Raw genomic sequence first — 144,179 nt, 5'->3', positions numbered from 1 at the left:
TTCATTTTACTCATTTAGCAGATGCTTTTATGCAGAGTGACTTACAGTATAGAGTAGGGATGCACAATATATCGGTGAACATATCGGGAATAGGCCGATATTAGCTAAAAATGCCAACATCGGTATCAGCCCGATGTCTAGTTTAGCTGACGTCTATACATTATATAAAGTTGTTATATATATATATATATATATGACGTATTGACACCTTGTAAAATTTTGCGCTACACGTGCAACACAGCATTCCTCACCTAGCCCACAATGTCTGCTGTGTGGATCGAGCAGTCAGCAAGTCGAGCAGTCATTTGAAAGAGTAAGAACCTTTCAGAGAGACAACTCAAAGGCGAAATCCATTAACGGCAAGATAATGGAATTCATTGCCCTTGACAATCAACCGTTCTCTGTCGTGGGTGATGTTGGCTTTCGCGTGCTATTGTTCAGATGTTGCCCTACCAGAGTTTACACAGGAATAGCGTCACTGCTATAAGCTTCACGACATACTATGGGAACGCTGTTTGGGTCATTGCATGTCAAAAAAATACATGTCAAATAAACACTATTTGACAATAACACTATTTGACGTGTTAAACAAGCTTTTCATTTGACACGTCAAATAACACACAGTTCTATTATAGTACTTTGTGTGTTCTGAATTTGCACGTGCAAGCCAAGCGCCACCACTACCATCAGTAGCACTCTCAACACTGTACAAAAAAGTCTGCAAACGAGCAGACACCGGCCACAAACAATGTGTTTATAATACCGCGTTGGTAATAAAGCATTATTTGTTCGACTGCAACTTCTGGTGTAGTTAGCTAGCTCAATACAACCAGCCAGAAAACAATTACCAGTAGAAACTGCAGTCATTTTCATGATTCTTAGAAATGATTTAGGAATCCTTGTAAGTATTAGCTAGGTAGCTACTTGTTGTTCGCCTATTGAAATTGAACTTCAGTACAAGAAAATAAATAGCTAGCCAGCTACTTAACCCTGTTGTCCAAAGCTTAGGTTATAAGCAGCCAGCTAGCTTCTTCTGGCTAGACAGACCGGTCCGGTCGAGCCTGTGTTAAGCTAGCCACAATAAGGATTAGGCACAATAGTGGAATTTGCGGTTTGCCTTCAAAATAAAAGTACCTCTTTGAAAGTGATGCAGAAGGTTACAATTGGTGGAATCATGCCATATTTAGACTAGATCATGTTAAACAAGGTTGGAATGTGAAGCAATGACTGTGAAGAGTTTACGCAAATATTTGCATTGTAGCACTTATCGCAGGACTGTGACTGTGTGAAATCACCTTCCCAGTCAACATATTGTGTGTATTGACATTCATATTGCACTGTACAGCTTTACCTAAGGATTGGGGATCAATGAAATGGAGTAACAGTCTACCCAATATATTTTTTCCCAACGTCCTCCTCAGAGTTATCAGACTCCAAAACATCCACTCAGTATTGATTTACCTCGGGAAGTGTTCAATACACACAGGTTGACAATAAATGTGGCTCAATTCACAGTTGTTTTAGAGTCCTGCAAAAAGAGCTATGATGTTAATATTGTCTGTGTGTCACTGAGTAGACTGATACCCCATGTCGTTGATTCACAATCCATAGGTAAGGCTGTACAGTGAAATAAGTATGTCCCCAATGCAATTCTAAAGTATAATACATCCAGTGTGGTTTCAACAGATATTTGTCAAATTAACAAAATTCCAACCTCGTTTAGCATGATGTATTCAACTAAGGCATAATTCTACTATTTGTATTCATTTGCATCACTGTCAATGACATACTTTTATTTTGAAGGCTAACGGCAAAGTCCACTATTGTGGCTAATCTTTATTAAATAAGCTTTTCATTTGACATGTCAAATAACAAACAGTTATATTAAATCAAATCAAATTGTATTGGTCACATACACATGGTTAGCAGATGTTAATACGAGTGTAGCGAAATGCTTGTGCTTCCAGTTCCAACAATGCAGTAATATCTAACAAGTAATATAACAATTCCCCAACAACGACCTAATACACACAAATCTAAAGGGGTGAATGAGAATATGTACATATAGGTATATGGATGAGTGAGGGCAAGCAGCATAGGCAAGGTGCTGTAGATGGTATAAAATACAGTATATGCACATGATATGAGTAATGTAAGATATGTAAACATTATTAAAGTGGCACTATTTAAAGTGGCATTGTTTAAAGTGACTAGTGATCCATTTATTACAGTATCCAGTGATTGGGTATCAATACAGTATATACAGTGGCTTGCGAAATTATTCTCCCCCTTGGCATTTTTCCTATTTTGTTGCCTTACAACCTGGAATTAAAATGGATTTTGGGGGGTTTGTGTAATTTGATTTACACAACATGCTGAGAGGAATGCTGAGAGGAATTAAGATGTGGGGAACAGAACTCCTCGCAATCAGGCTGGCCCTTGAGGAGTGGTGCCACTGGTTGGAGGGCGCACAAAATCCCTTTCTCATCCTAACAGATCATCTTAATCTGGAATATAGAGGTGACAAGAGGTTAAACTCCAGACATGCCCGCTGGGCTCTCTTCTTCACACGCTTCCATTTCAAATCAAATCAAATTTTATTTGTCACATACACATGGTTAGCAGATGTTAATGCGAGTGTAGCGAAATGCTTGTGCTTCTAGTTCCGACAATGCAGTAATAACGAGCAAGTAATCTAACTAACAATTCCAAAAAAAAAAAACTACTGTCATACACAGTGTAAGGGGATAAAGAATATGTACATAAGGATATATGAATGAGTGATGGTACAGAGCAGCATAGGCAAGATACAGTAGATGATATCGAGTACAGTATATACATATGAGATAAGTATGTAAACCAAGTGGCATAGTTAAAGTGGCTAGTGATACATGTATTACATAAGGATGCAGTCGATTATATAGAGTACAGTATCAACGTATGCATATGAGATGAACAATGTAGGGTAAGTAACATTATATAAGGTAGCATTGTTTAAAGTGGCTAGTGATATATTTACATCATTTCCCATCGATTCCCATGATTAAAGTGGCTGGAGTAGAGTCAGTGTCATTGACAGTGTGTTGGCAGTAGCTACTCAATGTTAGTGGTGGCTGTTTAACAGTCTGATGGCCTTGAGATAGAAGCTGTTTTTCAGTCTCTCGGTCCCAGCTTTGATGCACCTGTACTGACCTCGCCTTCTGGATGGCAGCGGGGTGAACAGGCAGTGGCTCGGGTGGTTGTCCTTGATCTTTATGGCCTTCCTGTAGCATCGGGTGGTGTAGGTGTCCTGGAGGGCAGGTAGTTTGCCCCCGGTGATGCGTTGTGCAGACCTCACTACCCTCTGGAGAGCCTTACGGTTGAGGGCGGTGCAGTTGCCATACCAGGCGGTGATACAGCCCGCCAGGATGCTCTCGATTGTGCATCTGTAGAAGTTTGTGAGTGCTTTTGGTGACAAGCCAAATTTCTTCAGCCTCCTGAGGTTGAAGAGGCGCTGCTGCGCCTTCCTCACGATGCTGTCTGTGTGAGTGGACCAATTCAGTTTGTCTGTGATGTGTATGCCGAGGAACTTAAAACTTGCTACCCTCTCCACTACTGTTCCATCGATGTGGATGGGGGGTGTTCCCTCTGCTGTTTCCTGAAGTCCATAATCATCTCCTTAGTTTTGTTGACGTTGAGTGTGAGGTTATTTTCCTGACACCACACTCCGAGGGCCCTCACCTCCTCCCTGTAGGCCGTCTCGTCGTTGTTGGTAATCAAGCCTACCACTGTTGTGTCGTCAAACTTGATGATTGAGTTGGAGGCGTGCATGGCCACGCAGGCGTGGGTGAACAGGGAGTACAGGAGAGGGCTCAGAACGCACCCTTGTGGGGCCCCAGTGTTGAGGATCAGCGGGGAGGAGATGTTGTTGCCTACCCTCACCACCTGGGGGCGGCCCGTCAGGAAGTCCAGTACCCAGTTGCACAGGGCGGGGTCGAGACCCAGGGTCTCGAGCTTGATGACGAGCTTGGAGGGTACTATGGTGTTGAATGCCGAGCTGTAGTCGATGAACAGCATTCTCACATAGGTATTCCTCTTGTCCAGATGGGTTAGGGCAGTGTGCAGTGTGGTTGAGATTGCATCGTCTGTGGACCTATTTGGGCGGTAAGCAAATTGGAGTGGGTCAAGGGTGTCAGGTAGGGTGGAGGTGATATGGTCCTTGACTAGTCTCTCAAAGCACTTCATGATGACGGATGTGAGTGCTACGGGGGCGGTAGTCGTTTAGCTCAGTTACCTTAGCTTTCTTGGGAACAGGAACAATGGTGGCCCTCTTGAAGCATGTGGGAACAGCAGACTGGTATAGGGATTGATTGAATATGTCCGTAAACACACCGGCCAGCTGGTCTGCGCATGCTCTGAGGGCGCGGCTGGGGATGCCGTCTGGGCCTGCAGCCTTGCGAGGGTTAACACGTTTAAATGTCTTACTCACTTCGGCTGCAGTGAAGGAGAGACCGCATGTTTCCGTTGCAGGCCGTGTCAGTGGCACTGTATTGTCCTCAAAGCGGGCAAAAAAGTTATTTAGTCTGCCTGGGAGCAAGACATCCTGGTCCGTGACTGGGCTGGGTTTCTTCCTGTAGTCCGTGATTGACTGTAGACCCTGCCACATACCTCTTGTGTCTGAGCCGTTGAATTGAGATTCTACTTTGTCTCTGTACTGGCGCTTAGCTTGTTTGATAGCCTTGCGGAGGGAATAGCTGCACTGTTTGTATTCAGCCATGTTACCAGACACCTTGCCCTGATTAAAAGCAGTGGTTCGTGCCTTCAGTTTCACACGAATGCTGCCATCAATCCACGGTTTCTGGTTAGGGAATGTTTTAATCGTTGCTATGGGAACGACATCTTCAACGCACGTTCTAATGAACTCGCACACCGTATCAGCGTATTTCAATGTTGTTGTCTGACGCAATACGAAACATCTCCCAGTCCACGTGATGGAAGCAGTCTTGGAGTGTGGAGTCAGCTTGGTCGGACCAGCGTTGGACAGACCTCAGCGTGGGAGCTTCTTGTTTTAGTTTCTGTCTGTAGGCAGGGATCAACAAAATGGAGTCGTGGTCAGCTTTTCCGAAAGGGGGCGGGGCAGGGCCTTATATGCGTCGCGGAAGTTAGAGTAACAATGATCCAGGGTCTTTCCACCCCTGGTTGCGCAATCGATATGCTGATAAAATTTAGGGAGTCTTGTTTTCAGATTAGCCTTGTTAAAATCCCCAGCTACAATGAATGCAGCCTCCGGATAAATCGTTTCCAGTTTGCAGAGAGTTAAATAAAGTTCGTTCAGAGCCATCGATGTGTCTGCTTGGGGGATATATACGGCTGTGATTATAATCGAAGAGAATTCTCTTGGTAGATAATGCGGTCTACATTTGATTGTGAGGAATTCTAAATCAGGTGAACAGAAGGATTTGAGTTCCTGTATGTTTCTTTCATCACACCATGTCACGTTGGCCATAAGACATACGCCCCCGCCCCTCTTCTTACCAGAAAGATGTTTGTTTGTCGGCGCGATGCCCCGTTTTCATGTTACTTACATCCCCGGAAAGAAAAACGTAAAAGCTGATGCTCTCTAGTGCCAGTTTGACCTTCCTAACATTAACTCAGACCCTACACCCATTCTTCCTTCCTCTTGTATTATGGGACCGGCACAGTGGGAGGTTCACTCTGCCATACAAGAAGCCCTAACCTCAGAACTGGCTCCTCCTGAGACACGAGCTGGTAAGAGGATCTGTATTTATTGTCTTAGTCAACATTGTGTTCTGTTTCTTTATGTTCTTCAATGTAGCCCTGTCTTTCACTTTTGTTCATTGATTTCACCTGTGTTAGTTACTCACCTGGTCTCATCAGCTCCTTATTTAGTTCAGTTCATTCTGTTTCGCCTTGGTGAGGTATTGTTCATTTTGACTCTACTAAGCCTTTTTCTAGCTCGTTTGTGAGAACCAATTATAGCCTTCAGTCCTAGATTTGATTCACTTACCTGTTTGCCTACCTGTGTATGACCATTGCCTGCCTGTGACCACGATTCCTGCCTTCTGCGAAGGCAACATAAACACCTGCCTTGCTCTGCATGTGAATCTACACCTTTTTCGCCCTGAGTATTCATTACTCAGGGAGAAAGGATACGCACCGGCATATCCTAAGCAACCACTGAGGGAAGGCCAGTAGCGCAGTTTCATGCCAAGACATGTGAGGTGAACAATAACATTTGCGACCACTCACTGAAGAATGGCACCGAAGGAGATGAATCAGAAGGGAAGGATTTACTTCAGACGCCCGACAAGGCCCTCATCCCCGTCATTCGCAGAAAGAAGAGACAGAGGTATCAAGGACACAGTTCTGGGTGCCTTGTAAGTAGGGTTGCAAAGTGTAATTCTCCGGACATTTTCCATGGGAAGTTAAGCCCTGGAATTTTGTGAATTTTGCTTGAATTCATCAAAATGTTTGCTTATAACAGTGAACCTTTGTTGTGGGATACACATGAGGCAATTCTAGGTATTGTGGCATATTTTGGTTAAACTATCCCCAATTCAATGGAATTGCAACCCTCTGCATGCACAGTACATTCTAACATCACATTTACAGTGCACTCTTCCATCACATGTACATCTCTTCCATCTTGCACACTAATGAGATATTACTGAGCCCACACTACTACACTATCTAAGCCAAGGACTTCATGCTTTCTGGTACGTCTTGATTACAATACTGGGTGGGGTGAATACATTTTATATGACATACATTATTTTATGTTAACTAGTAAATAGTAGCCTACAGCCTAAATTTTATCATATTACTCCAGTGCTAGCCTCTCTACACTGGCTTCCTGTCAAAGCAAGGGCTGATTTCAAGGCTTTACTGCTAACCTACAAAGCATTACATGGGCTTGCTCCTACCTATCTCTCTGATTTGGTCCTGCCGTACATACCTACACGTACGCTACGGTCACAAGACGCAGGCCTCCTAATTGTCCCTAGAATTTCTAAGCAAACAGCTGGAGGCAGGGCTTTCTCCTATAGAGCTCCATTTTTATGGAACGGTCTGCCTACCCATGTCAGAGACGCAAACTCGGTCTCAACCTCGGTCTCAACCTTTAAGTCCTTACTGAAGACTTATCTCTTCAATGGGTCATATGATTGAGTGTAGTCTGGCCCAGGAGTGGGAAGGTGAACGGAAAGGCTCTGGAGCAACGAACCGCCCTTGCTGTCTCTGCCTGGCCGGTTCCCCTCTTCCCACTGGGATTCTCTGCCTCTAACCCTATTACAGGGGCTGAGTCACTGGCTTACTGGGGCTCTCTCTTGCCATCCCTGGAAGGGGTGCGTCACCTGAGTGGGTTGATTCACTGATGTGGTCATCCTGTCTGGGATGGCGCCCCCCACTTGGGTTGTGCCATGGCGGAGTTCTTTGTGGGCTATACTCAGCCTTGTCTCAGGATGGTAAGTTGGTGGTTGAAGATATCCCTCTAGTGGTGTGGGGGCTGTGCTTTGGCAAAGTGGGTGGGGTTATATCCTTCCTGTTTGGGCCTGTCCGGGGTGTCCTCGGATGGGGCCACAGTGTCTCCTGACCCCTACTGTCTCAGCCTCCAGTATTTATGCTGCAGTAGTTAATGTGTCGGGGGGCTAGGGTCAGTTTGTTATATCTGGAGTACCTCTCCTGTCCTAAGTGTGTTCGCTCTCTCACTCTCTCGCTCTCTCTCTCTGAGCCCTAGGACCATGCCCCAGGACTACCTGACATGATGACTCCTTGCTGTCCCCAGTCCATCTGACCGTGCTGCTGCTCCAGTTTCAACTGTTCTGCCTTATTATTATACGACCATGCTGATCATTTATGAACATTTGAACATCTTGGCCATGTTCTGTTATAATCTCCACCCGGCACAGCCAGAAGAGGACTGGCCACCCCACATAGCCTGGTTCCTCTCTAGGTTTCTTCCTAGGTTTTGGCCTTTCTAGGGAGTTTTTCCTAGCCACCGTGCTTCTACACCTGCATTGCTTGCTGTTTGGGGTTTTAGGCTGGGTTTCTGTACAGCACTTTGAGATATCAGCTGATGTACGAAGGGCTATATAAATAAATTTGATTTGACTAGGCCATTCCAAGACATTTAAAATGTTTTCCCTTAAATGACTTGAGTGTTGCTTTATCAGTATGCTTAGGGTCATTGTCCTGCCGGAAGGTGAACCTCCGTCCCAGTCTCAAATCTCTGGAAGACAAACAGGTTTCCCTCAAGAATTTCCCTGTATTTAAAGCAACCCATCATTCCTTCAATTTTTAATCAGTTTCCCCACAGCATGATGCTGCTGCTGATGTTCTCGGGGTGATGAGAGGTGTTGGGTTGCGCCAGACATAGCATTTTCCTTGATGGCAAAAATATCAAATTTAGTCTCATCTAACCAGAGTACCTTCTTCCATATGTTGGGGAGTCTCCCACATGCCTTTTGGTGAACACCACATGTGTTTGCTTATTTCTTTCTTTAAGCAATGGCTTTTTTCTGGCCACTTCCGTAAAGCCCAGCTCTGGGGATTGTACGGCTTAAAAGTGGTCCAATGGACAGATACTCCAATCTCCGCTGTGGAGCTTTGCAGCTCCTTCAGGGTTATCTTTGGTCTCTGTTGCCTCTGAATAAGGCCCTTCTTGCCTGGTCTGTGAGTTTCGGTGGGCGGCCCTTTTGGCAGGTTTGTGCTGCCATTTTCTTCCAAATTTTTTAAATAATGGATTTATTGGTGCTCTGTGGGATGTTCAAAGTTTCAGATTAATTTTATAACCAAACCCTGATCTGTACTTCTCCACAACTTTGTCCCTGAACTGTTGAGAGCTCCTTGGTCTTCATGGTGTCACTTGCTTGGGGCCTCTGGGGCGTGTGTATACATATACTGAGATCATGTGACACAGATTGCACACAGGTGGACTTTAACTAATTATGTGTGATTTCTGAAAATAATTGGTTGCACCAGATCTTATTTAGGGGCTTCATAGCAAAGGGGGTGAAAACATATGCACGCACCACTTTTCCATTTTAAAATGTTTTTCTTTAACTTCACCAATTTGGACTATTTTGTGTCTGTGCATTACATGAACTTCAAATAAAAATCCATTTAAATTACAGGTTTTAATGCAACAAAATATGAAAAAATATGAAAAATGCCAAGGAGGTGAATACATTTGCAAGGCACTGTACCTAAATTACCTCAACTAACTGGTACCCCCACACTGACTCTGTACAGGTACCCCCTGTATATAGCCTCGCTATTGTTATTCTACTGCTGCTATTTAACTATTTGTTAGTTTTATTTTCAGTTTTTTACTTTTATTTTCAGTTTTTTACTTAACATTTTTCTTAACTTCTTAAAGCATTATTGGTTAAGGGCTTGTAAAGCAAGCATTTCACCTGTTGTATTTGTCACGTGACAAAAACAATTGATTTGAAGTGTGTGTGTCTGTGTGTGTCTGTGTGTCAGTCAGGTTATTTTTAATCATGACAGTGACACTCAGTGACACTCTGGATGTGGTCTTTCTCCTTTGAGTTACCCTGACACATAGAACATGACTGGATGCCATCCCTCAAATCTGTACTGATGTCTTTACGCTACAGGCTAATGGCCAAAAAACTACTGGAGATGCTTCACTCCACAAGGTCTGAGTAGAATCTCCTGGGGTCCAGGAATTTTTTGAAACAAGTTCATTTTTTTCACTTGACCAAGTAGGACTATTTTGTGTAAGTTTATTACATGAAATCCAAATAAAAATGTATTTAAAATGTTGTAATGCAACAAAATAAGAAAAAAACAGCAAGAGGGGTGAATACTTTTGTAAGGCACTGTATCAATACACAACATATTCCGGGCCTTCCTTTCACACCGATAAATTTCCTAATGAAGCCGGTGACGGAGGTGGTTAGCTCATCGATGATATCGAAGTGTGCTATTGATGCTATCGTCAAGGTAGTATGTTGATATGAGTAGAATACTGTCCTGTCAAGCTCACTAACACAGATGATCTCTCTGTAAAAAAAAATAATTCAAATCTAATCGTATTGTTCACAGCAGATGTTATTTCGAGTGTTGCGAAATGCTTATGCTTCTAGATCCGACAGCGCAGCAGTATCTAACAGGTAATATCTAACAATGCCACAACAAAACCAAATACCTAACAAATTCCACATCAAAACCTAATACACACATTCTAGTAAAGGAATTGGATGAGAATATCTAAGTATAAAATATATGGATGAGCAGTGACAGAGCAATTCCCTGTTCTCATGGGTGTCCACAACTGTAACTACACATATCCTACTTGCTCTGTTTTGGACTCAAGGTGCTGGCACACCGCCATACAAACGGCACAAAAAAGTCGGATTGGTGTGATTCACTTTTCAGTTTGATTAATGTTTTGTCCAGTTTGACATGTTCAAACTGCATTCATCGGTTTGAGACAATGTGCAAGTGTCTTTACTGTACAGGCACACAAGCATGTGTTCTAAATCTCTGCTTCAACTGAGAAAATGACACCTGTAAACAAGCAAAAGTACAACTTTGAAGTATATTGCTTTTGACAACTATCTATACTCAACACAAACATGTGGACCTGGACAGTGTTTGTCTCGTCTTTTCGGCACGCACATTTTATCTGTCCATTGTATGAATGGTAATTGAGCGCAGTAAAAAGGTTATGCATTGCATTTACATTTGTTAAACAAGCAAGACAAACAAGAATGAATGGCGCTGGGAATTCAGGAGAGGCCTACAGATGTGTTTGTACTCTCTTCAATAGGGCTCCGAGTAAACTGCAGACAGAAGGCTGCGCCAGATAAGAGGTGAGAGTACACATACAGCTAGCAGACTTCTCCATTCTCACAGCTGGTCTTCTGGAACCTATATAACATGTTCTTCCATCCAGCATCACCAGTTAACAATGATCCAGCTTGGGCACACATTTACCTAATCCAAGTATGTGGTCACAATGTGCCCTCTCCCCCCGCACATGCTAGCGTGGGTGAACCTGCCTGTTTACACGGCCGTAATGTCGGTGTTTGATGTTGCCTTGTGTATGTGTCAGCCTGCCATGTACATCACCATTGCAAACCCAGTCCCAGCTGGTCCCTGGGGATAGGGCATGTGGTTCATTTAACCTAAGCTGTGTCTCAATATATTTCATTTGATTTTCATGAATAGGAATATTTTCTAGGGATATTTATGTCCGTTGCATTATGCTAATTAGTGTCAGGCAATGATTACGCTCCCGGATCCGGGATGGGGAGTCACAAGAAGTTACTTGCCTTGTTAAATAAAGGTTACACAAGTAATAGGTTAAAGCTTATGTATACCTAAAAAATGAATTGCTTTTATCTTAATTCCGTAGGGATCAGGCGGCACATGCAATGTAAGATCAGCAGTTTTTCTGCATTCAAGTACAAATACGTGACAACCACAACCTTGAGTGCCAAAATGGCAAAGATCGTCTCATATCGAAGGCAATATGTCGTTCAGGCCCTTCCTGTGAAGGACTTCAAAGAAAGATGGCCAGCCCTGTTTGAGCCCACTCAAGTACAAAATACAGCTGAATGAAAATAGTCAAGGTAGGTGAAACATTTTTTAAATTCATTTAAATATTTTGTGTTGTCTTGACCTAATATTCTAATCTACAATTATATATGCATTAAAAATTAGTCTGAACATTCTCACTCTGCACATGCTTTTGGGAGGGGTTTCCCCAATAGCATTCTGCTCTCAGATCATCTTTTGTCCTTATCTGATCAGAAGATGTTTCCTTCCCCTTCTCTCGCTCTCTCAGATTAAGGAAGAGTTCAGAAGAATTACAACTGTTGCTAGGTGGTATAGGAGCTACAGTTTACATGATGCTCTTTTTCAGGTGAAGTTATACGAGACATTGTCAATTCCTGTTTTAAAAAACAGCTTTGGTTTTAAAACTTACTTCATATGCACTAGTGGATTTCTGAGATTATTTGTAGTCAAGTGCAAGCGATCTGGATGTAACTTTACCTAAGGAGGCATGGTGGAGGTATACCCAGAATGCTTATACCTGTCAAAATAATATGTCCAGATGGGCTTAATTTGTGGTGTCAGGTTTAAGGGACAATTTGGCATATATTTTGTAACAAAATGTGCAATGTATGTTTTGAAAACCCATGTTTTGATAAATCTAAAACAGTTTGAATGAGGTTGTATTTGAAGAAATGAAAACCTTTATTCAAAATTTTTAAAAAAAGGTGTTGAAGTTGAAAACCGATTCTTTTTGAATATTCCCTTGTATAGAAAATGTTTTTTTTTGTCAATTATCCCAAGTATATTGAGGTAACTTTGTTTTTTAAGTATAGTTGTGAGTATATTTCATTAGTAGGAAACCAACTTAAATACATTTTACTAACCTGAGTACCATATGTAACTGAGCAAAAAACAGAATACGATTACGATTCAATTACGATTCTGAATAAATTCAGCAAATTAAAATTACAATATTAGTTCTGTAACTGATTACATTAAGTATATCAAACTTATAACATTAGCTCTGGGACTTGAAGGACTTCAGCAGGTCAAAAAAAACTGTTCTGAACCTGATAAAATTAAGTTGAATGAAAGCAATTTGAGATCCTGTTAGTTGTATGCACTTAATATAGGAGTTTGAAATGCACTAAAAGCAAAGTATATTATACTTAAAATATCCTCCGTGTTGGATTTACTTAAAAGGTTGATGCAAATAGTTAGTTAGATTTTTTAAGTAAAAAGGGGCACAATATTTTTTACAGTGTGAGTTGGGATAGTTGAGGTGGTATTTTATTAGGATGCCCATTAGCTGCTTCAAAAGCATCAGCTACTCTTCCTGGGGTCCACACAAAACATGAGTGGTGTAGCTAACTACTGGAACTACACACTACTGTTTTACCGTGTAGCCAACTACTAGAACGACAAACTACTTTTTTAGCTAAAATAAAATATGGGTGAAGGAGCGGCAGGTAGGCTAGTTGTTAGAGCGTTGGGCCAGTAACCAAAAGGTTGCTAGATCGAATCCCTGAGCTGACAAGGTGAAAAAAAAATCTGTCCTTCTGCCCCTGAACAAGGCGGTTAACCCACTGATCCTAGGCTGTTATGGTAAAAAGAATTTGTTCTTAACTGACTTGCCTAGTTAAATAAAAAGGTTAAAAATAAAATATTTTATTAAAGAAATGGGTTTGTGTTCCTGAGGATACTGTGCAGTCTACAATACATACTGTAGTAAACATAGGAACGTGCCTAATTCCTTACATAAGCAGGAGGTGGCCATGTCTGTACTACAGAATGAGGGGCACGCAGGAGACCGGTGTTATTTCATAGTTGTGATGTCTTAACTATTATTCTACAATGTAGAAAATAGTCAAAATAAAAAGACAAATCCTGGAATGAATAGGTGTCCAAACGTTGCTTAATTAATTTGAAGGTGTTTCTATTCCATGAAAAATGAAAAACCCTCTGGGTTTCCGTTAAGATGGAACAGAAAATATGGAGCTCTACAACGTGATGCTCATAAAGTCAGAGTTGTCAGTTTGTAAATTCAGACCGTTTCGCGCTCCGCACGCACACTGGACATTCGGGTGAGGAGTCCGGTTTATTTGAGCTTCTGGCCTTACAACGGCAGTCAAGCATCCAAGGCAACGTTGGCTAGCTTGCTTGCTACTACCAGACACAAATGAGACCACTCTGACCATTTTACTCGCCCTAGCAGAGCTGGTAAGGAAGTTTTCATGTTAACCAGAGCATTGGTGACTAACTGTGCTGCTGGAAACAATTTAATTATGCTTTTTTTGCCTACGTTTACTGGCACCAGCTATATTCAATGGGTGTTGAGTGCGTGTAAATTCATTATTCTGCGCTCTGGTACACAGACAAGAGTGCTCGGAGTAGATAGCCAGAGCGAATTAATGAAAGCATCCGAATGTCCATTGAGAACGCACAATGACTATACATACCATTTAGCTAAGCTAAGAATGACGGGAATAATCATTTCAATAAACGTTGGGTAGTTAGTTAGCCTAAAGTTAATATACTGGCAAGTTTGATGCATAACTACTAACTACTAACTAGTTTTTTTTCACACCTAGCTCGGCTATTAGACTATTCTTTAGTAAAGGTTGAATAGTCTATTGTTCAGCTATTAGCCCCCCTCCCCAACTTGCAACACATTGTTGTTCTGATCTCATTCCTTTCCCTTTTCCACGTGTTATCATTCTGCGCCTGAATGGTTCGCTTGTGGTCATGCTGGCAGGATATGGTAGCATTTTCAGTTGTGCATCAAGAATTCTGCATACAGTAGAAGGTTTGTAAGAAGGTGTGGTTATTCACAGGCAAATTGTTATGCTATAGAGGTACGTGTCTTTTTGTCGAGAGCAAAACTTTATTTTCAACCAAAAATAATTGTTCAGAAAGCAACCTTTTTCTGACACAAAGGAAGTCATAGCAGACACCTACGAAGAAGGACTGTGTAATGATGGCATCTCAGGTAAGCAGCACTGGGCATTCTTCTGTCCAACTTTTACATAGCTAGTAGTTAGCTCCTACGATTCAGTGTCGTTCATAACATTCTAAGAAATTGCATACATACCGTAGAATGATAAATCATGCAATTATTATTCTCAAGCTAATTTAGCTAAGCCTGTTCTCGCCATTTTCAGCTGAATTAATCTAACTTTCTTTCATGGCAACTCATAAGCAGGCCATGTCATATTTGTTTCATAGACAATATATAATCATATTTCATGACATGTAATGAACAACCACAATAACAGTCTGGTGTTAAACTTTCTGCACTGTATTGACGTATCCTGAAAAGGACATCTGTTGCTTTAGAGTGAATGGTCATATCTCAGTTATTGTTTTCATATCTACAAAAAAAAAATTTTCTTTACTTTCAGATAGCGAGCTGATCAAGGGGTCAGGTACACTCCGATAGGTGTCTGCGTCACATACAGTTCTACATCTTCTTCACATGCATTTTCTATTGACATCATCTTCTATTGTTTGTCCTCATATCTGTCTTTCAGCATGAAGCACTCTATAGCCAATTAGTATGGACACCTGGTGAGACTACACACACACACACACACACACACACACACACACAATAACACTCTCTCCTTCACTTCATCCCCCTTCTCCCGAAATCCTCTAGGTTACATCAGCTGTGTTGGTGAACCCCTCCCGCATCTGAACTGACTGACACAGATGGCACAACATGATCATAGGTGAGAGGTCACTCGGTCGGGTCAACAGTAAGTATTATTAAAGAGATGCTTTACATTGAAATACAGATAGAGATGTAGTCGTCCCAGAGTTAATGATCCAAGGTCAGTTTTGCATTTCACCTCCTGATGATTCTGATGACTGACCATGTTAGAATAAAAAAAACAGGCTTAATCATGCTCTATCCATCTGTCTCTCGTCTGCAGGTATGTTTTGATGTGCGAGAGGAAGCCAGTCCCGTCATCGCCACCTCACCAGCTCTTAAAATAACCTTTGGGCCAACTGGGGGCCCAAGGCTGGTTAGGAGACACCACGTAATTGTGATGAACTGAGAGAATATTAGGGTAGCACTGTAATTCATGAATCATTTGCTGTCTGCCGCTGTTCTTACCTCTTTCTTCCTCGTTTCATAATGCACACCATATGTGCAAAGAAGTACAGATTGAATTTATATTTATAATATTATAATTATCATAATTATAATGCATGTATTATGTATTTATAACACCTGGATAAATAACTTCTTTCAATAAAGTGTTTCACATTCTCCACTGGTTGAAATTAAGTATCTCATTGAAATAATATCCTGTGTCCTCAGATTAATGCAGTTGAAGTCAGTTAGATATTAATATTTTTTTCTGTATATATGAATTACAAAATCAGCCTTTACTTAAATCATGTTTGTAGTCTATTGCATAGTTACAATGTGTAATCATTGATGTCCCAGGAGCAGGAGTGGTAAACACTGCTTAAGTGTATGATTGTAATACATAGTACATGCAGACACAGTATCATTTAAAGAATAGAGTTTGATATGACTGAAAAAGATCGTCTCAGAGATTCATACCTGAACCACACCTTTATTTGCCAAGGAAGAGTTACATGATCAGTGAATATATTCAATGTACAGGCTACAATGTGGGAATCTCATGCGTGGTAAAAACTACAGTACATGTAGTTATAACAAAGATATTATATTCTACTCTATCCATAGGCTTCATTAATGCCATCCAGACATGAAGTTGATACAACAAATATGATAGCTTGGGTTCATAGATTGGTATGAATATCAGTTCAGAACCTAACGTTTTAGGGTCCATACACAGATCGGCTACATACTATAGCTAGCTACACATCCATAGGCATACAGTTATTTTTATCCTCCACTGCACAATAAGTAAATAGTTAGCTAGTTATGTTACTTCAGCTGCATTTCAAGGCAAGCTTACACAATTGTACATTCAATTTGCAGTAAATGCTTTAGCTAGCTAAATTCATTACATCCACTATAACATTAACTTCTTTGGGATAGGGGGCAGCATTTTCACATTTGGATGAATAGCGTGCCCAAAGTAAACTGCCTCCTACTCAGTCCCAGATGCTAATACATGCATAGTATTATTAGTATTGGAGAGAACACACTCTGAAGTTTCTAAAACTGTTTGAATGATGTCTGTGAGTATAACAACTCATATGACAGGCAAAAACATGAGAAAAAAAATCCAAACAGGAAGTGGGAAATCTGAGTTTTGTAGTTTTTGAACTCAGCCCCTATCGAATTCACAGTGGGATATGGGTTATGTTGCACTTCCTAAGGCTTCCACTAGATGTCAACCGTCTTTGGAACGTTGTTTTAGGCTTCTCCTGTGAAGGGGGGCCAGATGAGAGCTGTTTGACTCAGGGGTCTGCCAGCAGCCTCGTTCTCAGTCACACGCATTTCACATGAGAGGCATCTCTCGTTCCATTGCTTTTCTACAGACAATGGAATTCTCCGGTTAGAACATTATTGAACATTTAGAATCAATCTTTAGGATGTTTTTATCATATACTTAGTTTGACAAGTTTCTTTAACCTGTAATATAACTTTTTGAACTTTTCGTCCGACTGGACCTGAACGTGCTTTTGGATTTTTTTACCAAACGCCCTAACAAAAGAAGCTACTTGGACATAAATTATGGACATTATCGAACAAAACAAACATTTATTGTGGAACTGCGATACCTGTGAGTGCATTCTGATGAAGATCATCAAAAGGTAAGTGAATATTGATGCTGCTATTTCTGACTAATGTTGACTGCGCAACATGCCAAATATTTATTTTGGCTGGTTTGGGCTTTTTCTGTAAAGTTTTTTTAAAAATCTGACACAGCGGTTGCATTAAGGAGAAGTGTATCTAAAGTTCCATGCATAACACTTGAATTTTCATCAACATTTATAATGAGTATTTCTGTGAATTCATGAGGCTCTGCAATATCACTGCATGTTTTGGAACTACTGAACATAACACACCAATGTAAAATAAGATTTTGGGATATAAATATGAACTTTACCGAACAAAACATACATGTATTGTGTAACATGAAGTCCTATAAGTGTCATCTGATGGAGATCATAAAAGATTAGTGATTCCTTTTATCTCCATGTGTTTTTTGTGACTCCTCTCTTTGGCTGGAAAAATGGCAGGGTTTTTCTGTGAGCTGGTGGTGACCTAACAATCGATTGTGGAGCTTTCGCTGTAAAGCATTTTTGAAATGAGACACTGTGGCTGGATTAACGAGAATTGTATCTTTAAAATGGTGCCTAATACTTGTATGTTTGAGAAATTTGATTTATGAGATTTCTGTTGATTTGTGTTTGGCGCCCCGCAATTTCATTGGCTGTTGGCGAGGTCTTAGACAGGTTAAACAACACAAATTACAAATTCATTCTCATGACAAAACACTAGCTAGCTAGCTGGCTAATGTTAGCTAGTCAGCTAACTTGCTAAATAGCGATTTTCGTAATTTAACTTTTTTTTCTTCCCCTTGATCTTAAAAAATATATGACTTGGAAATATGGAAAACTAGATTACAAAAAAATTGTACAGCAACATTTTTATTTTTTATTTTATTTTTTTAACCTTTATTTAACTAGGCAAGCCAGTTAAGAACAAATTCTTATTTTCAATGATGGCCTAGGAACTGTATGTTAACTGCCTGTTCAGGGGCAAAACGACAGAGTTGTACCTTGTCAGCTCAGCTCGGGGGTTTGAACTTGTAACCTTCCGGTTACTACTCCAACGCTCTACCCACTAGGCTACCCTGCCGCCCCAACATGAAGGATGAAGTAATGAAATGGACTTTTTAGCTTACTGTGTTGTTGTTTTGTTGTCATGGGCCCATTAATTCCAAACATGGTGGAAACAATAGTATGATTGCGGCCCACAATTCGGGGGGCCCATTTTTCAATAGTTTCAAGTTTAATTAGTCGTATGTATGGGATACACATGGCATACATTGTCCAACGAAATATTTACTAGCAGGAAATGTTCTCTCGAAGCTGCGCACATGCCCACGGCGTGCAGTAGCCCGAGACTGCAGCCACGCAGAAATAGCAGCGCACAGAGAGGAAGCATGAGATTGAACTTCACTCAACTTTCTAGGGCAGTGGTTACCAAATTGATCTTCGACCTACCTCCAAGGCATTCCTAGTCGATCGCCAAACATTTCTGTAAAAACAACAAAAATAAAGTTCCTATTTTTTTTTCTTTTTTTCGTCTCAGGCAGTTGGCAGTAATTACACCCAATTCAGCTGCCCTGCATGCCGGGTAGGCAAATTGTTGCCATTTTGAACCATTTCATGTGTCTGAAGGTACAAACCAGCCCAGAGAGCAAATCAAGTGCACTATAGGCCTACCACTGGCCAATCGAATGGCTGAGATGACCAAGTCTGCAGTAACATAGCAGGCATAAAAGAAAAGCTACAGCAAAGTTAATACTGTGAAATTTCAAAATGTCTAAAACCATGACTAGAGAGAGACTGTCAACGAATACAGCAAAGATGGCTTGGTATCGTCTGTCACGAAGCGAGCATAGAATGTGTTAAGTTTGTCTGGGAGGGAGGCTTTGGTGGGCACCGCACAGCTGGATTTGTGGTCTGTGATATTCTGTAGACTTTGTAACACGAGTCGAAAGTCTGAGTTGTGGAACATCAATTCAAGTTTGAGTCTGTTTTGTCTTTTCGTAACCCTAATGGATTTGCAGAGCTTGTACTTGCTTGCCTTGTACGTGTTTCGCGCCACTGAGTCATCAGGGTTTGTTCTGCTGGCATTGAATGCTGCAGTACGGGCTCTCAGAATTGTACAGATACCCCAACCAAAAACCATGGATAAATGGAGATACGTCCGGATTGTTATTGCTTGGGTGAATTGATAATCAGGGGAAATCCAGACTACGAGGTTAAAATGTGGGTCAAAAGGGAAATAAAAAAGGTGTTATCTGAGTTTCACTGTCTACCGGTGTCCTAGCTAGCTAACTACCGGTGTCGCGTCCCGCCTGCTGTGTACCAGAATCCTCCTAGCTAGCTAACTACCGGTGTCACGTCCCGCCTGCTATGTACCAGAATCCTCCTAGCTAGCTAACTACCGGTGTCACGTCCCGCCTGCTGTGTACCAGAATCCTCCTAGCTAGCTAACTACCTAGCTAACTACCGGTGTCGCGTCCCGCCTGCTGTGCACCAGAATCCTCCTAGCTAGCTAGCACAGAGTAGTGCTAGCCAGCTAGCACAGAGTGTCCTTTGCTACTGCCTGCCAATGACCCGCCCTTGCCGTTATTAACAGAACTGCGAGAAAGCAGTGCCACCGCCTCTTCTTCTGTGGGGTTCATCGGCGGTTGGCATCCAACGTTATGGTGCATTACCACCACCTACTGTAGTGTAGTGCTCCCGCCTTGTCCCAGCTTGAAAATGGACAAATAGAAGTATAAAGAGGGGTTCCAGCAGATGCAGGAACGTCCCGAATTGCAGGTCGCAATTGCACCCTTCTGTCAAAAAAATAAATGCTGCTCTCATGGAATGAAATGCCTTGAGCACTAACGAAAAGTTACTTTTGCATGTGATTTTTTTAAAAAGTAATCCTCGAAGTAATCTAGTGTTTTAAAAGTATCTGTAATCCGACTACAATATTTTACTTGTAACATTGCTAACTGATTACCGTACATGTAATCCATTACTCCCCAACCCGGAGTGTGTGTCTCTGTCCGCGTGCGTCTCTGTCCGTGTGTGCACGCACGCGTGCTGGAGAGAGAGATAGATCATGTGTGGCCTGCTCAGGCCAGAATATTGCAGCCGAGTGGTTCAGTAGTTACAGTTCTAAACATATTGAAGAATTATCTGAGAATGCAGAGACCCCATATATAAATACACACATACAATCTTTTGCTGAGACAGTGGTAATGAGGGATTCTGCCAGACATACAGTGCATTCAGAAAGTATTCAGACCACTTGACTTTACAGCCTTATTCTAAAATTGATTAAATTGTTTGTTTTCCAGCATCAATCTAAACACAATACCCCAGAATGACAAAGAAAAAACATGTTTTTAGAAATGTTTGCAAACGTATATAAAAAATAAATATCACATTCACCTTGCCCTCCAGCCAGCAAATGCTGTGATGTTTTTATTGTTAACGACCTTTTGGATGGAAACCTAGCTGAGTGGTGGGCGCAAATTAAACTTCAGAGCTTGCCAGAGTGACTTTGAGCGAGCACAACTGCATTTCCGCACACAGTAAATTAATTTGAGAGCAGACATTTTTGTTAGCCTGACTCAGAAATTACTGCACTCTCACAAATACGCCGCATCGACACATGGATGTTTTCTATCCCTCTCACTCCAATTTTTAAAAATCTATTTTCCTCTCACAAATGCTTACTATAATTTCCTAATATGAGGAAATTCTAGCCAATGAACATAACCTGACCAACTGCATTTCAGTTGGTCTGCCACAGGCTTTTGGACCTTTTGGTTAGCTAGTTTCTCTACTGAAAAACTAACCAACTAGCAAGCTAATCAACGATGATTTCAATATTGAAATTCAAGTAAGTAGTTATTTGGTATTCTGTTATTAAAGAAGGCTATTGATGAGGTAAGCTAAGTTAACATCAACTATCTAGGAAGCTAACTAGCTAACGTTTGATAACTTTTAGTTTTTGTTTAGTTCCAATAAATAAGAATGACTTCAAACCATTTCTCTCTCTCCGTCCCTCTTTCCATGCAGGTCCACTGGCACTACTAATATGTGGTAGTGAAGCTGTTTTCTTCTCATCTGACAGAGACAGGAGATACATTCCAAGTAGGTTACCTTGGCTCTTCTCTATGCACAGCACTCTGGGGACTTCCTGCAGGTAACCATGACATCCACCAATCATCCCCCTAAATGAATCATTAGTGGTACCGAGAGTTCCTCTAATTTCTTGGACACTGTATGAAGACATTGTGCCATAGGACATTTGTCACATAGAGAAGATGACCAGCTGCTGTCTATTTGTTAGAAAATATGATTCTATTCAGAGGATGGTTCTATACTGAATGTATGTGATAGTCATTGCTAAACAATATGAGTAGTGTAGGTAAGGGATGAAGTGAACCTATAGGAGGATAGCTCTTCACGAGGTGGGTTGGATATGAAATGACAGCAGGCTGTTCAATACTGAGCCATGCTGACTGATAAGTTGTGTGGATTGGTACAGGGCAATTCCACAATAACAGAGTGAGTTGTGTTGAGACTGTATGTATGTCAAACAAACCAATGATTGCAAATTATTTAAAGTAGTTATTGTGCATAGAGTTGTATGGTTTTTCCACTTGGAAATCATTGGTTTTTGTTTGACATACAGTACATTTTAAAGTGAAAAATCTGAGCATCAGCGTCATTCTGTACCATTGAATTGCACTACAGCTGAGCTCAGTCCCACATTGCATGTTATCGATTATTTGGCAAAATTATTATCCATAGGTTCCTCTTTAGATACAGCCTTAAAATTGACTGTTAAATTGAATGCAACATTAAGATGTTAAAACATTTCAACTCCAATTGAACTCTGACATCTTGTTTTCCTCCCTCTCTCACTCCAGTTGTTTTCAGAAGACAGGTCAGTGTGTGTAGAGAACACGTTTTACCAGGTGGAGTCAGGCTTCTACTTCATCGCCCTGGACCACGACACCAACGAGGCAGAGGACGGAAGGTTTAGTGAGTCCGCAATCTTATGCCTAACACCAGCTATACCCAAACAGGGGTACGCACAATGCCATCAGGGTACACCAAATAAAATTGATTTACATTTTCAAACAGTCCATTTAGATTTCCCAACGGGGCTATACATTTGGATGAAGTTTTTTTCTCGACTGAGTAGCCTCGTTTCACTGCAAAAAATAAAATTAAATCATCTAGTGTTCAGCGAAAAAACAAGCAAAAGCCATGTCAGGGAGACATAATGGAGTGGTAACGCGAGTGCAAGCAGTTGCTCCCGACGCCGATTGGGTACCCTGCAGCATCTACCGAGAGGCTGTTGCTGCCAAGGGAATGCCTGGCAGCATGAAAGACGTTTTGGACACTAAAGTGAAAATGGTTAACTTTGTTGAAGCAAAGGCCCTGAACTCTCGTGTATTTTCTGCATTATGCAATGATATGGGCAGCAACCATGTAAAGCTTTTACAACATACAGAAGTGTGCTGGTTATCAAGGGGAAAAGTGTTGACACTTTTAAAAAAAATTGAGACAAGCTTTCTTTACCGACCATAATTTTCACTTGTCTAACTGCTTGCATGACGACTAGTTTCTCACATGACTGGTCTATCTGGGTGATGTTTTTTCCTCACCTGAATGATCTGACCCTAGGATTACAGGGACTCTCCGCAACTATATCCAATGTGCGGGACAAAATGAGGCTGACTAAGAAGTTGGAGTTCTTCTCTGTCTGCATTAACAAGGACGACACACAGGTCTTTCCATCATTGTATGATTGTTTGTGTGCAAATTAACTCATGTTTATGGACAATGTCAAATGTGATATGTGAGCTGGGTGCACAATTATGCAGGTTTTCCCGAAATGGAAAACACAAACAACTGGATTCATTATCCCTTTCATGCCCTGCCTCCAGTCCACTTACCGATATCTGAACAAGAGAGCCTCATTGAAATTGCAAAAAGAAGTTCTGTGAAAATGTAATTTAATCAGAAGCCACTGACAGATTTCTGGATAGGGCTGCGCTCAGAGTATTCAATCTTGGCATTTCACGCTGTTAAGACACTGATGCCCTTTGCAACCACGCACCTATATGAGAGTGGATTCTCTGCCCTCACGAGCATGAAAACTAAATGCAGGCAAAGACTGTGTGCGGAAAATGATTTAAGACTGAGACTCTCTCCAATACAAGCCAACATTGCAGAGTTATGTGCATCCTTTCAAGCACACTTTTCTCATTAACCTGTGGTGAATTATTCACCATTTCTGATGAACAAATAAGGTTTCATATGTAAGATGGCTAAATAAAGAGCAAAATGATTGATTATTACATTATTATTTGTGCCCTGGTCCTATAAGAGCTCTTTGTCAATTCACACAAGCCGGGTTGTGACAAAAACTCACTCATTCTTATGTTTAATAAATGTATTGTGTCAACAATGTTGGGAAAAAACAACATTTGAAAGTGCGTTGACCCTGGTGCTAGAGGGGGTACACAGCTGACCCTGGTGCTAGAGGGGGTACACAGCTGACCCTGGTGCTAGAGGGGGTACACAGCTGACCCTGGTGCTAGAGGGGGTACACAGCTGACCCTGGTGCTAGAGGGGGTACACAGCTGACCCTGGTGCTAGAGGGGGTACACAGCTGACCCTGGTGCTTAGAGGGGGTACACAGCTGACCCTGGTGCTAGAGGGGATACACGGTGCTAGAGGTATGCAGCTGGAGGTGAAATGTTTGAAGGGGTACGGGACTATAAACAGTTTGGGAGCCACTGCCTTACACAACTCAGCACATACAGTGGGGAGAACAAGTATTTGATAACCTGCAAAATCGGCAGTGTTTCCTACTTACAAAGCATGTAGAGGTCTGTCATTTTTATCATAGGTACACTTCAACTGTGAGAGACGGAATCTAAAAAAAAAAATCCAGAAAATCCTAGTGGCCGGAACTTAAATCAGTTTGACCTAGTTTCTATCAGCATGTTAAATGTGCAACCAGAGGAAAAAAACTTCTAGACCACATATACTCCCACACACAGAGATGTGTACAAAGCTCTCCCTCGATTTGGAAAATCTGACCATAATTCTATCCTCCTGATTCCTGCTTACATGCAAAAATGTAACCAGGAAGCACTAGTCTATAAAAAAAGTGATCAGATGAAGCAGATGCTAAACTACAGGACTGTTTTGCTAGCCCAGACTGGAATATGTTCTGGGTTTCTCCCAATGGTATTGAGAAGTACACCACATCAGTCACGGGCTTTATCAATAAGTGCATCGAGGATGTCGTCCCCACAGTGACTGTACGTACAGTGCCTTGCGAAAGTATTCGGCCCACTTGAACTTTGCGACCTTTTGCCACATTTCAGGCTTCAAACATAAAGATATAAAACTGTATTTTTTTGTGAAGAATCAACAACAACAAGTGGGACACAATCATGAATTGGAACGACATTTATTGGATATTTCAAACTTTTTTAACAAATCAAAAACTGAAAAATTGGGCGTGCAAAATTATTCAGCCCCTTTACTTTCAGTGCAGCAAACTCTCTCCAGAAGTTCAGTGAGGATCTCTGAATGATCCAATGTTGACCTAAATGACTAATGATGATAAATACAATCCACCTGTGTGTAATCAAGTCTCCGTATAAATGCACCTGCACTGTGATAGTCTCAGAGGTCCGTTAAAAGCGCAGAGAGCTTCATGAAGAACAAGGAACACACCAGGCAGGTTCGAGATACTGTTGTGAAGAAGTTTAAAGCCGGATTTGGATACAAAAAGTTTTCCCAAGCTTTAAACATCCCAAGGAGCACTGTGCAAGCGATAATATTGAAATGGAAGGAGTATCAGACCACTGCAAATCTACCAAGACCTGGCCGTCCCTCTAAACCTTCAGCTCATACAAGGAGAAGACTGATCAGAGATGCAGCCAAGAGTCCCATGATCACTCTGGATGAACTGCAGAGATCTACAGCTGAGGTGGGAGACTCTGTCCATAGGACAACAATCAGTCGTATATTGCACAAATCTGGCCTTTATGGAAGAGTGGCAAGAAGAAAGCCATTTCTTAAAGATATCCATAAAAAGTGTCGTTTAAAGTTTGCCACAAGCCACCTGGGAGACACACCAAACATGTGGAAGAAGGTGCTCTGGTCAGATGAAACCAAAATTGAACTTTTTGGCAACAATGTAAAACGTTATGTTTGGCGTAAAAGCAACACAGCTCATCACCCTGAACCTACCATCCCCACTGTCAAACATGGTGGTGGCAGCATCATGGTTTGGGCCTGCTTTTCTTCAGCAGGGACAGGGAAGATGGTTAAAATTGATGGGAAGATGGATGGAGCCAAATACAGGACCATTCTGGAAGAAAACCTGATGGAGTCTGCAAAAGACCTGAGACTGGGACGGAGATTTGTCTTCCAACAAGACAATGATCCAAAACATAAAGCAAAATCTACAATGGAATGGTTCAAAAATAAACATATCCAGGTGTTAGAATGGCCAAGTCAAAGTCCAGACCTGAATCCAATCGAGAATCTGTGGAAAGAACTGAAAACTGCTGTTCACAAATGCTCTCCATCCAACCTCACTGAGCTCGAGCTGTTTTGCAAGGAGGAATGGGAAAAAATGTCAGTCTCTCGATGTGCATAACTGATAGAGACATACCCCAAGCGACTTACAGCTGTAATCGCAGCAAAAGGTGGTGCTACAAAGTATTAACTTAAGGGGCTGAATAATTTTGCACGCCCAATTTTTCAGTTGTTGATTTGTTAAAAAAGTTTGAAATATCCAATAAATGTCGTTCCACTTCATGATTGTGTCCCACTTGTTGTTGATTCTTCACAAAAAAATACTGTTTTATATCTTTATGTTTGAAGCCTGAAATGTGGCAAAAGGTCGCAAAGTTCAAGGGGGCCGAATACTTTCGCAAGGCACTGTACATACCTCAACCAGAAGCCATGGATTACAGGCAACATTCACACTGAGCGAAAGGGTAGAGCTGCCACTTTCAAGGAGCGGGACTCTAACCTGGAAGCTTATATGAAATCCTGCTATGCCCGCCGACGAACCATCAAACAGGCAAAGCATCAATACAGAACTAAGACCGAATTGTACACCGGCTCCGATGCCCGTTGGATGTAGCAGGGCCTGCAAACTATTACAGACTACAAAAGGGAAGCACAGCCGAGAACTGCCTAATTACACGAGCCTACCTGATGAGCTAAATAACTTCAATGCTCGCATCAAGGCAACTAACACTGAAGCATGAATGAGAGCATCAGCTGTTCCAGACGACTGTGTGATCACGCTCTCCTTAGCCAATATGGGAAAGACCTTTAAAACAGGTCAACAGTGACAAGGCAGGAGGGCCAGATGGATTACCAGGATGTGTACTCCGAGCATGCGCTGACCAACTGGCAAGTGTCTTCACTCTCATTTTCAACCTCTCCCAGTCTGAGTCTGTAATACCTACATGTTTCAAGCAGACCACCATAGTCCCTGTGCCCAAGAACACGAAGGTAACCTGCCTAAATGACTACTGACCCGTAGCACTCACATCTGTGGCCATGAAAAACCTTTGAAAGGCAGGTCATGGCTCTAATCAACATCATTATCCCAGAAACCCTAGACCCACTCCAATTTGCATACCTCACCAACAGATCCACAGATGATGCCATCTCTATTGCACTCCAGACTGCCCTTTCACACCTGGACAAAAGGAACACCTATGTGAGAATGCTGTTCAATGACTACAGCTCAGCGTTCAACACCATAGTTCCCTCAAAGCTCCTCACAAAGCTAAGGATCCTGGGACTAAACACCTCCCTCTGCAACTGGATCGTGGACTTCCTGACGGTCTGCCCCCAGGTGGTAAGGGTAGGTAACAACACATCCGCCACGCTGATCCTCAACACGGGGGCCCCGCAGGGGTGCGTGCTCAGTCCCCTCCTGTACCCACTGTTCACTCATGACTGCACAGCCAGGCACGACTCCAACACCATCATTACGTTTGCTGATGACAACAGCGGTAGGCCAAATCACCGACAATGATGAGACAGCCGATTGATCTACTCCCTGAGACCTGACGGTGTGGTGCAAGGACAACAACCTCTCCCTCAACGTGATCAAGACAAAGGAGATGATTGTGGACTACAGGAAAAGGAGGACCGAACACACCCCCATTGTCAACGACAGGGCTGTAGTGGAGCAAGTTGAGAGCTTCAAGTTCCTTGTCATCCACATCACCAACAAACTAGAATGGTCCAAACACACTAAGACAGTCATGAAGAGGGCACAACAAAACCTATTCCCCCTCAGGAGACTGAAAAGACTTGTCATGGGTCCTCAGATCCTCAAAAGGTTTTACAGCTGCACCATCAAGAGCATCCTGACCGGTTGCATCACTGCCTGGTATGCCAACTGCTCGGCATACGACCGCAAGGCACTACAGAGGGTAGTGTGTACGGCCCAGTACATCACCGGGCCAAGCTTCCTGCTATTCAGGATCTCTATACCAGGTGGTGTCCGAGGAAGGCCCCGGTACCGGAGTGCCAAGGAAAGCGGTACCGGAGTGCTAAGGAAAGCGGTACCGGAGTGCCAAGTCTAGGTCCAGGAGGCTCCTAAATAGCTTCTACCCCCAAGACTTCTAAATAGCTTCTACCCCCCATAAGACTTCTGAACAGTTAATCAAAGGGCTACCCAGACTATTTTGCATTGCCCCCCCCTCCCCTCTGGAACGCTGCTGCTACTCTGTTATTTTATATGCATTGTCACTTTAATAACTCTACCTACATGTACATATTACCTCAATTACCTAGACACCGGTACCCCCTGTATATAGCCCCGCTATTGTTATTTACTGCTGCGCTTGAATGATTTGTTATTCTTAACCCTTACCTTACCCCTTACCAAAAAAATGTTAGGTATTTTCTTAAAACTGCATTGTTGGTTAAGGGTTTGTAGGTAAGCATTTCACTGTAAGGTCTACACACCTGTTGTATTCGGCACATGTGACAAATGAAATTTGATTTGACTTACCGCTAGCAGCATTTTAGCCAAATGATATAAGGAACTGGCAACTTGTTATCATTCTGAGTAATAAGGTAGGCCACTTGATTTCAACATCTGAACAAAGTGGACAGGTTAACATGCTTTTCAAACAGTTGGAGACTGACAGAAAGTTGTGTTCATAACAATTAAACTGTTCAACCTTGTTAGCTAGCGAATAGAGCCAAGTTGGCTAAACATGAAATATAAAGATGAATTGGCTAAAATCACTAACATGTGGGCTTGTGATTTTTGGATGAGACCTGTGTTCATTTTCTATAGCCTGCTACAAGAAGTTAGTCATTATTTTTCATTTTTTTTGAGGTTCACGCCCAGGCTCTGTCATAACCGGCCGCGACCGAGAGGTCCGTGGAGCGACGCACAATTGGCCTAGCGTCGTCTGGGTTAGGGAGGGTTTGGCAGGTAGGGATGTCCTCGTCTCATCGCGCACCAGCGACTCCTGTGGCGGGCCGGGCGCAATGTGCGCTAACCAAGGTTGCCAGGTGCACGGTGTTTGCTCCGACACATTGGTGCGGCTGGCTACCGGGTTGGATGCGCGCTGTCTAAAGAAGCAGTGTGGCTTGGTTGGGTGGTGTATCGGAGGACACATGACTTTCAACCTTTGTCTCTCCCGAGCCCGTACAGGAGATGTAGCGATGAGACAAGATAGTAGCTACTAAAACAATTGGATACCGAGAAATTGGGGAGAAAAAGGGGTAAAATAAAAATATATATATATAAAAAAAAGTTTGTCATTATTGAATGACTAATGAATGTGTATCTGAAAGACAGATCAGTAAATATTGCAAAAAACTCTGGTTAAACTATTTTGATAAAATAATTACATGACCTTTAAAATTGTACAACAACGTTATAGAGAGAACATTTTAAAAAATTCTCTCTCTCTCATATATATATATATATATATATACACACACACATACATACACACACATTCTGCTGCAGTCACAAAAGATTCATTTAGAAATAGCTTGGGAGCAACTACAGTTGACTGACTAGCCTATATTCTACTGAATGATCCTCCTGCTCAAAGACAGAATACAGCCTTCATTATATTGTTTACATTCCATTCAAAGGAAATAGAGACATCAGGTCAATCATTGACAGGTCATTTTGTTCTGCTTTCCTTTCATGTAGAAATGTCACAAACAGTTGGGAGATGAAAGAACTTGCAAGCTAAAGGAAATCCTTGATACAGTAGCTCACTGTATGCATGGCATTGATGTCTATTTACCACTGACCTTACAGGACAAAATCCCATAGAGACATTCAACAGTGCCAGCATACCTACAGTATATCTATCCGTACACACACACACACTTTCTCCTCAGTGAGTAGTCGCAAATGTCATAGTGCATCTCACATGGCTTGGCATGAAACTGCGCTACTGGTGGTTGCTTAGGAGACACCGTAGCAACCCAGTCTAATCAGGGATATTCAAGTCATTCTACTTCACAACCTGAATTCTGTTGCCTTTTTCCAAATTTCTGCTCTGGGTATGACTTTATGGTAAGCTGGACTTCAGACAAAAAGGCAACAATTGAAATCGTGACTGATGAGTAAGAACTTGTTCAGTACACAAACTAGTGCTGTGTTTAGAGGGATATGTCGTGCTGCCAAAAAAGCAACTGGTTTGCATCCCTGCTGGGTGTCTGTGCAGTTGGGTAGCTGACCTGTGAGCTCATCTGCCTGTTTCCCTGTTGAGTTCCCAGTTGACTCATATCTATGTTTCAGGTATTAGGGATGTTTACTCCTATTGAGAGCGGCGGAAGAAATTTCCTCTTGAAGGAAAATCAACATAATCAATAAATCAATCTTACCTGATGCAGGTTGATCAACACATCCTTGGCAGGGCCATGGCCTCCTGCAGCCATGGGGCCGGGGTCTGGGAGTGGGTGGGGTGGGGGGGGAACTTGGGAGGAGAGTAGCTAGAGCTTGAGGACTGGGGATCAGCCCTTCTCTTTCACAGTGGGGGTTCCAGGAAGCCTGTGGGGTGGCATAACCTGTGTAGGCAAGAGAGAGAAGTGAGAGGTAGGTGGTGAGGCAACCTTGTTTAGCTTGGAAATAGGTCAACTGACACACACACACACACACACACACACACACACACACACACAACCATAACTCCAGCAGCAACCCTAACCATAACTCTTGATTTGCCTATATTAGCACTTATAACTTAATACATTTACAATATTGATTTCGTATATATATATATATATATTTAAGGGTATACATATTTAGAGGTTTGGTCCTGTGGTGGTCTCTTCTCCTCCCAACAACAAGGCCTTATATTGGGCTTTATAGCCACAGCTCCTGAACATTTGGACATACCTGTGACCCTTTACAAACACTACAGAGCACTTTTTGTTGATTCTGGTAGTTTGGACTTTGCTGTGGGACCCCCCGCACATACAGTCTTAACAGCCTGTAGAAGTGTTATTGTTTTAACTAGATGTTTGTCAAACCTATGGGCCCGTGCACCCTGTCCCACTTGTGGGTAAGATACCTCAGTTCCCTTACCTAACCCCAACTCCAGTTGAAACCCCAACTCTAAAGGAGTTGGCACATAATTTGATTTCAGTTAGAGCAACATTGACAGAATGAACAGAGTAGACAACTTAAACATTGATGAACTGTATAACAGTTAGAGGACTTGAAAGAGACTTGGGAGAGGCAAGTGTGATAGAATTGAGTGAGGGCATATATGAGGAAATTGAGAGGTGGCACTGACTGGGTTATTATACCACAGTACAACCATGTTGATCTCAGTTAGTGCACCACATTCAAATAGCATACACTTCATACAACACGTCATACAACACGTCATACAACAACAAGGCAGGTAACAGCGTGAAATTCAATGACTGTAAAATGCAAGTAAATATGAAATTACATGAGATGTGAAACCATGACAGACAAGGACAGTACCTCTGTCCCAGTGAGGTCATTGACCCACATGTCACCCTGGTGCCCTGACCCTTCATACAGTAGGCTACATGGGTAATGTTTACTAGGCCATAACATGGAGAAAAAAAAACAATTCACAACCCAATCATTCTTATTGGACATGTTCTGATTGTACCTCTTCCGTTGCACTCAGCTTTAAAACGTTTCTTTAAATTTTGTCACTACTGACCATGACACAGGAATTGACCAGCAGATCAGGGAACCCCGGCCAAATGTTAACCTAAACTGCTCGGGGCTAGCCAAGGGAAACATTTCCTCAGCCAGGGGAAAATGACAGGGAGAGTATGATATTGCAGAGGACTGCTGCCTGGCAAAAAAAACCACACACACACTGAAGGAATAGGTCTTTTCAGGATAGTGGCCAGAACAAACATCTGCTCCTGATCATCATCGAGTCCCCCTCCACTCCACCACTCCTGGTTATCCCACTCCAGTCCCCCTCCACAACTCCTGATAGTTTCCAGTGGCATCCTGCCATCTGTCATTACGTTGGCTTGATGGGGGAGGTTTATGGGGGAGGACAAAGACCACTTACAGAATTAAGACAACCTTAGAGAACATAACGAAATTAGTATCGAATTTCAATGTGAAGGTGACGACCTACATGCCAGAAGGATGAATTTCGACTATACCAGCCAGAATATAGCATGAGCATATAGCATAGCAACTTGGTATGCACTTTGAACACTTATTCACTAAAGTAGTGATACCTCCTAGCTGTCGCGTTAGCGCAGCAACTGTAGACGTGGGCTACGAGAGGACGGGCAGAGTATGTGTTCTACCACAAGACGACAGTACTACCAAGTGTCCATTCTACCATCAGACATTCTTCAAAGGACAACTCGGCCTCCCATCTACGACCAACCGATCAAAGCGCAGGTCAGAGTAAATATTTATTTCATTTTCCTTTTCCAAATGGGCGGTAATTTAGAATGCATAAAATACTGTACTTATGATAGTATAGCTGCCTACGTCCCAATAGAGACATAGCTTCACCCTTTGTTCCTCAGTCTTCCCGCTCTTTCAATGAAAACCCCACCCTCTTTCTTTGTGTAACCAGCTGTCATATCTGTTCCGTCCACTGAGGACGTTTTCCTTTATGACATAATTTGTAATCAATGTATGATACATTCTGTGTATATGTAATTGTGTGATTATTTAGGTATATAGTAAATAAATAATTAAATAAAACGTTGTATTGCTGATTCAACTTGTTAGCCAGGGTTCGTGAAGATAACCAAGAATTTACATCTTTCAGATGAGACTAAATAAGGTGACGATAAAATATTGACTGCTATTGATGTAAAAGATTACTAGGTCTTAAGAGTTTATTAAGAGAACAGCTCTATAAACATTTTGTGGTGCCGACTTTCTAGTTAACTATTTACCTGATTAGCTTAATCAGGTAAAATTAATTACAGAGAAATTATTTAATAGAATAGCATGTCATATCACTTAATCCAGCATAGCCAAAGACATGACACATCCCTAGAGGCATGCCCAACACCCACTCTTTCTCTCTCTCGCTTGCTCTCCTCTGAGCCCAACGAAAAAAACAATCTGTCAGTGATACATCGGTGCAACTTTAGGTAAGGCCATTGGCCTTGTGAATGTTGTACCCTTCTCAACCTTGAAGGCGGGCATGATGCTTATACACTTAGAAAGAAAAACATGCTATGTAGAACCTAAAAGGGTTCTTTGGCTGACCCCATAGGATAACCCTTTGAAGAACCCGTTTTGGTTCCATGTAGAACCCTTTCCCCAGAGGGTTCTACATGGAACCAAAAAGGTTACTACTATGGGAACCCTTTTGGAAACCCTTTTTCTGAGAGTGTACAGCATTGTCCCCTTTAGGGCTGTGCTTCATGACACTCCTCTCTGACCACAGGGCTCAGTAATCTCTCCTGTCCCATTTACACTCCATACAGATGACTGTAGGAGCACCTGCCCTGAGATAACATATATCAAATTTGTACTGTTATTCTTGACACATCCAATTCTTATGACATGATTCAACAAGTTTGACCTATGGTGAAAGGATAACATCCTGGATCTGAAAGTCACCAAGACCAAAGACCTTATCACAGACTATAGGAAGCAATCATCAGCTCCGAAATAAATCCCCATCGGTGACCAGAGCATAGAACAGGTGGAGGAGTGTAAGTGCCTCGGTACAGTAGTTGACAATAAGCTGATGGTCTGGGGTGGTGTGTCACAGCATCATCGGACTGAACGTGTTGTCATTGCAGGCATATCCTGACATGACCCTCCAGCATGACAATGCCACCAGCCATACTGTTCGGTCAGTGCGTGATTTCCTGCAAGACAGGAATGTCAGTGTTCTGCCATGGCCAGCGAAGAGCCGGGATCTCAAACCCATTGAGCACGTCTGGGACCTGTTGGCTCGGAGGGTGAGGGCTAGCGCCATTCCCCCCAGAAATGTCCAGGAACTTGCAGGTGCCTTGGTGGAAGAGTGGGGTAACATATCACATCAAGAACTGGCAAATCTGGTGCAGTCCAAGGGGAGGAGAAGCACTGTAGTACTTAACACAGCTGGTGGCCACACCAGATACTGACTGTTACTTTAGATTTTGACCCTCCCCCCTTTGTTCAGGGACACATTATTCAATTTCTGTTAGTCACATGTCTGTGGAACTTGTTCAGTTTATGTCTCAGTTGTTGAATCTTGTTATGTTCATACAAATATTTACACATGTTAAGTTAAATTTTCTGAAAATAAAACGCAGTTGACAGTGAGAGGACGTTTCTTTTTTTGTTTAGTTTATATGCAAAATATGGAGGATTGGAAGTGATGCAGACAGTTACATTGATGGAAGCTACAATCTGCAATATTAAAGCTGATCCACCCCCCTAAAAAAAGATAAAAAATCTAACAATTAAAAGGGAAAAAATGATCTTGTTGATAACAAATTATCTACTAGAATAACAGAAGTCCATGAATTTCAATCTATCAATCCAGAGCTACAAATCACTATTGAAACAATACAATGATCACAGCCAGATATAAACAAACAACCATTGGGGAATATGTTACTTTGATTTCAACACTGTTATTGGCGGCAGACTAGCTAATAGGCTTGCAAAACAAAATATTAATTTCCATGTTCTCCAGATCTTTACATTCAGATCTCCTGAATTTACTTGATTTGCTATATCAAACTCTCTCTCTGCCCCTATTACTAGGGCTCTATAAAATCTGTGTTGTGGAAAACGTGGACAGAATCACAGAATCCAGACGGAATTCAACAATATTCAAAAATGTATTGAACTTAAACAGGAAATCAACTAAATATATTGAATTTACTAGAAAATGCATGAACTTGCCCAAGATTCTCAAAAGACATTAACAAAACGCATCAGTGAATCGTATTTCCCTTAAACATTCGGAAGAGACACTCAAACACCCCAAAATCGTAAGGATGTTTGTTGGTGGTCTGGAGGTGTGCTGTGCGCTCTGTCCAGAAGTCTGAGAATTTAGAATTTTTCAAACACCTGAAAAGGCTTTTCCCTCCCATCTAGAGCCATAATCATTATGAGTAAACTAAATATGCTTCTCTGCTAATCTGGGTATGCAACTGAAAGGAACTTGAGTCTTCTTCAGTACATTTAGTAAATGCCTGCTGGCTAGGTTGGTAGACTTTAGAAAAGCAAGCATGCCAGCTAAAATGGTTAGACGAGCTAACGACGCTAACTTGATTAATAGCCTGAAATGGCTTCTTGGTAGCTAGTTATGAGTTTGGGAGATTGACGACCTATCTAAAGTCTACTTCATAAAATTACTATGTGTCTAGTATTATAGAGAAACAACAACTTTTTTTTTTTAAATGACAGGACAAATCTGAGGGGGCAAATGGCCCTGTGCCCCCTATGGGCATGATGCTTCTGGGGGCAACAACACAGGAATGCCCCTGTATTTATGTGCGTGTTTGTCTACCACTTTAAGTAGCTGTTAGCAATAATGCTAATGTAGGTTCCAAAAACCCTTCTCAATTAAATGTTAACTACAAATTAGCCTGTGCCTACCTGGCAGAATCATACTGTTTCATGATTATTTCCATCCAGTGGCCATTTGTTTTGCAAACATCACTAACCAGTCTCTGGCTGGTTCCCAGTTCAATTAAAGGGTAACTATACCCCCCCAAGATTGTAATTTCTTAGATTTTTCCCAGACCTCAAAAGTGGTCTCCTGATGTGGTTGTTGTGGACATCCAATTTTGTGCACCAGAGAGAGGCAGAAAGACAGAGGTAAATCACAATATGTAAAATAAATGGAGCTAGCTAACGAGCAGATTTACATCAATGATCAGCTAATAGCCCATCCTCTTTTCCCAAATGTTTTACATTTTGAACACCTGCCCCCATGAAAGGTCTGTGCACGGCCTTGCTTAGTACATTGCCAAGGAATTGTCTCATGCTAACCCAAAAGCAGCTACGCTATCTAGCTAGAATATTAATAGGCAGGCATTTATTTTAATGTTTCTTTATGTACTACAATCAACCCAAGTGCAGGTGGAAATCTGCTATCAATGTAACTACCTTGCTCAGTTACATGGCTGCCCATCCACATCGCTCTGACCAACGGATGTTTCTTCTCAACCATGAATCTGGATTTGGCTCCCTCCCCAAAGATTTCTAGAATGCGAACACATTCTGACCATTCTGATTGGTCCCAAGAAACCAATGGGTTGGGCCAGAGCCTGTGATGACATTATCAACTTTGATTCTCTGATCGGTTAGATTTGTTAAAGACGATCCAATCACTGATTAATTCGTTTTGTACAATGTCCCTCATTTCGAATTCACACAAACAACTTATAGGATGGCAATTTCAGACTGAATGTACATACAGTGCCTTGCAAAAGTATTCAGCCCCCTTGAACTTTGCGACCTTTTGCCACATTTCAGGCTTCAAACATAAAGATATAAAACTGTATTTTTTTGTGAAGAATCAACAACAAGTGGGACACAATCATGAAGTGGAACGACATTTATTGGATATTTCAAACTTTTTTAACAAATCAAAAACTGAAAAATTGGGCGTGCAAAATTATTCAGCCCCCTTAAGTTAATACTTTGTAGCGCCAACTTTTGCTGCGATTACAGCTGTAAGTCGCTTGGGGTATGTCTCTATCAGTTTTGCACATCGAGAGACTGACATTTTTTCCCATTCCTCCTTGCAAAACAGCTCGAGCTCAGTGAGGTTGGATGGAGAGCATTTGTGAACAGCAGTTTTCAGTTCTTTCCACAGATTCTCGATTGGATTCAGGTCTGGACTTTGACTTGGCCATTCTAACACCTGGATATGTTTATTTTTGAACCATTCCATTGTAGATTTTGCTTTATGTTTTGGATCAGTGTCTTGTTGGAAGACAAATCTCCGTCCCAGTCTCAGGTCTTTTGCAGACTCCATCAGGTTTTCTTCCAGAATGGTCCTGTATTTGGCTCCATCCATCTTCCCATCAATTTTAACCATCTTCCCTGTCCCTGCTGAAGAAAACCAGGCCCAAACCATGATGCTGCCACCACCATGTTTGACAGTGGGGATGTTGTGTTCAGGGTGATGAGCTGTGTTGCTTTTACGCCAAACATAACGTTTGCATTGTTGCCAAAAAGTTCAATTTTGGTTTCATCTGACCAGAGCACCTTCTTCCACATGTTTGGTGTGTCTCCCAGGTGGCTTGTGGCAAACTTTAAACGACATTTTTATGGATATCTTTAAGAAATGGCTTTCTTCTTGCCACTCTTCCATAAAGGCCAGATTTGTGCAATATACGACTGATTGTTGTCCTATGGACAGAGTTTCCCACCTCAGCTGTAGATCTCTGCAGTTCATCCAGAGTGATCATGGGCCTCTTGGTTGAATCTCTGATCAGTCTTCTCCTTGTATGAGCTGAAAGTTTAGAGGGACGGCCAGGTCTTGGTAGATTTGCAGTGGTCTGATACTCCTTCCATTTCAATATTATCGCTTGCACAGTGCTCCTTGGGATGTTTAAAGCTTGGGAAATCTTTTTGTATCCAAATTCGGCTTTAAACTTCTTCACAACAGTATCTCGGACCTGCCCGGTGTGTTCCTTGTTCTTCATGATGCTCTCTGCGCTTTTAACGGACCTCTGAGACTATCACAGTGCAGGTGCATTTATACAGAGACATGATTACACACAGGTGGATTGTATTTATCATCATTAGTCATTTAGGTCAACATTGGAACATTCAGAGATCCTCACTGAACTTCATGAGAGAGTTTGCTGCACTGAAAGTAAAGGGGCCGAATCATTTTGCACGCCCAATTTTTCAGTTTTTGATTTGTTAAAAAAGTTTGAAATATCCAATAAATGTCGTTCCACTTCATGATTGTGTCCCACTTGTTGTTGATTCTTCACAAAAAAATAGTTTTATATCTTTATGTTTGAAGCCTGAAATGTGGCAAAAGGTCGCAAAGTTCAAGGGGGCCGAATACTTTCGCAAGGCACTGTAGCTATCGATAGAGCAGAGAAATCCAATTCAGGGTGAGTCGTCAGGCAAATTTCTTAGGGCACCTTGGATAACTTAATAATCATGACGTTGCTAAAATAGCTGCAGAGGATTTATTTCTGCTTGGGAAGAAGCAACAGGTGTCTCTCATCCATGTAAACATGCCATGGATAGTAGATCTGTAATTACCCAGACCAGGGCAATGGGAGAGAGGTCAAGGGGGCCCAACAACAATCTTTCCCCCTCACGAAAGATCTGCCTGTCTGGATGACATCCAGGATCCAGACACCTTCTAGTGTATTGTTATGCACAGTGCCTCAGAGCTGGCTAGGACTGATCGCTCAGAGAATAAAGAACAATATTGCTAGTGAACAGAATGATACTTTCAGTGGGGCATGGGAACCAAAGCTCCCCATTGGTCAGAACAAAGGGCACATATACAGCATGTGCTTCATAACATTCGTAAACAATAATATGCTGAACATTCCACAACAGGCGATCAGAGGGCAAAGTGGGCCATTACCATTATTCTTTACATCAGACCTGCCCAACCCTGTTCCTGGAGAGCTACCCTTCTGAAGGTTTTCACTCCATCTCCAGAAGTAACTAACCTGACTCTAATTAACCTGACACTAACCTGACATCTAAATATTAGAATCAGGTGCGCTAGATTAGAGTTGGTGCGAAAACCTTCAGGATGTTAGCTCTCCAGGAGCAGGGTTGACCAGGCCTGTTTTACATCATATGTATCCAATCCTTTCAGATCTACATGAGTGCCTAGGGGGTAGAGGTTAATGGTCAATTTGGGACTGGCTTTTAGCCATCACCCCGTTATTGAGCAGCTGTAATGATTTACAGACCCCTGTCAAGTGACAAAGTGACAGTCAGAAAACATCCTCAACTTTTGCTACTCAGACAGTATAACAACAGTCCTGTTCAGAAACAACAACTACCCCCCTAGTGTAGGTCTGAAAGAATTGGACTGGTTTAAACAGTTAATTCAACATGACCACAATACCAACAAGCCTATCAAAAGGGCACGCTAGCTATCAAAACGGTGTAGCTAGCTACTAGTTCCAGCCTCCACTTCTAGATGCCCTTGAGATTCCCCAGTGTCCGTGGGGCCCCGTGCTGCGAGCCAGACTGTGCATGCTTTTCAGTCAATCTGTGTGTTACACTCAACAGTTCAAACATCCAACCATGATGAATAGCCTAACCTTGGATGTTAGCCTGCATGGAGAATCCCCCGTTACGCTGTAGTGCTGAAGCTATCTGAATGTGACAAGGCTCTAAGAACACTAGTCTTGAGCATGCCTTGTTTTACTGCCTCCTTGTGCCCTTAAAACACATCTTGAGGTCTGCACAATAAACACTAAAAGGTCCTACCTTCCCTTCTCTCTGGTATGCCAGGGTGTCTTGTTAGCCGGTGAAGTGTGTCGCCACCCTGGCCACAGCTAACCTTGTATTGTATTATTGACTATTAAAAAAAACGCCACAGAGGCAGGAGCCTCTCCAGTCAACCACCTTAACCTCTGGACAGACCTGTACCAAATGTCAAGCCCGTCACTCTACAGTATCTAGCTGGCTAACAGCTGGTCATAGACTCTAGGGGTTGGGTTTATGACCGAGTATCTGAGAGGGGCAGTATTATGTGAGAGGGATGAACAAAGTATGTGTGTGTGTGTGTGTGTGTGTGTCCACATGCATATAAAGACTGGCATATGAGGAATGCCTTCATCCAAGGAGAAAGCAAAGTGCTCTTTGGCAAGCATAATGAGAGACAGGCATGTAAATACAAATACAAATGTCCACAATGCCAACAAGGAGCAGAACTCTGGAAACAGTTTCACTTGTCCAACAGTAATAAAACATGCAAATGTGCCATTTGAATCCAGAACAGATACCTGGATCCCTCCTATTTTGTGCTACCATTATATGTATATCCTGCATGACACCAACATGAAGGGAATTGACAGCTGGAGCCATTCCCATTTCAGCATGTTAGAACAGGCCCCCCTCCTCGGCTAGTCCAACCGAAAGACTGTGCTCGCATAGGGCTGTTTGTCCATTTTGAGACGCCATAGCCTTACTCAAAAGAGTCTGAATTAATCTAAGATAAAAAAAAATCAAAATTTAAAGCATTTCTTGAGTTTTGCCATGGAGATCTTGGTAGCATAATTTTACATTAAGATTAAGACTTTGTTGAAGAATTCTTACTGTTGAGCAATCGACGAAGAGGGGGAGTAGTCTTTGGCTACACACTTCGGGTTGCCTTGAGAGAAAAAAAGTTGTGCGCCTGAACAGCATAAAAAACCCTTGTCGAAGTCCAAAACAGACAAAAACGTCACATTGTTATCATTATATACGCACAAACTGTTCCGAACTGTTTTGTCTGGGAAACATGCAGACACCTTTAACCCTTGGTTAATCAATACATCTAAAGACATGGTTTAATAGGCACACATTGATTCCATGTTAGACTTAGATTGATTATTTGGCAAATTACTATGATTAATTGGCCTAGGGTGTTAGGTAGTGTGGATGTGGATTTGTGTAGTACGCTAGCAAGTGTGTCAGACAATTGGTAAGTATGAAACATACATTAAGCTGCACCTCTTTTGCCTGGGGGTTCCATAGGAAGGATCTAGTACGGCTTCATACCAGTCTGGAGTAGCAAGAGAGTCTAGGGTGGGAATACTGATTTAGGATCAGTTGTGTCTTTTAGATCATAATGTATAAGATTGTATAGACACAGGGGACATTCGCTCGTGTTCATATAGCGTCTCAAAGTTAGAGTGCTGATCCAGGATCACTTGAGCCTTTGATGTCTCTGCCTTGCTGGTTCCCCTCTTTCCACTGGGGTTTTCTTCCTCAAACCCTATTATGGGGGCTGAGTCACTGGTTTACTGGTGCTCTTCAATGCCGTCCCTAGGAGAGGTGCGTCACTTGAGTAGGATGAATCACTGATGTGATCTTCCTGTCTGGGTTGGCGCTCCCCTCGGGTTCGTGCCGTGGGGAAGATCTTAGTGGGCTATACTCGGCCTTGTCTCAGAATAGTAAGTTGGTGGTTGAAGATATCCCTCTAGTGGTGTGGGGGCTGTGCTTTGGCAAAGTGGGTGGGGTTATATCCTGCCTGTTTGGCCCTGTCCGGGGGTATCGTCGGACGGTGCCACAGTGTCTCCCGACCCCTCCCGTCTCAGCCTCCAGTATTTATGCTGCAATAGTTTGTGTTGGGGGACGAAGGCCAGTCTGTTAAGTCTGGAGTATTTCTCCTGTCTTATCCAGTGTCCTATGTGAATTTAAGTATGATCTCTCTAATTCTCTAGTAGGACTTGAGCCCTAGGACCATGCCTCAGGACTACCTGGCCTGATGACTCCTTGCTGTCCCTAGTCCACCTGGTCGTGCTGCTGCTCCAGTTTCAACTGTTCTGCCTGAGGCTATGGAACACTGACCTGTTCACCGGACGTGCTAACTTGTCCCAGACCTGCTGTTTTCAACTCTCTAGAGACAGCAGGTTCGGTAGAGATACTCTGAATGATCGGCTATGAAAAGCCAACTGACATTTACTCCTGAGGTGCTGACCTGTTGCACCCTCGACAACCACTGTGATTATTATTATCTGACCCTGCTGGTAATCTATGAACATTTGAACATTTTGGCCATGTTCTGTTATAATCTCCACTGGGTACAGCCAGAAGAGGACTGGCCACCCCACATTGCCTGGTTCCTCTCTAGGTTTCTTCCTAGGTTCTGGCCTTTCTAGGGAGTTTTTCCTAGCCACCATGCTTCTACACCTGCATTGCTTGCTGTTTGGGGTATTAGGCTGGGTTTCTGTACAGCACTTTGTGACATCAGCTGAGGTAAGAAGGGCTTTATAAATACATTTGATTGTTTGATATAATGAATACGTTTCAAGTTTATACATTTATAGGTTCTTCACGTACACAGGTGTAAAACACTATAGTGAAATTCTTACCTGGAGAGCTCTTTCCCAACAATGCAATGGTAAGAATGATAATACTATTCAATGAGTATACAAAAACAATCTATGGACAGCAGTGTAATGGAGTAATGTATCTAATCAATAATCACTTCAGCAGCAGTGTAAGTTGTGTCTGAGTGGGTAGAGACCTGTGGATGGGAATAGAGTAAGTGTGGATAGGCTGTGGGAGAGGGAGAGCATAGTTGTTAGCCATTTAACAGTCTTATGACCAGGGGATAAGAGTCTGTTTGTCTGAGCCTTGATATTGTTGCACTGGTACCGGCCTACCGGACAGGAGCAGGGAGAACAGTCCATGTCTCGGCTGGCTGGAGTCTTTGGACATTTTTCGGGCCTTTCTCAGACCGCCTGGCATGAACGTCCTGGATGGCTGAATAAGATCATATGGACACTTGAAAAATACTGCACTCACACTCTGAGATGCTTTAGGAATACGAGCCAAGGTCCCCCACGTCTATGAAATCTTATACATTATGATCTAAAATGCAAAACTGATCCTAGATAAGTTTTCCCCCTCTGAAATGCAGGTCCCGGTTAAAAAGTACTAAAAGTTGTCATTACATTGTGATAATGGCCACTGTATGTAAGTATCCAGGCTAACACAAAGTAAGCCTGACAAAAACGGTGCCAGACGTTCAGCTGAGAATGCTGATCTGTCATTCAATGGGCACTTCAATGGTAGGCAAGCCGATAACACAGCTCACTTGAGGTGATATCGCCCCACTCTCGGCAAACTATTAGCCGTCCTATCTGCTGATGTATGGGTCTATGTTTAGAGACTAGTGGGCTGCTGCAGAGACACTAGGATGGTTCACATTATAGAAAAACGGCCTCAAACAGACAGTGTTATGGTGGAGAAGACCTGGATCCGTTCAATTAGGTAGAACATTCCAAAAAAAACATTTTGGTTCAACTACCTGAGCAGTCTCACAGCCATTTGAAATCATTGACTGTTACAGAGATGGTGCATGTGATCTAGGCTGGGCAATAGGCCAGCAGGCCAGGAATTAAAATAGCTACAAAATGCTGCTTTCCTCAATATATAGGCTTAGCTGGTTGAAGCCAAAGACTCTGATACAGACAAATATGTGAGCTTATTGTTACTTATTCAGAATTCAAGACACACTTAACCAGCATGGCTACCACAGCATTCTGCAGCGATACGCCATCCCAATTGGTTTGCGCATATTGGGACTAGTGTGTTTTTCAACAGGACAATGACCCAAAACACACCTCCAGGCTGTGTAAGGGCTATTTGACCAAGAAGGAAAGTGATGGAGTGCTGCATCAGATGATCTGGCCTCCACAATCACCCGACCTCAACCCAATTGAGATGATTTGGGATGAGTTGGACCGCAGAGTGAAGGAAAAGTAACCAACAAGTGCTCTGCATATGTGGGAACTCCTTCAAGACTGTTGGAAAAGCATTCCTCATGAAGCTGGTTGAGAGAATGCCAAGAGCGTGCAAAGCCATCATCAAGGCAAAGGGTGGCTACTTTGAAGAATCTCAAATATATTTGGATTTGTTTAACACTTTTTGGTTTACTACATGATTCCATGTGTCATTTCATCATTTTGATGTCTTCAGTATTATTCTACAATGTAGAAAATAGTAAAAATAAAGAAAACCGTTTGAATGAGTAGTTGTCCAAACTTAGGCTACTGTACAGTAGATATCCTTATTGCCTAAATACAGTATCATTGTATATTTATTTATTTTACCTTTCTTTAACTAGGCAAGTCAGTTAAGAACTAAATCTTATTTACAATGACAGCCTCCCCGGCCAAACCCTAATGACTCTGGGCCAATTGTTCACCACCCTATGGGTATAATTGTGATGCTGTTCAACTGCATGTATGTTCATTGATAAACATACTATATTGAAATTGAAAACTCATAATACCGAGGCCATGTGGTTTTCAACTAAATTCACTGCCCACCTCCCATTCTGCAGAACCAATAGGCTTGTGGAATGAAGTCATGCACCTGATGTCAATTTATCCTCTGCCATCCTACCATCAATTTCATGGCATGGGCCATAAAACAGAATAGCGAAGGCTGCATGGCATGAACAGATGGAAATTGGGGGAATAATTCAAGCGTTTTGTATTGATTGAAATAAGATTCAACTATTTTCGGTTAAACTATTTTCATATAAATCCGAATTTGCCCAATAATAACGTGATGGGATGTGCCTTCATTCAACAAATCACAGTCCTTTGTTCTATGCAAATTAGCATTCTTATCTGCATGTTGATTTAGTGGCCGAAGTAATTGTCATAACGGTTTACCTTATAAGGTGGCAGAAAAGCACCGTTAAACTAATGACACAAATATAAAACCGTCAAATGCAGCGCCAAGCCGCCTCCGCAGCAACCCATGATTCACCTGCGTCGACACAGTGAATATCTTGCGATACACAGCGCTATCACCCGTCTGTAGCCTATGGATAACCTGCGTGGATCCTTAGATGTTCATTTACAAGGTTGCATTGGAATGCTGCATGTGATCATCAAGTCCTTTATTCCAGGTTAATATTAACCGTAAATAGGCTACTTTGATGACTGGATAAACGTAGTTCTGGGTGCTTGGGAGAAGCGGCGACTCCTCCTACCAATTTCCTTGAGTCAAGACGATGGCTAGTGGTCTTTATTGTTTCCGAATAGCATAGCAACATTGTATGTATTTTTTTATTTGGTCTTGGTCTGAACGTTTTGTCAAACGGATTTGACCGCTTACCTGTGCGTTTGGAGAGCTGTCCAGTTGGAAACGGGAGGAAAGGCTTGCAGTCAAATTGCGCAGCAATCGCGATGATGCTTCATATTGAAAACGCGCTGCTAAGTATCTAGCCAGCTGCTTAATAGAATGATGCTTTAACCACGTGACCAATGAAGCAACATTCCCCAAGCATCTGGGCCAAAACAGAATAGTCCACTTCTAGTAATAGTAGTAAAATCATTATTTTGTGAATATCGCTAGCTGCAACAGAATACCATTGTGGATACCATTTGTATGGTTCTGTGTCCAGTATGAAATAAGTTAGAAGTAGTTTCACAAGCCAATGCCAACAAGCTCAATGACCGGACGTTTACAGGAACAGAGAGCAGGTTAGCTGTTCCTGTTCATCCGACTCTGGGGGAGTAGATAAAGGGCTTCATTGCAAAGTCTCGAACTATCCCTTTAATATGGAGCAGAAACAGTCATTGGAGCTAATTACAGGGGGTTTTCTGTATAGGAAAATTCTTAGGTGGGCCTTCTAAGTGGCCATTTTTGGGATGAAAAAAACTGTTTGTCAACTTAAAAAGCATGCAGAAAAGATGTTGAACGAAATATATTTGAAATAATACGATATTTGACAACTAACAGTAAAATTAAAGCTAGACAGTCAGGGAATCAAAAATCCATAACATGCATTTAATTACTTCATAACTGCAAAATTGTCTCTCAGCTCCATGCCAAACTGTGTAGAATTGCTGGACATGTATGCTACCAAGATAGCTTTCTAGCTAATAGACTATGTTAGAGTTAACACTTTGTCTTCCAATGCAAACACATTGCGTGGCCGGTTTGCCTGGGTGGAGGTCCCTGGGCAGAGCTGCTCATTTACAGAGACTAACAGCACATACCTTCATCTCTTTTTTTCCTTCAGCTTTTCACACATTTTAAAAAGCTAATTGATGAGACTTAATTATATTAATTAATTATAAGTAATTATATTAATTGGTATAAGGTCTGGTAAGGACTGTTATGTAGCATGTTTGAATCTATAAGATATTGATTTCTACTTTATAATAGCTGCCTGTAATTAGCATGTAAGACTACAGTGTAAAATAGAAAATGCATATTTTTTACACAGAGGTCTGTGTAAAAGTGCATAGGGTTTACGGTTTAGAGGTCGACTTGGATTTGGGCCAGAATGTAGAGTAGAGAGGCAGGGCAGGCTGTTTCAGAGTTAGCAATACACGCTTTGCTCACTAGGTGGGACACTGATACCAGATATAAAAAGTAGTTCAGTTATTTCACAATTCTGAGGCAAATGCCAAACATTCTATGACATGTTTAACTAGTCACATGAAATAAAAACTTCAATAACTTTCTTTCAATACTGAAATAATGTGAAATGAACAACAACCAAACCAGGCAAAAACAAACAGGATAGGATTCTTTGAGGAGTGTTAAGCCAGCAGATGAAGCGACTACATTTCCCTCTTTATCAATGAACTATCGATTTCATTTATTTTCATGTTCTTCCATTTGCAGACAGCAAGTTGTGACCCAGGATCCTGGAATGTCAACGCCTAGATGGAGGCCATGGTGTCGGCCTAATTATAAACAGGGGGAGGAGGGGGACTCCATCACTGTGACGGGTGGAAATCTGGAAGACAGATTGTCTGAAGTTGCTGAAGTGTGTCACTGCTACAAACAGAGCCAAGATGGAGGAGCAGGCTAGGAGAAAAGGCTCTACCAGGATCGTGTTCAATAGGGCACACCATAGAACACACCGTTGCGAAACGTTTTGGGAACAGAAAACTAAAATGTGTGTTTCTTATTGGAAGAGTTCAGGAGCTTTCACTTCAAACCATTTTCTTCCTACTGGACAACACCCATGGCAAGACTGCGTAAAAACAAAGATAGAGTCCACTTTTTTCATCAGTTAATTAAAGGTTCATAAAAGCTCATGTTGAATTTTATTCTTGTTCCCTTGTGGAAAATAAAATGGCAGTGAGGTGGAATCCAGTTCCAGACTGGCCCCTAGAATGTGGTTTTAAACACAAATCCACAAGACTTCTGGATAAATGTTGACACTCCATCCCCCCTGTCTTGCGACGCCAGCTAAGTGAAGCTATGACGAGAGCCGTTTTCAAACAAAAAGTTCCTAGCAGTGTCAAACGACGCAGGGGTGGGGGTTGGGGAATGGTTGTGGAAGAATCTTATTGGTATTCATCAAGTGTCTTACATGGGAGATACAATATACAACATAAGATACAATATCAAGTTTGGAGGAGCCGTTATAGTACAAACATTAAACATACTGTATTGTAGATATATACTGTAGATTACGTAGACATTTTTAATTAATGCCTTGGCTTTTAATTTTAATGTTCCTCTCCTTTGATAGCCTTAATGCAAACCTTAACCAATGCTAAAGGTACACAAAATTAAAGTTGAGTTTCATTTCATAGGAAAGTGTAAACACTCCAGAAGTGATCAGCTTGAACAATTTGTCCAGTCCACAGACAGTCCCCCCCCCTACATAGCCATTCAGATGGTCTTTCTCAATAGTCCTGTGGGCTATAAGTATCCGTTGTCTCCCAGTCTCCTAGATAGTGGCCTAGGCACTGTGGTTGTGCCCTAGGGGCTAGGCTGTTTCTTCAGTGATTAGAGACCTAGCTCCCATAGGAGAGCACTGCTTAAAGACCACTGGGAAGACTAGTGTAGAGAACTGTTAAGAGGAGAGCACTGCTTGAAGACTTAGTTCTTCCTGGCATATTGTCAAATCGAGCAGGATATGTAAACAAGGGATATTTCAGGACGGTTTGCACCAAAGAAGACACATTTCACGTTTTTAATGTGACTGATAAAGAATCTGAATCTGACTAGTGACTATGTGAATCAAGCCCACAGAAAGTGAAGAGATGACCCTGCAGAGTCTCAGACATGATCACAGAGTGCCTTTGTGCCCTCATGAAATGCATCTATTGTTCAATGAGTACTGCCTCGAACAATTAGCTGAAGCAGTATCTCCAAATACTGAATACTGTGGCTTCAGTGTAAAGAATCTCTGCTGCTTCCTGAGAGAATTGTGAAAGAACAACGTACAGTATGAGCCCGTTTTTGTTTGTCTGTTATGCAGCTTTTCTCATTTTAAAATGTTCATAGATATTTGATTTATAATATAAAACTGCAAAAATTCAATGAAAGAAATGATCGATTTCAAACTAGTGGGCAAACTCAAATATGTTCAAAATAAAACACTTACTCAAAAAAGTGTAAATTCTTTTGTGGTGGAATCGTATTAAACATGCTGTCTTTTAATGCAAAGATTGTTGCTTTTTTAGCGTTTTTCTTCAGAGTATAACGCAGCACATGTGCTGGAACAGAACATACAGCGAGGCCAAGGCAGACATTTTGAAAGAAAGTTGGCAGGAGAAAGGCTGCAAATGTGCAGATGATGAAAAACATGGCCCTTGAGATCCCAGTTCACGGGAACTAAATATTTAAAAGAACAGTTCTGGGGCAGAAGATGAATGCATTGTTGAAGCAGTTGAATCGTACATGTACGTATGTTAGGAGATGGAACAATTATCATTTTCCTATGTATGGTAAGTAACTGAACTTACTTATCACAATATATGAATAGATTGACTTCGTGGAATCAAAAGTTTAAATCCGAATGTGTAAACTTGAAGCCAATCCAAACGTACAAGTACACAAGAGCACACACACAAACGCAGTAGGTGGAGTCAGATTTTAGTTTTGTTTCAGAGAAGGATAGCCATGTGAGGAGAGAGGAACAACCAAGGTTTCCTTCCAAAAAACCCTGTCTGAAAATTGCACAATTATATCATATTTCCAACAGTGCCTTGCACATTTAAGTATAGTAATTGAGACCTTGTTGACTAGAGAAGCCCAAACAAATACTTAAGAAGCTCCGTAACAATAGGGACAGACTTAAACAGACAGAGAAGACGGTTCAACCAGCCGCACAAAGCAGGGAGCTGAACAGTAGAGGAACCGCAAACAAGACATCCGACTTTACAAACAACATCTGCACAGCCTCCACACCCACAAAGACCCCAAGGAGTAGATATATTTCAGGAGTCCTAGTAACACTCTGGAACAGAATGTACTCTGTTCTTTTCTGGCCTGAGCTTCCTACAAGAGAGAAGATTGAAGACTGGTTCTGGTCATTGAATCCCGACAGCCATGATAGCAAACTACAAAACAGAAATGGAGCCTGGAACATAGCCAACCTTATGGAAACTGAAAGCAACTTATTTGCACTTGTAATTTACGCAAACCTACTTGGGTACTGGATCTGTTTTTGATCAAGATTGGAACCCACTGGGCACTGACGTCAGTTCAATGTCTAGTTTTGATTTAAAATTGGTTGCTTTGTCAACCAACATCAATTCAACGTGAAATCAACAAAAACATTTCCGTCATTGGATTTAGGTTAAAGTTGTGTGAAAACAAGATGTAATTCCCTGACGTTGCAGACTTTTTAAAATCCAATCAGTTTTCCACAATGATTCAACGTCATCACATTGAATGTTTTGGTTGAAATAACATGGAAACAATGTTGATTCAAACTGTTTTTGTCCAGTGGGAAATTGTCTTAAAGAAGACACAGGAAATAACAAATTATTCACATTGGCTGCTAATACCAAAAGGTGCTACATAATACCAAAACAGAGAGTCAGTTGTTAAAAACAGCAACAATGGTTTAAAATTTCATGAATATGAACCCCAGCATGACTATTGATCCACATGGGGTGAGGGGGGGGCATGTGAGCCATATATCAAGGTGTCAGTCTTATTGTGGCCTGACATATCCCTAGTTCTCTTTAACGAGATGGCAGTATAAGGCCCTGACTGCTGGGTAAACAGATTCCCAGACATGTCTACACAGAGGAAGACTGGGACATGGAGCAAGAAGGACCTGGATAAACACTGGCAAACTGCACTAATTCTAACAGGTATTCATTCTGGCACGTATTCAGTTGGCACCATGAGAAAATAAATAAGGGGAGGAACTACCTCAAGTTTCAAGTTGAACTTTCTTCAAGTTTCAAGTTTTTATTAGTCTGTGTGTGTCAGACCATCTCAATAATATATCATGAGGAAATTCTAAATTGATTCTAAATTATTTTCTCAAAGTCGCTACTGGCTTTCTGTGTCTTTAAACTACACGGTACTAATAATTCTTCATGTTTTGATTGGATTCTGCCAATTATGCTTTTGGTTGAACAGGTCCTTAGAGGCCGTGGTTTGTGAAGGGGAAAAACTGCAAAGTTGTGCAAGACTTGTAAGGAGAACGGAGCAATAACTCCTCTCATTCTCTCTCTCTCTCCTCTCTCTTCTTAACAAACCCTCAATTATATGAGCTAACTTGTATCAACAAAAGAAGTACAGTCACATTTAACATGGTAAATTCATGAGCACATATAATGTTGCCCCATGATAAAGGGGGCCATGACAGAAGAAGTTTTGGAAGCACTAATCTTAAGAAAAGTACATTTTAATGGTGTCACCATTAATTTATGTTAATTCGGAGTGGAGTAGAAATGTCACCAGAGCTGCACTCCAAAAAATGCAATGCAACATTCAATTAAATGGAACAGGGCTGTTCGGAATCAACAGTTAATTCTTAGGACTAGGCCCCTTTTTTCTCAATTCCCGCCTGAATGACATGCCCAAAGTAAACTGCCTGTAGCTCAGGCCCTGAAGCCAGGATATGCATATAATTGGTACCATTGGAAAGAAAACTGTTTAAGTTTGTAGAAATGTTAAAATAACGTAGGAGAATCTAACACAATAGATATGGTAGGAGAAAATCCAAAGAAAAACCAACCAGATTTCTTTGAGAGAGAGACCATCCTTTTAGAAAGGCAAGTAAAAGGTCATATTGAAAATTAGCTCCCTGGATGCAATTCCTATAGCTTCCACAGGGTGTCAGCAATCTATGTTCAAGGTTTCAGGCATGTAACTTCAAAGACAAATAAGAAATATCAGTTTTAGTACAGGGACACCGTCTTGGAAATTCATGTTTGCACCATGAAGACAGTACACACCTGCTACAATCGGTTTCCTATTGAACATACTTCTTTCTGTGAGAAATATTATAGTTTGATTATATTTTAGGGTATATGAGGAGTAAATGGAAACGTATTTTGACTTGTTGAAACAAAGTTTAGGGGTAGATTTTTGGATTCCTTTCTCTGCATGTTGAACAAGTGGATTACTCAAATCGATGACGCCAACTAAACAGATTTTTGGGATTTGAAGAAGAATTGTATCTAACAAAACGACACTACATGTTATAGCTGCTACCCTTTTGATGACAAATCAGAGGAAGATTTTCAAAAAGTAAGTGAATATTTAATCATTATTTGTGAATGTATGACACCTGTGTGGGGCGCCATCTTCAAACAATCACATGGCATGCTTTCGCTGTAATAGCTACTATAAATTGGACAGTTAGATTAACAAGAATTGAAGCTTTCATATAAGACACTTATATGTACCTAAATGTTTAGTATCCATAATATTTATTGTTATTTATTTGAATTGCGCGCACTCCAGTTTCACCGGAAGTTTTCCCGCTAGCGGGACGCCTAGCCCTAAACATAATGCAACATTCATTTAAATGGAACAGGGCTGTTCAGAACGACCAGTTAAAAAACATAATGCAACGTTCATTTAAATGGAACAGGGCTGTTCAGAACGACCAGTTAAAAAACATGATGCAACATTCATTTAAACGGAACAGGGCTGTTCAGAACGACCAGTTAAAAAATGTAATGCGACATACAATTAAATGGAAACTGTTCCGAACGACCTGTTGAACAACGTGGAGAGGTTGTGTTGTGGGTTCAAAATGCACCGCTGCCCTTCAAAATACGTCCCTCATAGCTTCAAGCCCCACCCATCAAACAGAGCAAACATAGGTGTGTGTGGGCCCAGCCTAGTCTCTCTACTTTTAATTGTCAACGGGCACCAGTACAGTGAAATGCCTTTCTTGCTTGCTCCTTCCCAACAATGTAGTGATCAATATCAGTAGTGATCAATATCAGTAGTAATTAATATCAGCAGTTATCAATATCAGCAGTAATCAATATCAGCAGTAATTAATATCAGCAGTAATCAATATCAACAGTAATCAATATCAGCAGTAATCAATATCAGCAGTAATCAATATCAGCAGTAATCAATATCAGCAGTAATTAATATCAGCAGTAATCAATATCAGCAGTAATTAATATCAGCAGTAATCAATATCAGCAGTAATCAATATCAGCAGTAAGCAATATCAGTGTAACAGTATAACTTTAGACCGTCCCCTCGCCCATACCCGGGCACGAACCAGGGACCCTCTGCATACATCAACAGCATTCACCCACGAAGCATCGTTACCCATCGCTCCACAAAAGCCGCGGCCCTTGCAGAGCAAGGGAAACTACTACTTCAAGGTCTCAGAGCAAGTGACGCCACCGATTGAAACGCTATTTAGCGTGCACCACCGCTAACTAAGCTAGCTGTTTCACATCCGTTACATCAGCAGTAATCAATATCAGCAGTAATCAATAGCAGTAGTAATCAATAGCAGTAGTAATCAATAGCAGTAGTACTATAAAAAATATATATAAGTCAAGTAGAACAAAAATACACAAGAAATAGATATAAGAAGAACCGGAGATAGTATGTAAGCTGTATACAGGGACAGTTCCAGGGTCAGTAGCATTATACAAAAATAGCATTATACAGGGACAGTTCCAGGGTCAGTAGAACAAAAATACACAGGGAAGTTCCAGGGTAGATATACAGGGAAGTTCCAGTGTCAGAGCTGTATACAGGGACAGTTCCAGGGTCAAGCTGTATACAGGAACAGTTCCAGGGTAAGTAGCTATATACAGGGACAGTTCCAGGGTCAGTAGCTATATACAGGGACAGTTCCAGTGTCAGTAGCTTATACAGGGACAGTTCCAGTGTCAGTAGCTGTATACAGGGACAGTTCCAGGGTCAGTAGCTGTATACAGGAACAGTTCCAGGGTAAGTAGCTATATACAGGGACAGTTCCAGGGTCAGTAGCTATATACAGGGACAGTTCCAGTGTCAGTAGCTGTATACAGGGAGAGTTCCAGGGTCAGTAGCTATATACAGGGACAGTTCCAATGTCAGTAGCTGTATACAGGGACAGTTCCAGTGTCAGTAGCTATATACAGGGACAGTTCCAGTGTCAGTAGCTATATACAGGGACAGTTCCAGGGTCAGTAGCTATATACAGGGACAGTTCCAGGGTGAGTAGCTATGTACAGGGACAGTTCCAGGGTCAGTAGCTATATACAGGGACAGTTCCAGTTGCAGGGACAGTTCCAGGGTCAGTAGCTATATACAGGGACAGTTCCAGGGTGAGTAACTATATACAGGGACAGTTCCAGTGTCAGTAGCTATATACAGGGACAGTTCCAGTGTCAGTAGCTATATACAGGGACAGTTCCAGTGTCAGTAGCTATATACAGGGACAGTTCCAGTGTCAGTAGCTATATACAGGGACAGTTCCAGTGTCAGTAGCTATATACAGGGACAGTTCCAGTGTCAGTAGCTATATACAGGGACAGTTCCAGTGTCAGTAGCTATGTGCAGGGACAGTTCCAGGGTCAGTAGCTATATACAGGGACAGTTCCAGGGTGAGTAACTATATACAGGGACAGTTCCAGTGTCAGTAGCTATATACAGGGACAGTTCCAGTGTCAGTAGCTATATACAGGGACAGTTCCAGTGTCAGTAGCTATATACAGGGACAGTTCCAGTGTCAGTAGCTATATACAGGGACAGTTCCAGGGTCAGTAGCTATATACAGGGACAGTTCCAAGGTGAGTAGCTATGTACAGGGACAGTTCCAGGGTCAGTAGCTATATCCAGGGACAGTTCCAGGGTCAGTAGCTATATACATATACATATATATACATATATACATATACTATATACATATATTCAGTGCCAATATCCTTATTACAATGCGCATGGATACTGAAGTGGCAGTGTTAGATACTGTATGTATGGGGGTAAGGTGACAATGCATATATATATATAGTATATAGTATATACAATAAGTATTCAAAACATTAAGAACACCTGCTCTTTCGATGACACAGTCTGACCAGCTGAGATATGAACCCTTATTGATTTCACTTGTTAAATCTGCTTCAATCAGTGTGAAGCACTCCTCCAAAATGACAACTCAGTGCACACTCAGTGCACTCACTCACACTGACACACTTCATTTGCTCACACACACATAGCATGCACATAACACAATATTATTAGGAAGGTGTTCCTAATGCTTGGTGTACTCAGAGTATATAAACAGGATAGCAGCAGCGTATTTGATTGTATGTGCATGCTGTGTGTGTTTGAGCAAATGATGTGAGTGAGTGAGTGAGTGAGTGAGTGAGTGAGTGAGTGAGTGAGTGAGTGAGTGAGTGAGTGAGTGAGTGAGTGAGTGAGTGAGTGAGTGAGTGTGAAGTGTCAGCGTGTGTGTGTGTGTACATAGTGACAGTGCAAAAAAAACTCAAGCAATAGAAGGGTCAATGCAGATAGTCAGTGTAGCCATTTTTTTTAGCTATTTAGCAGTCTTATGGCTTGGGGATAGAAGCTGTTCATGAACCTGTTGGTGTCAGACTATGGCTTGGGTGACTGGAGTCTTTAACAATTTTCCGGGGCCTTCCTTTCACACCGCCTGATATAGTGGTCTTAGATGGATTGAGTTCGGCCCCAGTGATGTACTGGGTGTGTGACTTGACCTGTACATTATGAAATGCTCATTTTCTGTTGAAAAACGTTTTGCCACAGTGTGCCATAATGAACACGGCCCTGGTGTGTGGAGTGGCAAAAATACAGTACATTATCTCTCCCGTCCCTCTCTTTTGGTGTTAAATTCCTACTCAAGACACATTGGCAAAAATCACATGTTCAATGTGAGAATAACTTTTCGAATACATAATGTATGATCTTCCCATTTTTGAACAGTCCATTTTATTCCAACATGTATCATGCGTAGACCAGACAATCTCAAACTTCACTATGACTTTTAACCCTCTGGTCCCTTTTCCAGCATGTCACACATCTGGAGGATGTTCAGTTATTAAAATGTCTTCAGACTGGACAGAAGATACGATAAAAGCCATTCCCAGCTTTTGTCAGGTAAAGATGAGTTTCAGCTATTGCTTAGACCAACATCCACATTTGAGGGAAAATATCAACGTAAACACTGTGAGGGAATTGTTTAAAGTTGGTCCATTGTACTGCATTTACAGTATACTGTGTAGCTAAGCATTTAGAATGCAATTGGTGGTATTAAGTTACTGTCAAGGTTAAGGCCACATCAGTACCTCTACAAAGAAAATTTCAGTACTACCAAGTTGGGTAGACCTTCACTACATTCTAGCCCAGTCAGGGGCCAGACCAGGCCAGACCAGGGCCTCTGGTGAATCTGTGGCTCCAACTAACTACTAGGTCATTAGACCAGCCTCTCATTCCCAGCCTGATGTGGTGAACAGATATTCAGAGCTGAGGTCATCGTCCCTTCTGTCCTCCACTCATCATGGCTCCAGCATTTTCTGACTTCAAGGGGGTTTTGATAGTCGCTCTCAATGAGATATCATATTAACCTGGCATAAATCATGGCAAAATGGGTATAATTGCAAATGTTACGTAAAACTGCACAAAAAAAGTTCTGTAAAGCAAATCTAAACGTTTACCTTTTGATAATAAAATAAATTTTCTGCTAACAGATCCCTCAGTACGTATTAAAGTATACTTTTTAATCCCAGTGCTGAGTTAATGTGTAGCAGCTCATTTTATAGCTAATATTGTTAGGAAGGGCCCGTAAGTAAGCATTTCACTGTTAGTCTACACCTGTTGTTTTTTACGAAGCATGTGACGAATATAATTTTGATTCGATTTTGATTTAATATTGTATTTGTAGATCGACTGAGGTGAATGAAGCTGCAACCAATGTGATAATGGCTGGGGTCATTTTGGCTTGGAATAGCGGAAATACGCTTACAACACGTCTGTAGTTTGACAAAACTACAAGTTGGTTAGAAGTACTGATTACTGATGCAAAAGCAGCAATTTCAGAAGAAACATAAAACAAACTGGAAGACAAAAAATAGCAGGTGGTACCAAGCACAGCTAGTTTAGAAGGGGAACAAGAATCACGTGGACCTGCTCAATCGCGAATGATTATTGCTGGCTATAGGCCTTTGGATTAGATAACACTATTTGGTAGAGGTAGAGGTTCTGCCTAAGAAGAGAATGTATGACTGTTTTACAACTCTATAAAGGGCTTTGAGTCTAATCAATGGCTACTCACTGTGCACACACTTTGGATACTTTGAATGAGTCCAACTGCACAGGTTTGGGGGGATGCAGACTCAAGGGGAAGGGATTGATGGAGCTAAATAAAAGCAAACATCAAATGGATGTCTCTAGGTACAGTACGTGAGCGCTGTGATTTTTATGATTCTGATTTGGATTCCGTGAACAACACCTCAGACCAATGACAAGACACTCACACAGACCTCTGCAGGCTGGCAGTCAGTAACACAGCAAACACATTCCCTGTAGCAACCACAGCCCCGGCAGTGTTATATAAATCACGTTGTGCTGAGTTGTCATTGCTCACCTATCAGCTCTTTGTAACGTAACCTTCCCTGAGGCTCTGCCTTCCTTCTCCATCCATCCGTTCATTCATCCGTCAATCAGCTCCACTGCAGCGGCAATCATGCTCAGTTTTAGGACTGGTTTACATACATTGTCTTTGTAGAGGCATGCAGCAGCAGGCCTGACTTGAGGGAGGATACTCTGAAGAAAGAGAGATTTAGTGTTGACTTGGGAGTCAAGGGACGTCAAGGTGATTTTATTGAAACCTTTATTTTATTTATTTAACCTTTATTTAACTAGGCAAGTCATTTAAGAACATATTTTTTATTTACAATGATGACCTACCCCACGAAACACTAACCGACACTAACGGACAACACTGAGCCAATTTAGCCTCGCCCTATCGACTCCCAATCACTGCCGGTTGTGATACAGCCTGGAATCGAACCAGGGTCTGTCGTGACGCTTCTAGCACTGAGATGCAGTGATGACCTGGCGGTACCTCCCTAAGGAGATCTGGCGGTACCTCCCTAAAAAACATACTTTTTTTATTGAAAAAGTACACAGGAGTCAAGCTCAGAATTATATTTTCACTGTTATTTATTTGATACTCTATTTGCTGCTTAAAATTCACAAAATGTAAGTTAGCCTGTGTTACCATTAACTTTCCCATGTTCATTACTTTTTCGAAAGGAAAAAATAGAAATAGGTTCCTCCTGACTCACAGACCTCATTATGATAAACCTCACTGGAACATTCCATTAAGGATAGTAGAATAGGATACCCCACCCCCCCATTCCCCTCACTCACTGGACACATGGGGGTGGCTAAAGCATCTGTGGAAGCATCTGTGGAAGCATCTGGATTAAACTTACTGGAGCGGGATGTTTTTTTTTCTTTCTCTACTGTGGAAAAAAGGAGCTCACTCACAGGGCCCTTCTATAAAAGTATGACCTCAGCTGCATGCACATTTGTTTTATACCTAGTGATTATTGTGGTGTTGTAGAAGAGTGTAAACCTTCTCCCCAGGAAATGTGGCTTGTCTTTCATTGTATTTAGGCCAACAACCTTTTTATTTATCAGCATTAAAATGAACCAAAATGTGTTTTTATACATCGTTTCAGAAATGTACAGTAAAAGTGTGTAAACACATCCTAGATATGTGTTTGAGGCTATACAGTGATGTCGGAGGCTATACAATTAGTTTGAGCCTACGGTGTTTAGTGAGTGGAGATCCATCTCCTAGTGAAAGTTGGATTTGGCCTCATCATCAAATGTAAGGAGAGATGGCTTTATTACCCCAGTTCCGTAAAGCCTTAAGATTTTCTCCATCCGTTTACAGAATGCTTCCCCAACTTGTGGTCACAAGGTTTGGAGGAACATGATGTGTGTCACTATGTCAAAAGAGTCCAATTGCTCCAATTTCGACAGAATGAAAGAGCAATGGTCTGTGTATGGGCTTCAATGGAAGCAAACTCCTCTAACTTCTACCATTATTGAGGCAATAGGAATTGTATTTTTTTGTGTATGTGTTATTCAGTTGTGTAGTTAAGGATATAAGCAAGTATTTGCCGTGTACTCAATCATTTTTTAGAGGGCTTTGCGTATATCCACTTGTTAATCCCCACGGTGCGTGTCAAAGTAGTGTTGTAAAGGTATACACCGCATCATTCAATACAGCTGTTTGAACATGTCAGAATGTTTCGCTTAAAATGCTGATCAACTATTAGTCCTTCAAATTCTACACGCAGTAAAGTGCACATGGCAGTAGGCCTACATACAAATGTTCCAAAATGCAATTTGAAAATGTTTTAAAGAGGGGAGATCTAAAGATGCAACAACTATCACGGGTTCCTATTCTGACTAGGATAATGCCTTTTGCTGTTAGACTATGAAAGAAAATTCAAAGAAAAGCAAAGTCTTTAGAAAATAATTGCCTCCATGTTTCTACGATGGGATTTTGGCTATAGGCTACTTTGAAGCAAGGTAAGACACGCCTCATAATATCAGTGGTGGAAAAAGTACCCAGCTGTCATACTTTAGTAAAAGTTTAGATACCTTATTAAAAAATGACTCAAGTAAATGTAAAAGTCACACAGTAATGTTCTACTTGAGTAAAAGTCTAAAAGTATTTGGTTTAAAATATACTTAAGTATCTAAGGTAAAACTATAACGCTTTCTGACAATATCAGATATGTATATGTCCTAGGAAATGTTCTTGTTTGAAGGGTGTGTACTGGCGGCAAAGTCAGGTGCAGGAGAGCAGAGTGTAGTGAACAGGCGCACTTCTTTATTCTGGTCCAACGAAAGCGCAAAAGTACATAAACGTGCCCAAACACAGAACATAGACAAACAGTATGGCGCGTATCAATCCCCACATAACATAAATACAATTTCACACAAAGACATGGAGGGGAACAGAGGACTAAATACATGCAGTGTGATTAGGGAATGAAAACCAGGTGTGTATGAAACAAGACAAAACAAATGGAAATATGAAAAATGGAGCGGCGATGGCTAGAAAGCCAGTGACGTCGATCGCCGAACGCCGCTCCCGAACAAGGAGAGGAGCCAACTTCGGCGGAAGTCATGACATTGTTACTTACAACTTCATGCTAATCACATTAGCCTACGTTAGCTCAACCGTCCCTTGGACAGGACACCGATCCTGAAGAAGTAAAGGAATGTAGTTAACTTCTTATGGTATAGGGGACGCTTGCGTCCCACTTGGCCAAAAGCCAGGGAAAATGCAACGCGGCAAATTCAAATAAAATGTGTGAATCCAGCCAACATGTCAGATTTTAAAAAGGCTTTTCGGCGAAAGCATAAGAAGCTATTATCTGATGATATCACAACAGTAAACAAAGAGTAGCATATTTCAACCCTGCAGGCGCTACACAAAACACAGAAATAAAATATAAAACATGCCTTAACTTTGACGAGCTTCTTTTGTTGGCACTCCAATATGTCCCATAAACATGACAATTGGTCATTTTGTTAAATTAATTCCATCCATATATATATACAAAATGTCCTTTTATTTGGTGCATTTGATCCAGAAAAAAACAGCTTCCAAATTGCGCAACGTCACTACAAAATATCTTAAAAGTTGCCTGTAAACTTTGCCAAAACATTTCAAACTAGTTTTGTAACACAACTTTAGGTATTTTTAAATGTTAATAATCGATCAAATTGAAGACTGGTCTATCTGTTTTCAATAGAGGACGAGAGGAAAGTAACGCTACATTTCAAGTCTTGGGCACTCAACAGCGTTACCTTTTTCCAACATGGCCGTACTTCTTCATTGCACAAAGGAACCCTCAACCAAATTCCAAGGACTGGCGACATCCAGTGGAAGCGGTAAGAACTGAAAACGAGTGCCTAAGAAATATGGTTTCCCAATGAACTCACTGAACAGAGACGTCAAAAAAAGAAATTCTGAACGGTTAGTCCTCTGGGTTTTGCCTGCTACATAAGTTATGTTATACTCACAGACATGATTCAAAGAGTTTTAGAAACTTCAGAGTGTTTTATCCAAATCTACTAATAATATGCATATCTTATATTCTTGGCATGAGTAGCAGGAAGTTGAAATTGGGCACGCTATTTATCCAAAAGTGAAATTGCTGCCCCCTATACCTTAAGAAGTTAAGTAAAAGTAGTTCAAAATATGAATAGTAAAGTAAAGTACAGATACTTAAGTAGTGCTTTAAAGTATTTTTACTTAAGTACTTTACACCACTGCATAATATGAAGTAGAACGTTCTAGTTTCAAACAATTAAGAAACAATACAAATATAGCCATGCTAATGACAGGCCTAACCGTCTTCTGGTAGATGGAAAGGCTTTCCCAAAAACCTACTAAATAAAATGTTAACTGGCGACAAAGTAGCCTGTGCTTACCTGGCAGAATGATATCATGATCATTTGCGTAAATCCAGTGGCCATGTGCTACAGAAACACTGCTAAACAAACAACAGTGCTAGGTGCCTGTGTACTTGAATTAAAGGGTAGCTACACTCAAAAATCAAAATAAAATAATATTTGTCATTAGACATTTCACAAAATAATGAATGGTTCTTATCCATTTAAGAGTAATCAAATGTATTACAGTTATGCAATAAGAATAGAATTAACAGATGGTACATACCAGAAATATTAACGATACAACAAATACAAAATATCCTAAGTCTTAGCAGCATAGAAAATTCCCCACTATGATATACAAATGTACATCAGGAGATCTGTTTCCCAATGACTCCATGATCTATGTTTAAGTCCAGCTTTTATTCTTTCAAAGAGCACCAACTCCCAGTATCTCCTATCGTCTATTTCTTTCACTAACGTTCAGTGATGTATGCTATTTCTCAACCGAACCAGTTTTTGAACCAATTTTCTTCACTTTTCTAAATACTTAAAGATCAAGCAATTGAGAAAGAAAATAATAATAATAATAAGTCAATAAACAATGAATGAATAAATCTGAGAGCAGGTAGATTGGTATGATATGTAGGCTTACCATATGAACACCATATAAAAGAGTATCTCTTGTTAGTGCTCTAAGCAGGAGACTGTTACTTTCGCCAAAACAACTTGTTACACGCTATTCACGTAAGCAGGACTACACGTGTGTGTTTGTGTGTGTGTGTGTCCGTGTGTGTGTGTGTCCGTGTGTTTGTGTGTGCAAAGGACAGATTGCTGCGGGGACTTGCTTCTATTCAGCGACATGAGCATTAGTGAGGTCAGGCACTGATGTTGGGTGTTGATGCCTGGCTCGCAGTCGACGTTCTAATTGAAGTCAGGGCTCTGTGCAGCCACATCGATCTCGACAAACCATTTCTGTTCCCACAAATTTAAAAGCACGGAATCGTCCAGAATGTCACTGTAGCGTTAAGATTTCCCTTCACTGCAACTAAGGGGCCTAGACCCAGACTATTATTCCTCCTTCACCAAACTTTACAGTTGGCACTATACACTTGGGCAGGTAGTGTTTTCCTGGCAACCGCCAAACCCAGATACGTCTGTCAGACTGCCAGATGGTGAAGCGTGATTCATTGCTCCAGAGAACACGTTTCCACTGCTCCAGAGTCCAATGGCAGCGAGCTTTACACCACTCCAGTCGATGCTTGGCATTGCGCATGGTGATCTTAGGCTTGTGTGCAGCTAGTAGGCCATAGAAACCCATTTCATGAAGCTCCCGAAGAACAGTTCTTGTGCTGATGTTGCTTCCAGAGGCAGTTTGGAACTCAATAGTGAGTGATGCAACTGAGGACAGACTAGTTTTTGGCGCTTCAACACTCGGCAATCCCGTTCTTTTAGCTTGTGTGGCTTACCAATTTGTGGCTGAACTGTTGTTGCTCCTAGATTTTTCCACTTTACAGCTCTAGCAGGGCAGAAAGACTAAATAAAGAAAGAAAAAGAAACAAAGACTGAAAGACTGAAAGACTGAAAGAAAGAAAGACTGAAAGAAAGAAAGAAAGACTGAAAGGAAGGAAAGACTGAAAGAAAAAGAGAAAGAAAGAAAGAAAGAACGAACGAAAAAGAAGAAAGAAAGAATGAAAAAGAAGAAAGAAAGAGTATCTCACCACAGCAGGTCAGGAACAAATAAAATAAAGAACAATTAATCTAAGACCCTTTTGTAAGCATCTGAGCTGTTTGGATTCAATAGTATTACTGTAAAGGTAACCTCCAATCAGATATCAGACCTGCATGATGTAACCATTGCCTCTCAGAGTGACAATGGGTGTTGGCAAGACCAACACAGAGAAGGCTGATTTCCAAAGACAACACAGAGGAAATTTGTGTGTACAGTTTATGTAATCAGAAAATGTCATTTAAAATAGAAATTGAGCAACCTATTAACAATAACCTATGTATACATCTGGAGAAAACGTCTAAGGATAAGCACACAACATGTGGTGAATATAGATGCTTCAGAGGCTGAGAAACATTTGTGGGACGAGTCTGACTTGAAATGGCAGTTGAAGACATGTACACAGAATTTAGACGACCAAACAACAAACACCAAACACCTAATTAGACCCAATCACCATCTCTTCAAAGTAAGTTAGCACATATAGTCCAGTTTGTATCATTCTCTATGAAATGGACTTTTAAATCATGTGTAATTCAAAGTATTGAGCTTTGAAATTATGGATGAATATTTATTTAAAAGTGGTTAAAATTCATGACTTTTGGATGTAATTTTAGCCTGTGGTTTCTGGCCTAAAGATTAGTAATACCCCTATGTCCCTTGTGGTGAACCTGCCAGACATCTCAGGAAATACTTGGTTGAGTTCCTGAGACTGGAGCTGTAGTCATCATTTTCCAGTGTGTTACTCTGCGCTGTCTCGTCTGTCTCACAAAACATGAGGATACTCCACCAGTCTTACTTTTACCCAGAGAGGTATACCAGATGCAAATAGCAGGGAAAATACAACTGTGCTCCTCAATAAAATGTTGGCTGGAGGGACAAAGTGCAACTATCATAATTCTGTCAAACATAAAAGACTATGCATAGTTTTTTACAACTACAATCCCTTGATTGTAGTTGTAAAAAACTATGCAATCCAACTATGCAATCCAGTATTTTTTTCTCTAATAGGTACAGAAATGTCCAGTATCTCTTTTTTTGCATGTAATGCTCTTTGATTTACGCAACTGCGTGATGAGGCCAGAATAGCACAAGACTGGGCTAGAGCTTGTGCTGGAAGGTAATTACGAATGTTTTCATGCTTATAATACATCCCACATATTGCAGCATACGGACACCCCTACAGTATGTACATACTGTACCTAGCTTTAGCTATAGCTTAGAGCTGACCCTGGTCTCTGAGTCAATGAACCCTGAAGAGTCATGTTCTTCTGCCCTGCATTATGGGTTACCCTCCTGGAGCCTCCCAGGCTACACTGCCTGGAAAGTAAACACAAGTCTGAGTCCAGAATTCAAAGACTGGGAGGTCCCGCCATCCCCCCTCTTAGACGTCCCTCTATACCCCCCCTCTAAGTCAGACATCCTTCTAACCCCCCTTTAAGATAGCTGGGCAGTGAGTCATACTCTGTGGTCCCAACGCTCTTCAGATTTTCCACTAGGTGCAAATCATTTCCCTACCACCATGTAAAACCAATTATACATGTGGTTCTCACGTTAAGCAGTGTAACTCAAAAAGCATTGAAAACAATATTTTTTCAGCTTTTTTTCGTCAGATTCAGACGTTTTGTGTTGCTCTCAATTACAGCCTTGAATTAGTAGTTTTGATCTGCTTTCTCTAAAAGCTTGAGAATCATGATCAGATAAAAGGGATTTTTTTTAAAGTTGCACTTTTATAGTGATTTTGGGGAACAATGCCTACTCTTACACGTGTCAATTTAGGAAGAACAAACAATATACAATAAATATGCATCTACAGAGCCTTCAGAAAGTATTCAAACCCCTTGATTTTTTCCACATTTTGTTCTGTTACAGCCTTAGATTTAGATTTTTTTTTTCCTACACAAAATTCAAAATGTTGACAAATTAATAAAAAATGAAAAGTCTTGAGTCAGTAAGTATTCAACCCCTTTGCTATGGCCTTTTAGGCAGAGTTACAAAGAAAAAGCCATATCTCAGACTGGCCAATAAAAAAAAAAGGATTAAGATGGGCAAAAGAACACAGACACCGGACAGAGGAACTCTGCCTAGAAGGCCTGCATCCCGGAGTCGCCTCTTCACTGTTGTCGTTGAGATTGGTGTTTTGTGGGTACTATGAAGTCGCCAGTTGAGGACTGTTTCTCAAACTAGACACTCTAATGTACTTGTCCTCTTGCTCAGTTGTGCACTGGGGCATCCCACTCCTCCTATTCTGGTTGGAACCAGTTTGCGCTGTTCTGTGACGGGAGTAATACACAGCGTTGTACGAGATCTTCAGTTTCATGGCAATTTCTCGCATGGAATAGCCTTTATTTCTCAGAACAAGAATAGACTGACGAGATTCAGAAGAAAGTTCTTTGTTTTTGGCTATTTTCAGCCTGTAATCGAACTCACAAATGCTGATGATCCAGATACTCAACTACTCAAAAGAAGGCCAGTTTATTGCTTCTTCAATCAGAAGAACAGTTTTAATATGTGCTAACATAATTGCAAAATGGTTTTCTAATGATCAATTGGCCTTTTAAAATGATAAAGTTGGATAACACAACGTGCCATTGGAACACAGGAGTAATGGTTGCTGATAATGGGCCTCTGTACGCCTGTGTAGATATTCCATATAAAAAAATCTGCTGTTTCCAGCTACAATAGTTATTTACAACATTAACTATGTCTACAATGTATTTCTGATCAATTTGATGTTATTTTAATGGACAAAAAAATTACTTTTCTTTCAGGTGACCCCAAACTTTTGAACTGTAGTGTATGTAAATTAGATATGTCTGTTTTTAAGTTTTTATACATTTGCTAACATTTCTAAAAACATGTTTTCACTTTGACGTTATTGGGAATTTTGTGTATTTCACACATTTTGAATTCAGGCTGTAACACAACACAATGTAGAATAAGTCAAGGGGTGTGAATACTTTCTGAATGCACAGTATGTGTGTGTAACTGTCGTGAGTGTAGAGTTCAACGTATTTTACTGTACACAGCTAAGACATACACTGACCGATGAGCATGGGATGCAATTAACTAAGATGTAGCCAGTGCTTTCCATGACTAGGTTCCCTTTCTCTCCCTGTATGAGCTTGTCTGAGAAAGTGACAGATGACTGTTGTGTTTTCACTTTATTTCCTCATCTGTCACTGCATACAGCCTTAGTGGCCGGTCAGTTTTGAGAAGTCCTGTTGGAACGTGCTCCAAGGGCTCCAACAGTACCTGGAAAATCTGTTCAGGGTTGTTACTCACCGTTAAGGAGGAGTTATTGAGTAGGAGGAAAGAAGGAGAAACAGACCTCAGGTCAAAGGAAACTCACCTCGGCTACCTACGTACTATACAGAAAGTCCATGAACTTAATTGCAATTTAAAGATGCACTATGCAGAAATCGCACCGCCTGTTCCTGGTTGCTAAAATTCAAATAGTTTGCCTAATTTCAGTATATGTGACACAACAACCAAGTGTAGTGTAGAATATCATTGTACCATCTGAACCACTGTGAAATATATTTTCATAACCAAAAATATTGTATTGTCAGCTGTTTGAAGTTGATGTACAACACCGAAAGTAAAAGATGCAAAAACAAAACTTAAACACGGTAAGCGTAGAAATAGCACACATAGAACATATATACCGCTTCTTAGACTTGCTTTCAGTGAGAATGACAGATCTATAACTCACATTTCTATGTTAGTTTTGTTGGATCCCCAAAACGTTACATATTGTAGGTTTCAGATATACCTCCAAGGGAAACTCTTTAAGGGGCTGAGAAAAACACGGACCGCTAACCTACTCATTGTAAAAAAAAGAATATCAACGAAATGTAATTTAAGGAAAGATAATATCGACAGTAGCAAATTAATAGATTTTTTGGTCCACAAACAAGTGGCAAGTAAAGACCAGTTTCATGACTCATGAATTGCTGAAAATTCCTCTTGTCAAAAGTTCAACAGGAAAGCTCCGCAGGAAGTAATTCATTTCTCATCGGGGGATTGGAAGTCAAAGCTGGGTTCACTGCAACAGGAAGTGTTCATACTGTATGTTGGCACTGAAGGGCCCTGTATACGTTAGGGGCTTCCTTAACACATGCCTGACAGAAACATTCCTACCAGGGGCTAAAAACAACATAACCCTCTTGAGTCTAGATGGGTTTCAAATCACATGATCAAAGCATGGTAATGCCATGGTAATTCACCTTCATCAATTACCATGGAAAGCGCAGGTCATGGTTTCACGTTTCCAGTAATGTTGGTTGATTATGGTGCATGGACGGACTTACTTTAATTTTTTTTAAATGTAGTGTGAAACATGACATGAACTAGGATGTGCCACTGTTATGTACTTTCACCCTTAGGGCCCCCATAGTTATGAGGATGTTAGAAAAAGGTAAGAACATACAGGTACAACAAATGTATGGGAGACATAAAAAAAATGGTGTGATGTATGTTTACTTACATTAGATACAAACCAAACCTTGAACGTGCATTGCTCTCCTCCTATAAAATGACACTGCCTTGTTCAAAGTACTGTATCTCCTGTTTTTTTTCCTTTCGTTTATTGGCCACACATGTCCTCTGGTTCAAGGAGGTAGATGTCTTTTGCAGATGAACAAGACCCTTGAAACTTCAAGTTGGAAGAGGGAAAGTGATTAGGATCTTGACAGGGCAGCTTGGTGATATGTAGAACTGCTTCTTTGATCCTGGGGTTGTTGTGGAGGGAGATGTTAAAGGCAGGACATACTGTAGCATGAGGGAGGTTTCCTCCGTAGGAAGTCTGCTCACAGCTTACATTACCATGGAGTATTACCAGGGAGAATTACCAGGGAGAATTACCAGGGAGAGTTACCAGGGAGAATTACCATGGAGAATTACCAGGGAGAATTACCAGGGAGAGGCTTCTGCCAATAATATAATCCTTGCTGCAAAGATATTTAGTTTTCCCTGACACAGAAAGAGAACTGCTCTAATCCAAACAATAATGTGACGCCATGACACATTTTTAGAAAGGATGCGGTGCGTATTCTGCAAAGACCATTTGACAATACTGCAGTAAAAACCTTGGTTATGGGTACATATACATACTTCCATCCGCTTTGTATACAAAGGAGCAAACAGGAGTCAAAAGAACATTTGTAGAAAAGTGTTTTAAAAAATCATATGTGGAAACAAATGCTGTTTTTTGTTTCAGAAGTGGGGGAGTAATTCACTTCATGATGGTGTGTGAGCTCTGGCTGGATAAATTGTTTATAGCAATATTTGGCAGGCGTTCCCTTGGAGACGTTGCTAATTATTTCCATTCTCCATTTGAGTCCACTAGCTTAGTCTGAGGTTGTTTAGCCTCTATCAAAGAAGCCCACTTTACAATTCCCTTACATTTGATCTACGATTCAACCATTTCTTAGAAGGAAGTAGGGAATGTATGTTCCTAGGATTGAAGAAAAGCTCAAGGGTTTTGTGTCTCTTTAAATGTAGTTAGCTACAGTAAGGAAACACTGTCTGAAGCCTAACATTTTAGGACATCTTTCTAGAATAAGAAAAACACTTTTGAAAGGAATCGTCTTTCTCCCAGAAATGTTTAGGATGGTTCACAGATGTAGCCACAGAGGTTAAAGGTGGTGAATATTCCTCCATCTTGGAACTTACTTCCAATAAGGGGAGGTGCTAGATTATAGAACAACCAATTCAATTGAGTGGGGTTTCTCCCGCTATTGCCATTAGTATTCCACTTTTAGGGGTGGCTGTCATAGGAGGAGTCAGAACAAGGATGGATGCAAGTTGAGCTCTGTCAGAGTTCTAAAATACTTCCTTATTCTCCTAATCTGTAAAGACTGGATGGGTGAAGCTAGCATGGCAAAGCTCTTCATTACCCACCACATTGTCTGGACCAACAGGCCCCTTAGTATTATTAGTACACCACAGGTGGCTCTTTCATTGGAGAGGATGGGCTCATGGTAATGGCTGGAGCGGGAATTAGTGGAATGGTATCAAATACATGAAACACATGGATGCCATGTGTTTGATGCCATTCCATTTGCTCTGTTCCAGCCAATATGAGCCATCCTCCCCTCAGCACCCTCCACTGTACATCTATTGTTTCAGCGTAGAGTATTACTTTAACATAAGTTCTTTCAAAATCAATGGTGGAAAGTGAATTTGGGTAAGTAACATTATACTCTTGTAAGGAAAGGACATAATGTCGGCATTTTTTAATAAAAATATTAAAGGAGAAAGCGAAGGAGCATTGTAATTATTTCTTAAGACTGCTATCTGGGTTTAAATAACCCTAGATGCTTCCGCTCTTTCTTATATTACTGTAAGTGATGACAGCATAATGATGGTACTCAGCAGTCACTCTCCTTATGAAATTCAAACCATGGGTTGTAGATTTATCTACTGTTTATCAACCAAGGTAGTGAATTATCTATATGCATCAGAACCAGATGTATTATAGTAGCTAGATGTGGATATACTAGATCAGGATTGATAGCTAGATGTGCAAATACTAGATCAGGGTTGATAGCTAGATGTGCATATACTAAATCAGTGTTGATAGCTAGTACACTGTCGATCAAGAGAGTTAGAGTTGAAAATTACCACTCTCACAAACCCAGGACATAAGCATACTCTTCCACATAACACATTTTGCCTCTCCTTTGTAGCGTAGCACATTTAGCCTCTCCTTCCCTTCCTTGCTGTCCAATCAACACCTCTTCTACAACACCTTGAGGGAAATCTAAAGAGCCATTTTCCCAATGTCATAGTCTTTGTTTATATGACTGCCTTGCTAACGATAGAAAAGTCAGTGAGCTAGTCAGTACTTGATCGTAACTGGCTACAGTCCAGGCGAGACATTCCTTGGGATAAATCATTCATTGTATTTCAGTGGAAGGTGCAATTCAGAGTTCAACATTTGTCACCATCCCCAACTACTGGTTGGTATTTACCCATAATATGATCTCTTTCACAACTCCTTTCATCACATGTATAGTCCAGTTGAGTGCTTTGCACAAGCTGTCAGGCTCCATGGAAATACTAGGCCTTGCAGTCTTGCTGGACATTGTTTCAACAGGTTTTCTTTCTATATTGACATACATTTTTTGCTCGTGTTGGACAACTTTAGGGGCTATTTACGTACAGCTTCCAAATAGCTGTACAATGAATGATCAAGACATTCAGCAGAGATGTTCAGACAGAGAGACAGACAGAGAGACAGAAATATAATTAATTACTTTCAGCAATCCATTGCCACATAGTCAGGCAATACTTAAACAAGAAGAGGAGACAGGCCATGATTCATCCTAATGTATGCTCCCTGTGCAGCTATACCCTCCCTCTGGCTACCTTCTCTGATGATCCCATACTTGGCAGGCATGCTAACCAGCATCACAAAGGCTTGCCATTTCCCCTTTCTCAAGTGAAAAGAAAACTGATGCTATTTGCAGAGGGGGGTTGAATTGGCTGAGGGTCCCTCCATGTACGGGCAGGGCTACAGCTGGAACAGCTGCCTTTCTCCTCCATCTCCGCCACAGTCCCAATGGCTCCCAAAACATCCAGTCCTGATGGCAAGTAAATCACCTGATGGTTTCTGCACCTTGAGAACACAGTCCACAGCTGTTTCCTCTCACTAACTAGCCAAGACTTACAACAGGGCCCAAAGACTGAACTGTGACTGTGGCAGAGGAACTGTTACACATATGTGTCCCGTTCCAAGTGCTAAGCTGATATACCTCAACATCCTGGCCCTGTTCATTTGGGCACAATGTAGGAAAAACAATTGCAACAGAAAAGGAAAATGTGTGTACTTATAGGATGGGTTCAGGTACTACAGTACCTCCCCATTTCATTGCCTTTCAAAACGTTTTCTACCTACTGAACACGACCCATGCCTCGTCATGTTCTAAGGATGAATCCACACTCTATGATTGGTTATGTGTATTGAGATTATTATTATTTTGGTAACTTTCAAGAAATATATGGAATTTTATCAGATGACATCTAGTGGCCTTTTTGGGTACTTCAGATTATCAGAGGTGTCTGTAATTATCTCTGGCCCTCTGTGTGGCCATCACAGATAACATATATAAAACAATCAAATAAGATTCCTAAAAAAAGTTGTAAAACATTATCTTAAATATAAACCTTCAACTTAGTGAATACCATTGGTGTTTAATATAAGGGTTTAAACATGAAATATCCCTTAATATCTTTTTACACTTTTTTTTATTTCATTATGTCAATATGTCTTTGTTGTCAATGTTTTGGGGCCAAAATGGTGGCAGTTGAAAAAAATCAATAGTTGGAAGAGTTGCCAAGTTAGTTGAAAATAATGCACATTTTGATAAGATGTTTTCTTATTAATTAGGCTATTTTATCTTGAACCATATGGTCTATCTACTAGAAACTCATGGACAATACGGACCCAGAAAAATACATTTATTTTATAGTTATTCAAGTATAAATGACCAAAGTTAACATAGATTACAGAATAAATACCAAAATTACTGAATATTCGGTAACTTTGGTAAATTACCAGTAGCTTTGCAACCCTAATTGAGATACATACAACACAGGTAATGGACATAACCATTGAACTTCAGAACAAAGTATGTCTGGCTGACAGCATATTCCACAACCTCACTCCTTTCTCAAGTAAAAACACTTCATCAGTACCTAGTGTTAGAAAGCTCATTCACATGGCAAATAAAATCAAATGTTATTTGTCACTTGCTTTGTAAACAACAGGTGTAGCAGGTGTAGCAGTGAAATGCTTACTTACGGGCCCTTTCCCAACAATGCAGAGTTAAAGATAAAGATAAAAAAATGAGGAATAAATACACAGTGAATAACGAATAACAAGTTTAAAAAATGGTTACATGGTTACCTATATACAGGGAGTGCCTGTTCAGCTCCTTAAAGTCACAGTAGACATTTTACAGTAAATGTAATTTGCCACAGAGCGTGAATCAACACAAATCTTTCCATTTTTAAATTTAAATTAACAATCTCCATGGGGCCAACATTTTCCCCTAAATTGATGGGTCTCATAAAATCTTCCTCTGAGTTTGAAAATGAATATGTTTAGGGAAAACCTGTCTAGGAATCAGCATAACTCGTCTCAATGTTCATTTCTGGTTAAGGTTATCTTCGTATTGTCTTCTCCAACAGAAGAGGGTCTAGCAAATAGAGGTGTTACTGTGCTCCTACAAAGTGAATTCGGAAAGTATTCAGACCCTTTGACCTTTTCCACATTTTGTTACTTTACAGCCTTATTTTAAAATGGATTGAATTACGTATAGTTTGTCATCAATCTAAACACAGTAACCCATAACAAAAAGTGAAAATATATATATTTTTACAATTTTTGCAAACGTATGAAAAATAAAAAACAGAAACACCTTACTTACATAAGTATTCAAATCCTTTGCAATGAGACTCGATATATAGCTCCAGTGCATTCTGTTTCCATTGATCATCCTTGAGATGTTTCTTCAACTTGATGGGAGTCCACCTGTGGTGAATTCAATTGATTGGACATGATTTGGAAAGGCACACACCTGTCGATATAAGGTCCCATAGTAAATAGTGCATGTCTGTGCAAAAACCAAGCAACAAGGTTAAAGGAATTGTCTGTCGGGCACCGAGACAGGATTGTATCGAGGCACAGATCTGGGGAAGGGTACCAAAACATTTCTGCAGCATTGAAGGTCACCAAGAACACAGTGGCCTCCATCATTCTTAAATGGAAGAAGTTTGGAACCAACAAGACAATTCCTAGAGCTGGCCGCCAAGGCCAAACTGAGCAATGGAGGGAGAAGGGACTTGGTCAAGGAGGTGAACAAGAACCCAGTAATCACTCTGACTGAGCTCCAGAGTCCTCTGTGAAGATGGGATAACCTTCCAGAAGGACAACTATCTCTGCAACCCTCCACCAATCAGGCCTTTGTGGTAGAGTGGCCAGCCAGAAGACACTCCTCAGTAAAAGGCACTTGACAGCTCGCTTGGACTCTCAGACCATGAGAAGCCATGAATGCCAAGCATCACGTTTGGAGGAAACCTGGCACCATTTCTACAATGAAGCATGGTGTTGGCAGCATCATGCTGTGCGGATGTTTTTCAGGGGCAGGGCCTGGGAGACTAGTCAAGATCGGCGGAAAGATGAAAGGAGCAAAGTACAGACAGATCCTTGATGAAAACCTGCTCCAGAGCGCTCAGACGACGGTTCAACTTCCAACAGGACAACCACCCTAACCACACAAACCAAGACAATGCTGGAGTGTCTTTGGGACAAGTCTCTGAATGTCCTTGAGTGGCCCAGCCAGAGCTTGAACCCGATGGAACATCTCTGGAGAGACCTGAAAATAGCTGTGCAACAACGCTCCCATCCAACCTGACAGAGCTTGAGAGGATCTGCAGAGAAGAATGGGAGACACTCCGCAAATACATGTGTGCTAAGCTTGTAGCATTGTACCCAAGAAGACTCAAGGCTGTAATTGCTGCCAAAGGTACTTTAACAAAGTACGAAGTAAATGGTCTGAATACTTATGTAAATGTGATATTTAAGTTTTTATATTTAATACATTTGCAAACATGTCTAAAAGGCAGGTTTTGCTTTGTCATTACGGGGTGTTGTGTGTAGATTGATGAGGGGGAAAAAACTATTTAATCAGTTTTGGAATAAGGCTGTAACATAACAAAATATGAAAAAAGTTAAGGGGTCTGAATGCACTGTGTATATAGATAATTTAACCTTTATTTAACTAGGCAAGTCAGCTAAGAACAAATTCTTATTTATAATGACGGTCTAACCCAGCCAAACCCGGACGACGCTGGGCCAATTGTGCGCCGGCCTATAGGACTCCTAATCACATCCGGATGTGATGCAGCCTGGATTTGTACCAGGGACTACAGTTAAGCCTCTTGTACTGAGATGCATTGCATTGAACTGCTATAACATGTGTTGAGCTGTTGATCTGTGTTCGACTGCAAATACTGAGATAGTGTATACTATTTACTTAATGAGTATATACAACACACTATATACAGTTTAATTCGGAAGTTTACATACACCTTAGCCAAATCCATTTAAACTCAGTTTTTCACGATTCCTGCCATTTTATCCGAGTTAAAAGTCCCTGTCCTAAGTCAGTTAGGATCACCACTTTATTTTGAGAATGTGAAATGTCAGAATAATGGTAGAGACAATGATTAATTTCAGCTTTTATTTCTTTCCTCACATTCCCAGTGGGTCAGAAGTTTACATACACTCAATTTGTGTTTGGTAGCATTGCCTTTAAATTGTTTAACTTGGGTCAAATGTTTCAGGTAGCCTTCCACAAGCTTCCCACAATAAGTTGGGTGAATTTTGGCCCATTCCTCCAGACAGAGTTGGTGTAACTGAATCAGGTTTGTAGGCCTCCTTGCTCGCACATGGTTTTTCAGTTCTGCCCACAAATGTTCTATAGGATTGAGGTCAGGGCGTTGTGATGGCCACTCCAACACCTTGACTTTGTTGTCATTAAGCTATTTTGCAACAACTTTGGAAGAATGCTTTGGGTCATTGTCCATTTGGAAGACCAATTTGTGACCAAGCTGTATCTTCCTGACTGATATCTTGAGATGTTGCTTCAATATATCTACATCATTTTCCTACCTCATGATGCCATCTATTTTGTGAAGTGCACCAATCCCTACTGCAGCAAAGCTCCCCCACAACATGATTCTGCCACCCCCATGCTTCAGGTTTGGGATGGTGTTCTGCGGCTTGCAAGCCTCCCCCTTTTTCCTCCAAACATAACGGTGGTCATTATGGCCAAACAGTTCTATTTTTGTTTCATCAGACCAGAGGACATTTCTCCAAAAAGTACAATCTTTGTCCCCATGTGCAGTTGCAAACTGTAGTCTGGATTTTATATGGCGGTTTTGGAGCAGTGGCTTCTTCCTTGCTGAGCGGCCTTTCATGTTATGTCGATATAGGTCTCGTTTTACTGTGGAAATAGATACTTTTGTACCAGTTTCCTCCAGCATCTTCACAGGGTCCTTTGCTGTTGTTCTGGGATTGATTTGCACTTTTTGCACCAAAGTACTCATCTCTAGGAGACAGAACGCATCTCCTTCCTGAGCGGTATGACTGCTGCCTGGTCCCATGGTGTTTATACTTGTGTACTATTGTTTGTACAGATGAACGTTGTACATTCAGGCATTTGGAAATTGCTCCCAAAGATGAACCAGACTTGTGGAGGTCATCAAGGTCTTGGCTGATTTATTTAGATTTTCCCATGACGTCGAGCAAAGAGGCACTGAGTTTGAAGGTAGGCCTTGAAATACATCCATAGGTACACCTCCAATTGATTCAAATGATGTCAATTAGCCTATCAGAAGCTTCTAAAGCCATGACATAATTTTCTGGAATGTTCCATGCTGTTTAAAGTTAGTCAATTTAGTGTATGTAAACTTCTGACCCACTGATACAGTGAATTAGAAGTGAATAATCTGTCTGTAAACAGTTGTTGTAAAAATGAATTGTCATGCACAAAGAAGATGTCCTAACCAACTTACCAACTCAACAATACATTTGTGGAGTTGTTGAAAAACGACTTTTAATGACTTCTGATTTCAACTGTACTATTAGTTCATTTTAGTATACTGTAAACGAATGGGGTCCTTTCAGTTGAGCATACTAGATCTTCGCCTGTCTTCTGGAAGTTGATGCTGTTGCTATGCAACCTCTTGCTAGCTAGTTAGCATAACAATTTATTAGTTAGACATTTTACAACTTCGGGTGTGTTGTTAAATTCAATCTGGAGTGCCAGAGTGCGTTCCTAAATTCAGAGCATTTTCAGATTGTCCATTTGTTTCACTCTCAGAGCGCACACTGGACGCTTGGGCTGAGGAGTGGGGTTGATTTGAGCTTTCTGAACATACAACGGCAGTCAAACACCCAAGCTAACATCGGCTAGCTACTCCCAGACACAAATGAGACCACTCTGACCGTTTACTCGCCCTAGCAGAGCTGGTTAGTCTATTTTCATGTTATCCAGTGCATTGCTGATTGTAACTGTGCTGCTGGTAACAATTTAAGTACCCTTTTTGCAAACGTTTATTGACACTGGCCATATTCAACGGGTGTTGAGAGCTTGTAAATTCATTATGCTTTTGCGCTCTGATACACTCAGTCGAGAGTGCTCTGAAATCGGAGTAGAGAGCGAATGTCCATTGGGAACGCCCAACAACTATACCATTTTACTAAGCTAAGAATGACGGGAATAACCAAATCAATAAACGTTGGATAGTAAGTTAGACAGCCTATAGTTAATATACTGGAAAATGTGATGTATAAGTAGCCAACTAATGTTAGGTAGTTAGTTAACATACGGGTACATACTGTTGTAATGATTTTCTATGTGGTTCGTAAAAACAGAGTAGCTAACAAATTGTCAGCCAACATAACGTGTAAGGTAACTTATTTGAAAAGTAACTACATTGATCAACATTTTCTTAACATTTGTCAAACCAATTTTTTATTTAACCAGGCAAGTCAGTTAAGAACAAATTTTTATTTTCAATGATGGCCTAGGAACGGTGGGTTAACTGTCTGTTCTGGGGCAGAACAACAGATTTTTTTCCTTGTCAGCTCAGGAATTTGATCTTGCATCCTTTCAGTTACTAGTCCAACGCTTTAACCACTAGGCTACTTGCCGCCACAATGAATTTGTATCCGCTCTCCTTGTACTTCGGTTGCATAATTTTTGCCATTTTCTTCAAATCTGAAAAAGATGTGAAGACACGCCCATTTCCTGAATAATTGCATAGTAGGCCCTAAAGTAAGGAAATAGTTTCCTCTGTGTGTATACTTCATATTTTGGCGAATTTAGTACGACATCCGGGAATCTTTGGCATGCTAACTATATCCATAGTATGACCAATAAGCATACTATATACTCAATTCACATCACAAATAGTATGGTTAGTGCGGTTAGTGTGAGTATTCAAACACAGCTTTGGTCCTATGTTTCAGGAGCTGTAACAGAAGATCCCAGAAATGTTCCATATGCACAAAAAGCTTATTTATCACAAATTGTGTGCACACATTTGGTTACATCCCTGTTAGTGAGTATTTATCATTGACCAAGATAATCCATCCAACTGACAAGAGTGGCATATCAAGAAGCTGATTAAACAGCATGATCATTAAAAGGTCCACCGTGATCATGTTCTGGTTAGCCTCAGAGAATAATATTGAGGTATACGCTGATTTGGTGAGTGAGTTCATAAGGAAGTGTATTGGAGATGTTGTACCTACTGAGACTATTAAAACGTTCCCTAATCAGAAACCGTGGATAGATGGCGCATTCTCGTAAAACTGAAAGCACAAACCACCGCATTTAACCATGGAAAAGTGACAGGGAAAATGGCTGAATAGAAACAGTGTAGTTATTCCCTCCTCAAGGCAATCAAACAAGCGAAATGTCAGTATAGAGACAAAGTGGAGTCGCAATTCAACGGCTCAGACTTCGAGACGTATGTGGCAGGGACTACAGACAATCACGGACTACAAAAGGAAAACCAGCCACGACACGGACACCAACGTCTTGCTTCCAGACAAACTAAATAATTTATTTGCCCGCTTTGAGGATAATACAGCCCACTACCAAAGACTATGGGCTCTCCTTCTCCGTGGCAAAAGTGAGTAAGACATTTAAACGTGTTAACCCTCATAAGGCTGCCGGCCCAGACGACATCCCTAGCCGCGTCCTCAGAGCATGTGCAGACCAGCTGGATGGTGTGTTTACAGGACATATTCAATCACTCCCTACCCCTGCTGCTGTCCCCACATGCTTCAAGATTTCCACCATTGTTCCTGTACCCAAGAAGGCAAAAGTAACTGAAATAAATGACTATCGCCCCGTAGCACTCACTTCTGTCATCATGAAGTGCTTTGAGAGACTAATCAAGGATCATATCACCTCCACCTTACCTGTCACCCTAGACCCACTTCAATTTGCTTACCGCCCCAATAGGTCCACAGACGATGAAATCGCCATTACACTGCACATTGCCCTATCCCATCTGGACAAGAGGAATACCTATGTAAGAATGCTGTACATTGACTATAGCTCAGCATTTGACACCATAGTACCCTCCAAGCTCAACATTAAGCTTGAGGCCCTTGGTCTCTGCCCCTCCCTGTGCAATTGGGCCCTGTACCTCCTGACGGGCCACCCCCAGGTGGTGAAGGTAGGAAACAACACCTCCACTTCGCTGATGCTCATCACTGGTACCCCTCAAGGGTGCATGCTCAGCACCTTCCTGTACTCCTTGTTCATCCATGACTGTGTGGTCATGCACGCCTCCAACTCAATCATCAAGTTTGCAGACGACACAGCAGTAGTGGGCTTGCCAACAATGACGAGACAGCCTACAGGGAGGAGGTGAGGGCACAAGGAGTGTGGTGTCAGGAAACAATCTCTCACTCAGCATCAACAAAACAAAAGAGATGATTGTGGACTTCAGGAAACAGCAGAGGGAGCAACCCCCTATCCACATCGACGGGACAGTAGTGGAGAAGGTGGAAAGTTTTAAGTTCCTTGGCACACACATCATGGAGAAACTGAAATGGTCCACCCACACAGACAGTGAGGTGAAGAAGGCTCAAATGCGCCTCTTCAACCTCAGGAGGTTGAATAAATTTGGCTTGTCACCTAAAACCCACAAACTTTTACAGATGCACAATTGAGAGTATCCTGTCGGGCAGTATCACCACCTGGTACGGCAACTGCACCGCCCACAACCGCAAGGCTCTCCAGGGGGTAGTGCGGTCTGCACAACCCATCACCAGGGGCAAAGTATCTGCCCTCCAGGACACCTACACCACCCGATGTCACAGGAAGGCCAGAAAGATCATAAAGGACAACACCCCGCTATCATCCAAAAGGCGAAGTCAGTACAGCTGCATCAATGCGGGGACTGAGAGACAGAAGCTGTTTTTCAATCTCAAGACCATCGGACTATTAAACAGCCATCACTAACACAGAGTGGCTGCTGCCTACATACAGACTTGAAATCATTGGCTACTTTAATAAATGGATCACTAGTGTCACGGTTGATGAAAGGAGAGAACCAAGGTGTAGCGTGGTTAGCGTTCATTCTTTATTTTAATCAAAATGACGCCGAACACTAGAAAACCAAACCATGAAGCTCAAAAGCAAAGTGCTCTAAACAGAGTCAACCTCCAACAAACACAGGTGGGAAAAAATGGTGCCTAAGTATGGTTCCCAATCAGAGACAACGATAAACAGCTGTCCCTAATTGAGAACCATACCCGGCCAAACACAAAGAAATAGAAAACATAGAACACAAAACATAGAATGCCCACCCGAACTCACGCCCTGACTAAACCAAAATAGAGACATAAAAAGGATCTCTAAGGTCAGAGCGTGACAACTAGTCACTTTAATAATGCCACTTTAATAATGTTTGCGTATCTTGCATCACTTATCTCATATGTTTATATTGTATTTTATACCATCTATTGCATCTTGTCTATGCCGCTCTGTCATTGCTCATCCATATATTTATGTATATATTCTTAATCCATTCCTTTACTTAGATGTGTGTGTATTAGGTAGTTGTTGTGGAATTGTCAGATTACATGTTAGATATTGCTGCACTGTCGGATATAGAAGCACAAGCATTTCGCTACACTCGCAATAACATCTGCTAACCATGTGTATGTGACCAATACAATTTGATTTGATTTGTGCTTGGGACAATAAAAGGCCACTCTAAAATGTGCAGTTTTGACACACAGCACAATGCCACAGATGTCTCAAGTTTTGAGGGAGCGTGCAATTGGGATGCTGACTGCACGAATGTCCACCAGAGCTGTTGCCATAGAAGATAATGTTAATTTCGAAACAGCCTCACAACCGCAGACCACATGTAACCACGCAAGCCCAAGACCACCACATCTGGCTTCTTCACCTGTGGGATTGTCTAAGACCAGCCACCTGAACAGATAATGAATCTGTCGGTTTGCACAACCAAAGAATTTCTGCACAAACTGTCAGAAACCGTCTCAGGGAAGCTCATCTGCGTGCTCATTGCCCTCACCAGAGTATTGAACTGACTGCAGTTTGGAGTCGTATCTGACTTCAGTGGGCACCTTTGCTGACCACTGGCATGCTGGAGAAGTGTGCTCTTTACGGATGATTACCGGTTTCAACTGTACCAGGCAGTATGGCATTTTTTGGGTGCCCCATGGTGGCGGTGGGGTAATGGTATGGCAGGCATAAGCTACGGACAAGGAACACAATTGCATTTAATCAATGGCAATTTGAACGCACAGCGATGCTGCGATGAGATCCTGTGGCCCATTGTCGTGCCATTATTCTACTGCCTTCACCTCATGTTTCAGCATAATAATGCATAATAATGCTCGGCTCTATGTCTCAAGATACTGACTGGTTTTCTGATCCACGCCCCTAACTTTTGTAAGGTATCTGTGACCAACAGATGCAAATCTGTATTCCCAGTCATGTGAAATTTATAGGGCCTAATGAATTTCCTTATATGAACTGTAACTCAGTAAAATAGTTTGAATTGTTGCATTTATATTTTTGTTCAGTGTATAATACTGTAACATATGCGACTTACTGTCATGCATATCTTTTTTAAGTAAGGGTGGGTGGTGATGGGGATTTGTACCCACTATCCTGGCAATGCAAGAGCCATGTTCTACCAACTGAGCTGCTCTACCAACTGAGAATTCATAACAGAATACAAATATTTACAAGTGAGATTTTCACTGGATGGTTACTTAAACGATTGAGTCCTGGCTAACATTTCAACCTGGTTGTTCTTACCAACATGGCTACCGTTATCAACCCATAATCCCAATGATGCTTTGTCTCTCCAGTGTAATACTTCCCAATGTTGTTGTTGTACATCAGAGTATGTTCGCAATCATCATGATAAAGAACAAATATGGAAATAATTAATTAAGTAATACATTAATAATAATTAATAATTAATACATTGATTTATCACTTATAAATCTGACCCCCCCCCCCTAAAAATCTAGAAATCTCACTCCCAACTTCAACCACACCAGCAGTTCAGGTTCCCCATCACCTTTCCACAGAGACTTTGGGCCATAAAATGTATTCTTATTCTTCTAATAAAAAAGTTGCCTTTCAACCCATAAAACAGTACTTCAACAGACCTGCTTAGCAACCAGTCCAGGGAGGGGGTGGGGTAAATCAAATCAGTGACAAACTAAGCTTTTCTTATCTTTTTCTTCCTATCGTTGCTCTAATTCTGATCTCAATTGTTTTAGACTGAGAACAAAAAGTAACACACAAGAATCAGTAGAATAATGGGAACTTGTAAACAAGGGTGTAGTTTTCACAAAACCACAAATGCCTGTGAGTGGATGGTTATGAGAGAGGGCTGACAAGAGGGGGAGGAAAATTAGGGTTGCCAGCGTTCTTCTCATTTAAAGCTTTAACTCTTCCCCACAAAAAAAGCACTGGTGCAGTCTGGGTTGGGTCTGTCTTACTCGCTGCTTTACTGGTAGTGTTCTCTGTGTACATGGTACAGTGATACCCTGTACATTTTCACCTCACTTTGCGCACAAGGAGAGCCCATGTCTTTCCTATAGACATGATGAGCTTTGTGTATTCAAGGATTTGCCTTTTTCTGGTTGTCTCTGTGACTCAAGTTTTGTTTGTGAAATGCCAGGATGGAAACAGTGGTAAGTACCTCACTGTTTGTTTATATTAATGATTACTTAATTAAAGTTGATTGGTATAGCGTTAAGAGTGTGGGTGCTGGTTGCACGCTGAGTTGAACTTTTAACATGAGCTTGTTGGACTAGGACTTCTCTGGTGTTGAATTTTTACACTTATCTGTGAAGAGCTTAATTTGTTTCAAGTTGTTGGATTTACTTAGTTATGGTAGTTCTGAGGTGTTCTGCTAATGAGAAGTGTTGGATTTACTTAGTTATAGTAGTTCTGAAGTGTTCTGCTAATGAGAAGTGTTGGACGTACAGATAACAATTTGTTTCTTTATTACGATGGATCTGTTTTTGCCAAAGTAAATAGCAAGGCAATATGAAGTGCACCGTTACCTTGTTTGGGGTTTTTCTTTTTATTGCATTCTAATGGATAGCAGCTGAGGACAGAGTGACGGCATGGAACACGCAAGATAGATTTGTTTAAAGGATGATTGGGACAGACCTCAGCCGGTAGGCTCTCTGAGATTCGTTCCAACTTTGGAAAGGTTGAAAAGAGGTGAGAGTAACTTCATAGTGTGGATTATCCTAAATGGGAAAATAAACTCTCAGTAAGATTCTGTAGTGTCCTGTATGAACATATGTTAGTGAAATGCCAATGATGTTACATGTTCCTCTAAGGTGTCAGATGAAAGCTCTGTGAGAGAAAAGGAGTGCCTCAGGACTACCTTTATTCCTCACCTCTCTTGTCACCAACAAGCAGATGTTTTTTCCTCTGTATTCTACATCTGCCGAGACTATTTCAACACCACACGTCTTGGAGGGAACACAGCTTGCATTCTAATGCAGGGCAGATGTGAGGAGAGGAGCCGGATAAGGGGCAAATGGTGTTGGATTCTCTGAGTCATTAGAGCTCTCTATGCTCTTCGAAAAAAGGGTTCAAAAGGGTTCTTTGGCTGTCCCCATGGGGAACCCTTTTTGGTTCCAGGTAGAACTTTTTTGGGTTCCATATTGAATCCTCTGTGCAAATGGTTCTACATGGAACTCAAAAGGGTACCAAAGGGGTTCTAGCGGGAACCAATAGGGTTATACAAAGGGTTCCCCTATGGGGACAGCCAAGGAACTCTTTTAGGTTCTAGATAGCACCTTTTTTTCTAAGAGTGTATAGGTAGCCTATACAGACTAGGTGGCCAACACTTAAAACCCAAAGCTGAAAAACTTGAGTGTCATTGTTTTAGTGATGTCGTGTCTTCTTTTACAGATTTTTTAAATATTATGATGTCATGGAATGTTATGATGTCATGAGGGCAAAATACATAAAACAGGCTACTGAAAGTACCTTTGTGGCCCTTGAGTGGCCCCTGATTTTAGTGTGCTGTCAAGTCAATCCTTTTGACTTCTAGCTAAAGGCTCGATTGGAGTTTGTTTCCCCCTAGTGGTGAAATGAACAGAAGCCTCTTACATCTGAGCATGTATAAAGCGTAATCATGTTCAACATGTCTGCACATTTTATGTTGAGTTAATTACCATTATGACAATACTGTTACAATAGAGGCATATCTTCCAGTAAAACATGGGACTACTTTAGGTATTATGAGAATATGTGTTCATCTACAAAGCCTGACCAGAGGAGGACCTAAACCTAATATTCTCGAAAGACGACATATTTTATGTAGGGCCCCTGATCTAATGCCTCTTCAAAATGGACGACTGGTGACGAATCCCCCCCCCCAGAGGAAAGTTATGTCCCTTACATTATATTGGATTTCAGAGTACTAGTCCCACTAGTCGTTTCCCTGTCTGGTCTCTGCTCAGGGTGGAGGCCAAGGTTATCACATTTGTCCACATGAAACGAGGCACAGAGAACTTGAACTCATGTTCCCACAGAACATTAATGATGCCAACCTAGGAAGAAGAACATTCTAATTCAATCCTGTCAAAGCAGCGGAATGGTTCTCAAATTCCCGCAACTAAGTGAAAAACGAGTCAACTCTGCTTTTGAGAAATGTTTTAGGGTATGGTTATCATTGAATGGTTATGTTGAGTTAAGTATGGGGTACAGTTGAGGTTTTAGCCACTTTATGTCATTGTGAGTAGAAAGGCCATCCTATTTTTCCAAAGCGTTTATTAGTCCTTAGAATAGCAGCAACAAATCCCTGTATTTAGAACTTTGTCATTTCAAGAACCCATCAAACTTGGTTGAATCAGAACGAGACTTTCGATTTGCAATTAGATTAAAATGTTATGAAATGTGAAGTATGTAATCTGGTGACAGAGACCAGCTTCTGAATAGGCTGATGTGCTGCTGAGTAAAACTCTAGAGACATCCAATGATTCAATATGTTATTTTGCACAACTGAAAAAGCTATTTTTGAAAAGTGTAAATGCATTGTAGAATAATATTCCAAGATTTGTTTTCAGCATAGTAATCATATATCGCCCTCTTATGCCCTCATCTATAATAAGCAGTGTAACTGGATTTAATTGAGATTTTTATATGGAAAATGGCGACTTATAATGGAGTGTGGGTGAATGTTGATTAAAGTGAGGAATTGCAAACAGACATTCTGTCTCAGAGAAGTTGGAACACAACAGTAATATTTATCTGTTCTAGAAAATAGAGATTGTATCCATGAAGAAGAAAAGATTGTGGAGGGTATTAAAGATATTTTTCAAAACTGGTTAGGTTTCTGAACGGGAGAGTTCAAGATGAACTTTTGAAGACTGGAAACATGTTTAGAGAAAATGTTTGAAATCCTTTTTTGAACAGTTTTAAATGAATGTCATATGTGTACACATGTGGTGGAAGTGTGCTTTTGCGCAATGGTCTCAAATTCTTGATAGACTTGCGGATGACAAACGAGAGGTCTAAGCTTTGAACTAACACATACAAACAAAACACAATCATTTTTCTGACATAGGTAGGTCTTCACTGCATAATAAAAGTATGTAGTGTGCAAGTTGTAACAAGCAAGTTTGTGAACATAGGCAAAATTGCCATGGGGGATGGGGGGAATATGATGTCATTTCAGAGGATTTGTTTTTGGACGGAAGCTGTAGAGATCAGTAATAAATGGCAGTTCTGTAGCCAAAGTTTTACCCAAAGTCAACCTTTAAAGGAATTGTCCAATGTTTCCAGATTTCCATGAAAAATGGCCAATAATTAATTATAATCTGAATGAAATAGTTTTCCTTCCCAAAAATGTTTATGAAGTATGTTAAAAAGTTAAAAAGCAGCTATTCAGTGGTGGAATGGTGAGGGCGTATCACAACAACAGAATGGTGTGGGGGTATCACAACAACAGAATGGTGTGGGCGTATCACAACAACAGAATGGTGTGGGCGTATCACAACAACAGAATGGTGTGGGCGTATCACAACAACAGAATGGTGTGGGCAACAGAATCACAACAACAGAATGGTGTGGGCGTATCACAACAACAGAATGGTGTGCAACAACAGGGGTATCACAACAACAGAATGGTGGTGGGGGTATCACAACAACAGAATGGTGTGGGGCGTATCACAACAACAGAAATGGTGTGGGCGTATCACAACAACAGAATGGTGTGGGCGTATCACAACAACAGAATGGTGTGGGCGTATCACAACACAGAATGTATCACAACAACAGAATGGTGTGGGGTATCACAACAACAGAATGGTGTGGGCGTATCACAACAACAGAATGGTGTGGGCGTATCACAACAACAGAATGGTGTGGGCGTATCACAACAACAGAATGGTGTGGGCGTATCACAACAACAGAATGGTGTGGGCGTATCACAACAACAGAATGGTGTGGGCGTATCACAACAACAGAATGGTGTGGGCGTATCACAACCACAGAATGGTGTGGGGTATTACAACAACAGAATGGTGTGGGCGTATCACAACAACAGAATGGTGTGGGCGTATCACAACAACAGAATGGTGTGGGCGTATCACAACAACAGAATGGTGTGGGCGTATCACAACAACAGAATGGTGTGGGCGTATCACAACAACAGAATGGTGTGGGCGTATCACAACACAGAATGGTGTGGGCGTATCACAACAACAGAATGGTGTGGGCGTATCACAACCACAGAATGGTGTGGGCGTATCACAACAACAGAATGGTGTGGGGCGTATCGCAACAACAGAATGGTGAGGGCGTATCACAACAACAGAATGGTGAGGGCGTATCGCAACAACAGAATGGGGTCGCAACAACAGAATGGTGGGGCGTATCACAACAACAGAATGGTGTGGGCGTATCACAACAACAGAATGGTGTGGGCGTATCACAACAACAGAACAGAATGGTGCGTATCACAACAACGTATCACAACAACAGAATGGTGTGGGCGTATCACAACAACAGAATGGTGTGGGCGTATCACAACAACAGAATGGTGTATCACAACAACAGAATGGTGTCGTACAACAACAGAATGGTGTGGGCGTATCACAACAACAGAATGGTGTGGGCGTATCACAACAACAGAATGGTGTGGGCGTATTCGAACAACAGAATGGTGTGGGGCGTATCACAACATCAGAATGGTGTGGGCGTATCACAACAACAGAATGGTGTGGGGCGTATCACAACAACAGAATGGGCGTATCGCAACAACAGAATGGTGGGCGTATCGCAACAACAGAATGGTGAGGGCGTATCGCAACAACAGAATGGTGAGGGCGTATTCGAACAACAGAATGGTGTGGGCGTATCGCAACAACAGAATGGTGTGGGCGTATCACAACAACAGAATGGTGTGGGCGTATCGCAACAACAGAATGGTGTGGGCGTATCGCAACATCAGAATGGTGTGGGCGTATCACAACAACAGAATGGTGTGGGCGTATCACAACAACCACAGAATGGTGTGGGCGTATCACAACATCAGAATGGTGTGGGCGTATCGCAACAACAGAATGGTGTGGGCGTATCACAACATCAGAATGGTGTGGGCGTATCACAACAACAGAATGGTGTGGGCGTATCGCAACAACAGAATGGTGTGGGCGTATCACAACATCAGAATGGTGTGGGCATATCGCAACATCAGAATGGTGTGGGCATATCGCAACATCAGAATGGTGTGGGCATATCACAACAACAGAATGGTGTGGGCGTATTCACAACAACAGAATGGTGTGGGCGTATCACAACATCAGAATGGTGAGGGCGTATCGCAACAACAGAATGGTGTGGGCGTATCACAACATCAGAATGGTGTGGGCATATCACAACAACAGAATGGTGTGGGCGTATCACAACAACAGAATGGTGTGGGGGTATCGCAACATCAGAATGGTGAGGGCGTATACCAGTCATAAAAAAATATGAATGTGAGTAGACCGCTGATTGACCAGCTCATCCTCCTCAGGACAACATCCTCTATAAGGAAACAACATGCAAAAGCATTTTTTTTTTGCAATTTATGTTTTGGACATAAACATGAGTATAGGGTGAGTCAATTATTTGGGTATTAATTATCAGAATATTAACTATTAAAGTTTTCACTGGACAGATACTTTAAAACTGCATTTTCTCTCAGCCTCATGGCAAAATGTGTATAGTAGCAGGAAATTAGTTTTGAAACTGCAGCATTTTTTCTCATCCTCATGGCATAATGTGATGAAATGCAAGAAGTTCGGAGTTCCAACCCAAAAAATACCTAAATAATAAAATAATATATTTGTTAGTGGAAGATTGGGGGGCCTTTCATTTATCCTTCCACTTATACTGTGTTTTCATAATACCCTTCCGTGTACCCCTCATAATACCCCTTTATGTACCCCTCATAATACCATTCCATGTACCCCTCATAATACCCTTCCGTGTACCCCTCATAATACCCCTTCATGTACCCCTCATAATACCCTTCCATGTACCCCTCATAATACCCTTCATGTACCACACCACATACCTCTCAATGTACCCCTCATAATACCCTTCATAATACACTTCCATGTACTGTGCCATATACCCCTCATAGTACCCCCCCATATACCCCTCCATGTACCCTTCATAATAACCCTCAAAGGAACCCCACAATATACCCCCATATACCCCTCATAATACCCCTCCATATACCCCTCATAGTACCCGCCCATATACCCCTCATAATACCCCTCAATATACCCCTCATGATACCCCTCTATATACACATAATAATACCCTTCCATGTAGCCTTCATAATAACCCTCAAAGGAACCCCACAATACACCCCCATATAACCCTCATAATACCCTTCCATGTACCCCTCATAATACCCTTCCATATACCCCACAATATACCCCCCACATTCCCCTCATAACACCCCTTCATGTACCCTTCATAATAACCTCAAAGGAACCCCACAATATACCCCCATATAACCCTAATAATACCCTTCCATGTACCCCTCATAATACCCATCTATATACCCCCATAATACCCTTCCATTACCCCCATAATACCCTTCCATATACCCCACAATATACCCCCCATATTCCCCTCATAATACCCCTCCATGAACCCTTCATAATAACCCTCAAAGGAACCCCACAATATACCCCCATATAACAATAATAATACCCTTCCAATATACCCCCATATTCCCCTCATAATACCTCTCCATAACCCTATAATACCCCCCATATACCTGTGATAAAACCCTTCCATATACCCCTCATAATATATCTCCATTACCCCCATAATACCCCTCCAAATAACCCCAAAAATACCCTTCCATGTACCCCACATAATACCCCTCCATGCATCCCTCATAATACCCTTCCATACACCCCTTATAACACCCCTCCATGTAACCTACACCGCCCCTCCATTTAACCCAACATATACTTCTCCATGTACCCTTCAATAGTACCCCCAAAATTCCCCTCAAATACTCTCCATAATAACCCTCATTATACCCCCCATGAAACCCTTCCATGTACCCCTCATAAACCCCTCCATATACCCCTCATAATATATCTCCATGTACCCCTCATAATACCCCTCCAAATAACCCAAAAATACCCTTCCATGTACCCCACATAATACCCCACCATGCATCCCTCATAATACCCTTCCATACACCCCTCATAACACCCCTCCATGTAACCTTCATAATACCCCTCCATTTAACCCAACATATACTTCTCCATGTACCCTTCATAGTACCCCACAAAATACCCCTCCAAATACTCCTCATAATACCCCTCATAATACCCCCCATGAAACCCTTCCATGTACCCCTCATAATACCCCCATAATACCCCTCCATGTACCCCTCATAATACCCCTCCATGTACCCCTCATAATACCCCCATGAAACCCTTCCATGTACCCCTCATAATACCCCCATGAAACCCTTCCATGTACCCCTCATAATACCCCCATAATACCCCTCCATGTACCCCTCATAATACCCCTCATAATACCCCTCCATGTAACCCCCATAAAAACCTTCCATGTACCCCTCATAATAACCCTCCATGTACCCCTCATAATACCCCCATAAACCCTCCATGTACCCATCATAATACCCCCCCATAATACCCCTCCATGTACCCCCCATAATACCCCTCATAATACCCTTCCATGTAACCCCCATAAAAACCTTCCATGTACCCCTCATAATACCCCTCCATATACCCCTCATAACACCCCTCCATATACCCCTCATAATACCCTTCCATGTACCCCTCATAATACCCCTTCAAAACCCCTCATTATACCCTTCCATATACCCCCATAATACCCCTCCATATTCATAATACCCCTCCATGTACCCCTCTATATACCCCCCATAATACCCCTCATAATACCCTTCCATGTACCCCCCATAATACCCCTCATATTCATAATACCCTTCCATGTACCCCTCATAATACCCTCATATTACCCCTCCATGTACCCCTCATATACCCCTCCATATACCCATCCATGTACCCCTCATATTCATAATATATCCTCCATATATCCCTAATAATACCCCTCCATATTCCCCTCATAATACCCCTCCATGTACCCCTCATGATACCCCTCCATATAGCCCTCATAGTACCCCTCCATGTACCCCTCATAATGCCCCTCATAATACCCCTCCATATACCCCTCATAGTACCCCTCCATGTACCCCTCATAATACCCCTCATAATACCCCTCATGTACCCCTCCATGTACCCCTCATATTCATAATTCCCCTCCATATACCCCTCATAGTACCCCTCCATATACCCCTCATAGTACCCCTCCATATACCCCTCATAGTACCCCTCCATGTACCCCTCATAATACCCCTCATAATTCCCCTCCATATACCCCTCATAGTACCCCTCCATATACCCCTCATAGTACCCCTCCATGTACCCCTCATACCCCTCATAATTCCCCTCCATATACCCCTCATAATACCGCTCCATATACCCCTCATAACACCCCTCCATGTACCGTCAAGAGAGGCTTAATAAGTGACGTCAAACTGCCCAGCAGTGGACCAGTGAGAAACCATGCAAAACATGTTAGTGTGTCAACACTCCCCCTCCCAACGGGCAGACTGACACGCCTGTAAAACATCTTCAAAGATGGCCACAACACTGTACATCAAAGGAACTAGACCATTTAATCTTTGCGGAGCATGTGTCCTTTCTACTTACTTATATATGTGTTTATATTAGATTTTGGTCTTAGGTGTTTTTAATAAACGTTTTGGTATTTATTGAAGACAAATGCCAGATGACTCTCTCTCTCTCTCTCTCTCTCTCTCTCTCTCTCTCTCTCTCTCTCTCTCTCTCTCTCTCTCTCTCTGTGGGTAATGTGCAAGAGGCAAAGAAAGCTGGTATTCTGAATCAACAAACCTACTTATATTAGGTCACTTTGTCTCGCAAATTGGTTCCAGTTGTTGCTGCCACATCAGTTACTTACATCACAAGAAATGGGCTGTTTTTTCCCCAAAAGCTAATGTCCAAACACATGAAGTCCACCAGACGTGGGACTGATTGGAACCATGTGCTGCATTTTTGCGCTATGACTTGATTACGGACCAAAAGAAATCCAGATTGTGCTTTGGGTCGGATTACACCTCAACCAGAGTACCAGACATCCATGTTTTATCAACTGCCTGGCGTGATAGCCCATGGCTTTGAATCTGCAGGACTCATTGGAGATTATAGATGTTTAATGCAGCTCGTGCCCATGAGGCCGCTCCATGGGAACTACCAAATGGATGGAGATTATAGATGTTTAATGCAGCTCGTGCCCATGAGGCCGCTCCATGGGAACTACCAAATGGATGGAGATTATAGATGTTTATTGCAGCTCGTGCCCATGAGGCCGCTCTATGGGAACTACCAAATGGATGGAGATTATAGATGTTTAATGCAGCTCGTGCCAATGAGGCTGCTCCATGGGAACTACCAAATGGATGGAGATTATAGATGTTTAATGCAGCTCGTGCCCATGAGGCCGCTCCATGGGAACTACCAAATGGATGGACATTATAGATGTTTAATGCAGCTCGTGCCCATGAGGCCGCTCCATGGGAACTACCAAATGACAGCATCAGCAAACAGGGGAGTGGAGGGGGAATGATTTCCAGATGTTAAAATAGTTGCTTTGGCAGTATTTGGAAAATATTAAAACAAGTCTTAGCCGAAAGGAGGGAGGGAGGCTGGGGGGTAAAGTTATAGAGCTGTAAGACGCGGTAGGTCAGGGTACGGTTTGGGGCCTGGGGCTGTGGGACGCCTGAGGGATGGAGCCCCCTCTCCTCTTTCCACCCTCAAGAGTCCATGGTTTGAAATTTAAAAATTATCATTTTTGAAAGCTCTCTCACATGTTGCGTCAGCTCTGAGTGGCACTTCCTTCTCAGTCAGCTCTGAGTGGCACTTCCTTTTCAATCAGCTTTGTGACCAACTCAACAACCTGTCCAGTTTTAGGAAATGTAGATGATGACGAGATGGTCTGTAAGCGTGTGCCTTGTTCAAGAACACAAACCCAGACTTGCTGGCGAACGGTGTGCGTCTGTTGTTTTGAGTTGCCTTTGCAGGTTTTGAATGTTTATACAGCTGGTTGTATTTTGTCGGAGGAGATCAAGAAGGACGTCTGCCCTCTGGAGTTGATCCGCTGGAGGTTGGCAGTCTTAAATATACTGTTCTCTCCCTCGGAGCATGTTCTCTATCTGTCCCCTGGTGACCATTTCAAAGACTGGTGTAATTGGTTTAGATCCTCCAAATTCATGACATGCTATGTCACATTAGGATAGGTCCTCCTACGCGGGTTCAATGCGTTCAAAACAAATCGGAACCTCTGAACCTTCAAGTAAAAATGTGCGTACGCTTTTTTTCATAGAACTTCCTAGTGGTTGATTCTGATACTTTCCAAGTGGGAAACTCAGACCTCATCTTTCTACAACCAGTTACTAAGTCGGATATTTGAGAGTTTTGAGTTCCAAGTTGTCTTGAACGTGAGTCAGCACCACATACCTGGGTTCATATAGTATTATTTTTTTCAAATACATTAGTTGTACTTGGTTGTGCTTGCCTGGCATAATGGAACCAATGGAATAGTCCCAAAAGTGCAAATCCTGCCCAGAAGTAAAATATTTTAGACACTATTTGAACCCAGGTCTGCGACACAACTAAACAGATACTTTCCTGAATTGATAAATGCAATTATGAAACCTTGTTGATATTAAATTATACTTGTTGGATACTGAGTGTACAGCATGATGTCAGAAGTAGTTTCCTATAGCTGCTTGTCTGTACTGTGCCGTCTGTGGGCCATGTGCTGCCTGATGTTTGACTACAAGCAGCCTTCGCAAACCTAAATTCTAGGCTTTACTCTGTGGTTAAGGTCTATGGTTGCTGCCTGCAATGACTAGTGGGTGTCAATGGTCATGGTGGTCATGTTTAGGTTCCATGCTCTTGTTGTGTAGGAAACTTGATTGACAGCTGACGTGGATTAGAGGTTGATTCCTTGATGATAGCTGGTCCTTCTCTCGTGTGTCTCCTCTGCTGGTCCTTCTCTAGCCCACAATGTCCTAGCAGCAGAGCAAATACACTACCCGGAAGGACATCATGTGGTTCAGTTGGCTGAGTCACGGACATGATATAAAGGAATGGAAGCATGTCTAAGTGATTCAGATGGTCAGATACAGTATGTGTTAGTATAGTATGTGTTAGTACAGTATATGTTAGTACAGTATATGTTAGTATAGTATGTGTTAGTATAGTATGTGTTAGTACAGTATGTGTTAGTATATTATGTGTCAGTATAGTATGTGTTAGTACAGTATGTGTTAGTACAGTATGTGTTAGTACAGTATGTGTTAGTATAGTATGTGTTAGTATAGTATGTGTTAGTACAGTATGTGTTAGTATAGTATGTGTCAGTATAGTATGTGTTAGTACAGTATATGTTAGTATAGTATGTGTTAGTATAGTATGTGTTAGTACAGTATGTGTTAGTATATTATGTGTTAGTATAGTATGTGTTAGTACAGTATGTGTTAGTATATTATGTGTTAGTATAGTATGTGTTAGTACAGTATATGTTAGTATAGTATGTGTTAGTATAGTATGTGTTAGTACAGTATGTGTTAGTATATTATGTCAGTATAGTATGTGTTAGTACAGTATGTGTTAGTACAGTATGTGTTAGTACAGTATGTGTTAGTACAGTATGTGTTAGTATAGTATGTGTCAGTACAGTATGTGTTAGTACAGTATGTGTTAGTATAGTATGTGTTAGTATAGTATGTGTTAGTACAGTATGTGTTAGTATAGTATGTGTCAGTATAGTATGTGTTAGTACAGTATGTGTTAGTATAGTATGTGTTAGTATAGTATGTGTTAGTACAGTATGTGTTAGTATAGTATGTGTCAGTATAGTATGTGTTAGTATAGTATGTGTTAGTACAGTATGTGTTAGTACAGTATGTGTTAGTATAGTATGTGTTAGTATAGTATGTGTTAGTACAGTATGTGTTAGTACAGTATGTGTTAGTACAGTATGTGTTAGCTCCTTTCAAACTCAGCTTGTCCACCATGTTCGCTTAACGTTTCGATGTATCAATGTTTTTGTCTTTAACAACTACGTTCAACTACTTAAAGAACATCTTTAAATAGGAGGCCAGTTGCTTGTCTGTTTTCCTTAGTTTATGACAGGTGAAAGGTCACAGGTGAAAGATTACATGTGAAAGTTCCCAAGGTCACTGGCTCAAGTGAAAAGGGTTCCAATGGCAGGTAGCATGGCAAATATATGACTCTTTCAAGAGTACCCTAGGACCTCTCATTGTCTCTGAAGCACTTTTATGTTGACTATTTTGTTATTGTGAACATTAACTGTAAACTGTGTTTGCATGACTTTGAGAGTCACTGCATTTATAAACAACAGCATGCATGATTCTAGACTTCCTGGTCAAATCCCAGAACAGATCTGCCTAATGGATGTTTCTGGTGATTTGGAATTCCGGTTCAGAGAATTCCTTGGACTTGAGTCAAGCCTTGAATAGCTGCTGTACTGTGTCCACTATACTACTACCAGTGGTGTAAAGTACTTAAGTAAAAATACTTTAAAGTTCTACCTATGTAGTTTTTGTGTATCTGTACTTTACTTTATTTATATTTTGGACAACTTTTACTTTTACTCCACTACATTCCTAAAGAAAATATGTACTTTTTACACAATAATTTTCCTTGACACCCGAAAGTACTCGTTACATTTTTATTCTTAAATATTTTTGATTTATTTAAACTTTAATAGTCCAACGGTAACAGTGCAGAATACTTCTCTGACAGTTCTTAGTATGATCGTCTCTCTTAATGTCCCTCGCAATTACACTTACATGGTCAGCAAAGCAGATCCAAGTCAAGCTCCGATTGCTGTGAAGTGTAGATTGTATCAGATGTGATGAAAAAAATAGATGTTATATGCATTTCTGGTCCTCATTACTATACAATGGATTTGTTGCATGATTAACCATTACTAAATTGTACTACCTCATGAACATAGTCATGGATGCTCTAATGACACCTGCACGTACACACACACACGCACACACACACACAGAGACATACACACAAGAATTGATTCTCTGGTGAAATGGTGTACGAGAATTCTTTAAAGACGTTAAAATGTTGAGAGGAGGGAATTTAGAATCTGCAAAACCATGCAGTTCAGCATGCTGCCAAAATGAATCAGGGTCATTCCTGCTGGACTGTGTCATGGGCCATAAAGGAATCCTCCATGGAAATAAACCATCCTGAAAATGAGTGCATTCTTTCAGCACAATGTAGGACTCTGTGTCAGACAGTCACCCACCAGATGTCCATTCCCACGCCAACAAGCAGACTACACAGTAAGCCAGACCAATGTCAACGTCTGACCAGTGAAATGTTTGAGTCATGGGTACCAGGAAACTAAATTGGATGATTTCACCAGAGTTTCTATGATTTGAAGGAACTGGGCTGCTAACGGGTACGTTTGAATGAAAAGATACTTTGAAAATCTCAGAGTGTTGCATTTCTTATACAGAGATGTCAGGTTAGGCCTATGTGACATATTCCACATTAGATGTGACATATTCCACATTAGATGTGACATATTCCATGTTAGATGTGACATATTCCACATTAGATGTGACATATTCCACGTTAGATGTGACATATTACACATTAGATGTGACATATGCCACATTAGATGTGACATATGACACATTAGATGTGACATATTCCACGTTAGATGTGACATATTCCACATTAGATGTGACATATTCCATGTTAGATGTGACATATTCCACATTAGATGTGACATATTCCACGTTAGATGTGACATATTACACATTAGATGTGACATATGACACATTAGATGTGACATATTCCACATTAGATGTGACATATTCCACATTAGATGTGACATATTCCACATTAGATGTGACATATGACACATTAGATGTGACATATTACACATTAGATGTGACATATTCCACATTAGATGTGACATATTCCACATTAGATGTGACATATTACACATTAGATGTGACATATTACACATTAGATGTGACATATTCCACGTTAGATGACATTAGGTGACATTTAGAACATGGCATGTATACATACAGTATTAGCCTATACAACAGCCATTAATAACAAAGATTGATGGCTATATTCAGGGATCAAACATCTTGAAAGCAGTAATTTACCGAGAACAAAAAAGCCTGAGTGAGTGAAGTATTATTAAGTACAGCTTTTGGACGCATGCTGTAAATATGAGCAGTGCTCAAAGTGGATCCACATGTTGTTTTCTGTTGGGAACAATTTAATTGCCTTCTAATTGCCATTGCGAATACTTTTAGTTAGCATAACATCAACACAGCCATACAGGGTCTTTATTATTAAATCTTTATTTACCCACACAGACTCAGTGAGGGAACTGAAGAAGTTGATATCAGATCAAATGACATTTTATTTCTCACATGCGCCGAATACAACAAGCCCCTTAAAACCAATAACGCATAGCAAGAAAATATTTGCTAAATAAACGAAAGAAAACAAAAAGTGACGCATAAAATTACAATTAGGAGGCTATATCCAAGGGGTACCGGTACTGTGTCAATGTGCGGGGGGTACGGGTTAGTTGAGGTAATTGAGGTCATATGTACATGTAGGTAGGGGTAAATTGACTAGGCATAGATAATAAACAGGTTAGTTGAGGTAATTGAGGTCATATGTACATGTAGGTAGGGGTAAATTGACTAGGCATAGATAATAAACAGGTTAGTTGAGGTAATTGAGGTCATATGTACATATAGGTAGGGGTAAATTGACTAGGCATAGATAATAAACAGCGAGTAGCAGCAGTGTAAAAAAAGGGGGTCCATGTAAACTGTCTGGGTGGCCATTTGATTGTCTGTTCAACAGTCTTATGGGTTGGGGGTAGAAGATGTTAAAGAAACTTTTGGACCTAGACTTGGTGCTCCGGGAACCGCTTGCCGTGCGGTAGCAGAGAGAGCAGTCTATGACTAGTTTGAATTGTTGTATCTGACTGTAGACATGTTGATGCTGTCGTTTCCCCTTCAGGTCTTCAGTCATCCAGTGATTTGGGTTGGCAGGTTATCAAGGTGCTTGTGGGTGGTGGATTAGCTCTGTGTAATACATTTCATCTCTCTCTCAGCCCAGTCCCCTCCTCACAGGCTGGGCTATCTCCATCACAGGAAGCCCTGTCACAGTGGTATTTCCTCTGGAAGAGTTTGGTGTTTTGTCTCTGGGGTTGGGCTATTCATGTCCACGGCCGTTTATGCCCCTGTCAAACCTTGGAGAGAGACAGGAAACGTTTACTTTAGGTCTGTGTCTCTAAGGGATATTGTGCACAAGGACACATTGGCTGCGTTTACACATGAAGCCAAATTAGGATATTTTTTCCACAAATTAGTATTTTGGCCAATCACATCATATCTGTCCATGTCAGATCTTTTTTTGAGCTGATCTGATTGGTCAAAATACCAATTAGTGAAAGAAATATCAGAATTGGGATGACTGTGTAAACACAGCCATTGTACTGCAGATACAGTGGGGCATAAAAGTATTTAGTCAGCCACCATTTGTGCAAGAATTCCCACTTAAAAAGATGAGAGAGGCCTGTAATTTTTTAATGAATTTATTTGCAAATTATGGTGGAAAATAAGTATTTGGTCACCTACAAACAAGCAAGATTTCTGGCTCTCACAGACCTGTAACTTCTTCTTTAAGAGGCTCATCTGTCCTCCACTCGTTACCTGTATTAACGGCACCTGTTTGAACTTGTTATCAGTATAAAAGACACCTGTCCACAAGCTCAAACAGTCACACTCCAAACTCCACTATGGCCAAGACCAAAGAGCTGTCAAAGGACACCAGAAACAAAATTGTAGACCTGCACCAGGCTGGGAAGACTGAATCTGCAATAGGTAAGCAGCGCGGTTTGAAGAAATCAATTGTGGGAGCAATTATTAGGAAATGGAAGACATACAAGACCACTGATAATCTCCCTCGATCTGGGGCTCCATGCAAGATCTCACCCCGTGGGGTCAAAATGATCACAAGAACGGTGAGCAAAAATCCCAGAACCACACGGGGGGACCTAGTGAATGACCTGCAGAGAGCTGGGACCAAAGTAACAAAGCCTACCATCAGTAACACACTACGCCGCCAGTGACTCAAATCCTGCAGTGCCAGACGTGTCCCTCTGCTTGTGCCAGTACATGTCCAGGCCCGTCTAAAGTTTGCTAGAGAGCATTTGGATGATCCAGAAGAAGATTGGGAGAATGTCATATGATCAGATGAAACCAAAATATAACTTTTTGGTAAAAACTCAACTCATCGTGTTTGGAGGACAAAGAATGCTGAGTTGCATCCAAAGAACACCATACCTACTGTGAAGCATGGGGGTGGAAACATCATCCTTTGGTGCTTAAAGAAAAGAATGAATGGGGCCATGTATCGTGAGATTTTGAGTGAAAACCTCCTTCCATCAGCAAGGGCATTGAAGATGAAATGTGGCTGGGTCTTTCAGCATGACAATGATCCCAAACACACCGCCCGGGCAACGAAGGAGTGGCTTCGTAAGAAGCATTTCAAGGACCTGGAGTGGCCTAGCCAGTCTCCAGATCTCAACCCCATAGAAAATCTTTGGAGGGAGTTGAAAGTCCATGTTGCCCAGCAACAGCCCCAAAACATCACTGCTCTAGAGGAGATCTGCATGGAGGAATGGGCCAAAATACCAGAAACAGTGTGTGAAAACCTTTTGTTATTGACCAAATACTTATTTTCCACCATAATTTGCAAATAAATTCATTAAAAATCCTACAATGTGATTTTCTTGATTTTTTTTCTCATTTTGTCTGTCATAGTTGAAGTGTACCTATGATGAAAATGTAAGGCCTCTCTCATCTTTTTAAGTGAGGGAACTTGCACAATTGGTGGCTGACTAAATACTTTTTTGCCCCACTGTATGTGTTAGAGGACATACACTGAGTGTCTAAAACATTAGGAACACCTTCCTAACATTGGGTTGCACCATCTTTTGCTCTCAGAACAGCCTCAATTCATCGGGGCATGGACTATACAAGGTGTCGAAAGCATTCCACAGCGATGCTGGCCCTATGCTTCCCACAGTTGTGTCAAGTTGACTGGATGTCCTTTGGGTGGTGGACCATTTTTTATTCACACGGAAAACTGTTGAGCGTGAAAAACAAAGCAGTGTTGCAGTTCTTGACACAAACCGGTGCACCTGGCATCTACTACCATACCCCGTTCAATGGCACTTCAATCTTCTGTTTTGCCCACTCACCCTCTGACATATACAGTCCGTGCCTCAATTGTCTCAATGCTTAAAAATCATTTTTTAAACCTGTCTTCTCCCATTCATCTACACTGAAGGTGACATCAATAAGGGATTATAACTTTCACCTGGATTCACAGAAATAGTAGATGTTCCTAATGTTTTGTCCACTTAGTGTATATCTGTGTTAAGTAGACCAAGAACTTAGCATCTATATTCTAGAGTTCAAACATTCTGTTTAGATGTTCTATGGCACCCATATCTCGTGTCAACCAGTTATGAACTGAATTTGAGTTGATGTAAGCATACCTGTCACGAATATTAATATATATCCCCTTCTTGTTCGGGTGGCGCTCGGCGGTCGTCGTCGACGGTCTACTAGCTGCCACCGATCCTTTGTTCCATGTTCGTTTGGTTTTGTCTAATTGGTTTCACCTGTTCATTGTTTGGTTGTTAGGGTGGGGTTATTTAAGTTTGTTTAGCCCGCTTCTGTTTGTGTGGGCTTGTACTTCTGTATTTGTGAGAGGTGTTAGTGTTTGTTTGTTCTCGCTGTCTTGGTATTTTACCTAAGGGAACTATATTGTTTTTATAGTTACGCCTGTTTGGGTATAACTATTTTGTTCCTTTGATTTTGGACATTAAAGCGTGTTTTTTCCCGCATCCTTTGCTCTCTGCGCCTGACTCCACACCCATTCACTCATTGAGCGTTACAATACCATTAGGTAATGCTGAGCGATTAATCGAAATGTCAGTTGTTTTTGTTTTTTAAACAACTAATTGATTTAATTGTCAGTTCAATTATTTTAATTGTATTTCATTTTTTTTCTATGACCTCGATGTGCAGTTTCTGTAAAGGTAAATCAGATCAAGCCTGAACTGTGCGATGTCGTAAGGAGTTGTAGTTTCCAACAGGCCAATATTCTACATAGATTAGTGCAGAAAACGTGGTAATAAACTATATTGACCATAATCCACTGCTCGCCAGTTTAAACTTGTGCAGTCTCTGCAGGGAGCAGACATGGAGACTGTGGATAGAGAAAACGCAAGTACAGTGTCTCTGGAAAGTATTCAAACCTCTTGACTTTATCCACATTTTGTTACATTACAGCCTTATTATACAATTGATTAAATATAATTCCTCAGCAATCTACACACAATACCCCATCATGACAAAGTGAAAAACAGTTTTTTAGATTTTTGCCAAATTCATAAAAAAACTAAAATGGAAATATCTTATTTACATAAGTATTCAGACCCTTTGCTTTGAGACTCGAAATTGAGCTGAGGTGCATCCTGTTTCCAGAGATCATCCTTTGGATGTTTCTATAACTTGATTGGAGTCCACCTGTAGTAAATTCAATTGATTGGACATGATTTAGAAAGTCACACAACTGTCTATATAAGTTCCCACAGTTGACAGTGCATGTCAGAGAAAAAACAAGCCGTGAGGTCGAAGGAATTGTCTGTAGCGCTCCAAGACAGGATTGTGTCGAGGCAGAGATCTGGGGAAGTGTACCAAAGCATTTATGTGGTACTAAAGGTCCCCAAGAACACAGTGGCCTCCATCATTATTCAATGGAAGAAGTTAGGAACCACCAAGACTCTTTCTAGAGCTGGCCGCCCGGCCACACTGAGCAATTGGGGAGAAGGGCCTTGGTCAGCGAGGTGACCAACAACCCGATGGTCACTCTGACAGAGCTCTAGAGTTCCTCCGTGGAGATGGGAGAACCTTCTAGATTTAAGGACAACCATTTCTGCAGCCCTCCACCAATCAGGCCTTTATGGTAGAGTGGCCAGACGGATTCTCTGGTTTGATAAAACCAAGATTGAACATCACAGCGTCATGTCTGGAGGAAACCTGGCGCCATCCCTACGGTGAAGCATGGTGGTGGCAGCATCATGCTGTGGGGATCTTTTTCAGCAGCAGGGACTGGGAGACTAGTCAGGATCAAGGCAAAGATGAATGGAGCAAAGTACAGAGAGATCCTTGATGAAAACTTGCTCCAGAGCGAAGGTTCACCTCCCAACATGACAATCATCTTAAGAACACAGCCAAGACAATGCAGGAGTGGCTTCGAGACAAGTCTCTCAATGTCCTTGAGTGGCCCAGTCAGAGCTCGGACTTGAACCTGATCAAACATCTCTGGAGACACTGGTATCTCTCTGATATCAACGCTCCCCAGCCAACCTGACATTGCTTGAGAGGATCTACAGAGAAGAATGTGAGAAACTCCCCAAATACAGGTGTGCCAAGCTTGTCGCTCCATACCCAAGAAGATTCTATGCTGTAATAGCTGCCAAAGGTGCTTCAACAAAGTACAGAGTAAAGGGTCTGAATACTTATTTAAATGTGATAATCCAGTTTTAATTTGTTATACATTTGCAAAAATGTAAAAAAATATATGCTTTTTTCCTTTGTCATTATGTGGTATTGTATGTAGATTGAGGGAAAGAAAACAATTTAATCCATTTTGAATAAGGCTGTAACATAACAACATGTGGAAAAAGTTAAGGGGTCTGAAGGGGGGTCTGAACCATTTAGGTCATACATCAGCATCAATAGGATGTACTGCTGGTTATTTAATTAGGTCAAATGAGAATAAGTGCAGAACATACTTGTTTCCTAATGGGAAAATGTCCACCCTACTCTGAATTCAGAGCAGACATTTTGGAACTGCTGAAGCTGACACAGCTGCTGATGACATATTCAGAAAATATGTAATGGCTGCTCATCGAAGGGAGGAGCCGCAGTCAACATACTGGAGACAACTTGACAAGCATTCATTCTAAATTTGCCAGTAACACATCAAGACAATGCCCATTGGGCACAGACGTCAATTCAGTGTTTATTCCAAGTTGTTTCAACGTCATTTCATTGAAATAGCGTGAAAACAACGTTGATTCAACCAGTCTGAGCCCAGTGGGTGTTTCTTATTCCTGGTTCAGATGTTGATAACATTGATTGAATGATTGAATGTAAACTTTACAGGACAGTTTTGTTTTGTACTTTTCATAACAACTGAGAAAAAGATAAATGTCCTCGCCTGCTTTGGGGCGATTCTCTATGGCGGAATAGTCGGTTTGGAATGTAACTGTCAAATTGCTTTTTGACCTTACTTTCACTATCAGGTCAGTAGGAAACATAGTTTGAAATGTTCCACAGCTCTCACTCATCCCAGAACTCAAAGCGACTGTGTTTGTGATTTTCTGTCTACAATTAGATTAGAAATCTATTTGCTCCAAAACGTGAAATTCTATTAAATTATTTTGGCAGTCTAGGTTTCATCATTAGTTTTTTAGGTCTCATAATGTTTCTTTATGCTATGTAGGATACTACAATTAGAGAATCCGTTCAAGTATTGTTTAAACACAAAAATCAAGTAAACAACAAGTGTATGCTAGTATTTTAAAGAGTGCAATTTGGAGTTGTGTCTGCTCTAGATTCTGTCTCCAGGTTTGACAGAGATATAGGACACGGTACACTTCAAGGGGTCATTTTACTTTTAAAGTGAAAACCATGTCACTCCCCCACCCTAGGCTTTAGTTTGAGTAACGTCATCTGAGACAATGGGCAGATAGGTTGTTGTTCTTGCAAACAGCTTTCTGTGTTTTCTACCTCCCTTGAGTGTTTGTCAGATCGCCAACAGTTCATTTTCAAGCTAACACGAAAAGCATTCCAATTCATTCCTAGTTGCTGTGATGCAGTAATACTGTATTATTCTCCAACATGAATCAAACCTATTTGCGATACTTTGAGAAGTATTGAGTGTATTCAATATACACAAATCTGCAGTCCAGGCGCAAGATGTAAATATTTATACCATACATCTTTGCCTTGCCTTAGGCTGCACTTAGTAATACGCTGTAATGTAAGCCAGTGTCATGGCAAACCAGCTGCATGAGATCTGCTAGCTTTCAGCACTATCAAACAAACAGAGGGGGAATGGAAAGGAGGGAGAGAAGGGGGAAGAGAGAGATTTAGCATTAGAAGTTAAAACCAGGCAAGGATGTTTTCATTGGCTTGCGAGGTAATATGGTATTATTTAGTTAAAGCACCTAGTGGTCAAATGAAAGGTTGTGGCAGTATATCTTCACTAGCCCAGGGATGTTCCCCATGACATATATATAGGTTTCCACACAAACCAGGTCCACCCCTCCAAAAATAATGATAATGACCGGACATGCGTATTTCATCATTAGACGTAGTTTATCTTATGTACGGTTAGAGACATGTACAAAGATTTTTGTTTAAGGAGTGGCTCTTCATCTGTGACCGGATCTTTTATATATGAGGCTCCATATCGATGAGTGTGCAAATTCTCAAAAGAATCTCACAGGAATTTGGAACTTCAGACATTTTTTATGCCTTTAACCCGATTAGATACATAGTTAGTTTGATCGGAGTTAAATGCCAAAAATATGATATTCACAATGTCACTAAGCAAAAACCAAAACACCAATAGCTAATACAATGTCAAAACATGATTTTCTTTCATGAGTTCAGTACTATTTGCTTAATTTTGCAAAAGTATCGTCATTAGCTAGCAAGCTAAGGTTAGCATGCTAAGTGTCATCGTGTAGAAGTAGCAAAGAAAATACAGTTTGATAAGCTATTAGTTATCTAGCTGGCAAAGATAGACCCGTTACCAAAGAGGATGCCAGCTAGCTTTACATGCATGGCAGGACCAGTGTTGCCAAGATGGTAGACCATCTCCGATGTTGTGTCAACATGTCAACCAGGACAGATTGTCCTATTAGACCCGAAAATGCTGGCACATACATAGATGAAGCTCTCATGCAATGCAACAATATTTTATTAGCTGTAGTTAATAGCAGTCAGTACACATAAATTCACATAGCTATGAACGACCATGTTGTAAAGTAGCTAGCATCTCATCATCTCCATTATCTTGCTATCGCAGAAAAAACGAATACGACAAAATACCTCCAAATGCATTGTGGATTAGTCCACAATTTCTCTGACATTTGGCTCGTAGTTCTTGCACAGGAAAGAAGTGTTCCGTTTTCAGGGACCTACCAGATCACAATTCTTTCTTTGCTACAGTATATCTGCACGATGGCACTTATTAAAGCCTTGAATCTCATAGGGACCTGCTTACATTTTTGCCACCACTGGTTATTTAGCTAGCCGTTAGCCAGCAGGGTTGCATTGTTTTCCATTGGACTAGAGCATGCTAGGCTGGCTAGCTAACACAAACTGATGATCATGTAGCAGCCTATGCTGACTAGTGTTGCTAACAGCTAGCTAGCTAATTACCATACACCGTATTTGTGGGTCCGCAAATCATGCAAATAGTACTGAACTCATGACTAAATCATGTTTACACATAGTAGTGGTTATTGATATTTTGGTTGTTTGCTTTTTGCTTAGTGACATTGCAAATATAATCGTTCTGCTATTTAACTGATAAACTACCGGTATGTATCCTTTCTAATCCTTCTTCTTCTTCTTGTTCCATGTTTCTCCTTTTGTTCCTGTCCACCATCTTCTCCTTCATCAGATCTTCTTCTTCTTCTGTAGTGTTACACTGGTCCACAAACACATGTTACGTGGATGCCACCATACATTCCATTACACCTGGTGATAGGACAATACAAAATTGGGAAAAAGAAAAAGGAAAACGACCCTGCAAATGAAACCTAATTAAAAACCCACCACCCCATTCCACTACTTAACCCTACCTAGTCCAACACCAAGTCGACGGCCTGGGAGGACAGAACACTGCCACTCAGCACCCCACTGCAACTCTTCTGCAGTAAAATCTTGCAATCCCAACTACCTCTCTGAGCTGCCACCATTTTCTATGACTTACATTTCATTTCTAGAGTACAATTGGCAACCATGGCTATAAATGCTAAGAAACCCACCTTACTGAAACACATATTATTCCAATCATTCTCTATTGGACTCGGCCTACTCGCAGGAATCCTCTCAGGATCTCTCGCCCTGGACCCATCTTCCTCTACTACTTTCTTCACTGCCTAAGCATATGACACCTTCTATACTACTCTGATCCCGGCAACCTCAACCTGTCTTTCTCTCACTGGACACCTCCGATCTCCAACACCATGGGCACCCCCACAGCTAACACACACATAACTTTTTCTAACGACACTACACATTCCTTTGTCTCATGCCCGCCTGCATACTTCTCACATTTAGCAATCTCCCTCCTATACACTGCTGCAACATGACCATAACCTTGGCACTTAAAACACTGTAATGGGTTCGGGACAAAAGCTCCCACGGGATAAATTACACATTCTAACTTGACCTTGTCAAATCAAATCAAATGTATTTATAAAGCCCTTCTTACAAAGTTCTGTACAGAAACCCAGCCTAAAACCATAAACAGCAAGCAATGCAGGTGTAGAAGCACGGTGTCTAGGAAAAACTCCCTAGAAAGGCCAGAACCTAGGATGGCCAGGGTGGCCAGTCCTCTTCTGGCTGTGCCGGGTGGAGATTATAACAGAACATGGGCTAAGATGTTAAAATGTTCCTAGATGACCAGCAGGGTCAAATAATAATAATCACAGATGTTGTCGAGGGTGCAACAGGTCAGCACCTCAGGAGTAAATGTCAGTTGGCTTTTCATAGCCGATCATTCAGAATATCTCTGCCACTCCTACTGTCTCTAGAGAGTTGAAAACAGCAGGTCTGGGACAGGTAGCACGTCCGGTGAACATATCAGGGTTCCATAGCCACAGGCTGAACAGTTGAAACTGGAGCAGCAGCACGGCCAGGTGGAATGGGGACAGCAAGGTGTCATCAGGCCAGGTAGACCTGAGGCATGGTCCTAGGGCTCAGGTCCTCCGAGAGAGAGAAAGAGAGAGAGAATTAAAGAGAGCATAGGGAGAGCATACTTAAAATTCATAGCTTGTCAGGGTAAGACTCTGCATCAAAACTTAGCAGGACAGACAGTGTCCTTTCAATTTCCCTATCCTCTCCACCACGTTGCACCAAATGGCAGGCGTCATAGACACCGGTGATCTTCAATTTCAGTTGATTCTCCTGCACACTTAATGCCACCGATGCTATCACTTGTTTCAACGGTGCTCTGCTCCACAGAGCAAAGGAGTGCCTACTCCCTTTGGACAGAAGAAAGGCAAAATATCTTCACGAGTCCATTTCGAGTTACTTTCACCAACTCAGTCCCAAACCACTTCTCCACCCAACTTGACACCACGTAAGAATCTACCAGAAGGCAAGGATCAATTCTCTCCAGATATGTCCAAAAACATCTTCCACATTTCTCCTTTTTTCCCTGTCCACCATCTTATCCTTCATCAGATCTTCCAGAAGGCTTGTGCATTCCCCACTCCATATTTACTTATATTGTGTTCCACTTCTCTCCTTTTTTCACCTGTCCTCCATCTTACCCCCACAGCATGGCCACACCGGCAGCCATTTTCTTCTTCTTCTTCTTCTTCTTCTTCTTCTTCTTCTTCTTCTTCCTTTCTAACCTGGTTTCGGCATGAGAAAATTAGGGAAGTCTCAAATTCCCGCGAGACTTTGCGCCCTCACAGATAGGCAGCGTCAGAAATAAAAGACCCGGTCATGGATTAGGAGCAACTCCCTTTTCTTTACATCTCTATTTATACCAAACATTTATTATCACTCTTTTACATTTATTCTCACTTTCTAATGTAGAACATATGAACTAAAATAATACCGTTGTATTTCTCCTCCTAGTGTTTCAATAGAGCCACAAGTACATATAACTTTCCTCTTCCTCTTCCTCCTCAAGACCAGAGCTGCAGACCATTTATTCTCCTACATCTGGACATGCACTTAGTTGATGTAAAACACCAGGAGGCCGTGACCTAGTGTATATGTTAAAGTGCAGACTGGTAAACTGGAATGTACGTCATCGTGTAAAGTTTCCTTTAGTCATACCTGGGTTGTATTCATTTGGCTCTAACAGAAGAAAACAGAAGAAAATGGACAGAAACTGGGAGGGACTACATGGATTTGTGTTGCAAAATGTTTTTAAACGTTTCCTATTACTACATGCCCTAAATAATACAACCCTGGCATGATGTATGGACTGGCTGGCTTCTCATGCATGGAAGATGGAAGAAGGAAATGGAGCTTGAAATTGCTATCGAAGTAATGATGAAGTTATTTCCCTGTGTGTCATAGTCAATGCGATGCTTGTTATTGGTTTTTAAGGTTGCCTGTCTATGAGGCTCAATTGATACCAAGCTAATTAAACATCAGAGACAGGGAATGTCGTTTTTGTAATGCATCTGAGTTTGATTCAGAAGGTCTGTTACAGGATAGCCTACCATGTATACTGTATGGATAAAATCACGTAGGAGAAAATGTTGCTCCCATTTGTTAAAGTATGTCAATGTGTTTTGCTCGGTTTGATCTAGTGTGCTAGTGGACACCATCTGAGACGATGTGGAAATCACATGGTTAGAAATTCAACAGGTTAACCTACACCTGTGGAAGCCAAGCAGTATTTTCAGACAAATGTTTTACCTGTGTATGTTTATTTTCACGCCTAAAATATACGCAAATGATGTCATGACGATCATCACTATACACACAGAGGTTTTCCTCCATTCAACCTCTAGGTAGTGTTAGTTCTGGATTGTGACAATCATTTATCTCACAATACGATATGCCATTCAAGACAACTTCGGAGTGAAATGGAAATTCATTACAGTTACAGACATGCTAAGTATCCCACAGCTGGTTCAGGTTAAGGAGAGTTCATGGGCTTTTCAATACAGACGAATCATATTGTATCCTATTCTTTGATCCGTGTTTCTTCGTCATGCCTGTGTTTATGTGCCGAGCGTGTTATGATACCCTAAATTATATGTCATATGCTCAACATCACTGACGTTGTGGTCAGAGGGCTGTAATTCATCTGAAAGGGAAAAAAGCAAACACACTAACCATGTATGGTGACAGAACCAAATGCCACCGTGAGGTAAACCACAGCCTAAAGAAGATTGCAGTCAAGTCGACGGCAAGGCAAGACCAATGTCCTTCAAGGTTATTCTATTCAGTAACGGGCATAGTGTTGAACCTTGCTACAGTAGATGCTTCTATCCTCCCAAGTATATGGCTATTATAATTCTTCCTTTGATGCACTGCTGGTTGACAATTTTCAGATGGATGGCTTGCTCCCCATTGCTCTTAATTCCCTGGAATAACTTTGCTTTGCACAAATTCAGTTGTGCACAAGAGAAAAACCTAGTCTGTTACTGTAGCTTTTAGTCATGTTTGATATGATTATGTGAAGTCCCATTTACTGCTCTCATCCCATAATCTTCCCCAGGGCCCCATTACATTCTGGGCTGTATTTCAAATCTAGTATAAGTATAGCCAACTAAATATGTTTTCCACATATTATAGTTACTCAAAAGCCTTGAATACCATAGTATTACTGTAAAGATTCAACCTCTAACTAAGAGGGACATCTCAGGCAATGCACTTAAACTATACAGTATAAACAAAAGTATGTGGACACCCCTTCAAATTAGTGGATCCGGCTATTTCAGCAACACCCCTTGCTGACGGGTGTATAAAATCGAGCACACAGTCATGCAATCACCATAGACAAACATTGGCAGTAGAAAGGCCTTACTGAAGAGCTCAGTGACTTTCAACGTGGCTCCACCTTTCCAACAAGTCAGCTCATCAACTTTCTGCACTGCTAGAGCTGCCTCGAGCAACTGCAAGTGCTATTATTGTGAAGTGGAAACGTCTAGGAGCAACAACGGCTCAGTTGCGAAGTGGTAGGCCACACAAGAGCGGGACCACCGAGCGCTGAAGCACGTAGAGCGTACAAATTGTCTGTTCTCAGTTGCAATACTCACTAACGACTTCCAAACTGCCTCTCGAAGCAACATCAGAACAAGGAATGTTATTCGGGAGCTTCATGAAATGGGTTGCCATGGCCGAGCATCCGCATACAAACCTAAGATCACCATGTACAATGCCAAGTGTCAGCTGGAGTGGTGTAAAGCCCGCCATGATTGGACTCTGGAGAAGTGGAAACGCGTCCTCTGTTGTGATGAATCACGCTTCACGATCTGACAGTACGACAGACGAATCTGGGTTTGACGGATGCCAGGAGAACGCTACCTGGCCCGAATGCATAGTGTCAACTGTAAAGTTTGGTGGAGGAGGAATAGGCCCCTTAGTTCCAGCGAAGGAAAATCTTAACGCTAAAGCATGCAATGACATTTTAGACGATTCTGTGCTTCCAACTTTTGGCAACAGTTTGAGAAAGTTAGTGTACATTGCAACATGCCAAATAGTATTTGAATTCTTTCTAAGATTTCGAAGACTCTGAGGGCTTTGTTGAGCCTGCTTGTGGTGCTATCTATAGGCAGGGTTTGCACATTTTGGATTATGCAATTCTACAAGGAAAATTCAAAGAAGCAAACCTTGACAGATTTGAAAACATTTTGAACCCAGTGTAGACAGCAGTTGACCATAGTTGAGTTGTGTGGAATAGAGACAATGGAAAACTAGGAGTCAGTAGAAGGGGGTAATTTAGAGCTACCACATTCTCCCAAGCCAACATGGTGGGAACCACTGCAGTGTGTTGTGTTTCTTTACAGGAAGCCCGGCTATCAGAGACAGCTCCAGAAGGAAAAGAGGCACAGACGTGTAATCAGCTACTTTTTCATTTAACTTTCCTGGCTGGCCTTCCTTCCCCATCCCCACTACCCATCTCCTAGCCCCACCCCCATCCCCTAGCCATGTTTGTGGAAGAGAAGAGAAGGGAAGGTGAGGTGCGTGTTCAAACCAGAAGCAACAATGTTCTCTTGCGCCAACAAGGTTTGCCTATAATCCCCAATGCTCATACCTCACAACTCTGGAACATGTAGATAATGTTGTAGTTTATTTTTTTACAGACACAAAGATGTCTTTATAAAATGAATGGGAGTCATCTCTTCTAGTCACACTAATAAAGGGACAGGTATAATCATAGGGTTTATGTTCACTTTGAACTGACACTCTAGTAACTAGTTGCTGACAAGGCAGGTCAACATGTCAGAGTGCTTAACACCAATTTCAGAACAACAGTGGAATTCAACTTTATAAAGCCTTCATAACCTTCACACATAATAATACTTCTGTCACGTGGAGATCATGTAAGGACCTGTCATATCAACCTTCATATTATGGTATTTGCTTATAAATGGTTTGTGAAACATCTACCTAGCTGTTATAAAGGGCAATGAAGCCTTCACTAAGCTCAGTAGATAAAATTGTGACACAGTTGTTTGTGACCAATCACTGTCCTGGATAGATTAATCAGTGAACCAATTATAGGAGGGGGGAGCAGGAACTGGAAGATTTATGTCCGCCACCAGATGGTTCAAAGCAGGCATGCACAGCTGCCGCAGCAGCTGGAACTCATCTGCATGACCTGGGAAAGAAGGCAAAGTCAGCCGGAACATTCTGGTCTTGCCAGATGACAGATCAGTTCAGGCTATAAAGAAAACCATCAATATTTAAAAGGATTAAGTCTTAGTACAAGGATTAGGCTGCTTTTGAATGTGTCTGACACCTGACAGAGCAGTCGGGACATCTTGCTCATTTTAAATAAACGTAAGCCTACTTTCTGAAACAGTTTGGCTGGCGTTGAGTCCTTGGAAAATAGAGAGTTTAAATGACTCATTGTTTCCATAAGGTCATGTTTTAACCTCTAGACTTCTGGCTGCAACAATCTACTCCCCAAACACAGTGTCATGAGTTTTTCCGCATTAACCAGGGAAAATCCATAAAGTCACCATTTCCTGGGCTCCCGAGCGGCGCAGCAGTCTAAGGCACTGCATCTCAGTGCTAGCGGTGTCACTACACACTCTGGTTCAATTCCAGGCTGTATCACAACCGGCTGTGATTGGGACTTGCCTGGTTAAATAAAGGTTAAAAATATATATTTTTAAATGCAGCCTGCTGTATGATTGTATTACACACTTTCCCACTGATTATTCCAAGTTGTCATAGATGTGTGACATGGTTTCAGTGTCGAATGTTGCGGTTCATTGTTATCTGGCTTTGTTCCCCCTGAGGAACGTCTAACAGTCTGGTGAGTCTGTAGTACAAAGAACACAGCCAGACATTCTCTCATTCTCTCAGAAACCTGGAGAAAGTAAATGTTGTAGAACAGTGGGGGAAACCAACCGACTGAGTGAGAACACTAATGGAAAATATGCATCAGACGAGCATGCCTTTTCACCATTGTCACGATTATCCGGTTTATGTGGCGTCTGCTGAAAGTACGGAACCTGTGATGAATTAAGCTGAGGGGGAGGAAAAGTTAACCACCCCCTCCTTACTCTGGCCTGCACTGAGGTTTTAAGACCGCCCAGCAAACCTCACTTCTCTCACTGTAAACTTCAAATGCTCCCGACACCCCCTTTCGAAACCCCAACAGGGAAAATGGTACTTTCCAAGCTCTGCGGTCTATGGCTTCGCTTGACAGGGCCAGTTGGACATTTTTATTCTTCTGTAGTTTATAGAAGTGTATTTACAATTAGTTACATTTTGTGTAGATCACGTGTAGATCATGTGTACATCTAGTTAAGATATTCTTGCCTGTAATAATAATACATCTACATGGTTAGGAAACAGTTAGTAGAGCATGGCACTTGTAATGCCATGGTTGTGGGTTTGATTCCTACGGTGGAATGTACGAATTAAAATGTATTTACTCACTCTATAAGTTGCTCGGCTTTGCAAAAACATGTTTGATTTTTGGATTCATATGAATATGCCTTTTTTCTTTGTTTGTTCCAGTGTTTTATTGATTAAATTCATCCAAACGTGCATTTTCACAGAGCAATAGCCTGGAAACTGGTAATTTAACGGCGAATCAAGCTTAAACAAAGTGCTTGCTTTAGTTATGTACAGTACTTGGAGGCAGGGCAGCAGAGCTTTATCCCGGGACATTTAGACTTGTCAAATGTCTTTCAGTAGATAGAACATAAATGAGCTGGAAACTGTCTACTGCTTACTGCCTACTGTCTACTGGCTTCTGCCTACTGTCTACTGTCTACTGCCTACTGTCTACTGCCTACTGTCTACTGCCTACTGCCTACTGCCTACTACCTACTGTCTACTGCCTACTACCTACTGTCTACTGGCTTCTGCCTACTGTCTACTGCCTACTACCTACTGTCTACTGCCTACTACCTACTGTCTACTGCCTACTGTCTACTGTCTACTGCCTACTGCCTACTGTCTACTGTCTACTGTCTACTGCCTACTACTGTCTACTACCTACTACCTACTGCCTACTACCTACTGTCTACTGGCTGTCTACTGCCTACTGTCTACTGCCTATCTCACGCGAGACTACTGTCTACTGCCTACTACCTGTCTACTGTCTACTGCCTACTGTCTACTGCCTCTACCTACCTACTGTCTACTGCCTACTGTCTACTGCCTACTACCTACTGTCTGCCACTGTCTACTACTGTCTACTGTCTGCCTACTACCTACTGTCTACTGTCTAATGTCTACTGCCTACTGCCTACTGTCTACTACCTACTACCTACTGCCTACTACCTACTGTCTACTACCTACTACCTACTGTCTACTGCCTACTGTCTACTGTCTACTGCCCGGTCGTTTTCCGTTATCTCACGCGAGACATGGTGCAGGGCAGGTACTGCCTACTGCCTACTGTCTACTGCCTACTGTCTACTGTCTACTGCCTACTACCTACTGTCTACTGTCTACTGCCTACTACCTACTGTCTACTGTCTACTGCCTACTACCTACTGTCTACTGTCTACTGTCTACTGCCTACTACCTACTACCTACTGTCTACTGCCTACTTCCTACTGTCTACTGCCTACTACCTACTGCCTACTGCCTACTACCTACTGTCTACTGTCTACTACCTACTGTCTACTGTCTACAGCCTACTGTCTACTGCCTACTACCTACTGTCTACTGTCTACTGTCTACTGCCTACTGCCTACTGTCTACTGCCTACTACCTAATGTCTACTGCCTACTACCTACTGTCTACTGCCTACTGTCTACTGCCTACTACCTACTGTCTACTGTCTACTGTCTACTGTCTACTGCCTACTACCTACTGTCTACTGTCTACTGCCTACTACCTACTGTCTACTGCCTACTGTCTACTGCCTACTACCTACTGTCTACTGTCTACTACCTACTGCCTACTACCTACTGCCTACTGTCTACTGCCTACTGCCTACTGCCTACTATCTACTACTACCTACTGCCTACTGCCTACTGCCTACTGCCTACTGTCTACTGCCTACTGTCTACTGCCTACTGCCTACTGTCTACTGCCTACTACCTAATGTCTACTGCCTACTACCTACTACCAGTCTACTGCCTACTACCTGCTGTCTACTGTCTACTGCCTACTACCTACTGTCTACTGTCTACTGTCTACTACCTACTGTCTACTGTCTACTGCCTACTACCTACTGTCTACTGCCTACTGTCTACTGCCTACTACCTACTGTCTACTGTCTACTACCTACTGCCTACTACCTACTGCCTACTGTCTACTGCCTACTGCCTACTGCCTACTATCTACTGCCTACTGCCTACTGCCTACTGTCTACTGCCTACTGTCTACTGCCTACTGCCTACTGTCTACTGCCTACTACCTACTACCTACTGCCTACCGCCTACTGTCTACTGCCTACCGCCTACTGTCTAAAGAGCCTAGACTAGTGTAGAGACAACACAGCTGGTTACAAACAGAGGTTCAGAGATAAAGAATGATGATAAAAGGCAGGGTCGTTTTCCGTTATCTCACGCGAGACATGGTGCAGGGCAGGCTCTATGGATCAATTCTGACAGGGGGGAGACCTTCTGAGACCCAGGGGTGGGTGTCTGTTGTGGGGTGGTGTTGGGGGGTTCCCAAGGGGGTAATGAAGGGGGTAGGAGTGTGTGTGTGTGTGTGTGTGTGTGTGTGTGTGTGTGTGCGTGCGTGCGTGCGTGCGTGCGTGTGTGTGTGTGCGCGTGTGCGTGTGTGTGGCCGATGTGGGCGGCATGACTCATAGCCACAGACATTCATCAGGGCAGGCGAAATACCTTGAATTATGGTACCCTCAATTATAAGATTAGACATTAGCCATTAAATTTGATCACTTAGCCATATTGTAGCTTATCCAAGGCTGCAGTTTCCTTTAATTTGAGATGGCTATACCGTCCGCATTGTGTTTTGCTAAGGCATGTTTAAAAATGATTGGTGGTATCAGTTACATCATCCCATTGGCTCTCTAGTTTGATCCAGTTCCCAGAATAAGAGTATTTGGTTTCCCCTTATCTGTTCTCTCCTCTCTTTGTTTAGTATACCAGTGGTTCCCAAACTGTGGGGGTCAGCAAAATGTTCACAGCACCTCTTGGCAAAATTCATACAATTGCAGGAAATAATAATGGTTAGAGTGCAAAATGTTCACTCTGCTAACTACCTGGGTTTGGAAACCCCTGGAGTAGACAACACAGTACTGTGAAGTCAGACACTTTTATGCACTTTATCTTCCTCTAATATTCAGATTTAAAATTTAAAAAAATGTTACCTTTCATTTAACTAGGCAAGTCAGTTAAGAACAAATTCTTATTTTCAATGACAGCCTAGGAACAGTGGGTTAACTGCCTGTTCAAGGGCAGAATGACAGATTTGTACTTTATCAGCTTGGGGGGTTTGAACTTGCAACCTTCCGGTTACTAGTCCAACACTCTAACCACTAGGCTACCCTCCCACCCCTGCCACCCCAGAATAAGATCATGGTTAACCAAGTATTCCAGGATAAATTTTGTGTATAGTTTTTGTCATAACTTTGTCATAATTTTATTAAATGTTGGTCATCGTCTACGGCATCCATCTTAGGAAGTCGACAGTTTTAGGCAAAACTCTTCCTGTGGCCGTTTTGTATATGTTGCAGAGTGAGATAACAGATGGTTCATTTAGCAGATGAGCTAATCTAGAATGATCTGTTACCCCCACAGTGCCAAGGTGATGACATAGCCGACGGCTCAGTCTGTTTCCTCCCAGTCAGATCTCACAGCACACTGAGGAACTTAAGTAATACGTGGAAATATAAAGTAGAGTCTTGTGAGAGCTGTTGGTCTGGTAGATATGTTCCTCTGGCACTCTGACCAGTCTGAGGCTTGTTCTTGTCAAATGGTTACCTATAAAGCTCAGGGATGCCACCTGGTGTTTATAACGAGAACAGGTAAAGGACCTACAAGTCACCTTTTCTCCGTCAACTCAGTCGAATGATACGTTTGTTTATGTTTTATGTGTCAGTTGTCATGACTACCTAGAAATGCTAATGTGCCCTAAAGTAAAGTTCAACCGCTCTCCTTTCCCCAGCAAGTCTCCATCAGGTTGTTGCTGTGAATGAGAATGTGTTCTTCTCAGTAAACTTACTAACCTGGTAGAGTAGAAGTTCAATAAATAATGAAGTAGATAAAAATATTAATCATAATCAATGAGTAGGTGGGTGCAAATGTGTATAAATTGTGTTAAAAAACATGGGGCGGCAGGGTAGCCTAGTGGTTAGAGCATTGGACTAGTAACCGAAAGGTTGGAAGTTCAAATCCCTGAGCTGACAAGGTACAAAATCTGTTGTTCTGCCCCTGAACAGGCAGTTAACCCACTGCTCCTAGGCTGTCATTGAAAATAAGAATTTGTTCTTGACTGACTTGCCTAGTAAAATAAAAGGTCAAATAAAGAATTTAAAAAAATATATAGCCAAGTCTCTCCTGCATTTGGGGTAGACCAGGTAAACCCATGAAATGTTGTTGTAAATTCACATAAGCACAAGATGGTTTGAGTTTTATAGAGCACCATTACTGTTTAATATCCCTTTTCCACTACTTTTCTGTGTGTGTGTAATAAACGTTTAGTATTTTATTGGTAGATCTATGCGGGGACATTTTTCATTGGTGGACTGGGTCATTTTTTTGTGAGTCTGTAAGTCAGGTTTTCAAGTCATTCCTTTGGAGGAAGTTAGGTCATGTCTGACAGTGGGGAGACTTTACTACAACCGACAGTCACCTTTTCCAGAACCCTCTTCTACCTGCAGTTGAACTGAGATGTTATCAAGTACCTAATGGAAAACATATGCTCCACATTACCTCTAAACAACCTGTTGTTGATTAAGGATACAGAATAATAAGATTCTGTTACACTAACATTGCATTTATTCTTCTGTGTTTAAAGTGTCCAATTGGGTTTGTGTTCACTTTGTTGTTGGTGATACTGCCTGCCAGTAAAGAAAGCAGAAGGTTTTGCGATGTCCAATGAGGAAACATGTAATCTCTCATGAAGCCACACAGGAAGCCAATAGGAAGAGAGCTATGAGAACATGTTCACAAGCCACTAAAAAAGTCTGAAGTATAACATTTAACCAGTGCATCGCTTTCAATGACTAGTGTCTTCATGTTGATCTATCTCAGTTCTGGACTGTGGCATTTACTACATTTTTCAACATGTATCTTAATGTAATAACCCAGAACTAGGCATCCTCTTTGCCTTCTGCCTATGATTGTAGCATCTAGCGATAACACATTGTACAAATGAACAATGACACCACATTATCCTTAATGTGAATTTTAAGAGCAGCGGTCCAATTTTTTGTGTTCAACTTCTTCCTGTCCCTGTTCTCATCAATTTATTCACAGAAATGCAGATCTCTCTAATATGCTCCTACCCATCACAGTTCATTTCTGTTGCTCATGTTCCCTGCTGACCTGTCCTGTCTTACCTTTCCTGTCTGACCTTTCCTGTTTGACTTTTCCTGTCTGACCGTTCCTGTCTGACCTCTACTGTCTGACCCATCCCTCTCTAACCTTTCCTATCTGACCTTTCCTGTATGATCTTTCCTGTTTGACATTTCCTGTCTGACCTTTCCCTGTGTGACCGTTCCTGTCTGACCTCTACTGTCTGACCCATCCCTCTCTAACCTTTCCTATCTGACCTTTCCCTTTCTGTCCTTTCCCTGTCTGACCTTCCCTGTCTGACCTTTCCCAGTCTGACCTTCCCTGTCTGACCTTTCCTGTCTGTCCTTTCCCTTTCTGACCTTTCCCTGTGTGACCTTTCCTGTCTGACCTTTCCCTGTCTGACCTTCCCCTGTCTGACCTTTCCCTTTCTGACCTTTCCCTGTCTGAACTTCCCTGTCTGACCTTTCCTGTCTGACCTTTTCTGTCTAACCTTTCCTGTCTGTTCCACCCTCCACAGGAGATGACTTGGGCTGCACGGTTGATGGCCAGGTGTACACCAACCGAGACATTTGGAAACCGGAGCCATGTCGGATCTGCGTTTGCGACAACGGCGCCGTCCTGTGCGACGAGATCCAGTGCGATGAGCTCTCCAACTGTGAGAAAGTGATCATCCCCGAGGGCGAGTGCTGTCCCATCTGCCAGAGCGAGGGCAGCACAGACACCAGTGGCAATGGCAGACCCGGTGAGCGGTCGGAAAGCGTGACCGGAAATCTGTAGTGACCCCAAGTCATGACAAATACACACATTTGTTATGAGAGAACCCAGTATGAACTGTGTTTGAATGTGTAACTACTCCTACACTAATAGACAGATGACACTGATGACACTCATGACACTGATGACACTCATGACACTGATGACACTCATGACACTAATGACACTCATGGCACAAATGACACTGATGACACTCATGACACTCATGACACTGGTGACACTCATGACACTAGTGACACTCATGACACTGGTGACACTGGTGACACGCATGACACTGGTGACACTCATGACACTGGTGACACTGGTGACATACATGACACTCATGACACTGGTGACACTCATGACACTGATGACACTCATGGCATAGATGACACTCATGGCACAGATGACACTGATGACACTCATGGCACAGATGACACTGATGACACTCATGGCACAGATGACACTGATGACACTCATGGCACAGATGACACTGATGACACTCATGACATAGATGACACTCATGGCACAGATGACACTGATGACACTCATGACACTGGTGACACTCATGACACTGTAGACTACAGGCTTTTGTAAGATAATTATTTGTTTATGTCTGTTCTGTCATTTTCAGATGTTGGCAGAGTCTACAGGGTAAGCTTTACGATCTCCTTGTGATTATTAAACATCTTTCAAATATCGTGTTACTAACTTGATTTTAACGGTGAAGCAACATCTGCAATCTTGCTCTTGATTTGTAGGGTCAGAAAGGAGAACCTGGAGATGTACCACAGGTGACTGGGATCAGAGGTCGTCCTGGGCCTATGGTAAGCTTATAGATCACTTTGTTTTCAGAATCTATTATACACTGAGTTTGTGATATAGTGCTTTGTCGAGATTCACAAAAATACAGCTTTAAGGTTTACGTTTTTTACCAGTTGTTTCTCACTTGTGGTGTGGATTTTGTAAGACTCTTTCAGTCAACTCTAGATGGCAGAAGAGCACAGTTACCTACAACACAGTTACCTACCTGTACTTGACAGAGCATTGATAATGACTTTCCTCCATATCAGTAATGATGCCATCATGTGATTAATGAAGGGACATTAGTGTGGCTTTTCCCATCCGTTCTTTTTGTTCGACAACAGGGGCCTCCCGGATCTCCAGGATTCAGAGGGGACCGAGGCCAGAAAGGAAGACCTGTACGTTCCAAACATGACTTGTGAAAACACACACACCTCTAGGATGGATGTAGAGCAAATATATCACGTTGTTGCTACGCTGGACTTCTGTACTGTATACTTATTTACATTGACACGTTGACAACAACAAAAAATAGTGAGTTTCAATACAAGTTGGATCTTTGCCAAATCGCAAATCCTTAATCATTCCTTTTTCTGGACCTAAATAGTATGATCACCCAACCCTTTTCTGTGACACCCCCTCAGAAGTGATCCATGTGGCCCCAACTGTGCAGTCCACACAGAGCTTGTCTTATAAAAACCCAATGTCATGTAGCTTGATTTGGAAAATATGCTAAAGGAATATTTAGTCATTATATAATGGCAGGTATAACACAGCCTTAATGGTGTCATTTCCTCTCCAGGACAACCAAGCTCAGACATGACAATTTACGTACTACTCAGTCTCTATTGAATTAGGGTATTTCAGAGAAGCAACTAATGTACGTGATTATGGACATAAAATAATTATATTGATTATTTTTTTTTAAATGGCTTTCATTGTTATGCTCAAATAGAATACAGTATCTTCAAAGATAATCAACAGTACATGACCTGTTAAAGACTGTAGACAAACAATGATATACTGTGCACTGTGTGGAGATTTTTCTCTTTGCTGAAAAACACTGGGATAAAAACAAACAAACAATCAACACACCATTTATTTTCAGTTTCAATGACATTACATTATCATTGGAATGCACTCCCAAAAGACCCATTCCACAAACGTATGTATTTCATTTAAATTCAGTTCACAACAAAAACCTAAATGATGAATGAACATGTCCCTCTCATTGGAATGCTGATCCAATTGAGGACATACATTTAGCAGAACATCATTACTCTTTATGATTTATGACATAATATGTCCTCGGTGTACCTCTCATGATTTATTTTTTGTTTCTCATTGTGTCTAATTTCATCCTCCACTGTTATTGCGTATCAACTAGAAAACCTGCTTTAGAACACAAGACAAAACGACTGTCTACACATTATACTACTGAACATAAATGGAGATCTCAGGGGTCACTGATATCAATACAAGAGTTGAGAGGGGGGGAAAAAAGAGGTTTACACAGTAACAAGTTTACGATTTGGCACTTAATGAATGACACAGTATTTACTTCTTATGAGTTGCTTCATCCTGCTTATATTAACATGACATTATCTATCTAAAGGGGCTGCGTGGACAAGCAGGATACGACGGAGAGCCTGGTGTGCCTGGAAACCCAGGAGAACCAGGGCCTGCAGGAAACCAGGGACCACCAGGAGTATGTACCACAATACCCACCCCTCATAAGCATGTATCATCTCAAGTGTATAACATGTCCATAAATGTTTAATTGACTGTCAATAAGTATAAACCCTTTCTAAAGGCAACGTTATTGTTAAGTGTTACCATCATGTAGTGTATTCTTCCCTGACTGATGTCTTGAGATGTTGCCTCAATGTATCCACATCATTTTCCTTCCCCATGAAGCCATCTATTTTGTGAAGTACACCAATCCCTCCTGCAGAAAAGCACCCCCACAACATGATGCTGCCACCCCCATGCTTCACGGTTGGGATGGTGTTCTTCGGCGTGCAATCCTCCCCCATTTTCCTCCAAACATAACGATGGTCATTATGGCCAAACTGTTCTATTTTGTTTCATGAGACCAGAGGATATTTCTCCAAAAAGTACGATCTTTGTTCCTATGTGCAGTTACAAACCATAGTCTGGATTTTTTTATGGCAGTTTTGGAGCAGTGGCTTCTTCCTTGCTGAGCAGCCTTTCAGGTTATGATGATACATGACTCGTTTTACTGTTGATATAGATACTTTTGTACCCGTTTGCTCCAGCATCTTCACAAGGTCCTTTGCCCACATTTATTAGTGCTCCTGAGTGCAGTTGTGGATCTGCTACTGTGGACTGGGATCTGGCCTTGTACAGAATGTCCTTGTATCTCTCCTGGAAGGGGATATAGTCACCCTTTAGACACTCCTCTACGGCTCTGATCTGAAAGACTCGAGATAACTTTGGTAATCTCTTCAGTCTTCTCATTTACCATCCAAATCTTCTCCTTCTCTTCCTCCCTTAGAGTACGTATCCTGGCCTCCTCTTCATCTCGCAGAATTTTCCGAAGATCATCAAACTCTATCCTGATCTGCATTTGTGTAAAATCGGCCTGTCTTATGTACTTCGCTGTTTGATGACAGGTTAGTTTGGCTACAGTAAAAAGACCCAGCTTCTCCTTCAAGAGCTCCAGTTCAACCTTTACTCTTTCTTTGTGATCCTGGACAATTTCAAATATGGGACAGAACTTGTGTCCTGTGTGTGTTCTTGAATCCTGACACACTAAACAGACAGGCTGTTGATCCTCCAGACAGAAGAGCTTGAGTTTCTCTTTGTGTCGAGTGCAGAGCCTCTGGAACCCAGCTGCATCTCTGGAGCTCCTCTTCTGTAGGAAGCCCTCACACAGCCTCTTCAGGGTAAGGTTCACTGCTGGGAAAGGCATTGAGGAGATCCTCCTGCAGACTGGACACTCCTGGTCTTCCATATGTTTCCAGTACTCCTCAAGACAGGTTTTTCAGGCGCTGTGGCTGCAACACAGAACCACAGGATCCCTGAAGATTTCATAACACACAGGACAGGAGAGGTGATGTCCTCTGAGTTTCAGGTTGAATATCTGTAAATATCTGTTTCCCCAGGGACTGGGAGCTCAGATGGCTGGAGGATTTGGGGATGAGAAATCAGCTGGCCAAATGGCCATGATGCCAGGAACTAGGGTAAGAAGGGTGCAGTGGAACCATCTTGGGTCACACAAGTTGCTTGTGCCACATTTATTTACTATGGCTTGGATAATTTAGCTTTTGTGGTGACGTTGGTGTATGTTTTGAATTTGTTGAACTATGGGTGTAAGTGGGCTCGTAACATTTATGATTCTGTGTACAATTATGCAACCTGTGTTTTAGGGAGAGGCAGGAGCAAGAGGACCTCCTGGGCCAAATGGAAACCCTGTAAGTTAAAAACAACGACTGAAAAAAAATATTTCAAACAATTATATTTGGAGCAAGGTGTTCACTCTCTTTGTTCTCGCTCTCTCTCTCTCCCTATTTCTCTCGCTCTCTCTCTCTCTCAGGGCCATTCTGGACCGCAAGGACCCCATGGGGAAGTTGGTGATCCAGGTCACATGGTACGACAACCTTCTCTTTGTCATATGTTATGTTTCTGGTCCGGTGTTCCCTGTTTATTGCCACCATTCTCAACTATGTGTCTATAAAGAATAGCACCTTGAGTCATGTTGGCACCACAGTAGTCACATCCATCTTCTTGAAAACAAACAACACAAAAATGACAGACTATACAATGTGTGCAACTGTTTATGTTGACCATTTAATCTCCTGGTAACACTTGACATTAAGCTGACAGATATAATATATTATGATGCCGTTATAATGCATTATAATGTCTTATCGTAATCTTCTGTTGTAGGGTCAATCTGGACAAAGGGGACCTGAAGGGCCACCAGGAAAGCCGGGTGAAGACGTGAGTAAACTCTCATCTCTGTTCACCAGAAGTACTGACGCCATTCCATCGACTGCATTCAAAGATGGATTGCATTTCTATGGACTGCATTCAAAGCTGGACTGCATTTCCATGGACTGCATTCCAAGATGGACTGCATTTCCATGGACTGCATTCCAAGAAGGACTGCATTCCATGGACTGCATTCAAAGCTGGACTGCATTTCCATGGACTGCATTCCAAGATGGACTGCATTCCATGGACTGCATTCCAAGATGGACTGCATTTCCATGGACTGCATTCCAAGATGGACTGCATTTCCATGGACTGCATTCCAAGAAGGACTGCATTCCATGGACTGCATTCAAAGCTGGACTGCATTTCCATGGACTGCATTCCAAGATGAACTGCATTCCATGGACTGCATTCCAAGATGGACTGCATTTCCATGGACTGCATTCCAAGATGGACTGCATTTCCATGGACTGCATTCAAAGATGGACTGCATTTCCATGGACTGCATTCAAAGATGGACTGCATTTCCATGGACTGCATTCAAAGATAGACTGCATTCCATGGACTGCATTCCAGATGCTCTGTGTCACAATAACCTTCCCAACAGAAACAATCTCAAAAGACATGAACATACTAGATTGAAGGCATGCTAATCTTACTCCCCCATGATGTGTAAGAAACGTCACCCTTTATACTCAGTAAATGCTACTCATCTCTTGTGATGTCATCCTAGGGAGAAGCAGGGAAACCTGGAAATTCAGGAGAGATGGGATTCCCTGGATCAGCAGTAAGTTATATATCAATAGAAGTCTTATGCTTGAAATTATTACTAAAATGACTGAAATGCTGTACTCAATTACCATGTAATGTATTTCAGGGAGCTAGGGGATTTCCAGGGACACCTGGGCCTCCGGGATTGAAAGGCCATAGAGTAAGTATAACCCCATTCAATATATATATATTTTTGCCTATTTAGAGCTTTGAGCTAACGCTGTAATTAAAAGCACTATACAAATGAAATGTATTATTATTATTATTAATGGAGAAATACACATTCCATCTTTCAGGGTCACTCAGGTCCAATGGGTTTAAGAGGAGAAACTGGAAGTGTCGGATCCAAGGTAGACAATCTACATATTATGTTATAACTAACTGGTTTTATAAATGACAGTGATATTCATATAGATATTATGTTATAACTAACTGGTTTTATAACTGACAGTGATATTCATATAGATATTATGTTATAACTAACTGGTTTTATAACTGACAGTGATATTCATATAGATATTATGTTATAACTAACTGGTTTTATAACTGACAGTGATATTCATATAGATATTATGTTATAACTAACTGGTTTTATAACTGACAGTGATATTCATATAGATATTATGTTATAACTAACTGGTTTTATAACTGACAGTGATATTCATATAGATATCATGTTATAACTAACTGGTTTTATAACTGACAGTGATATTCATATAGATATCATGTTATAACTAACTGGTTTTATAACTGACAGTGATATTCATATAGATATCATGTTATAACTAACTGGTTTCATGATTCATGTAGACCCCATAGTTATGTCTAGTCATGATACATCAGTTTCATACAGATAATATATAATATATGATATGTATAACTATGCATTCCTGTAGATCAGGGTGTCAAACTCATTCCACAGAAGGGCTGAGTGTCTGCAGGTTTATTGTTTTCTTCTTTAAATGAAGACCTTCACAACACATGAAGTATGTTCCCTCAGGTCTCTACTCTACTACCACATATCTACAACTCAAAATCCATACGTGTGTGTGTGTGTTATCATCATGTGTAGGCGTGTGTCTGTGTCTTAATTCATCAATCAAGTACAAGGGTGGAGCGAAGAACTGTAGAATCTCATCCCTCCGTGTAATGAGTTTGGGCACGTGCTGTAGAGTGTTGCTAAGCATGTATTAATGAATGCAATGTTTCTGTCATCGATCTCTTAGGGTGCATTAGGCCCCACTGGTCCGATTGGCACACCTGGCCCTATGGTAAGTGGAACATATTTTAAATATACAGTATTGTGTACTAACCACTTGTGCTGTCTCTGACAAAATGCAAATCATGGCAAAGAACACTAATATAAATAGAGTGACTGTACTGTTGATACCAATTTAAAGCAAAGACCACTGACATAAATAGAGCAACTGTTATGTTGATAGCAATTTGCTATTTGATCATTAGAAGATTTCTCAACTTCTGCACCAATCAAAAAGATAAGATAGGTGAAATCAAAATGTTGGATGCATACCTGGTGTTGGCTTTGACCAGTCCAGATCCTTCACAGTCTAACCTGGTGTTGGCTTTGACCAGTACAGTTCCTTCACAGTCTAACCTGGTGTTGGCTTTGACCAGTCCAGATCCTTCACAGTCTAATGCAGTAGAATGAAAAGAGACAAGCAGAGGAAGCCAGTATGTGGATACAGTTCATGAAGAAAAGCTGTACTGATAGATTACCTTTGGCTTTCATATCTTTCAGCTGTCTAAAATGAACAATGCAATATGCATAACTAACAGGCATAGTTTAATTAATAAATTATCAAAATAAAACAAATACAACAAATGTTTCAAAAGATGTTTTCCTTTTCGTAGAAGCCTATTTAATTAATAAGACATGAAGCCTAATGGTGTTGCTTCATGGTTGCTCAGGAGCAGCAGTTGGACCTATTTGCAGGACTGTAGAAAGGCCTCGTCCTAGTGCGTCAACTCACGGCCAATTAAAACTTTTACTCGAATGGTCACTTTTTTCTTACATTTATATGTTTATTGTTCTGCCACTGTAAAAGCAATCATGACTTATGGCTTTTTAGGGCCCTAGAGGCATGCCTGGGGAGAGAGGTCGCTTAGGAGCTAATGGAATACCGGTAAGAATGAGAACACTTTTAATAAAGTGCATTATTCCACACAGCCAATAATAGCATTCTCAGATGTATTGCTGCTTTTTACATACAGTACACAATTAACGGTGTACAATGAATACCTCCACATAACAAGCTTATATTCACCTAGAGTGCTCAATTATTATTTCAAATATATTTTTGTGGCCATGTACAGTCTTTGCCAAACGTACACATTTCACATTTCACATTACACATTACACATTACACATTACACATTACACATTACACATTACACATTACACATTACACATTTCACATTACACATTACACATTACACATTTCACATTACACATTACACATTACACATTTCACATTACACATTACACATTACACATTACACATTTCACATTTCACATTACACATTACACATTACACATTACACAGTACACAGTACACATTACACATTTCACATTACACATTACACATTACACATTACACATTACACATTTCACATTACACATTACACAGTACACATTACACATTTCACATTACACATTACACATTTCACATTACACATTACACAGTACACATTACACATTACACATTTCACATTACACATTACACATTACACATTTCACATTTCACATTACACATTACACATTACACATTACACATTACACATTACACACATTACACATTACACATTTCACATTACACATTACACATTACACATTACACATTACACATTTCACATTACACATTACACATTTCACATTACACATTACACAATTACACATTACACATTACACAAATTACACATTACACAATTACACATTACACATTACACAGTACACATTACACATTACACATTTCACATTACACATTACACATTACACATTTCACATTACACATTACACATTGTATTTCTATTACACATTACACATTACACATTTCACATTACACATTACACATTTCACATTTCTCATTACACATTTCAAACACATTACACATTACACATTACATATTTCACATTACATATTTCACATTACACATTTCACATTACACATTACACATTTCACATTACACATTACACATTACACATTACACATTTCACATTACACAGTACACAGTACACAGTACACATTACACATTACACATTACACATTACACATTACACATTTCACATTACACATTACACATTACACATTACACATTACACATTTCACATTACACATTGCACATTTCACATTACACATTTGCGATGTATGTCTTTACAAGAACTGACGATTGTATTTCTATTTGAATCCAATCAATTGTTTGTTTTTTACGGTAGGGTATGAAAGGTCCTCCTGGGAACATTGGCAAACCAGGTCCGATGGTAAGACAAGTAGACGTATCTCATTGTCAACTGTTTATGAAATTCCTAGAATAACTCAACACACTGGAGTTGCTACTAGCATATTACTCAACACACTGGAGTTGCTACTATCAAATTACTCAACACACTGGAGTTGCTACTAGCATATTACTCAACACACTAGAGTTGCTACTATCATATTACTCAACACACTGGAGTTGCTACTAGCATATTACTCAACACACTAGAGTTGCTACTATCATATTACTCAACACACTGGAGTTGCTACTAGCATATTACTCAACACACTGGAGTTGCTACTAGCATATTACTCAACACACTAGAGTTGCTACTATCATATTACTCAACACACTGGAGTTGCTACTATCATATTACTCAACACACTGGAGTTGCTACTATCATATTACTCAACACACTGGAGTTGCTACTAGCATATTACTCAACACACTGGAGTTGCTACTATCATATTACTCAACACACTGGAGTTGCTACTAGCATATCACTCAACACACTAGAGTTGCTACTATCATATTACTCAACACACTGGAGTTGCTACTAGCATATTACTCAACACACTGGAGTTGCTACTAGCATATCACTCAACACACTAGAGTTGCTACTATCATATTACTCAACACACTGGAGTTGCTACTAGCATATTACTCAACACACTGGAGTTGCTACTAGCATATCACTCAACACACTGGAGTTGCTACTATCATATTACTCAACACACTGGAGTTGCTACTAGCATATCACTCAACACACTAGAGTTGCTACTATCATATTACTCAACACACTGGAGTTGCTACTAGCATATTACTCAACACACTGGAGTTGCTACTAGCATATTACTCAACACACTGGAGTTGCTACTAGCATATCACTCAACACACTAGAGTTGCTACTATCATATTACTCAACACACTGGAGTTGCTACTAGCATATTACTCAACACACTGGAGTTGCTACTAGCATATCACTCAACACACTGGAGTTGCTACTAGCATATTAGTCAACACACTGGAGTTGCTACTATCATATAACTCAACACACCAGAGTTGCTACTAGCATATTACTCAACACACTAGAGTTGCTACTAGCATATTACTCAACACACTGGAGTTGCTACTATCATATTGCTCAACACACTGGAGTTGCTACTATCAAATTACTCAACACACTGGAGTTGCTACTAGCATATCACTCAACACACTAGAGTTGCTACTATCATATTACTCAACACACTGGAGTTGCTACTAGCATATTACTCAACACACTGGAGTTGCTACTAGCATATTACTCAACACACAAGAGTTGCTACTAGCATATCACTCAACACACTAGAGTTGCTACTAGCATATTACTCAACACACTGGAGTTGCTACTAGCATATTACTCAACACACTGGAGTTGCTACTAGCATATTACTCAACACACTGGAGTTGCTACTAGCATATTACTCAACACACTGGAGTTGCTACTATCATATTGCTCAACACACTGGAGTTGCTACTATCATATTACTCAACACACTAGAGTTGCTACTATCAAATTAAAGCTTTCAGCGATGAATAAATGAACTTTTCTGGTTTTATGCTTGCAGGGTCCATTAGGTATCAATGGTCCCCCAGGATATCCAGGAATTCCAGGAATGAAGGCAAGTAGACTGTCAAGTAGAACATTAAGTATTTCATCCATATTCAAATCTATACGATACGAATTGAGACTTCAGAGTTTGTATATGTAATGTTGTATACATCATGTTATATATGTAACCTAGCAACAGATATTGCTAGCTAATAATTTATGCAGGGCTATGTAGATAAAAAATGGACTCATTGAGGATTTCTGTTTCTCTTCTCCAGGGCCAACCGGGTGCCACAGGAGTGCGGGGCCCCGAGGGGCAACAGGGCCAGAGGGGTGAGACAGGACACCAAGGCAGGGCAGGGGCAATTGGCCTACAAGTACGGCTCTTATTTCTAACACCTACTCTATTTATTGAAGGTTCAATGCAGCCATCTTGATCTCAATAACAAGTCATTTCTGGGTAACAATTAAATACTGTACTCTAATTGTTTTCACTTAATATTGTCAAAAATAAACAAAATTAGCTTCTTAGCAATGAGTACTTTCTCAATTTTGCTAAGACTGTCTCTGAGTGGTCTGAGTAGGGAGGGGAAAACTGAAAACTAGCTGTTATTGGCAGAGAGGTTTGGAACTCTCTTTCTTATTGGTCTATTTCCTAATGATGTCACCAGGCAGACCAAAACTCCATCCCATCAAAACAGGCTGACATTTGCGGAGGTCTTTTCAAACAGCTAAACGCTAAAAGGGCATTGTCATAATTTTCACACATTCACAGTATAATCCCAACCTCATAGTGTGGTAATATATATATATATTTTAATATATATTTATATATATAGACACACACAGGGAAATCACGTTTTTGACTGCACTGAGCCTTTAACATCCTTATATGCACAATGGATTTTGGTAATGCACTTAAGATTTTATTAAGATGACAAATTTGCTATTTCTAGGGTCCTTCAGGAACTGACGGTGGCCCAGGTACTAAGGGTCCAGTGGTATGTAATTATCATTAATCTAGTACTCCTAATTACCAATAAAATAATTTGAAGTTAAACAACTGTAATTGTAATTTCACATAGTATACCTAGAGTATTTAAAGAATATATGATCAAGTATATATAGTATATATGATCAAGATTGGTGTGTATTTAGAGATGCTCCTGTTGTTTTGTAGGGTACCATGGGTGTGCAGGGTCCCGGGGGTCACCTCGGACCCCACGGACCACCCGGACCTCAGGGAAGCACTGGACAGCCTGGGATCAAAGGTCAACTGGTAATGTGGCGTCTTTTTACTTTGGATAAAAGTTTTTTTTTTCTACTCTTGCGAGATCCAGACATTCATGTTCCTTATACATGTATAAATACACTATCAATGTTATGACATGCATGCTCTAGACATAAACATCGCTCTGTGTTACTTTGGCCTTTACCAAAGCACAGAGGAAATGGCCCAGAGCGCCTTCTAAGCAATGTACTTTTACTGCAAAATAGTTGTTTTGACTGTTTGACAAGGGGATGGGGATTTTGTTTTTCATTTTTATGATGCATTATCTATAATAAAATGTGACTTGTGATATGCTGATGCATCTCACGTCTTTGTTTCAGGGAGATGTTGGTGTTCCTGGGTACAAAGGAGAGGGCGGACCCAAAGGAGAACCTGTAAGCCCAAATAATGTGACCTTTCACAGATGACTTTATATACAGTGATTGTAATATATTACAATACTTGGTTGTCTAAATGTACATTATTCCACATTGGATGAAAGAGAGACACTGTCATACCTGGTACAGACTGTATTAAGATGGTTGAATGTCAAGTTTATTGAGATAAAGTTAAACACATTTTGAATAAAGTTTGTTTTTATTCCTAGGGTCCCTCTGGTTCCCAAGGAGTGATTGGGCCCCAGGGTGAGGAGGGAAAAAGAGGAAATCGTGGTGACTCTGGTTCATTAGGACCACTGGGTCCTGTTGGTGAGAGGGTGAGTCTACCGTTGGCCTCTCTACTACTGAACACCTCTAGATTGTAAGGATTTAGGTCAGTGACTGTAAATTCAGACTTCTCAGGATTAATTTCAGCCCTCCATTCTCATTTACCTCAGTTCATTCACCATGAATATGTCCTCAACCCTGTGCAGACAAATGTATATTGTTTCATAGATTGTAATCTTGGTACCTGTATATTCTATGTGTCTTATTTTCATATATTGATGGGCATGTGTATTACAGGGGTCACCTGGTAACCGAGGTTTTCCCGGTGCTGATGGATTACCTGGACCGAAGGTACAGACAGATGATCAGAGATCTATTACAGCTAAAACATGTGGTCATTAGACCGGATTCTAAGGACTGGAGCCCCAAGCCCAAACCTAACTCACTATACTGTTTCTCCTGAAGGGTGCTCAAGGAGATCGTGGACCATCTGGCATATCTGGGCCTAAAGGTTCAGGAGGCGATCCAGGGCGCACTGGCGAACCAGGCCTCCCAGGCGCAAGGGTAATGTGAAGACATCATCTAGATTTTCACTCGTTAACTTATATCCCATATTTATATCTCAAAAAACCCAAACAAGGCTGATGGGAATCTGTCTTGGTGTACCACATATTGTGGATCTTTGTTTCTGAAGCTCATAACCTTGTCTGTTGTTTTATAGGGTCTGACTGGTACCCCAGGAGTCCAGGGAGCGGAGGGCAAGCCAGGACCACTGGTAAGGTTGACCATAGGTGGAAAAAAAGAGTCTTTACACACATCCAAGTTAATACAACTTTTTTTTAAACTGCAGAGAAGAAGCTAATGCACTCAGCGATTGCCACAGCTCCAACAAGTGTTCTTAAATCAATTATGTCACTGATATACCAACAAGCTTTAGAGCGACAGGGTCTATTTTTCAGACGATCAGTGAGTGGACAATACCTCTTTTCGAGGTTTAACCATTGGCGTCAGATGTCGTAACACTGAATGCACAGCCAGAGGTAAGTGTTGTGCTTGTGTCCTCTGTCTGAAGGGCCCAGCAGGAGAAGATGGCCGCCCAGGACCAGCAGGATCTATTGGAACCAGAGGTCCTGCAGGAACCATGGGAACACCTGGACCAAAGGGCTTTAACGTAAGGAACTTTAAAAGTTCTAATCTTCTCAGCGTGTCTTGCTATCAAACTCTCCTCATGACCTCTTGAATCAAATCATTAAATATAGGTGAAATAAAAGAATAAAAATGATCCCTTGCCTTTTCAACCCAAAAAAGGGAGATCCAGGGAAGACAGGTGAACAAGGATCTCCAGGAGTGGCAGGACAAAGAGTGAGTGTCTTTGTCAATGAGCACTAAATTACTTCTGTCTTTGTGCGTGTCTACAGAAACAATTGTGTTTATGAGGACGATCACTAATGATGACTTCCTTTCTAGGGTCCTCCTGGGAAAGATGGGGAGGTTGGCCCTGCAGGTCCCGCTGGACCTCTGGTAAGTCACCTGTTGGTCTCTGATTATCATGACTCCTATCTAGCAGCATTGTGGTATAGACATTACCAATCTCATTTCAAAGTATGCTGTATCACAATATACTCATCTTGATGAACGATTGGGTGAAAATGTTCTGTAAACTGTTTGTCTGAAGGGTGTTGCTGGTGACAGAGGAGAACAGGGACCTCCCGGTGTGAACGGCTTCCAGGTGAGTTATCATACATTTTTACCAATGCCATTAAGAACGGTGAACAAGATAGCATTGGCTGATTACTGAAAGTGTCAGCAAAGCTTGTCACTTATATGGGATTGAACCAACTGTTGTTGTCATCTGAAGTGTATATGCTGTTGTGTTTCAGGGATTACCTGGACCACCAGGCCCCCCTGGAGAGTCAGGAAAACCAGGTGATCTGGTGAGTTTGATGAATAATATAATATCATATACAGTATATGGCATTTACCAGACTCTTTTTAAAAATCCAAAGCAGTCATGCATGCATACATTCTATGCATAGTTGACCCCAGGGGAAATCGAAACCACAATCCTGATGCTCTAGCAACTGAGCACTTGCACAGTCTGAGTTAGCTGAAGTATATCTCTAATAAGATAAATAGATCCTCTGTTTTATGGGATGCAATCCTCATTGTATGATATCATGACGTTATAGATTGACTTTATTTGTCTTGTTTAGGGTATCCCCGGAGAAGGAGGTGCTGTGGGTCAAATTGGACCAAGGGTACGTTTACCATCTTACTAATATAAATATATATTGGAATATATTGAACATACTGTATATACCATGTAGTATTGCACCAGACACACATATACATTGTATGTTGTGTGACTGACACCTGTTCTGTGTTTAAACAGGGAGAACGTGGAATCCCAGGAGAGAGAGGAGAACTCGGACCTCACGGTTTAGCTGGACCCAAAGGAATCCCCGGAGCACCAGGACCCGATGGACCAAAGGTATTTGTTGTCCATGCATAGAGATGTAATGTGGCACCTCAACGGAGGATTATGTGAATTGGATCTTTGAAGCCGCAAATATGAGACTGATCCCATTGCTTTTTTCCCCAAAGGGTAGTCCTGGACCTCACGGTGGACTTGGTGACCTAGGACCTCCTGGTCTTCAGGGGATGCCTGGTGAGAGAGGGATCTCTGGTCCTCCTGGGCCTAAAGGTGACAGAGTAAGTATTCACACACTGCTTGATTATCTCCTCATCTTACAGTATCCTGTCTAGGGAGACAGTGTATTCATCTCCTGATATTATAATATCCTGTCTAGGTAGACGGTGTATTCAACCCCTGATATTATAATATCCTGTCTAGGGAGACGGTGTATTCATCTCCTTATCTTACAGTATCCTGTCTAGGTAGACGGTGTATTCATCTCCTTATCTTACAGTATCCTGTCTAGGGAGGTGGTGTATTCATCCCCTGATATTATAATATCCTGTCTAGGTAGACGGTGTATTCAACCCCTGATATTATAATATCCTGTCTAGGTAGACGGTGTATTCATCTCCTTATCTTACAGTATCCTGTCTAGGTAGACGGTGTATTCATCTCCTTATCTTACAGTATCCTGTCTAGGGAGACGGTGTATTCATCTCCTTATCTTACAGTATCCTGTCTAGGGAGACGGTGTATTCAACCCCTGATATTATAATATCCTGTCTAGGTAGACGGTGTATTCATCTCCTTATCTTACAGTATCCTGTCAAGGGAGACGGTGTATTCAACCCCTGATATTATAATATCCTGTCTAGGTAGACGGTGTATTCATCTCCTTATCTTACAGTATTCTGTCTAGGGAGACGGTGTATTCAACCCCTGATATTATAATGTCCTGTCTAGGTAGACGGTGTATTCATCTCCTTATCTTACAGTATCCTGTCAAGGGAGACGGTGTATTCAACCCCTGATATTATAATATCCTGTCTAGGTAGACGGTGTATTCATCTCCTTATCTTACAGTATTCTGTCTAGGGAGACGGTGTATTCAACCCCTGATATTATAATGTCCTGTCTAGGTAGACGGTGTATTCATCTCCTTATCTTACAGTATTCTGTCTAGGGAGACGGTGTATTCAACCCCTGATATTATAATGTCCTGTCTAGGTAGACGGTGTATTCATCTCCTTATCTTACAGTATCCTGTCAAGGGAGACAGTGTATTCAACCCCTGATATTATAATATCCTGTCTAGGGAGACGGTGTATTCAACCCCTGATATTATAATATCCTGTCTAGGTAGACGGTGTATCCTTGTTTCTGTCTACTGAATGTGGATGATTGTTTTCTACTGTGATTTGTGTGGACCCTTGGAAGAGTACAGTAGATGTTGGTAGTTAAAGGGGGGGGGGGCAAAGCAAACAATTAAATCATTATGATAACATGATAATAGTATTATCCATCTGATTCTGACATGTGACATTCTCCATTATTATTGTAGGGAACAAGTGGAGAGAAGGGATCAGAAGGTACACCTGGAAACGATGGCGCAAGAGTAAGTCAAATTTACACGTGCATTTTATCTTTCGCTTTAATAATACAACACAAAGAGGCATTATGTTATTTCTTATTTTGACCTAAGACAAATAGTTTTGTGCTTTGATCATGTGAAGACAGATACCAGATGTTCTTATTTGAAAGGTGCTACAGTAGCCCCAGGTGCTTACCAAGCTTATTCAAACAGTTGGCGAGCCATGCTTATCTGTACTGTGGGGTTGTAAAACAACAACAACAAAGACACTTCCTTATAAGGGATGAGTTATTCTACAGTGGAGTATTACAGTTGGAGTCAGCTCGGAAACATGTAGCTGCATGTTCTGTCAGAGAAATATGTCTGCTCATTTAATTGTACAAAGTCACAAAATGGATGAATGTATTTCCTTTAACAAGACCTTTTCTCACCACAGGGTCTTCCTGGTCCTCTCGGCCCACCCGGACCCCATGGACCCAGCGGTGAAAAGGTAAATAAACATTTTGCCAAAAGATAGAATCTTTTAGTTAGCTAATATTTTGTTGTGACACTAGAACAACTGGAACTTGTTGTAATTGCAGGGAGAAGCTGGACCTAAAGGCCCTCCTGGACCTCATGGCTCAAGAGCGATGCCTGTGAGTGGACAACCTGACATTCAGTATAAAACCATACAGTGACACATTTACCTGGAAATGATCATATCAGCAGTTATGGCATTATGATCCGTTTGTATTCTGTTCCACCAGGGAAACCGTGGTGAACCTGGTCCTATTGGTCCTGTTGGGTTTGGTGGGCCACCCGTAAGTCATTCTTAATTACTGTAACCCATGATGCCTATGAGATGACATTAAATTGATTGTCTTAGCATCGTACTAATACTAATATTAATACCACTACTACTACTAATAATAATACGTTACATTTATAGAGTGCTTTTTATTTACAGATGTAAATAACACAATTATAATAATTCATGTCATACTGTATATCATACTGTGTAGTCGTAAAGTATTCAGACCCCTTGACTTTTTCCACATTTTCTTTCATTACAGCCTTAGTATTATTTTCCATCATGAATCTACACACAATACCCTATAACAACAAAGACAAAACTGCTATTTAGACATTTTTGAAAACTGAAATATCACATTTACATAAGTATTCAGACCCTTTACTCAGTCCTTTGTTGAAGCACCTTTGGCAGCAATTACAGCCTCGAGTCTTCTTGGGTATGATGCTACAAGCTTGGCACACTGGCATTTTGGGAGTTTCTCCCATTCTTCTCTGAGGATCCTCTCAAGCTTTGTCAGGTTGGATGGGGAGCGTCGCTGCACAGCTATTTTCAGGTCTCTCCAGAGATGTTCGACCAGGTTCAAGTCTGAGCTCTGGCTGGGCCACACAAGGACATTCAGAGACTTGTCCCAAAGCCACTCCTGCGTTGTCTTGGCTGTGTGCTTAGGATCATTGTCCTGTTGTAAAGTGAACCCTCGCCCCAGTCGGAGGTCATGAGTGCTCTGGATCGGGTTTTCATCAAGGAGCTCTGTGAACATTGCTCAGTTCATCTTTCCCTCAGTCCTGAAAAGTCTCCCAGTCCCTGACGCTGCCACCACCATGCTTCACCTTAGGGATTGTGCCAGATTTCCTCCAGACGATGCTTGCATTCATGCCAAAGACTTCAATCTGGGTTTCATCAGACCAGATAATCTTGTTTCTTGTGGTCTGAGAGTCCTTTAGGTGCCTTTTGGCAAACTGTCATGTGCCTTTTCCTGAGGAGTGGCTTCCGTCTGGCCACCCTACCATAAAGGCGAGTGTTAGCCTAGTGGTTAGAGCATTGGACTTGTAACCAAAAGGTTGCAAGAATTAATCCCTGAGCTGAATTAAGAGAATTAATCCCTAAACATCTTTCATTCTGCCTCTGAACAAGGCAGTTAACCCAATGTTCCTAGGCTGTTATTGAAAATAAGAATTTGTTCTTAACTGACTTGCCTAGTAAAATACAGGTAAAAAAAAGGCCTGATTGGTGGAGTGCTGAAGAGATGGCTTTCCTTCTGGGTTGACCATTGGGTTCTTGGGTACCTCCCTGACCAAGGCCCTTCTCCCCCGATTGCTCAGTTTGGGCAGGCTATGGACAATTCCTTCAACCTCATCGCTTGGTTTTTGCTCTGACATGCACTGTCAACAGTGGGACCTTATATAGACAGGTGTGCCTTTCCAAATCATGTCCAATCAATTGAATTCACCACAGGTGGACTCCAGGATTTGACCCACCCCTTGTATATAGAATATTATTACACCTCATTTTGTGTTGTCTCATAAAAAAAGTAGGGCCTTCGGGATGTTACCAGCTCTTATGCTTATTTTCTTATTATTCTTATACAGGGTCCTGATGGACAACCAGGAGTCAAGGGGGAGCCCGGAGAGCCAGGTCAGAAGGGTGACGCTGGTTCTCCAGGGCCTCAGGGCTTATCTGGATCCCACGGACCTCCTGTGAGTAAACATGTCACATTCTCTTGTGCTACATTGTCTCACATAGACAACAGATCAGGAGGAACAATATCATACAACAATCTTCATCTCTCCGTAGGGTATTGTTGGTGTGGCTGGACTGAAGGGCGGCAGAGGAACCCAGGGTGCACCTGTAAGTTCATGTTTTATATTTTGATCAGTCTCTGGGGACTTTGACATGATTGTGTCCATGTATTGACACATGCAGTTCAGAGAGTATATAAACATGTAATGAACAGTAATCATGTGGATCTTCTCATCTTTTCACTCGTAGGGCCCCACTGGTTTCCCTGGATCTGCAGGCAGGGTTGGACCACCAGGCTCAACTGTAAGTAATCACCAAACCACTTTTAGTTAGATTGATTAAATGTACCAATTCGGAAGTAGCCATCGGCTATCATTTCAATATGCCACTGGAATGTAATACTTTAATGATAACCACTTACCAGCTATTGTGAATGCACTTCACATTATTTTCATAGAGATAAACAACAATAACAACAAAATAACAACAAATTCTGTTTGTGACAGGGTCCCATTGGAGAGGCTGGACCCCTTGGTCCCCCTGGGAAGGAGGGTCCTCCTGGCCTTCGTGGAGAGAATGGATCCCCTGGAAGACAAGGCGAAAGAGGCCCCCCAGGACCAGCCGGAGGCCCAGGAGACAAGGGAGACTCTGGGGAGGACGGACCCACGGTAAACTATCAATGAATAGCAATGTTTCTCAATCGGTTCCTGGGAGAATCTCAGGTGATGCACATCACTAAGCCATTGATAAGTTCAATTGGGTGTATTCATACAGGGCTAGAACAAAAATGTAAACCTCAGGAATTGATTGGACATTGTAAACTGGGTGGTTCGAGCCCTGAATGCTGATTGGTTGACAGCCGTGGTATATCAGACCGTCTACCACGGGTATGAGAAAATATATATTTTCTATAGCTCTAATTACATTGGTAACCAGTTTATAATAGCAATAAGGCACCTTTGGAGGTTTGTAGTATATGGCCAATATTCCACGGCTAAGGGCTGTTCGTAGGCATGACGCAATGTGGAGACAGCCCTTAGCCGTGGAATATTGGCCATATACCACACCCCCTCGTGCCTTAATTCTTAATTAACACATTGCTGTATAATACAATTTATCCACTCCATTCAGTCAGGATTTGCATTGGAATAAGAAAAATAATTATCAACCAAAATATCAGGAAACATCCAATTCATGTACTGAATTACAAGTTTGAGTCATGTTGAAATGGACTGACCACAACCCTGGTACGGCGCAATATCCAGTCAATATAAACTCCACCTGGGTTTGTTCCCACAGGGTCCTGATGGGCCTCCAGGTCCCGCCGGAACAACAGGACAGAGAGGCATTGTGGGTCTTCCTGGTCAGAGGGGAGAGCGTGGAATGCTGGGACTTCCAGGACCAGCGGTGTGTATTGATTTGGATCACACGTGTGGCCACAATATGAACTGCTTCTACATTGCATGTTACAGTGCCCCTCATGGTTCCAATGCCCCTGTGGTGTTTGTAGGGTCCTCCAGGGAAACAGGGGACTGCAGGACCTGGGGGAGACAAAGGTCCCCCTGGCCCGGTCGGTTCTCCTGGTGCCAACGGACCCCGTGGCGATCCTGGTCCCGATGTAAGTTGACCCTTACACTTTTTTTGCCTGAACAAAACTCTTTACTTCACAAGTCACCATTTGTGTCCGGATTCAGGATCATAGGCATTTGACCATATTTCCTACTTCACAGTAGGGCCATACATTTAAAAAATATATATATTTTGAATGACATTTTTTGCATAAATGCCTTCTTGAACATATGAACTTTCATGTGCCTTAATTACAAACTTAATTGGAGCAGTAAATAATAATAAAAATGATAAATTATGAGCCTAGTTTAGCCAAGGAGAAAACACTGAGCTACAGTATGTAGGGCGAAAGGCAGTCTCCATGATTGGCTGAGATAATGGAGGGGGTGAATAGAGAAACTACTTCCTGGAGGACAAAGCAATGCTGACTCCTCCCTTTACATATGAATTCTTAAAGAGATGGGTGGGGCTACGGCTTAAGAGGGTGTGAACGATGCTAAATGGGCAAAAACAAAGCAGAGCTCTCTAGAAAACAAGTTTATCCCATTTTAAAGAAGTATAACTTCTCTTGTATGGAGTGTATGGAGAATACAGTAGTTAATCACAATATTTATTTTCCTCCAGGGTCATGCTGGATCTGATGGACCACCAGGCAAAGCTGGAGTCATTGGTCAAAGGGTAGGAAGGAGCTGAACACTTTTCATTTTCAATACTGTGTCCAGAACGTCTCCCATTGTTTATTGTGCTTGACCAACTGTGCTGTAACAGCAAGACAAATTATTTTCAACCTTTTTAGGCATGGCAATGAAATGGTTCTGGTTCTGATGACCCTCACAGGGAGAGAGAGGGGACCATGGTCCAGAGGGACTGATCGGGACCCCGGGACAACCCGGAACTCCGGGTCCAGTTGGTGTCACCGGTGGTTCTGGAAAGAGAGGAGACGCTGTACGTAATATGCCCTTTTCATTCATGCTGGACTTTCCCTGCCAATACATGAGCATCCCACAGTGAGATAAGATGGGGAAAGGAAAGGGTCATGGTAATGTGTACATGTTACTGAATGAAATGAATGACATTTTATTTTTGTGTCAAATTGACCCAAACAAACAAACATTACAATAATTCACTGGGATAATTCAGTGATAATTCTTCTTGTGGTGTTCTCGGCAGTTTGCATCGCATAAAGAGTGAATGTTTTTTTAATACTAATAAATAAATAATAATAATACAAAAAAAATACACAAAAAAAAGAATTAAAATCAATACATACTAAATAGTAAATAAGGGTATCCAAACAATCATTTTAAATACAGAAAAATGAAACAGAAGGCATTTGAACCCAGTTACTAATATAGAGTATCTGACTAAGTCATGCTGTGGTCTTATTCAAACACAGGGTTCCAGAGGGCCAAATGGTCCCCCCGGTTCAACAGGAAAGAGAGGGTTAACGGTAAGACCATCATCAACAGATGCATAATCAAAACATCTAAGGTTATCATTTCATTTGACTTGAATGACTATACCACCAATTTATCTTAAACATATATTTGATATCCTAATAGAAATCCAAGTCATTTGATTTCCTGCGAGCATTCACAGAAATGATTACCCAGTATGTGATGGTTAAAACTACTAGACTCATGTCAGAACTCATTTGCTTATTTGTATGATGACACAATCACAAACAAAAAATTAGCTTTCTTGTTTTTTCATTGGATTTCCCATAACAATTGTGACTGCACGGTGTCCTCCTAAACAACAGGGACCACAAGGACCCAGAGGTGATAAGGGTGACCTGGGAGACCACGGAGATAGAGGACAGAAGGGACACAGGGGATTCACCGGTTTACAAGGTTTACCCGGACCACCGGTACGTCAAATCAATACATACCGTATCTGTTACTGAGTAGAATGTATACCCATTAAAGTACTATCTGTCTTGATATTACATTTTGTATTTATTTTTGTAGGGTACAACAGGAGAGCAGGGAGCATCAGGAATAGTCGGACCAAGTGGACAAAGAGTACGTACCATACAGGAGGACACTGTTCTATGATGTTCCATATTGTTAACCATGTTGTATTTCGTGACTCATTAAAATGTATCTTTAATATGGTATGTTATGATAGGGACCCTCTGGACCAGTTGGACCCCCAGGAAAAGAAGGGTACATTGGCCAGCCTGGACCAATGGGACCTCCTGGAACACGTGGAATTAGCGGCGAAATCGGACCTGAGGCATGTTGATATGAGGGCCATTTCACCTATCATGCTCTATCTTAATTTGACCAGTTTCTCACGGGCAGGAAAATCATTATATAATTGATGGACATTTTTGTCAGGGTTGGGCAATTCATGTCTGACATTTTTAGGTGGAAATTACACATTTTAGAAGCCCTTTTAAACCTTGAATAGACCTTGAATACATTACAATTTGTGATCAAATTAAGATAGCAGATCTGTACACTGATATAAACATTTTCCGGGAAGACAACACAAAACATCATGATCATTTGGCACATAATGTTAAGACACATCATTTGGTCATACTTAAATAGAACACTATTACTTACCATTACTCTGTGGTTTCTAGGGACCACCTGGAGAGCCAGGCCCCACTGGTCTCCCCGGCCCTCCCGGCCCCCCCACAGCTGCCATGGATGACCTGTTTGGCGCCATGCAAGACTACGATGACGGCCCCCCTCCCCCTCCCGAGTTCAATGAGGATGAGGCTTTGCCCAACAGCAATGCCACCCAGCAGCTGGACCCAGGTGTCCAGGCTACTCTGAAGGCCCTCAGCAGCCAGATCGACAGCATGAAAAGCCCCGACGGCAGCAGGAAGCACCCGGCTAGGACCTGTGAGGACTTGAAGCAGTGCTACCCACTGAAGAAGAGCGGTGAGTTGTTGTTTCCATGAGGTGGGATGTACTACACATCAAAAATCATCATTATGGTGTTTTTTTTTGTAGTTATTAGGTATTCAGACCATGTCTCATTAATCTTATTTTGGCAGTACTTCTACCCCTGATGTCGCCACGTTTTCTAACTCACATTTGAAATATCTCCCATGTAAAAGTAGCCAATAGTCTGGCAGATGGGATCTAATTCATGAGTAAATATTTGCTATTTATTTTGAATGTGACAATTGTGAGACAATGTTCTCCTTCTCTGTTCCAGGTGAATACTGGGTCGATCCAAACCAAGGAAGCTCAGAGGATGCTATCAAAGTACATTGTAATATGGAGACGGGAGAGACTTGCATCTCAGCCAATCCCGCCAGCATACCTCGCAAAGTGTGGTGGAGCACCTCAAGGAATAAGCCTGTGTGGTTTGGAGCGGACATCAATAGAGGACAGCAAGTAAGAACAATGTTTCTACCCTGTAATACTCATATTTTTCTATGACTCAGGAAAACAACTCCAGGAACTGCTGGATCACTGGGCATTCAAAATGTTCCCTCAGAAGTCTGAGGGAATTCTGCTCCTATGCATTCCTACCCAATTCCACCCGTAATTATAGGATGCAAGTATTTTATATGGCAGTGGGTTATTGCTGAGGGAAAATACTTGTAAAGCAAGATTGACCACGGCTGGTAATTTTATAAATCTAGCAACAGACACACATTTTACCATCACTGATAATATGTGCTATGTAAATGTTACCTGTACATAGATAAATAATGACATTACCGATAACTGTTGATAACACATTTAAATGTATTTTAATCTAAAATGTGAGTTTATCAAAAATGGTGGCAATTTTCCAACTTGTTTGTTTTCTCTTTTTGTGCATTCACAGTTCACCTATGGTAACAAAGACCAGCCGGCCAACTCTGTCACGGTTCAGATGACGTTCATTCGTCTGCTTTCCAAAGAGGCTTCTCAGACCATTACCTACCACTGCAAGAACACAGTGGGCTACAAGGACGAGTCGACTGGGAACCTGAAGAAAGCTGTCATCCTCAAGGGGTCCAATGACCTGGAGCTCAAAGCAGAGGGAAACAGCCGCTTCAGATACACCGTGGTGGAGGACAGTTGTGGAGTGAGTAATATTATTATATTATACAGTATATATATATAAATAAACTGGGTGGGTAAAGCCCTGAATGCTGATTGGCTGACAGCCGTGGTATATCAGACCATATACCACGGGTACATAATATTTATTTTTGCTCTAACTACATTGGTAGCCAGTTTATAATAGCAATTAGGCTAAGGGCTGTATCCAGGCACTCTGCGTTGCATCATACTTAAGAACATCCCTTAGTCGTGGTATATTGGACATATACCACACCCCCTCGTGCCTTATTGCTTAATTCAATTCTATTCTGTGGATGTTTTGGGTCCGTTTCAGTCTGGGTCCTGAAATGTTTAAATCGGGGTCGTCTCTGGAAACATTGACTTACTGAACCTTTCCCATTTCTTTCTCTTTACAGCAATCCAATGGTAACTGGGGCAAGACCGTGTTTGAGTACAGGACACAGAAAACAGCCAGACTTCCCATCATGGATATGGCCCCTGTGGACATTGGTGGTTCAGATCAGGAGTTTGGTATCGATATTGGCCCTGTTTGCTTCCTTTAAATTACAACTACAACAACAGGGACACATTGAAGACAATCCTGAGACTCTTGAACTATCAGCTGATGCGATCAGCCTTGTACATACAAGTACTGCGGACTATTCTCGCCTCATGGCAAGATATTTATTGTGCCTTTCCAACCATTCCCCATCGTAGTTGATATGTTTTCGCCCTGTGTATGTTAGATGAATGTTTGGGCGAAACAAAGATCAAGTAAGCAACATTTAGAAACTTTGCTTGAATTTGACAAATACATTATGTAAGGGATAATCAACGAGGGGCTATGGGTTCTCTGGAAAATAATGAACAACGTGGAAGGTGTGTTCCATGATGGTCTAGCAGAGTGGAACTAGCCTTCCCCTGAGTTGCATATAGCTCAGAGTTGATTATCCCTATTATACCAAGGCTATAATTTAAACACATTTACCTCTTGAAATGTGTTCATTTGCAGGTAGAAATGTGTTCAACATCCACTGAAGTAGCCAGAAAGTTTACTAGACAGCTACAGTAGTTGCCTTGGTAACCAAAACAAATAGACTTGCTAGTTTAGCTAATCAACTAGCTTGTTATTATGAAAATCGAATTCAACAATGCCAATAGTTTTTTCAATTAGACTTTTGCTTTCAAAACCAGCTCAAACACAGAACATGTAAGAATGAACTAAAGCCATTGAGTTCAACCGTGCTGATATACCGTGCATATAGAGAAATAATGCTTGCTCTAGAATGCCCTTCAAGCCAATTAGAAATTAGTATTCAGAAATTATATTTAATCTATAAAGGTACAAAGATCCAATCCATTGATACTCTATTTGATGTTATGCATAAAAGATGAAAAGCTGCCGTATGTCTTTGATAAATATGAATACTTAAAAATATATAGTCAATAACTGCTGTTTGTAAGATGAGAACACCATTCTACTTAAGCAATAAGGCACGAGGGGGTGTGGTATATGGCCTATATACCACGGCTAAGGGCTGTTCTTGGCAGTACGCCCCAAGCTGCCTTATTGCTATTATAAACTGGTTTCCAAACTTATTAGAGCAGTAAAAATAAATGCTTTGTTATACCCGTGGTATACGATCTGATAGCAATCAGCATTCAGGGCTCAAACCACCCAGTTTATTAAATAATGTAACTACAATGGTTTATTCCACCACTAAGATCTCTTAAGCTCTTAATGTTTTACATAATTTCTTTCATTTATGTTTATACCACAACAGTTTTCAATGTAAAATGAATGTTTATGGTGCTATTGAGGAAATTACATTGTTCTTTTTTTCCAGAACTGAAAAACAGTTTGAAATAACTGATTTCTGTATCCAAGTTATCCTAGCTCTGAACTGACTCCATTGAATCCAAATTAAAGATCCAACCAGACTGTTGATTCCTCAGTGTTAGATACCAGTGGATTTCTCAGTGTTAGCTACCTGTCGATTCCTCAGTGTTAGCTACCTCGTCTCCACAAACTGGGATGCCATGATTATGTGTAACCCTGTTCACAGGTTTGGTGCTGTCTGTAAGTGTTCCTCTCCCATATACAGTACACGGGAGGGTTAGAGACTACCAATAAAGATGGAGAGGTGGAATCAATGTCTCGTACACAGTGTGTGGTGATTGGCTTTTTAAATAATTGCTTTTAATTTTCAATTAGCCCTGGTCATTTTAACACTTTGAGTGAGCTATGTTTGTAATTCCTGATCATTTTTTTTACATATTATCTTTTAAATCGTGATCATTTTAACACTACGAACGTGTTATATTTTTAATATATGATCATTTTAACACTACAAGTGTGTTGTTGTTTTTTTCTGCATGTCGGTCAACCCTTTTAAGTCACATTCTCTTAGTTTTATAGAACCTTTTTGAGACGAAGCCTATTTGCTTCATGTATTTTTTGCTATGCAACAAATTAAACAAAACGCTTGTCTATCCCCAAAGTTCTTTTTTTTTGTCATATTAATTAGCTAAGGTTCTCTTTTTTAGGGAAAAGCTGAGCCTTTCTGCATTTACTAAGCAATTTGTTTCCACAGATAAATATATAAATATTTCCAGGAAATATTGGCGTAGGTAAAAGACATATTACATGTGAATTGAGCATGTATTTAGCTTTGTAATTATACAGGTATTATGTCCATTGTGATGTTGATTTATGTCTCTCTTTAGTTAAGCTTTTCTTAAATCAACTTTCTAATTCCTTTGTTTGAGGAGACTTTCCATAATGATAGTATTTATTAAATATTTCAAAACTGTAAATATTCTGGTGGCAGATTGGTCTGATTGCTTATGACCATCTCAGAGGCAGATCAATAGGATATTCTATCCCGGAACCAAGTCAGTTTCATCCACTGAAATAAATATTGAAAAGATTTTGTTCTGTTTTCATTTCAAAGTTTCTTTGTTTATTAGTAAGACTTTTGTATTGAATGTAGCTGGAAGCTGGTCATCTTTTATGTTTACAACTAGAACAGTCCATTTCATTCCTCTTTTTCAGCACACAGAAGGGATCATCTCAAAAGGTTATGACCAATGGAAGGGATGCAAAAATGAAACTACAGTGGCCTGCATAAGTATTCATCGCCTTGTGCATTTTTCCTATTTTGTTGCCATACAACCTGGAGTTA

At 41.3% G+C, this 144,179-nt stretch overlaps 1 protein-coding gene across 1 annotated transcript; it reads left to right on the top strand.

Moving 5' to 3' along the window:
• The first annotated feature begins 80,316 nt into the window (after window positions 1-80,316).
• Window positions 80,317-143,489, top strand: LOC112224764 (collagen alpha-2(V) chain). The gene is made up of 53 exons (XM_042319959.1): window positions 80,317-80,562; window positions 116,073-116,297; window positions 116,943-116,962; window positions 117,070-117,135; window positions 117,457-117,510; window positions 118,728-118,820; window positions 120,241-120,318; window positions 120,505-120,549; window positions 120,672-120,725; window positions 121,025-121,078; window positions 121,806-121,859; window positions 121,950-122,003; window positions 122,140-122,193; window positions 123,070-123,114; window positions 123,934-123,987; window positions 125,297-125,341; window positions 126,948-127,001; window positions 127,210-127,308; window positions 127,888-127,932; window positions 128,112-128,210; window positions 128,543-128,596; window positions 128,809-128,916; window positions 129,164-129,217; window positions 129,332-129,430; window positions 129,588-129,641; window positions 129,939-130,037; window positions 130,175-130,228; window positions 130,334-130,387; window positions 130,542-130,595; window positions 130,747-130,800; window positions 131,080-131,124; window positions 131,259-131,357; window positions 131,471-131,578; window positions 132,847-132,900; window positions 133,313-133,366; window positions 133,458-133,511; window positions 133,623-133,676; window positions 135,256-135,363; window positions 135,461-135,514; window positions 135,656-135,709; window positions 135,913-136,074; window positions 136,706-136,813; window positions 136,917-137,024; window positions 137,600-137,653; window positions 137,813-137,920; window positions 138,372-138,425; window positions 138,738-138,845; window positions 138,946-138,999; window positions 139,106-139,213; window positions 139,569-139,872; window positions 140,153-140,334; window positions 140,774-141,016; window positions 141,411-143,489. The coding sequence occupies exons 1-53, from the start codon at window positions 80,472-80,474 to the stop codon at window positions 141,555-141,557; spliced, it is 4,491 nt and encodes a 1,496-aa protein (XP_042175893.1). The 5' UTR covers window positions 80,317-80,471; the 3' UTR covers window positions 141,558-143,489.
• The last annotated feature ends 690 nt before the right edge of the window (window positions 143,490-144,179 follow it).

The sequence above is a fragment of the Oncorhynchus tshawytscha genome, linkage group LG03 (assembly GCF_018296145.1).
Source record: "Oncorhynchus tshawytscha isolate Ot180627B linkage group LG03, Otsh_v2.0, whole genome shotgun sequence".
NCBI lineage: Eukaryota > Metazoa > Chordata > Actinopteri > Salmoniformes > Salmonidae > Oncorhynchus > Oncorhynchus tshawytscha.
This window is presented reverse-complemented; position numbering and strand designations above follow the sequence as displayed.

Coding starts and splice junctions, on each gene's coding strand:
- LOC112224764 (XM_042319959.1), top strand. CDS start 80,472: ATGATGAGCTTTGTGTATTCAAGGATTTGCCTTTTTCTGGTTGTCTCT. Junction 120,550..120,671: donor CTGGGCCAAATGGAAACCCT/GTAAGTTAAAAA, acceptor TCTCTCTCTCAG/GGCCATTCTGGACCGCAAGG. Junction 139,873..140,152: donor CTACCCACTGAAGAAGAGCG/GTGAGTTGTTGT, acceptor TCTCTGTTCCAG/GTGAATACTGGGTCGATCCA.